Below are 128,700 nucleotides of genomic sequence, written 5' to 3'. Positions count from 1 at the left end.
TATATACATGATCAATCAATGTATCGCCTTCTGTCGTAGCATCAAGCACATGTTGTTGATATCCATAAGAACACATCAGTTTATGCACACATGAATCACTTGATTTTTGTCTGAGATTTTCATTAAAGTCACCAATAACTATGCATTTTGTACTTCTTTGCTGCAATTCTATAAGTAACCTCTTTAGGTTCTTACAAAATTGTTTCTTGTCATATCGAGGAGGTCTATATATCACTGAAATGAGACATGAAGAACAAGTTACTGCAAATGTAATATATTCTAGATTATTGACATGTAAATCCAGCCTACTAATAGATTTGACTTTACTATACACTGCAACTCCACCATGTGCTTGATTTTTCAGTGCAGAAAATAAGGGACTTTCATCACAATAAGATTTTGACCGGGGCTGATTGTACATTTTAAACTGATCTAAATTCACATCAAAAATGTCATCATTAAGCCAAGTTTCAGTTAAACAAATAATATCAGAATTTTTTAATAGAAAATTTGATTGGATATCTTTGAAATGTGCTTTAAGACCTTGAATATTATGTAACATTATACTCATAGTTGCAATGGAGACATCATTGCCAATGTTTGTGTCATCAATAAATGTTGGCATGTTTTCTACACTTTCTTGAACAGCTGGATTGCAATAAATAACTTTGGGATCAAAATCTTCAATTGTTAGTCCACCTAATGATCTAACACGGCTCAGAGCTACATATGCTTGCCCGGGCAAAAATATATTTTTCAGAGAAACAACAGCTTTTTCCACTGTCATGCCTTGTACTTTATGTATTGTGCATGCATATGCTAATTTCAAGGGAAATTGTTTCCTAGTATATTTTTTTCCAATTGATTCCTGTTGCATTTCTATTGACTGAACTCCTACCTTTTCATTGTCAAATTTTACCACCACATTTGTAGGTCTTGCATTTTCATTTACTCTTACTATTTCAGTTACAGTGCCAATGCAGCCATTTGATAAGCCTTTGGTCACATTCACATTTTTGATAAGCATCACTCTAGAATTTTCAGCAATCCAAAGATACGCTAGCAAGGAAGCTTTAGTACATCTCCGTGGCTTGTCACATCTTTTGTTTTTACCCTCATTATCAAGTTCAGAATCTTCTGCATCAATACATGTGATATTCGTGCATTTCTTGTGAAGCATTATTTTATTCCAGTCATTTACTTGTTTGTTTGAAGAATATATATGCAATCCATCCTCACATTGTTCTCCAGTTTGGCATGATTGAAGAACTGCTATATCATCACTAGATAATTCATCTGTCTTTCCTTTTATTCTTAATTTGTTCAAAAGAACAGCAAACTTTGCATCATCCTTTTGTCTCATTATTTCATCCAAGTTGATTATAGAGAAGTTGTCTGTCCATAAAGAACTTTGCAGTGTATCTTTATACAAAGGAGTACCTTTTACTGGGGGTAACTGATAGAAATCTCCAACTGCAATAACTGAAACCTTTCCAAATGGAGTATTATCACGTGTCTGCTTTATTTGCCTTAAACGTCCGTGTATATACCACAGTAGCTTCTGATCAACCATGGATATTTCATCAATTATTAATATCTGTAGTTGACCCAGCTGATTACGTAAATGACTTATCTTTTCTTCTCCAAGGGGTTGGTAAGGTAGTGTAGCAGAAATGGGTATGGACAGAGCATTATGAATAGTACTACCACCAATGTTGTAAGCTGCAATTCCAGTTGGAGCTACTTTCATAATTGAAATATCATCTGGACTATGCATCATTCTGCTAAGAATTCTTGTCCCTTCATTACATATGCATTTCACTAGATGACTTTTTCCTGTTCCAGCACCACCTGTCACAAATATCTGAAATGTTGTTGGTTCTTTTCCGTTAACTCTGTCAAGACACCATTGACGTATTTTGTAGAACACCTTTTGCTGCTTGCTATTTAAAGTTCTTAATAAGACATTACTGTCTTCTCTCGAAATGCTACATGATCGAAATTCTATGCCATATGACTCTTTCTCCTGAGATTTGGACTCAAGATCTGGGATTCTAAATTCATTGTCAGCATCTTCAACTTCTTCATGGATTTTAGCTGTTTCGTGTCTTTCAATTTCTGTTTCTGGGCAGAGTAATCCCCATGCATCTTCTTGTGGACCAAATTTCTCAAGATATTCTTGTGCTTGATCAATTATATCAGCATTTTTTTCAAACTGCCTGAGATTTTCATTGACAATACTTTTGACACTTTCCAGGTTCTTATTATACATTCGTACAGATCCAGTTTGGTAAAATTCCTGATATGTCAAAAATTGGTTAGGTTTTAAGTGTTTATCAATGCGGAATGGCAAAAACAGTTGCAGCATACTCTGATAATATTTTTCTGGGGTTACGGTCGGCGAAAAACGAGGATATCTTACTACAGCATCATTGGTTCTTGATCGTTTCTGTACATAGCCCAGCTGATCTCTCAGTTTGAACACTTTCTGTTTTGGTTTCTTACCCTTTATATCAGATTCACTGAGTAGTCTATACTTTGAACAAAATGTGGCTAAACACATATTTTCAAATTCAAAATCATCAGGTCGGGCTTTATATTTATCAATTCTGTTTGGCATCCATGGACTCCTATCATCATCGTCTCGTCTGCTTTGAATAACACTCAATGGTAAACTCATTCTCACAGGGTTTGGTCCAACAGGTATAAACTCTACTTTTCTTGAGCACTCTTTCAGTCTCAGGCTACAAACACGATACACACTTTCTTGCGCTGAAACTTCACGGTTTTGCATATACACATGCCCTATTTCTTTCATACTTTTCCGAGCATCTTCATTTCCTTCTTTCATTTCACTTTCTGCATTTTTCAAGAGCAAACCCATCTCTCTTTCTGCTTTTGACATGTATGACACAACATAAACAATGCAGGCATACTCATTTGTTATATACTGCAAATCCATATTGGCATTCCAAGCTCTGAGTAAGAATGGATTGTATTGATTCACCCATATATCTTTTGGATCTCTTCTCATGACTATATCTTCTTTTGTAGCTACGACATTATAGGCATCTTCAAATTCCTTTTGACACATCCCAAGAACTTCAAAGAGCTGTCTAGCATTATCGTATGTCCGTTCCATACATGATGAATTCTTTACTATAGACAGAATATCTTGAGCTTCATCTGTAACTTCCAGATTATCATCAGGCTTCACAACAAATGTTTTCTCAGAAGGTGGTCTTGGAAAATTAAATCTACAGGTAGTTCCCTTTTTCTTGCATGATTTTGAATGTTTCTTAGAATGAAGTTGAACATTCTTCACTATCTCATATAGTTCTTCATCTTCACCCTCACATGGAATGTTGCATGAAATGTATTTATCAACAAAATCTGTGACATTTTCATCTTTGTCAATACCCAAGTTAGGTGCGTTTTCAACCCAGAATAAACAGTGTGTGTGTGGAGATCCTCTCTGTTGAAATTCAATTCTGTAGAAGTAGTCAATTATTTTGCCAATAGGTTCTGCCGGAGAAAGAATCACTTTATTCAAAAATGCATGGAAGCGTTTGTCAAACATACGAGCTACTGTCACTGGATTTGACTTTAATAAATTACACTTATCTGTCCAATCTAGATCATTTGCTTTTCTTCTATCACCTTGTTGATTTAGCAATGTATTAATAACTTCAGGCCATCTCATCTCAGCTGAAGAAAATGATGCAAACCATGTAGGCTTTCCAAGTTGTCTAACCATTGCTAATACATCTTTCTGCGTAGATTGCCAGTATGGAGGTGTTCCCCGTATTTGTTTCAGAAATTTGTATCCTTTATTCGAATCCAGTATCTCATGAAGTTTTCTTGTATCTTTTAGATCTGAACATTGCATCGATACGGGATTATCTATTTCCTCTGAGCTTTTTCTAAGAGCTATAGAAACATTAGAAAGTATTTGTTGCAGTTCATATATACACTGAGCATAAAATATATATTCTGTATTTTTTGCAAATCTGTTGTCTACATGCATCAGGCGATTATGTAAATAACGACCAAGTGTTACTTCAGTGTACCTGGTATCATGAAATGTTGGCTGGCCAGTTGGAAATAGAGCAGGAAAACATTTTGCCTCATTACTCTTATCCATCAACAGCGATACAGGACTATTCTTTTCACAAGGTGCACAACATATAATATCATCGAAAAACTGATCAAGCACTTCCTGCCTCATATCAACCTTCTGTAAACATGTGTCCAACTGAATACCTTGTAATCGTCCATCTTGATCATCCTCTATATCATCGTCATCGTCATCATCATTAGTTTCATTTGAATTCAATGGTTTAACACAAGCTGCTTGGCTATTTTTCTCTGATAAATCAGAGCTCCATTCATTATCTATAGCAATATCAGAATACCACTTATTATTTTTCCTCAAATATTTCAATGCAGCTAGCACATTCTTTTTCTTGACAAATTGATATTCATAATATCCTTTATATGACAGTTTCCTCTTCAATTTTACACGAATAAATTGATCATCAGTCTCTGGTCGAGGTAATATCTTTACAGTTTCATCTGTGCGTGAAGGTACACAAACTGTTGGGCCATGTACTCCATATTGTCCTCCTTTAGGCAGGTTCAAAATTTTCATAAATGGAATGTTTAGTGCAATCAAATGCGTTTCCAACTGATTCAGATTTCCAAGTTCTGCAGGAATAGCATGTAATTCTAAATTATTTCTGCTAGCTTCAGCAGGCATATTACCAGCTAATAATTTCCTGTGGCAAGTGTAACAAATCCATAAAGAATTTCTTGGTGACTTTACTATTTGACAGTCAACATCACAGTCATCACTGCATGTATGCAAGTACTCCTCTTTTAAGCATTTCGTATCATTATATTTTGCTTTTGTGCACTTCAATACTTGATTTTTGAATAATAATTTCAAACATACACAACATACATATTCAGGGCCATGTGAAACAATTTCCCTAAATTTTTTCAAAACATGATCACAATTTCTCATATCAATTTTCTCTTGCTTTTTTCGTTTCACGTTTCTTATTGCAACTTGCTGTCTGTACACAGAATTTGTCTTGTACTTAATCTTAGCAACTTTTCTCATAATTTTCTTATATCTTTCCCTGAATATAATATTGTTATGATAATTAGCTTTCTTAATTTTCTTTAGCCTCTCTCTGAATGAAGCACTGCTGTGATATCTAGCTTTCTTAATTTTCTTAACCCTCACTCTGAATAAAGCATTGCTGTGATATCTAGCTTTCCTTAGTTTCTTAAGCCTTTCTCTGATGAAGCATTGCTGTGATATCTAGCTTTCCTTAGTTTCTTAAGCCTCTCTCTGAATAAAGCATTGCTGTGATATCTAGCTTTCCTCAGTTTCTTAAGCCTTTCTCTGAATGAAGCATTGCTGTGATATTTAACTTTCCTCAGTTTCTTGAGCCTTTCTCTGAATGAAGCATTGTTGTGATATCTAGCTTTCCTCAGTCTCTTAAGCCACTCTCTATATAAAACATTGCTTCCATAGTTAAATTTTCTCATTTTCTTCAGCTTTTCCCTGAATGAAGCATTGTTTTGATATCTACCTTTCATGTGTGTACTCATTGCTTTCTTCACATTTTCTCTGTAGTGGGATCCAAGGTGTACTTGTCTTTTTGTCTCTTCTTAATTTTGTTTTGCTTTTCTAACCTGTAAGGTATATCTGTTTGATATTTTACTTTTTCTGCAGCTGCTTTTTTAACTTTGCGGAATGGAAAAGACTGATCATTTGAAAAAATTTCTGTTTCTAACTGCTTTTCCTCATTTTTTTTCTTCTCTCTTTGTGCTCTCATTTGATCTCTATTTTTTTGTCTGGTAGTATTAGCACTACGTTTTTTTCTTCGTTTTTTCCTTTTTGTAGTTTGCATAGTAGTATTAACGTCTTCAGATTCTTCAGTGTGCCTACTCCGTTTAACTGCAGGTTCCATGTCATCGTCTAATACTTCATCGTTCAATACACTGAGATGGCAATCACTTACAGGTTTTGTAACTTTCCTCTTTGTTGTGAGTTTTCTCTTTCTTGTCACAGGTGTTTCCAAATCAGTAATGTTTTGTGGTCTTGACAATTTTGGCATGAACTTGATGTTTGGAAACTTGGAAACACAGATTCTACAACATCGTAATGATTGCCATTTGTGTGTTGCAAGTAAATACCTCTTTGTGATGTAATTATTCCAACTGAAGTTTGCTTGCACCAAATAAACTCATTTTGAACAGTTTTCTTCATATATATAAACATCAGTATCTAGTAGATTTGATAAGGCCATTATTTCCAATTCTGTAGCCCATGTGCCATTGTTGAATACTCTTTCCTTTGAAATGTATTTTACAACATCTGTGTATCCCGATCTTAAAAGGCTTACATAATCTTGCTTATTTTGTAAAATATGCTTAACTACTGCTTTTTCGAACATCACGGTGTGAATCTTCCTTGCCACATGTGACATATGATATAGCTCTGTAAAAGCAATTTCCATCACCAGTAATTCTATACATAGTCAATGGTTGTGACAGAATAGTAATATCATCGTTTTCCACCATATCCTTTTGTATATCAGTACTGCTACATTTGTCATTAACCCTTATATCTAATTTGCAACAAACTTCTCTCTATCAGATTTATTCACTGGACTGTACTTGAGATTAATACTTTTTATATCTCCCACTTGTTTCACCTCGGATGCATCAATGTCAGCATTTACTGTCTGTTCACATGTGTTTTGTAATGGAATTTGTGCCTCTTGCAGGTTTGCCACCATTATTTGTTTTGATGTCATTTTTCCTCATTCTAACACTGCATTTCTTTAATGTTAGGGTTTTAATAATTTTAGGTGATAAATCATGACTTTCCTTCTTGTTTTCTACACTTGTATCTAAATTTACAGGAAATACAGGTAATTTCTCATCCAAAGTACTAGACAGAACAGTAGTTACACTTTCCACTACGTCAAAATGATTGCCTCCAGTGAACAGAATATATATGCCTCTCTCAGTTGTTACTTTGTTGTAGTATCCAGGTTTCCTTGCAGACAGTATTTGCCAATTTTCTGTTCGATCATCATACACATATATATCACGATCTAGCATATGTGCCATTGAACTAATATCAGTGTGACCAGCCCATGTTCCTAAATCCATCAATTTCTCTTGAAGCACAAAATCCCTGACACTCTGATATATTCATTGTGTCTATTATACTTTTAAATAAATCACCCTTTTCCAGTAAATGTGCCACATTGGATTTCCTGAGTATGAAATGGTTTCTTTCGCTGCCAGTAACCACATGAGCAATACTTCTGTAAAAGCAGTTGCCATCACCCATAACTCTCATGATATTTACAGGTTTCCCAATATACAAACTTTCATTTCTATCCTCCATTGATTCATTGGCAGTACCACTGTAACTGATATTCAATTTATTTGCACAAAGACTGCTTGTCTACGTACGTAATCGGCACAAATTTGAAATTTTGATCTCTTCTTTCTGTTGTCTTCTCAACTGAAACAAATTCAACTTCATTCTCATTTCCATGTTCATCACTGTTTACAATTACTCTGTTTTTCTTTGTTTCATTTTGAGTCTTACAGCTATCACTGTTAATTCCTTTAACATGATCACAATGTTTTGAAATGTTGCTACTTTGATCATTTGTATTCCTACATGCAGTATTCACTGAGTTTGATCTCTTGGAGCCACTAGTTGTCAATGCATTTTTCTTAGAATTGGATTCTAATGCCAGACCGGTAAGTTCAAACTGAGTAGTACGTAAATCACATGCCATTGATTTTGCCAAATTCAAACAGTGTACCTGTATACCTTGCCATGATGAAATGCTAAGCAAGACACTGCATCCATCTTGTACCAAGTATCCATCATGACTTCTGGAATGAGAATCAAATACATAATAACCGTTGTCATGTGTAATGATTGCAAATGTACTCTCAGCAAAATTCATAAGACATGCATCATATCTGCACAGTTCTTGTTCTAAGGCTTGGCTCAATGACAAAGCACCAAAATTTGACAAATTGTTTTGATTTCCATCCAACACACCATATTTTGATTCAGCATAGGTTATTTGAAAGTTTTCATTTAGAATATGAAGTTCCTTGGGTAATTCATCTATCATTACAAGCTCTTCATTCAGTGGTGAATCCTTCTTTATGTAATAATACAACTCATTCCCAAGTATCAGAATCTGATCAAGATCACGAGATCTCATTTCGATTCCATTCTTTGTTTGGGTGTAGAGAACTGCCACAAGGGAATTACATGCACATTGTTTGCCAGCAGTATAACCAAATCGTTGATCACCTTGATTAAAATTTCCTTGTGCGATTGTTTTGGTCATAGGATATGATTGCCTTCTACCACATTCAGAACTTGAGAGTGAAACAGGCTTACAGACACATTCTTCAGTCTCTAAATCATTTGCAGCTGGTTCATCATCTAATTTAAGTACTGTCGATTCCTGAACATCATATGAATTATGGTGGTCAGCACTTTTTGCAGAATCATCATTCGTTACTATGCAATCAGATGAATTACTAGTTTTTTCACGTTCACGCAGGAATATTGATTCACTACAAACTTGAACACACATGTTTTGTGTACCTGAAACAGGTCTGTGACATGGAGAGTGAACATTTACATTTGTAGTAGAATTCACAGAGAACAATTCCTTCACTGATATTTGACTGTCACCTTCAACATCTTTTGTTTCACAATAACATGGGTTTAGTTCATGCACATTGTGGATTCTGTCACATTTCACTTTGGACATATCATTCGAGCCTGTGTTATCTCTACTTGTGTAATTACTGTCCTCATGGTCAGATATTTCATTCTTACACAACTTTTCATTCTTTGCTGCATGATCTCCTTCAGGAATGTCATGTTTCACCTTTTCATTAATACGCACCTGTGAGTCAGCATTTTTAACCTGTGGCACACTTTGTTTGTTGCGGATCTTCGTGAAACGACCTTTCTTTCTTGGTTGCCGTGCATTTCCACCTCCATAGAGCATGGTCACATCCCAAAGTTCTTTTTCAATGTCTGTGGAAGGGACAGAGGCGAATGATGTAGTCTGATCACCATTCAATACGCAACATTCATTAGTCATATTCGGAGTGCTTTTAGCCACATCAGCCCAACTTCTCTGTGTTTTTGCATACATTTGCTCAGTGTGTTTTGCCATAACATGGGGTGACTGAACACACTTTGAATATACATTCAACACAGATTCAGTATATGCCTGCAGACTATCATTTCGTTCTGTGTCCAAGTTTGCATTCACATTTCGCTTCACGAGTTTACCAGGTTCTTTTTGCCTTGTTTCTACTTTTGATTTCTTGCCCTTGCTGGTCTTGGCTCTTCTCTGTTTTTCAAGATAGTACCCTTTCATTGCTTTGCCAATGTAGGTCACACCAGGTTGGAGAATCACACCATTTACTGATCTCACTGAACTCTTGTTATTGGTCTTGGTCTTGGGATTGTCAGTCATTGTTTGGGATGTTGTCACTTTTCTCTTCTCATTCATTTTTGTCTTCCTTGATTTCACAGTTGTCCAACCATCAACTGCAGTTTCTAATGGTTGAAATTGCCTCCTAGTGAGATTTGTAATGAATGTCGAATCTGATTCATCTCTGTCACAATTTGCTCTTTCCTCCACACGCACATTTGTCATTTCTAGAACTCCAAGTTTGTTCTTTCTTTTCACATACCTTTTTTTCAGCCTCTTGGTTGGCTTCTTTCTCTGGATGCTCTTGCATGATGAATGTGAAACATCAACATCTAAATCTTCATCACCAAGGTCTTCGAGAAGCTCATATCTATTGAAATGACAGGGAATGCCAATTTTGTCAAAGATGCGATGTGCAATATTATTGCTTCCACATGCTGCACATATCCAAATCAACCTTGCATCACACATTCTAGCCTCATGACAAATAGTTCCTGTACACATCACATGAAACTGCTTGCCACAATCCTCACAAAGTACTCTGCTATCATTTTCATTGATCACATTGCAACATGCATCACATTCACTGACCTCTAGATTTCTCATCAAGTCACAACTATGGAGGATATCTAGGATATCACCAATAATATCTTTGAATTCACTTGCTTCCATTGTCAAACCACAGGGCTTCAAATCTTTGAAAACATATGGTACCTATATAATCAAATAAAAGTATATCAATCGACTGTTCAAACAATAGTTACATTCCTTAAATCACTATACTTATATGAATCACATCTACTCCACTAGTACTGTGATTGATAACAAAATTGTCGAATTGAACTGCTTTGAAAGTTGTAATAATGTATGTGAACAGCACTGTATTCCACTGCACAATGTGTACTTCCAGAAGGTGGACACCGATTCTTGTTTCTACCAATAGGTGGCGCTATTTGTGCGATGTATTTGTTGTTTAATTTGTTTCTACCAACAGGTGGCGCTCTTTTTCTGTTATGTGCTTCAATTCCTACTTATGGAAAAGCTATGCCAATTTCCTTTTATGATATCAGCCTACACGTATTTCAGCTATTATGACGTTATATTTGGAAAACCGCCTTTATCTTGAGATTATGCTCTTTCCAATAAAGGTTTAAAGTTAACCAATTATGCTTTTGTCTTTACTGCACAATAATTAGTCTCCCTTATGCTTTTCTCTTAGGATAGAGCTTTTTGCAACAAAAAAAATCAATTTCACCAATTATTCTGTCTTCACTGACAATTATTTTAAGCCTGCAAATAAAAGAAACTGTAATGTTTCTCTCTTGAGATAATTTCTTTCACAATAAAGGTATGTCTTTTACTAATTGTGCTTTTGTTTTCACAGCCCAATAATCATAAATAACCGTTGAAGGTGCAATATTATTGTCTCTCCCTTCGTTTACTATGTAACTAGAAAGCTTTTGTCTGAAGACGGCGCTCTTCAATTATTTTTTTACCCTATTAACAATTATCTAACATTCAAGACTCAAGATATCGGATTATATTTATACTTAAAACTATGAGTATACTTCTCGCCTCATAAAATTGCTTCTCACACTTTTAACAATTCCTTCAAAATTTCAACACCTTATTATTACTCTTGTCAACTGTAGTTGAATTATTTGCTGGAACTTTCAATGCAGAATATATCAAATATGAAACAATCCTTGAAGGTGCAATATTGTCTACCCCAATAACATTTACAACGCAACTATAATGCTTTTGTCTTAAGATGGCACTCTTTAATAACCTTTCACTGTGTATTCTGGACTCTAAAACACCTTTTCTCAAATTAACTGTTTCTATTTTCAAATTCTCAGCAATCTTCTCACCTACTCTACAACAATTCTCTTTTCAGTATTCAACTATCCTTTTAAAGAATACACTCTTTCATTCAAACACTCCTTAAAACTCTGTTATTGTTTAATTTTTACTCTTTTTTTCATCAACTCTCACTCTTCCTCTCTTTAATTTTACTTTTTTTCTCTTTGACTCTTTCAAACTCTTTCTGTCTCTGATTCTGAAACTTTCTCTCCTTCTGATACTGTCTTATTCTCATGCACTCTGAAGTTTTCTGTTCTCAGCTTTCTTCAAGTTCAAGTTTAGGTATTTCACGTAAAGTTCAAGTTCAAGTGTTTCAGGTAAAGTTCAAGTTAAGGTATTTCAGGTAAAGTTCAGGTATTTCAGGTATATTTCAGATATTTCAGGGATGAGTCCGTGAATTCCAGGATGAATTTCCAGATGTAATCTCAGTGAATATTCAATGAATATTCAACGATGAAGGTGAAATGGTATGAGATGAAATGTAGGATGAAGATGATTCAACAAATGACAAACACAAACACAAACGTACTTCAACAAACACCAACAAAAACCTCCTTCCAGGGCAACCAGTACCTGCAGAAAGAAAAGAAAAGAAAAAAAATCAAATATTACAACAATACCTGCACAGTGAACACTCATTAAAATTAACACTGGTGTAATAAAGTTCACTATAACAAGGTAATTTTTTGTGGTCCTAGATTGTAGTTTTCATTTGTGTTGTATTATTTTTGTAACCATGGTATAACAAGGTTTCATTATAACAGGCACATTTTTCTGGTCCTGAGGACCTCATGTTAAGGAGAGACCACTAATAATGTAAAGCACACATATTCTGAAAATACATACCTGAGAGGAATATGAGGTACAACACCCAAATTTTTCATACAAATCTTTGTGAAATTATTTAACTGCTCCTGCAATCTAAAACAATTCTTTTAAAAAAGGAAAACCATCCTTTAAACTTATAATCTTGCTTTACAACACATTTTTCACTGTGCACACATATACAGGGAAACCCTGTTGTTATAACACAGTCAGTGGGACCATAATATTTTCCTCATTCTAACCAGCATCTTGTTATAAATGTATGCATCTGCACTACCAATACTTTAACACAACCATACAATGCTAGTGCAATTTTGCACCATGGTGATGACTGATAAAATAGAAGCACAACTAGTGCACGCTCAGCACACTAGAACACCACTTGAATGAAGTCATTCTGTGCTTTACTCCACCTCTCATCAGTTCAAAACTGCCATATTACTCAGTTAAAAATACTGGTATCTGACAATAGTCTACAAAATCACAACTCCTGCCAAAACACCTGTGCCTACTGGCAGTGCAAAATAACTTTCCCCACTAAAGAATATAATTGCCTCAGCACCATTAATTTTATTCAACACCAACAATTATTCACTTTCATTGCACAACGCCACTTACATAAGCCACCAATGTCTTTAGCACTATTTTGAATAAACCATGCGAAACCCAAGGCAGTCACACATTGTGCTGATGACTGAAGAAATAGAGCACAACAGCGGCACATACATGACTGTCTGCACCACTCAATTAATGTCACTGTTTGTTTTATTCTGTCTTTCATCAGCCCACTGCTAAACTGCAATACTATCCTTAGTGCATTACAAATGTAGAAAAACCCCACTATATGGACCCAAACACAGCGACACACCCCTAACGAGATTTTACTGGTCCCATTTTCATTTGCACATAAAATGGCAAACAGACGCAAACAAATATAACGAGACACCAGTTTCAACATAACGAAGGGAAAATTGCAATCCCATCGACCTCGTTATGACATGGTATCCCTGTACTGGTGTCCTTGCAATACACTACTCAATTCCACTCCTGTTGAAAAAAGAAAAAAGAAAAAAGAAAAAAAAAAACACCATCTGCCTCTACAGCATTCAAAGCAAATGGCATTGTGCAATAAGCAATATTTAAAAGTCATCGTGCTACAGTGAATACTAGTAATTGGACACAACACACTTTACCACTTTGCTCTGGCCAAGGTCCTCCACAGATCCCAATGATGCTTTGTGCACCAGGAATTCTGGAATTCAGGAAACCTGAAGCGAAAAAGGTATCATTTTATCAAGCAACAAAATATGCAAGATTTTCTTTTTTTTTAAATAAAATATGCAAAAATTGTTGTTGTTTCTATAACATAAGAATAATCAATACATAACATTGCAGCACCATATGTTTAGAATTGACACAAACTGTTACATCACCATCGACGTTTCATAACAGACTTATGGATTAGAAATTATGAGCCATTACACAAACGCAGAGTAGCAGCACAACATTGAGCCCAAAATTTGCTGACCCCTGTCTGTGACTTCTCCCTTGTACTGACCTTCAACTCTCCAAGGGTCATATACTATCTAAGTTTTGCCACAAATGGAACACCAATCAAAACTTAACAGCCGTAAAAAAAATGCATCAAAAAAAACATTGGCCCCTAAAATTTCATTTATCCACACATGTCACTCACAACGCACATAAAACCTTACTGCATGACATGCGTCATACCTAGAAGATATCTTCCATTCAAGCCTCTACAGCATCTTCACATTTGACCCTCTAAAAAGCACTTACAGATCCAATGATTAAGATTTTGTGAGTCTGACATCCTTTAAACTAAAGCAGGCCAACAACTTTTTTCATTCTCCATTTTGAGACCCTTAATATGAAATGATACCCTTCTGCTAAGTCTTCTATTTTCTTTTGAACAGTTTTGCACAATAGCCAGAAAAGGTTTATGCTCAACCCAATCTGTTGTCTGACACGACAAGGGAAAAATTCTAAACTCACCACCTCAACTTACCATACTCCATACTTGCCCACTTCAGTCTTCAGACTGTCCCATAATCTATATATTCCTCTTTTTATGTGCAAACAATTAATAGCACCAACAATTCAAAACTAGAAATCCATAAGCATAAACTCTAGGCCTAGATTTCTGTAACAACATGAGTGATAAACTGAAGTATGCCAATTTGGCCTAACATAGATTATATAACAGTAGAGCTTTGAGTCAAACACAATATCCATCTGTCTGGACAAGACTAGACACAGAGTTAAGAACTAATGTTACTTTCCAGCATTACCAACAAGGTAAAAGCGGAGGCAGTCTTTGCTGTATACACTTTATACTGTGGCGAAGGTGTTGGTGGCTAGCGCTGGTTCCAGTTACCACCACCAGTGATACCAAAACTGAAAATAGAAGAGAAATAGACAACACAGTCAGAAACTTTCATGAATATTACACCAGACAGTAGTCAAAAGATGTGCAGAACTTAACAGAGACCATAGAAGGCAACACTATTCATTCATAAAAAGAGGCCAAACTCTCACAATTTCACATGCAAACAAAGGTAGCACACCATGGAGCCCCACATGGAGCCCACCAATGGTGGTCATCTTAGTAACAATAGCGCAAACTTCTTAACACACGAATCTATGGAGTTAACTGTGATTTTCATTCTGATTCATGTTCATCATTGATAGGAAGCACGCACACGCACACAGCACAGAAACCAAATTGTGCTTTAATTAGACCTCAAATTATCAGCAAAACTGCTAACCCCGTCGCAGGGCGCTGTAACGTATTTGTCCGTATGGGGTTGCTGCTGCGGTTACAAAACTGCCAAAAGCATATCGGTAATCACTTGTCAATGCGTTAAAAATTTTTTTGAAGTAGAACCCTAACATGTTAGGCCTAACGCCACTTACTCTTCAATCTGTAAAATTAGTCCTTCAAAGTTTGTTTGAGCCGACAAAACCATCCATCTCTTTCTCTCTAACAGTTAACAGTTCACACTCTCAGTGAAGTTAGTTAGCTCAACACAAAAAGTCAAGCTTGTGTTGTGACGTGCAATTGTGGGACTGCATATTGGAAAATAAATGATTTTTCTTCAATTACATTTCATGAATAAACAGGAATGATACTTCTGTATGACAAAACAAGGTCCTAGGGACCAAAGTACATTTCTTCCCCTGCATGCCCCCTAAAAAAGCGTAAAATGAAAGGGAGACAGGAACCACCGTTACATAGCAATGTAAAATACGCCCTCTATTGGTCGTGGTGTTAGCTATTGAGTATTGGTAAATGGCATCCGCATTTCGCCCAGAAGCGAAACACGGGCCCTCTTAGTCAACGTCAACTCTAATTACGTAGGTTCAATCATGATATGGCTCACACCATGCCCATTCAGGTAACACGGTCTAACGTTAGAACCTACGCAACTTCTTGATGCTCTGACATTTTACTAGTAAACGCACGGATGTACGCACTACAACAGCTTACAGTATAGAATAGGGCCTGAACTGTGGTGCATACGATGAGCTGAGGCCAGCGATGTACTGTACTACTGATAAGACTCTAACGTTTAACGCATAGATTTGTCACTAACAGCATAACGACAACACACATGAAATTTTGTTCTAAAAACCCAAACATCTGCGTTTAGGCATTCCTGCGTTTACAGACTAATACCTACCTGGTACTCGAACACAAACAGATCGAACTGTCAGTCTCAAACAAAGGTCTTGTCTTAAAAAGTAGTCGTATTTGTGAGCCTGTCGCTGCACTGTCACGCAATAGCTGACGTAATGCAAAAATGTTCACATATATTAACATACTTAGAGTAGACGTTAGACCCACTGCGGGTGCAGAGTCGCATATCGCACCGCGACCGAAAGAGCATGGAAGCGCACGCGTGCGCTTCTATACTCTTTGGCACGTACACACACTTTAAGCACACATGCACTGTAGAAAGAGCACCGCGCGACGCGATGACGCGATACTGTATACCATGGAAAGCCCGGGAGTTCAGGGGGGTGTTTCATAAAAGCTGCTCGTAAAGTTACCATCGACTCACGAGTGACTGGTGATCAATCAGTTCTTGTGCTGAATTATTGAAATTCTGATAAGCATAGAAATCCAGAACTGATCACCAGTGGCTCGTAAATTGTTTGTAACTTTACGAACAGCTCTATGAAACAAGTTACGCACAACTTTTTCTTCACATATCCTCAAAGCTACGGCGATGAATGGTACATTTTCTCCTTTCATAGCCGTTGACCGAAAGATCGGTCTGCATATTTCTTTCTTTCTGCAAATTTCTTTGCAGTAACGTATGAAAAACAGCCCCTATCAGCCCAATACGTTGCACATGTTTAGTTCATGTCACGTACATTATTTCACAAAATAACAACTACCGGTACTTGATCGGACACCATCTTGGGTATGTAAGTTAGGGACAAAGGTCACAAATTTTTCATCCTGTATCTTGATGAATACATGTCCTATCTCTCCCATATTTCGCACACGCAAAGACCATTACAAGAATCATTCCACAAAATAACTGCTTTTTGCTCAAATGCCATCTTATCTGTGCAAAGTGGTGTCAAACGTACGCCATACGTACCGGGTACTTTTTTCTGAATCTTCATGACGTGTTATCTCTATGGGAAGGAATTTTTCCAGATGTGAAAACACACATGATTGTTTTTATCGAACACTAGCTCACTTACCCTTAGGTGAGAACCCAAACATCACAGGGCCAATGCCTCTAAACACAGATGAAACCTGTATGGTCATGCGTATTGCGATCAGGATTCGAATCATTGATTAAAAAAAAATCGGATCACCTTAATTTGTCAGTGATGACAAATTACAATCTCTAGTTCTTCTTCTTCTTCTTCTTCTTCTTCTTTATTTCTCCGCAAAAGTTGTGTAGAGATAAGCTCAGAAAGTGCATTGCCTATGAATGTCAAACTTATACCATATGTGTATCATGTCCCAAAGACGACATGTCAAGTAAAATCGTAGTGATCAGTCGACCGTGACGTCACTATGACGTCATTATATGAAAACACATTTTCAATCATATCTCATTAATGGAGTGGAATTTCTCAATGAAATTTACGTCACATAAATTTCAATTCAAGGGAATTCTACCCATATTTTCAGAATTCCTCGCATCGTAAAGACGTGCGCGTACGCGCGCGTTGAAATATTTGTATGCTCCAATCAAGCTCAAATTTTTTTTGCATACGTTTCAGACCATTTGGAGCATTTTTTGAAAAATTGAAAAAATTGGACGGACGCGTACGCGCGCGCACATATACGCACGTACAGCTCATATGCAACAGAAATTTCCCGATTTTTTACATTTATCGGATGTCTGAAAAGTCAAGGAATATTTCTAGCAAGTTTCAAGTCAATCCGACTCAATATGACGTCATACGGGACTGTCAAAGTTGAAATTCCGCGCGCGCGTCAATGGCGATATACAGTACAACAATGCCCCAAAACCGCCAATTTTAAATCCGATTTTACTCGTCAGGATGGACGGTGACCCCCCATTTTCTTTACATATTCTGAAAGCTGATGAGTTGTACATGTCAGTTTATGGGTTGGCGATACTGAAAAAGTCATTCAAAGATATCAAATTTCTTAATAAAGTTAAAAAAGTAAATTTTCAAAATGACGTCATCAAATTTCAAGTTCATTCAAGCATATCTCACTTTTTCTTTAATTGATTTACGTCCAAATTTCAATATGTTGTAGCTTATTAAATGGTCTTTCAGATATATAATAACAACAATTTGATTGGATGACGGCATCACCTCGTAAAAATGAATTTAAAGTAATCTTGTCAAATTTGACCAGTTTACGTGTTATCTCTATGGGAGTGCAGTTTTTCTGGAAATGAAAACTGACATGACTATCTTTATCGAGCACTAGCTCACTTATGCTTCGGTGAATTTCTCCCATATTTTAGTATGTTGTAGCTGAGACTTTGGGCTATCGTTAATGTGCCCTTCGTTTTTTCATACGGAGTCGGCATCATGCCCAAAAACTTGGTTGAAATTAAAGCTTATCTTCCATGTATTTTCATATTCCTTTCTTTCTGCAACTTTCTTTGCAATAACTCAAGAAAAACAAGCTCTATCAGCCCAATATTTTGCACATGTTTAGTTTATGTCACGTACATTATTTCATAAAATAACAACTACTTGATCGGGCACCTTCTTGGGTATGTAAATTAGGGTCAAAGGTCAAAAATGTTTCATCCTGTATCTTGGTTAATACATGTCTTATCTTTCCCATATTTTGCATACGTAAAGACCATGTTACAAGAATCATTTCACAAAATAACCACTTTTTGCTCAGACGCCATCTTGTCTGTGCAAAGTAGGGTCAAAGGTCATATGTACTTCTTTCTTTATCTTTATTATGACGTGTTATCTCTATGGGAGGGAATTTTTCTAGATGTGAAAATTGACATGATTGTCTTTATCGACGACTAGCTCAATTACCCTTCGGTGAATTTCTTCCAGATGTTAGTATGTTGTAGCCAATGTAATACTCTTTAAGTTTTGTTAATCAAAGTTTTAATCGGATGATGTCTTCACCACGTGAAAATGGATATAATGTAACCTTGTCAAATTTAACCAGTTTACGTGTTATCTCTATGGGAGGGAATTTTTCTGGAAATGAAAATTGACATGACTTTCTTTATCGAGCACTACCTCACTTACTCTTCTGTAAATTTCTCCCAGATTTTAATATGATGTAGCTGAGACTTTGGGCTATCATCAGTGATTCTTCATTTTTTCATACGATGCCGAGATCACGTAAAAACTTGGTTGACATCAAACTTATATTCGATGTATTGAGATATTTCTTTCTCTCTGCAACTTTCTTTGCAATAACTCAAGAAAAACAGCCCCTATCATCCCCATATTTGGCACATGTTTAGTTTATGTCACGTACATTATTTCATAAAATAACAACTACTTGATCAGACACCATCTTGGGTATGTAAATTAGGGTCAAAGGTCATAAATGTTTTAACCTGTATCTTGGTGAATACATGTCCTATCTTTCCCATATTTTACACACGCAAAGGCCATGTTACAAGAATCATTTCACAAAATAACCACTTTTTGGTCAGATGCCATCTTGGCTGTGCAAAGTTGGGTCAATGGTCAAATATACTTCATTCTGTATCTTCTTTATAGTGTATACCGAATTTGGTAACAGAGATAGCAGACCTAACTCTCTTTTCTAAATGAGAATCCAAATATCACACGTCCAATGTCTCTAAACACAGATGAAACCTATATGGTCATGCCTATTGCGATCAGGACTCGAATCATTGATTAAAAAAAATCGGATCACCTAATTTGTCAGTCTTGACAAATTCCAAGTCTAGTTATTCTTCTTTCTTTCTGGACAATTTTGTGTCATCAATATCTCAAGAATGACATTACGGAATAACATGACATTTTCAGGGAACATGTCTCATGACAAAATCTAGCCACAATAAGGTTTTCATGACAGTAACATATCTATGACGTCATCTAGGCGCCATTTTGTGATTTTCGGACCATGTTACATGATCGATCATAACTTCATATCTAAAGGTCATGTCTGTATCATTTTCGGCGGACATTAAGTTCAGGTCACGCTCTATCATACATTTTAATGCTAATTACCTAAGACATTATTACGCGCGCGTACGCGCGCGTCAAACTTTTAAAAGGCTCAAAACAACTTACCAATGGGAAATCTCGAAGTTTCAGACAATTTTAAGCGTTTCGCGCGTTCGCGTCCGTCCGCACATTTTCGCGCGTAGTGCGCGTAAGCAAACTGAAAATGCACATTTTTTGACAGATTTGGATTCCTGATACATTAAGTAACAATATCCATTAATTTCCGATCAATTTTGACCTATAACAAAGGAATGCGTTGGCGTCAAAGTTGAAATTTCGTGTGCGCGTCTTTGTGCAAATATAGCGAAAAACATGTCTTTGTTTATTTCGCCATAGCTCTTTAAAACGTCTGGTTACCCTATGTTTTTATTGCATATTACAAAAACATATGAATTGGAAATAACGTTTCAAGTATTAATATTTCCATAATTACATTATGACGTCATCATATCATCATCTGAAATCAAAAAAGTGGAATTAATTTTTTTGAGGTACTGTTTCTGACATTCATTTGCTCGTATCTCTGTTGTTTAAGCTCAATATTATCCCAAATTCAGATATGTTGTACTTTGAACATTTGCCTTTCAGGTCCATGTCATGGTTTTGAAATTTAATGACGTCATCATACTTTAAATTGTGATTAAAGGTAAAGACGCAAAATCGGACAAGTTTACGTGTTATGTCTATGGGAGGGGATCTTTTTTAAAACCATGCATTGACTTGACAACGTTTAAGCACCTTTATCTCAGCTGATTTTGCTTCATTTCCTCTGAAACTTAAGTATGTTGTAGCTGAGACAATAAGCTGCAATAATCATGCATTTTCTTCTTCGAAATCTCCTCATCAGGTTGACAATTTTGCAGTTTAAAACTGAAAATGAGAATGGAATGTGGACGAAACGATTCCTGATTCATCTTTCACATACATAAGTTTACGTTCCTCATATTTTCTCGCCGAGACGTATGGCCGAGTGGATAAAGGCGACGTCTCAGAGACGTGAGGTTGCGGGTTCGAACCCCACAAGATCACGAAACAAAATACTTAGCTATTTTACTTTTTTTCTTCAATTTTGTATTACATATTCGTCCATGTAGAAATCACGTTCGTATATAAACGCACCTATACACACACACAGACACACAGACACACACCATATCCCTCTTTTTTGTGTTGGAGACCACATTGCTTCGACTGCTGCAAAATTTTGCAGGCCGACTTTGTCAAACCGATCATAGTATGTAATGACGACGACGGAGGTGTTGTACTTTGAACAATTGTCTTTCAAGACCATGTCATTGTTTTGTACTTTGATGACGTCATCACACTGAAAATTGTGATTAAAGGCAAGGTATAAAAACAAGCCGATTATAGGTTTTATGTCTACGGCACGTATTTTCCCCTAGATGCCAGAAATGGCATAGCGACATCTGTCGTTACAAGGCCGCATTTCCGTCTAGCAATGCAATATATGTTCACGCAGCCACGTTTGTTGAGTGGGCATTGACTATTTCCCCCTGTAATATCTATACATTTCTTTTTTGCCTTACCATTTCCGGGGATGTCCCGTGGCCGAGTGGTTAGAGAAACGGTTTTGCATGCACGCTCAATATAACTTCAAGGTGCCTATATCACATTCTTTTCTTTGTCGATCACAGATGACCGACACCTGATGACCCCAAGCGTATCACCTAACTCGTCAGCGTGACGAGTTTCATATCTCGTTATTATTTATTATTATTATTATTATTATTATTATTATTATCATTATTATCATTATTATTATTATTATTATTATTATTATTATTATTATTATCATTATCATTATCATTATTATTATTAGTAGTAGTAGTAGAAGTAGTAGTTTATTATTTTTGTTATTATTATCATTATCATTATCATCATTATTATTGTTATCATGGCAATTTCTATCACTATTATTGCGAAGTTCAGGTAGCTCGATTCTTTTTGGTGTAGGAAATTCTACAAACAATTACCTCAGAAATGATGATCATTGCGCATTTGTGTTATGCATCAGCTGTGTTATAATCTTGTTTTAGTGTGTTTGCAATGGACATCTGCTTCACTTTTGCATAACAATACATGTAGGACCTATATGTATACTTTCTGTTAATAAACTTGAGCTTAAGTCTATCGATTGATAATCTCCCTCTTGGACTGGACTTGAAACGACAACCTTCTTTGATTAAACATCAAAAATAGATAGATAGATAGATAGATAGATAGATAGATAGATAGATAGACAGATAGATAGAGATAGTGAAAGACAGGGAGAGAGGGGCAGGGGATCGGGGAATAAGAGAGGTAGAGAGGATCATAATATTGGCAAGTGGTGAGATAACAGTCCGAGTAGAATATTTACGTATTTCATCAATACTGAGTGCTGATGATTCTTTTCCGACATAATGTGTAAAATGGCGGGGGGGGGGGGGAGACGTTCCACCACCCCAAAATGAAGACAGAGATGTGAAATGTAAGCATTTTATCTGGATCTTATATCCTGACATAATATTGTGGAATTATTAAAGTGAATGTAAATTTTTACACGGTCAACTGGGCTTTCAACTCTGAGGGTGGAACAGAATGTCCGGCTTGGCCAAGAATATAAAGACATTTGTGTTCTATGGTAACTGAAAATTATGGTCATAACACTAACAGGAGCATACCCTGAGGACCAAGATTTGATCACTGTCATCATAGAAAGCGACCCTTGCTTTACATCCCTGATTACTTTCAATGATCTACCCTGTAGTCTGGAATTGGTCGTATTTTAATAACTTGTAGGCCCTGCCTCATTCTTCACTCCTCTCGTTTCTCTTTTTTCGTTTTAAAATAATTACTAGATCTTTGCAACCTCCCATCCACTTTCGCGTCTTCTCGATCTTATCCCACCCGCACAAACTTTTGACCAATCATTGTTCGTTGTCGGCAGGTGTCGAATTACTAGTATGCCTTTCCGTCCCAGAATGCACAGCGATATCCACAAGATGTCTGCCTCTATGGGGACAGGGACCTGAAGGGCGCTGTTTGCATCGGGTTGTCCGAGGTAAATAGAGGGTCTAGCGACATATTTCTGCATTTTTACTAATGGTTTGGGATAACAAGAGTCATGAGAAGCCGATAGGACAAGATAGCCGCTGGCTATTGATGAAAAGCACAACTTTCCACCTCAATTATTAGGTCCGAGGAAGGGAATGAGGTTCTCACGAGCCGTGTGGGCAGGATGGGGGCAGCTGCATCGTCTTCCCTCGCATCTGCCGGGCCGCTTCCCTGCTGATCCCGTCACCAGTCGCGTCGGCCCACTGTCCGCTCCTCTGCGTATTGTATTTTTAGGGACACCTCTCGCCGCATGCTTGCTAGACACGGGATATGAACACGGTTTTTTCCCCTGCAGAAACTTACATTTGCACCAATGGCAATGCCAATAGGGAGTTTGAGTTCAAATTAAATATTATGCCACTTTCTGGTGTAGATGGTGTAGACCCTAGTAAAAATTAATATTTGTCATGATGCAGAGCAGCCCCATTAAATTGACAGTTTAGGAAAGAGCCATTCATTGTCAGAAATTGAGAAGGCAAGGAAACTGAACAGTAGACACGGTAGAACTGCTAGAAGTAGGGAAGAGGTTATGTCATTTTGAATTTGCATGTCTTCACAAAACAATGTCAAAAGGGCAACCACAAACCTGCAAGCTTAGTCACTTCCAAACTTTCCATGGCATTGTATTGTTCATATCTATCTTTTAAGAATCATAGTTTTGCTCAATTAATACAGTACAATCCCCCTCCAATGATTTCAAGTCATCGTTGCTCGATTATTTACAGCAAAACAACAATTTGATGTGAATGACATACATGAGTCTTGCTTTATAATTTCATTTCAACTATTCAAGTAATGATATTTCATGAATATTTGAGTGCACATAAATGGGAGACATGCAGGGTGATGACAGCAGAAGCATCACATTCACTTCATTCTACCACTGCACCAGCTTATCAAATATCGTTGGTTGTGAGTAATCAGGGCTGGCGCAATGTTTTCAAAAGTGTGGGGCCCACTTCCGGGTTTCATGAGCTAACAAGCAAAAAAAAACAAACAAAAAAAACGGTCCTCAGCTCATCTCTCCCCGTCCACTTCCAGGTTTCTTCAGCTGACAAGCAAAAAAAAGAAAAGAAAAAAAGGTCCTCAGCTCATTCTGTCTCCCCTCCCATTTCCGGGTGTTTTCACCTGACAAGCAAAAAAAAAAAGGTCTTCAGAGAAAAAACTTACCGCCACCATACTTCAAGATCTCTATCTATTTCTATTTTAGTGCCACTTACGTACTTCCGGGTTGAAAAAAGTGTGGGGGCCCAAAGTAATGACACCTTATGTATTCCTTTGTATGGTGCACAAAAAGTGTGGGGGCCTCAAGCCCCCACGGCCCCCACGGCTGCTCCGGCCTTGGTAATATCACTGTTTTGTGAAAAATGTGAAACTTGGAAGGTCCTGTAATCTCATTTTATGTCCAGTTGAAATGAAACTTCTACTGTTTTGCCTGTTAAATTTGACGTGGACGTGGCGTGGGCTTGCACCTCTAGGTTGGACTAAAAGAAATTGAATTCAGGAAAGAGTTTCTTTTCAGCAATTACTTCCTTGTTGGTTGAAAGTAGATATGGCTGTAGCATTGCTCTTTTAAGCTTTACATGTAGTGGTAACCTTTGGGATCAATCTGATTGAAGTAAACGATTTGTATTAAAGTTGTCTTCTCTCTCTCCCTCTATCTCTCTCTCTCTTCCTTTCTCCCTCCTTTGCCACACAGGTTTTTGAATCATGGAACTTATACATGGTTTTCTGCCTTCTTGAAAACACCTGCAGCAATGAATTGTGGTGTCATCCCAGGTCTTTAAAGCACAGTGTCACCAATCTGAAGTAACCATTTTTGCTTCATTTTTGAGGCAAACTGGAATGGCTGTCAATTTCTGCAATCCGGCGTACGGCATCACTGTTGCTGCCTCCTCGGTGAGTGCGGATGGTTACGAGCCGCAGAACCTACTGAAGCCTGGAATGTTTGGTCTGTGGAAAGGTTTCCTCGCCGAACACTTCATCAAGCCACCGCTGAACATAACCTTTGCCCTTCCATTCGACATCGACATCCACAGCATTGCCATCAACCCCGGCGTGGGTTCTCACCGGTCCAGTGGTATTGAAATATTCTCTGCACGTGTCCTGCAAGGAAGCGATAGTTGTGAGAAGTCTGATAGTAAAACTGGCAACAGTGTAAACTCTGGAAATGCTCGCAACAAAACAGGCAGCTCTGTCGACAGTGCCATATTTACAAATATAGGCAAGGTTTATTGCCAAGACTCTTCACCACACATTATGCAGTTTGTGAACAGGAGATACAGGTCATTGTATGAAGACTCTCTCCCCGTCCCTCCGTGTGGAAATGACGCAGACAATGTGCTGAGGAGGGATCTAAAGTGTGGTCAGGCCTGGCACGTGAATCGAATAAACCATCTTGTGATTCGCATAACTAGAGTGCAGGGAGGGTCGGTTCCTGCCCTGAAAAAGGTTGAAATATGGGGTCAACCCTCGCCATCCTGCGGCAAGATTGTCATTAACAAGATTTTAAGCACTGCGAAGCAGCTCCGTCTACTCGCTGTTCCCAGACAGCCAAACTTTCAATCTCCAAGGGAAACAAGCTCCTCAGAAAAATCTGCTATTGGAAAGCCTCAGAGTGGGCAGTCAGTAGAACGACAAGCATCAAATGCCGTGAATGGCAGCTCACCTGAATGTCCAGAGGAATTTTTCGACCCCATAACCTGCGAGGTGATGGTCATTCCCATACTGCTTCCGTCTGGACACACCGTCGATAAGGACACACTGGATAAGCATAATCGCATCGAAGCGACCTGGGGCCGGCCCCAGAACGATCCATTCACTGGAGTGCCATTTTCGTCTGTCAGCAAACCCATCCCCAACGTCAACCTGAAGGCACGGATCGACAAGTTTCTGCTGTCTGGTGGTGATGCAGTCAAAGGAGTGCCCAGGACAGCAGGGAAGGCTTCCAAGCCAGACCCAGAATTGCATTCGGGAGATCAAATTCAGTCCTCGGTTCTCCTCCATACTAACTTGCCGTCAACATCACAAAATCCTCGGTCAACAGCACAGAATTCTAGGAGTATAGACACGCATACACGTGCCTATAGTATCAAAGAAGATGAAGCATGTGTCACTAGTGAGATGAGGAAAAAGCGGAAACTTGTGGTAGAAACATTTCAGAGTGGCGTGCAATATCCGTTGCTTCACAACAAGAAATCAAAAATTTATGGAACCGACAACATTCCCCCACTGGCTGTGAGCTCAAGCAGTTATGCATCCCTGCCATGTGATAGTAAGTAATACAGTCTCTTTCTCTCCTATTCTTTAATTGCTTCATTCACATGCTGAACCAGTTAATTTTTCTCCTCTTTTATTTTAATTTGATTTTAATCCAGTGATGAAATTGCATGCTATGTACATAGATGTGAGTTCAGTTGCAGTGTCTTTCAGAAAGACAAGTATAAGTCTTTGAATCCTATATCCACTGAAAATAAAAATACAGTTAAACTCGCATAAGTCGATCTTCTCGGGACTGAGCAAAACACATCGACTTAGGCGATTTTCGACTTGTGCGTAAGTCGAAAAAATCGACTTAACAACAGTTACACCACACGTACATTATTCATAAATGTACATGTATGTTGTCTACACTGGAGCCGAGAGCTGGAGAGGTGGTGTGCCGCAGCACGGGTCGCCCGGCAGGGCCGCGGCTAACTTTGCATGGACAGTGCATTAGTATTGGCACAGGTCCGATTACTTTACACCCTTGTTAACCCTTGGGGAAGTGAATATGAACTATATTTGAGCAGTGATTGATTCCAGTTTACCATACCGTGGCTTGAAATGCGTGTAGAGGTGTAATTCTGATGTACCCGTGCCCGTAACTTTCCCCCTACTTTCCGCTTTGAAAACTCAGCAGCTTCATCCATCCACTGCATAGCGCAGACTGCAAACATACACAGACAATACACAGCCCAGTCGCTGTACGTACGTAGCGCTAGCGCGACAGGGCTGGACAAGCGGACCTCCAAACACGAAGCATGCGATCGCTTTGAATTTTGATACTAGTACTTTACACGTAGATCATTTTTTGTCACCTGTCTGGTCGGGCTAGTTCTTATGTAAACAAAAACTGGCGTCTCATGATTTTGACAGTGATTTATTGCACAATAAAATTTTATTCGACTTAGGCACAGTGAATTTAATGGTTTTTCCGTGAAAGTGTTCTTGGAATTTCATCGACTTAGGCGAGTATTCGACTTACAAAATTCGACTTGTGAGTGAATTAATACACGTAAGTCAATGGGGAAAAATCTGGACTTTTTAAAATCATCGACTTGCGCGATTATTTGACATATGCGATGTCGACTTAGGCGAGTTTAACTGTAATTTGGATTTGCAAACCAGATCATTTGAAATATTTGTTTGTTTGTTTGTTTCAATGCTGTCTAAACATTAGATCACAATTCAGAAAGAAAAAGCTAAGCAAAACAAAGACTGGTTGAGGGAAAAGTAAAAGCACTTCATCCAATGTAATTTCCCTCCTCTGTAAGGCAAGCATAAAGGCATCCACTTTCCTTAACATACATACATGTACTGTATATCCCAAACTTGTGCAGGAGCAGAGAGTCATGAGATGCTTGTGTCAAACAGTCTAAATGATGCCCTGGCCTCAACTCTGGCATCTCTTCCGTCATACAGCAAACCAAGCAGTGCTACAAGAGGCAAGTTATTAGCATTTTTGTATCTATTACTGTATTGGTAATATGTGCAGATCCAAGAAATGACATTTTGATAGGCATATTCAGATTGATTTGTATGGGTCATCTCTCTCACGGCCGAGGCATATGGCGAAACATGGTACAGTGGACTCCCACTATAACAAAGTCCTCGGGACTGGCAGTTTTCTTTCGTCATATCGAAATTTCGTTATAACCGAACAAATAAACAATGAAAAACATAGAGCTGATAATTTTGCGACCCGGATTTTTTTTCATTGTAACCAGAATTTCGTTATAACCGTTTTCTTTTTAACGGCAGTGCACTGTAAACATTGGTAGGCTACCTACGGCAAGAACTTTGGAAAGGTGGCATTTTCATGTCAAAGAATAGCCCGTTTACTTTGTGATATCCAAACATGCAAATACAGTCAACTTTGCTTAAGGCAACCTCGCATTATAAGTCGAATAATCGCCTAAGTCAAAGGTCTTTTCATGTCCTCTTCTCTTTATATTCTATTGATTTTAATCCCTCAAGTTGAATTTTCTCTAAGTTGAAGCTATTTCTTCAGTCCAAATAAATTCGACTTAGGCAATTTTGACTGGAAGTGCACAAATTCAAATAGAATTTTTTCATTGGTTACCCATTGAAATGCAGTGATTCCACAGGGAGAATCTAAGCCCAATTTCATAAAGAGTTGAGATATGATAGCAAGTCTTGCTGTAAGGGCAATTGTCATGGTAACGACAAGAATCCAGCTTCCTGATTGGCTAATGCTATGGGAATTTGCCATTCCAGCAAGAGTTGCTATCCTAAATTTTTTTTTTTAAAAACAAAGTGGGGCCCTGATCATTGTCTGTTGGCAATTAATTTCTCATCCTACCTTTCAGTCCAAAAGGGGGCTACCCCATGGATGTTTTATGATTATGTGTCGCAACAATAGTTGATAGAAGGTAAAAGGGACTTTTCAGATGGGAAAGATGTCAATAATTGAATCTTGATTCATATATGATTTAGTTTGCCAAGTGTGAATAGGGTATTGCTCAAAAAAATTTACAACCAACCAATTATTGGGTGCTGCCTTTCTGTGTGATAAAGGGGTATGTGAGAGGATGGCCTGAATACATTTCAGTTGTGGTACTCCACAGTTTACCATCTCTGCTTATTCCTTCGACACTGGTTCTTCTTTTTTCCCCCTGCAGGTTTATCTCTCGAAGACCAGTTCACATCATGTGTCAGCTGCAAAACTCCAGTGCAAGACTCTGAGACTGTGTTCTATAAAATGCCATGTGGACATTTAATTTGCAGAAACTGTGTGTCTAACATTCCCAGTGGAATACTTTGTCCAAGGTGCAAGAAGTCATTCACCAGATCAGAATTGTCAAGAGTGCACAGCAGCTGATAATCAACCTCTAGTTTTTTTGTTTCCATTTCCACAAGTGCCGAAATACTAATAGTGGTTAAACTGTGATATGTAATGCGACTGATGAAAGAAGAATGATTGGTACATGTATTGTAATTGAAATTGAAATAATGAATAGTTTTGTTCAAGAAGATGAACATGCATAGTTCTTTTTTTTTTTCTTTGCGATAAGATCATGTTGGAGCAAAATTAAGTGCCAAAGTGATGCTGCTGAAATAAGCATTATATACCTGTGTCGAATATGTAAGATTCCATATCATGGTTCTTGAGCATTTAATGGACATGTGTGAGCACATCTGAAATTCCATCAATTGTGAATCAGTTCTTTTCCATGGAGAAATCTCCTTTGAGTCCAATAAACTTTCATATCTCTGAAAATAGCCCTTGATAAAGGCAATTGTGACCATTCAGAGATAGAGAAAGAGAGCATTCAATCATGGCTAAGGAGACAAGATACAGTTAAGCAGGGCTTGACATTCATGGTAACCTGGTGGCCCTGGCCCCCCAAAATTGATGTTGGGTCACCAAATTTGCTAACAGGTTATCGGTTGTTGGCTGGATCAGACAACTGAAATTCAAAATGAAATGCTATATTTCCTTTTATTTCAGGGCCCCGTCTTATAAAGACTTCAAATCAATCACAAGTCCCCAAATCAATCACAACTTGCATTGCAAGTCTTAAGAAACTTGTGATTGATTTCTATCACAAGTCTTTATAAGACGGGCCCCAGGCCTCTACAATTCTTTTTCGGGCCTCCAAACTTTCAAATACATGTATTTTAGTAGCCCGAACTGGCCACCGGAGAAAAATGTTAATGTGGAGCCCCAAGTCATTTGTTATGTTGAGAAGAAAATTCTTTAAGTATGGAATTCAGGGCAATGTATTATTCAATTCTGTATTATCAGAAGTTTTCAGTGGGGGCTTTTGAAATCAATTATTCTCACTTTGAATCTCAGTTTGATCACCTGTGGACTTTAACATGTACGAAAGAGGAGCACTGTTATTGAAGTTTGATAAAGACTTCTGTCTGGTTTATTTATTCATTTCATTTTTAAATCAGGGACTGGAAAAGGTGATCGAAATTCAGTGGACATGTCACATTTTGTCCATTTAATAAATCTCAGTGTGTGTTTTGTTTTTCCTTTGTAAGAGCCTTGATTTCAGTCCTTTCAGGCCACCCTGTTCCTCATTTACCCTCCCATTGATATCAACGATCATTGTTTTTACTGCAGTTGTCCAAAACCTCCTACAAATCATGAAAACCAAGAGCCAGTAGGCCATATTAATATATGACCCCCCTTCCCCCCCCCCCCCCCAAAAAAAAAATAGCTTGTACTCTTTGATGTAAGGCTAAACCACTTCCCGTATACGCTGAATATTTCGCGAAGTTTTTAATTTCATATATTTCGCAAGTCAGGTGCTACATGTATTTGCAATTTTAAAGACACACGAAAATATTGACTCTGATCCCTGACACGAATGTGACGTGCACGCATACATTTCTGCATTCAGTATTGTACTCAACGATCGCGAAATCATTGAGTAGTCCAAATTCGCGAAAATTTAGACTCGCTAAATGTAATGCGTATACAGAACAGCTCTACATGACATATTTTGTTGACATTACAGAGTATTTTTTTGAAGCTGTCGATACCCTCATAACTATAAATTTGTGTGTGTGTGCTGTGTAGATTATTAAGGGAAGTGTTTTATCTGCAACATGCAAACACAATTTTACTTTTTGAGCTGATTTGAAGTAAACATGGTTAATCCATAAATGATGTACATGTATTTCATATACATACCTACATAAAAATGTGTGTGTATGAGTGTGTGTGTTTGTACTCCTATGTGGCTTTGAAAGAACACACCAAAGTTTATAGTCATTTTCAAATTAGCAACATGCCATGTTCTGAAATCAAACTGTCTTTCAGACCTTATTTGACATTCGTTTGTACATTTACAGATGTATCATATTATACACTGTAGTAGTATTGCTGTCACACTCTTCACACACATACACAAGACACACATAAACACCATTCTCTTAAACGTTCAATAGAGCACATAAAAAGAGACAATCATACACATTTCAGTGTGTATCCCATTGACTTGGGTTTTCGAATTGTCTACACTTTGAAAGGTCTTGAAGATCTGTGTAATCCCTCCACACAACACTACTCACAAAATCAGAACCACTTCATGATATTGTACATTCACATTTAATTTTTCAACTCGTGTATTACATTAAGTCACTCTGGCCACTGGATAGAGTTGCACTATAAAAGAGGCTGGCACACTTGCCAATGACAATAAAAAAATAATGAACAATAACAATCATAGTTTTATGTCTGAAGCTCTCTATTTTTTCTTGCTGCCATTACAGCTGTGCTACCCACTTTTCATGTCCTGCAACTTGGTGACCTAAAAGCAAAATGCACTGATTAGTGACAAATTGAGCATGTTGGATGTATGTGAACAACACTGGTCATGTAAACATTGATTCTCAAGTTACCTCACACAGAAACCCAAATAAACCTCACAAGAACCATTTGTCACCTGGCTGTGATGTGGCTTGTGGAGCATGAGCATTGTTAACACTTGATGTCAAGAATTTTGCACTTTCTTGAAGGGAATTCTTTTTACCTGATTTTGTTCACCATACATAGTATGTCATGGAAAGTATAATCAAATACAACCTCTGGAGACAGAGGAAATTACTTTTTTTTTTAAATCTCCCTCATACACCTGGAATACAATGACTAATTTTGATGGATGGCATAGGTGCAGCAAATCTGGAATACTACTTTGGAAACACAGTAGTTAAGTGAACAAGAAAGTTATCTTGAGGAACTCACAAAATAAAATTTTGGACGATTTACTGACATTCACTTAAACCTTTTTGTTATTTTTTTTTTCTGTTTGCACTCAAACCCTAATTATTGCCTATGAATAACAATGATGTATGTTGGGTTAATTCTTTTGATTGATAATTAAGGCTTCAACCCAGTTGAATGGCAATGACAATAAGGTGCAATGATTTTTTGTTGTTGTTGGTATGTTTGTCAATTCTACACCACACAGTAACATCAATATGTTTTTAACAGATCTAGTACTAAATTGATAAGGTTTTCCATTGTATACTTAATGTATTTCTTATTCAATTGTGACCTGGAAACTGACAACAATATTGTAACATTACTCCAAAACTCGCACTACTTCTATGATGAGATTATGATGGTTTGAAAAAAAAAAAGCAACAACACACAAAAACGTTAAAATAATAAAGCTGATATCTTCATGTGGCCACACAAACTTGTGCTTTCTACCATAATAAGGATCAACTGAATTCGCACTCATTATTGCAAGTATACCCTGTCACTGAAATTTTCTTTAGGTCTAGGACTATGTCAGTCTCATGAGGCAAAAAAAAAAAAAAAAAAGATAATAAAAAATGATAATAATCCACCAACATTTCATTGAGTATTAGCCTCTTATTGTTATTGTTGCTTGTCAATTTAGTGCAATGTGGAAACTTTGTACAGATCGTATAGAGCAGCTAGTACACGGATGCTAAGTTTGTGATGTTTCACAACTTCACATCAAAGTGAGCTTAAATATAGTACAACTTAAATATTCCTTAAACTCTGCATAATCATTCACATTTTATATTTTTGAGTAGACAATCAATGGCATGTAATTGCTCAAGGTGAATACATCTATCTGCATAAGAAGTTGCTGTGAATTTGCAACTGCTTGACAAACTGCCCTTCATCAATGTAAATACTCATCATTTCTTCAGCGTGCATAGGCATAAATACTCAAGTAATCATGTATGCCCATGATTTTTTATCATGGCCGTTACTCACACCACTGGATAATTGGTGTGTGTTTACACCGCTGAAGGGCTATTTCTCAACCAGTTGCAATTAAAACAGCTTGATACAAGAATCATAAAATTAATTTGAATAAGTCCATGTGAACTGTACATGCAGGGCCTTCAGGTCACTGATGTATATGTCGGAATCTTGGACTTGATGCTGACACTCTCCTGCAAAAAAGCAAAAACAAAAGCAATGCAAAACGGGCATACTTCAGACGGACTGAAACTTGGATATCTGTACAGGGAACTGGTACTGTGCTTCGAAGGTTGTTGACAGGAAATACCTAAATGGGTTTCATTAATACATAATATTACAGTACCTGCCTCTGTGAAACAGGACCGATGCATTATGGCTTCACAGACAATGGAGTGTAAAAATTCATTGTTGGAACATAAATCTATGATCACTTCACTGCAGCTGGACCTTTTGAATTACATCATTTCCCTTGAGTTGACTGGAATATGTCATCAGCATTTGCAAGAAGATTTTATAAAATGGGTTCAAGAATGTAGCCAATTGGAAGCGCTGAAATGAGTCACGTGTGCATGCATTAATTTCTTAGTAAATGCACGGCCGGGGCCTGACGTACGTCACAATGTTTACACTAGCAGTGCGCACTCAATCAGTTGTTACAAGTGCGTCACAGGCTACTATACGCGCTGTCAATCCTGTAAACAACTTCTAGTTCGGGCTGCCACAACAGCCGGCGGCCTTTCTTGTGCATAACACGTGGCGTACGTATACTCTTATACGTACGTACAGTACTTATGTGCGGGATTTCCGAGTGCGACGTGCGTAAATGTTTGGGACGAACATCTTCGGACATCTTGACTTTTGAGCGAGTGCTACATGTAGCTGACTGGTATTGACCCACAAAGGTACGTGAATAATGCTGTTAGTTTTCGACCCATTTTATAAAACAAATGATGCACAGGATTATTTCGTGGCGTTGCGCCTCGTGCATGTCGCACCATTGTCAATACTCTCGAGCGCGCCGCACCTTCACTAACACACTCTATCCTGTGCATCATTTGTATAATATTGAATTCAAGGAATGTTCTCATCTGCGCAAGACAGGGAAATTCATTGTGCTTGGCATACTGATACCAAGTGTACATACTCTTGACAAATGAAACACAAATATATTGTGAGCTCGACCATGGTACAATAATGTATTCTACATGTAGTGAAAAAGACAAAGTATATTTTGTGATTTTAGATCGTAGGAGAATTGGCAAATCTGTTCTGGCAAATACACCATTGCATGAATTGACCTACTGATATAATGTGTTAATCTGACTGATAAGAGATATTTTGTTTTTATCTCTCTCAATATGTCATGTCATGAAATCTCAATCAGCAAATCACACTTGTAAGTGCTCATTCTCTTAACACCAAGAAATCAACATTTACCTTTCCGCATGCTTGTTCAATGTCTTGGAGTGATGACATGATCATATCTTTGTATTTCTTGTCACTTTGATGTTTGGCCAGCTGTAAGGACGTTGATCGGAATCAATAAAAATATAAGAAATACACGTATAAGTACTTGGTAATCTACTTGGTGCATTTGAATTCCCTTTCAACCACTGCAACAGCTTATGGATACCCAAAAATAGGAGACTACATGAAACTACTGTGCAAATTTGTTTAGGACATATCATGAAAAATGACTTATACCTATATTACTTCCATATGCAACATCTTTTTCTAAGAAGAAATACATGTACTGCTAATTGTAGCTTGCCTATTGATGTTTTTCACCAATATGTTTAGTATTTAGACAGGTAGACATTATAATTATTTGGGGGAAAATCTAGGAAAAAAATCACAGTTCTTTTATTCACACGAAATGTGAGATGTGCACAATTACTGTAGTACAAAATGTTATTATAATGTGAATTTGAACTTTCCTAGTGTACAAATGTCTGCCTATACTCCATGCTAGGTAGCCCTAACTGTAAGTATTTAGGAGCAGGAAATTCTTCAAACTTACATATGTGAGCACCGACTTGAGATGAGGGTTGAGGTGAGGTCCCACTGCTGCACTGAGTGTCACCAGAGCGCCAACAGCCCCAACGTAGACCGAGTCAATGTTTGAGCCCTGCAAGAGAAGGAGACATCAATCATAAAACTTTGAGATCGGTCGTAACATCTTTGAATTCTAGGTCAATGAGGCATGTGCTGGGTATACAGTGCACTCCCGTTATAACGAAATGCTCGGGACCGGCAGTTTTCTTTCGTTATAACGAAATTTCGTTATGACCGAACAAATACAATATATAACGAAAACAAGAAAGCCACGTATATATATCATATTCTGTTTGCTGAATACTCATCATACACTGGAAAGCTATGTGAAATGTGATGGGATAACTGTATCACAATAATAAACACAAGTTCCCCTCAGAAACTGTGCGTGACACAAAGAGCGAACACACAGTGGTGGGCAAGTCCAAGATAAGGTCCCCTCAGAAGGCAAAATTTCATCTTTGCTCAATATTGATATGTTTGGTATCATTTTGAAGCTTATAAGTTGAAGTTTTGATTTCCATGGAGGAAAAAATTGTATTACATAAATTTATGCAAATTTCAAGGGCTTCATTTGCATAAATGTGAAACACAGCGTTACGTATGGGACATTTATAAAAATTCATATTAATTCAAAGGAAAGCAAATGATATTTGATTAATATGTGGACATAAGAAGTTCATCAAATAGTTTAACTTGGTATGAAAATTTAGGGATTATGCAAATGATTATGCAAATTAGCTCGTGTCCTATCATGAGATGTCCCATACGTAACAAATTGAGGTCATTTTTTTAGGTTTTTTCTGAAATTGCTAAGGTTATATTAATGCCCTTTTGGAAAGTTCTAATTTATTGTTTAGAAATATTAAATACCATAGAAAAAAGAAAAAACAGTAAAAGGAATATTTTTTATTAGGCATTGAAATAATGTTACGTATGGGACAAATGCGTTACGTATGGGACATCCTCATACATAATGCATGTGAATGCATGTAGCTAGCTGGGAAGGTCTCTCAGTACACAAATGGTCAATCATCCTGAAGAAAGCATCCCAACATTGTGGCTACTTTTTGAGTTATAGACACTTTAAACAATACATGTACTTGACTGAACAATTTTCAGAAAGGGGGAGGGGAAAATAGCAAAATACAGAATGAAAAATCAGCATTAAAGGGATGGTATGAATAGTTTTTTGCAGAAATGGGGATTCAGCTTTCAACATTAGATGAGATGATTGGAAACCAATTATATGAATTACTAAAGAGCATACAATCCTAAGACTAGAGGAATTCAAAGTTTAGTGATGGAGATCCAATTTGAAATGGTTGTAATATAAATATTAAAAAAAATATAAAGTAAAATGATTTTTTTTTAATTGCAAGTGATACACAAATTGTCCTTATTCAGGTTTCAATAATAGCCACGACAAAATTCATGGGTATACATACTGAGGTGTGACTCGAATCAATGACCTGACTGCTAGACAGACATCATATCTACTCGATCACTTGGGTTCCACGCAGCAGGTATTGCTTATTTATAAAAATTAATATTTCTTGTGTCAAATTGTGTTTTATTGAAACGAAATGGCAAACTGCCCTTCATCAATGGAAGTAAACACTTTAAACTATTCAATTTTTCAGTAGTAACTATCCTGATAAAAATAGGGCATACATACTCAGGTCGGTCATAAAAATATAGAATATGATTAAATACGATTATGATGGTAAATATTTTGGGAATACTGTTCCCTTGTCAATCTGGATCAGTATTTGAGTAGTTTCAACTGATTCAATTTCAATAATTATGCAAAAATTTGTTTATGGGTATTTTGCAAAATTACTTTGCAAAATACCCATAAACATGTCTCTCCACACACTAAACGAATGGGGGACAAAGGGCATGCATACTCAGGTTGGTCATAAAAATGTAAAAATATGATTGAATATGATTAGGATGGTGAATATTTGGGGAATACTGTTTCTTTGACAATCTGGATGAGTATTTGAGTAGTTTCAACTGATTTTACGTCAACAATTATGCAAAATACCCATAAACATGGTTCTTCACACACTAAATGAATGGGGGACAAACTGTCCCATACGTAACTGTCCCATACGTAACACGTCATGTCTGTCTTTAATTAGAACCTGTAATTAGAGCTTTTTGCCTAATGACACGAAACTTACCTGTGATAATTTTGAGTGTTGTGACTTTCATCACAGTGAGTTACAAGTTGTAGAATGAAATACTTTCAGAGAGTTTTGAGGTTGAAAAAAATGTTCAAAAAAATAAAATTTTTCTGGTCCCATACGTAACGGCACATATTTTCTCTTCTAGAATATAATTGTGAAGGTCATTTTTCTCCATTTTTTGCATGATTATACTTCTCCTAGATATCAATCACCATGATAAAGTTTAATATGATCAAAAGCCATTAACACTCTTTTTCAGGTCATAAAAGTCTCTGAATGTCCCATACGTAACGCGCGTGTTATCTTGGACTTGCCCTGGTGTGAAGTGTTCACCCATGCAGAGAAGCTATAAATGCTTGTTCCGCTACGAATTTTCGAAAGCAATTCGCATTTCGTTATAACGGAGCACATTTCTTTTGTTTTTCTTTGTCTATGGAGCTCGGAAAAGACTTCGTTATAACGGAAATTTCGCTATAACCATGTTCGTTATAAGCGAATTTTTTACCATAGACTTTTATGGTGATTATTTTGGGACCAGAAGATTTACTTCGTTATAACGAAATTTCGTTATAACCGTGTTCGTTATAACGGGAGTGCACTGTAGTCCTTTTTCTTCTTCTTCTTTTAATTAAAAAAAATCAGAAGGAAAAGAATAAGATCTACACAATTAAATATAAAAGTAATAAAATTCATTTATATTGAAGCAAATGACTTACACAAAGCATTATAGTTAGGTGGGATCTCTACCAAGTTAACAGTATAGCTCCTATGCTATTTTTTCTCTAATCTTTGGAAAGAAACACAGGAAATACAGAGTCTACACACAAGCACAGCCTGGGTTGGTTGGTTGGTTAGTTGGTCGGTCAGTCGGTCGATTGGTTGGGTTGTTTGTTGTTTGTTTCTTTTCTTTTCTTTGTTAACTCACCAGAGCAGCACGGAGGGGTGGGATGAGTCTTGAGAGGATTGGTACTGCCTTGATGTCAGCATCAGATATCTGGAGCAGCTCTTTAAAACCCTGCTGAGCCACAAACTGATATGGATGCTTAACCTCTTTCAATCCCTAGAGCACATGAAAGACAGATAATAGATGTTTCAAATCCCTATACAGATACTCTCATAAATACTTTGCTAATGCACTCAGATACAAGTTGCTTGTAATAACATATGTGCAAAATCAGATTTTTCACTTAAAATTATTTGGATTTTGGTAATAGAAGCAAGAAGTACGCAATTTATTAAAGTAAAATGCTCGAGGAGCTAAATTTGCTAGGAGTAAAATGATTGAAAAGAATTGAATTGCACTGACAGTTATTAGGAAGCTGTGAATGCTTAAATGCAAGCAATCATGAGACCAATAAAAATAAGTCTTTTCTGAAGGATTACGCAGGGTAAAACTGCTGCAGCCAGCAGACTCAACCATGGACATCATTACTGAAAATTTGTGTAGTCATGTCCACTGAATCACAGCAGCTCCTTAACAGAATAACTCAAGTACTGTATCATGAAATAAATCTCACTCATGAATAGAAATTAGAGAAAGCTATCATACTCCATAAAATCCATCACAATATATTTTCTCTGCACTGAGTTTGCAGCAGCTTGTCACTGTTCAAGGAGTTTCATTGCTTACCTCGGCCAAAGTGATGAGAACTGGATCAAAGGAGATTTCCTCTGGGTTACACTCCCACTGAAGTTTGTGTTTCACAGACCCATGAATCAATCTGTTTGATGTGACAGCAGCAACAAAATGCACAATGGTATAACATAGAAAACTGACATAGATTCACTTACTTTACAGAGACCTATTGCAAGCACCTTCAACAGCATAAACTGTGTGTAATATTAGCTATACATTGGAACCTCGTTATAAAGAGGTCTGATAAAAGAAAACAAGTACGTGTATATAACAAGGACAGTAATTTTGCAAGTCCTAACTTGATATATTTCTTGGTATTAGTACACTGATACAGTAAGAAACTTGATACAACATGGTTATTGTAATGGTTGTTAGGTCCTTGTTATAATGGGATTCCCATGTACTCTACTTTTTGTTGGCTTTTAAAATCAAAAACTGGGATTCTTAATCACACATTCTCAATTTCATTTTCAATTTCACTGGCAGTCAATAGATAGACTATTGATGTTCACACAACTGAAACTCTGCTTTATAAAATATCATACAGTAAAATGTAACTGAACATGCCAATTGCAGACCAAAGTCTAGCAATCTGATTTTATTGGAGTACAAAGTGTACATGATTTATTATGTAAAACAACATCCTCATCTCAAGATCTGAACAAACTCCTGTCCAAAGTTCCACTGCACACTATACCTGCATGGCACTCCTCCACTGACGTACACAGTTTCAAATGCTGACTTCGCTTTCTTCTGATTTGTGAACTAGACAATAAGTGTTAAGATAAAAGTAAAAAAGACGAGTCATTAAAAAAAGTTAATAAAACAGGATGTAAAACGTCAATGTTCATATTTATAATTGTAAATGCCAAATGTTTGTACGCTACAAGCAGACTCCATCTACGCATTCTATTTCTATACACTTGCACTGAGTTGCAGTATCACTTATCAAGTCAAATACAAAAAAAAACAAACATGGAATTGATTTAGGCCTAGTGAATATGTGCACAAAATGTTTTCGCGTTCGGGCTGGTCGCAGTTAGGCAGTGCCAGGTGGTGGTGAGCTTCTACAGTTTAGTGAGTTTATGATAAATTATGTAAAGTTTGATCAATTTAATTATCTCGCAAATTACGAGATACGCATAATTCACAGCGCCATCTACGGAGACTGAAATTCGTGATGTCGCAATGAACGACTCGCCCTGTTTGCAACGAGAAAATCCAGGATTATCTTGAGAATCCTGAATCCTGGTAAATCCAAACCGACAAATATAGGCACGGAGGTCAGTAATTTACTCCTTTCTAAAGCATTTGTTGAAATTATGTTTCTAAAGATGTATAAATTTGACTATCATTTGTGCAATGTTACCGTAGTCAGTGACAGAATGTGTACCGCAGTATGCGTGTGTGCTTCGCTTGACCGAAGTACGCTTATGTACATTGTACATTACAGAAATTTAGGTTGAGTGTAAGAACACGATTATGCAACAGCACTTGCAGTTTGGTTGGTAAAACCTAGATAAGTGAAAGTTTCCTCTTCAATGGGAGAACACGTTTGTGTATGTGTGAAAGTTGAATGTCAAATGAATCAGGCTCAAGGTCAAGCCAAAGTCACATACAGATATTTGTTTAGATTGTACATGTCAAGGCTGCCAAGTAAAACAGCACTGAAATTATTCTAACTAAACTTGAGAAGAATGATGAAGGCCGTAATGAAGTTCTGGTCTTCAAAGGCAATTTATGGTGCTGTTATAGGTTTATTTTATTTTTACAACATTTTCAGCTGCCAATGCTGAAACATTTGGTGCTACCCTTACTTGGCAACTCTGATTCTTAAATCATGAATATTCATCTATGCAAAAAGAGACAAGTAATATTGATTTATTGGTATCTCGAGTGAAAGATGCATGATTTAGTATAAAGGATTACCATATGAAGGTTAATAAGAAACTTGTTCAAACAAAGGACGTAAAGGATTGCGACAGTTTAAAGGGCTCATTCAAGTCATACTGATATGAGTTAAATCGGGACAAGAAATTCCCATTCATTCATTAATATCGGTGTCACTGATAATGATAGAGTTTTCTGAGAGAAAGCAAAGGTTTACTATGGAAACGATATAGATAGAGTTGAGGTTCGAGTCAGATAAATGCGAACAAGACACACAAGTAAAGAATCAGATACTGAGTGTTAATTTATAAGATGCATTTATTGGTACAAACAGCGCCTTATCTTTCTATGCATACACATCAGTTCGGGAAACCCACTCACAAGGGGGGCCCCTCCATATAAGTAACCCGTCCCCCTTATAAGTAACCCCGTCCCCCTTATAAGTAACCCCCGGGGCACCCCTTATAAGGAGTCTCCACGCTTTTTTGCAATGCAACGCGAAAATGAAAGGACTGCGGCAATTCGCTTGATTATGTCCATAAAGCTTCACAAGTTTCCTAGTTACTCACGAAATTTGAGCAAAATCGGTTTGAGGCATCATATCTAAAATCATGGATTTAAATGCGATGTCAAACGACCCATGCGAATGCTGAAATGCGAGCGATTACTGGCGTGAGTGTCGCCAGGCACGGCGGCGCGGCAATGCTTGAGTGCAGACGTGGCGACTGAGTACATGTACCTAGTCGCCACGTCTGCACTCAAGCATTGCCGCGCCGCCGCGCCTGGCGACACTCACGCCAGTAGTCGCTCGCATTTCAGCATTCGCATGGGTCGTTTGACATCGCATTTAAATCCATGATTTTAGATATGATGCCTCGAACCGATTTTGCTCAAATTTCGTGAGTAACTAGGAAACTTGTGAAGCTTTATGGACATAATCAAGCGAATTGCCGCAGTCCTTTCATTTTCGCGTTGCATTGCAAAAAAGCGTGGAGACTCCTTATAAGGGGTGCCCCGGGGGTTACTTATAAGGGGGACGGGGTTACTTATAAGGGGGACGGGTTACTTATAAGGAGGGGCCCCCCTTGTGAGTGGGTTTCCCGAACTGACATGAAATGAGCCATTCATTTATGCCAGTATGTTAACACAGGTATTAATTAGATTGTATATGCCTTTGTTTATATCATTCTCTGTTACAGTTTTCACGGAGTGAAATGGATTGGAATGAGTTGCGACGAAAGAAGACAAGATTAAATTACGACACTCCCGTAGAAACCCGAGTCCGAGTGATTTATCATTCTCGTACATTCTCGTATCGATCTCGTACAAGCAGGCACAAATTATATTCATAGTTTTAAAGAAGGATTAAAACGAAAATATCGCTTGAATATCCATATATCACACAGGTCACAGCCAACACATAACGCAGTCACGGGCATTTACTGAATGGTACGGCACAAGTACCCAGTATACTCACTGGATCGACAGTTTTAGGGTTTAGCCGGTCAGAGGGTTTAACACCTCTTGACGTCCCTGCTGCGCCTGAGCTGCCGGCTCGCTTTCCATCGGTGGGCTGCCTAGCACTTCTGCTGCTACTTCCAGACGCCGCTCCTTTTTTGCTCGTAGCTGGACCCCGCGGAGGTCCAAAGGATGACATTTTCAGACAAAGAAACTGGTAGCTTCTTAGCTCAGCAAATCGTAACTAAATGACTAACAACTTGGATTATGAGATGATAAGAGAAAAGTACAATTAGACCCTCGCAACGTAGCAAGTCTGCGGCGCTGTCTCTGGCTCCGGCTTCGCTATAATAATACTAGTATATCGATGCTCAGATTTGTATATCGATTCTAAATTTCTTGTAAGTTGTAGTTTATATTTTTGATCCTAGTCACTTTTTGTGGACTTATGATGCATTATTTTGTTATTCTGTGTTCCCTCATTTATGCTTCGCCATTATATACCTTACAAGGTGAGGTTAATTACCATTCTCACTTTCCATTTCCCTGGCTCAAAACCCTTCAAAACCATGATCGATTAACCTACCGGAAATTCGCATGCATTGTGGGATCTAAACAAAATCCTGTTGCTATCACTACGTTCGACAGTTCGACAGCTGAGAAAATGTCAGAACATTGAGTTATTTTGATGAATTTTGAGGATGGACAGCAATATAAGACAATTGTTGGCGGCAGCTCAACAGTTTGGAGGTAGGATATGAGCTGAATTTCTTGAAATGTTTTATTTATGACCTAATCTCTGAATAAAATGCAGACTTACGAGTGATGAGTGAATGATAAAATTGTAACACTGACGACAGCACACATTTTGCGTAGGATGGGACTGAAGTGTAATAGAAATGGGCCATACGCGATGCCGATGGGTGATGGGCGCGGCGCGGACTGGACAAACACTATTCCAACTGGATATGATCGGCCAATTCGTCGCCCCCCCCCCCCCCCCCCGCCCATTCCAAAGTGAATTACATCTTTCCATTGATGTATGATTATGTTAATAAACTTATTTTTTTCCATTTATAGTATAGAGGTCTACTAGTATTTAATAGTAATCAGTAGTATGGTAGGTGTTCAACACACCGACCGGGTCCATATCAACCGACCGCGCACTGTTCTAATGGCATTGCGCGTACAGAAAGAAATGTACGCATGGGACTACGCGCAACGATGTTCGATTCTTCACTGGGCTACGCTACCGAGTAAAATGAGGTGAAAAAAAATAAGTATTCCCTCTAAATTAACGAAATTTAGCAAAATCGAATAAGATTTATCGTGTAACTACATATAACGGCAATAACTAGGCCTACCTTTGCTGACTCGTTGTTACTGTTAGATGTAGAGTATCATTCCGTAATAAATTTGATGATTTTGACCGCAAAATTGTCACCGCCGCTTGTACGGTCGTGCACACACGTTACACATACACATGACATAATTATTTTGTCGCCCGCTACGACTGTACGAGTTGAAGCAGAAACGAGAAATGAATGTGAAAAAACAAACCGACTCCTCTAATTTATTTCAATTACGATGAAAAGTTTCCTAATGAAAATCAATTCAAATTCATCAAACAGTCTTTCAAAAGTAATATCGAGGGATTCAAAATATATTCAAATATTATTGGGGAAAAAATGACGGCTAGAAAAAAAACAGCGGCCTGTCGAAAAAACGCATTTAAGTGCCCTTTATACGTATTGTCAGGGTGGTCGGTTGAAATGAACAGGGCAACTGAGTGCGGAAAAAATGACACCCCATGTGTTCGAAGCCGCCATCTAGAGCGCGTACCTTAGATCGCACTTTCAGTACGCGCTTGTGAATCCGGAGTATTTTCTCCACACGTGAGTAAAATTTCAGGCAAATTGTGAGATTTTTCACGTTTCTATTGATAGAACAATGTTCGGTGGCCGGTATTATGAACACCCAACCATACATGTAGATCTACGTACTAGGTCTAGCTAGTACTTAGTAGATTCTACACCGTACACGCTCGCTAAAGTCTAAAGAAAATGAAACATTCATTCAATCAGCATCTAACACTAACAGTTACTAACGTTAGTCAAAAAAGTGTTCTAAGTCGTTAGATCATGAGGGGTGGTATTCTGAAAATCTTCCTAAATCCTAAGTTTCTTCCTAAGTTTCTTCCTAAGTCAGAAACTTAGGAAGTGCCTAGGAAAGACAGAATTGGTATTCTGAAATTTCTTCCTCGGAACTTCTTAATGCAAATTAGGCCATCCTTATCAATTATCCCCGTCCACGTCCTTCCTTTAAGCCAATACGAAATGCTGTATCATATTGTCATAAGGAACCAACCAATGACAATCGCATGTTACTATGACCTAGGGCCAAATACACGTGTGCGCGGCATGTCCCCTTTCTCACGCTCATTTCGCGCATCAAAGTACATGTGCGCGCCTATCACGATGTTTGCAGCTTGCTATTCTTAACAACGTACTTAGGACAGGGGTGGAGCTTCCCTCAATATCTTCCTAAAATTCTTTCATAAGTGCATTCTAGAATACCAACTTCTTCCTAAAGTCAGAAATTTGCATACTCCTGCCCCCTTCCTAAGTTTTTCTCTAAGTCTAGGAAAACAACTTAGGAACAGACTTAGGAAGAAACTTAGGAAGATTTTCAGAATACCACTTAGGAAAAAATCCTGACTTAGGAAGAAATTTCTTTGTAGGGAGGATTTCAGAATACCACCCCAGATCTGTTAAAGTTAGGTTCTATTACGTACCATATGGGTAAACTCGGCCTAGCGGGTAAACTCGGCCACTTGTAATGCGCGTGCTGGGGGCCGAGTGTGGCTGCTAGGCCGAGTTTACCCATTTATAACTGCGGTACATTCAATTTACTTTTGGAAAGACTTCCATATGTACCCCCGACTATTATACACCTACATTGTACATTGTTGTATGAGCTTCCTCTGATTTTTAGTCCGCATTTCCCTAAGACACCGAGATCAATGTTACCCTAACTCTAACCCTAACCCTAACCCTAGTCCTAAACTGAGTAAACTCTAATCCTAATCCCAAAGCCACCTAAACTTATTCATGTTACTTATACATGTACATGACACATAGTGCGGGGGGTACATATGGAAGTTTTGCCTTACTTTTTAGGAGGGCCTATAATTATTTTGAATTATAGATGGGTGTCCAACACATCGACACCCTAATGTTTTTTTATGAATAAATACTTAAAATTATCTCACAATTTGCCTAAAATTTTACTCACATGTAAAGAAAATACCCTGAATTCACAAGTGCGCATTAAAGTGCGATTTGCGGTACATGCTCCAAGATAACTGCTTCAAACGTGTGGGTTTTTATTTTGACGCACTCAGTTGCGTCGGAATTTTGAAACCAACATCCCTACCCTCTACGTGTGAAATGCATGTAATGCTTTTCCAATGTGCATCAATAATCTACGGCATCATTGTTTCGCTGTTGATCTTGTTTATTATCGGGTTTTTCAGTAATATTTGGACATTTTCAAATCCCCAATGAAGAATGCAAAACCACTGCGTGTAGTCTCATGCGTGAAAGTTCGTTCTTTACAAAAATTAAAACATGAAGTTAATGTCTAGCATCTTGACAATAGTGTGTAGTGAGTAGACACATCTACCACTAACTTCGAAAATAATTCGGCATTCATATTTTCAACACTCATAAAAAAAAGGAGAGACCCCAGCAGATGTAGCTTGTACTATAAGTTGTAGATTCACAGGTTTTTGTTGAGTTGTTGTTGTTGGGTTTTTTCTGAGACAGATAAATACAAATCTTACTGGGATAGCATGGCATAGACTTCTATCTACTAGATCTACATTTTTTATTTATGTGCACTAAATAATATCTTTTTTAGCACTTTCTTCAAGTGATGCTTGCTGCAAAACTGTAGACATTGTCCCCATTCTAGTCGAGCATCTCATAGAACTGAACATACTAGTTCGCATCCAGTTGCTCTGTGATGTAAAGGAGACTTAATGGGGAAATGAATGTGTTATGGTGATATCAAAACCTCTGAATTCTGAACATACAAATGTATGTAGATTTGGAATGTTGCAGTTTTCAAGTCAGTGTTCCTACAAGAAGTATGCTCAACTTGTTCTGCTACATATCTTTTATTTTGTGTCTTTTTTTTCACAGTCCAAGGAGATGGCTCTTTCTTGCACCAAGCCTATGATCTGCTCAAAAGTGCTGCTGAGGCAAAGCCTAACCCTGACGGACCCCTGCCATTCAACCAGGATCTTTATGTCCTGTGTGCAGAACTTGCACTTCAGGTAAGTGTGTTGTCTATTCCTGTTTTTGATTCCTGGTGGTAAAGAAATCACATTTTTAAAATCAAAATGTCAGCCTTAAACATGGTATGGAAGACTCGATTTTTTTGTTAAAGAAACATCAGTTTCAGTGTACATACTTGAACTGTACTCACTAAATGCTTGTGTATTTGTTTATAAATCTGAATTTTAAAGACACTGTGGCCAAAGTAAGAAAAAGAAATGTAATCCAGTAGTTGATTCATACAGCCTTGTTCAGGAATCATTGCACCCATTGCACAGTTGGATTGACTAGGGTTCTGTTGCAATGAATGAATAAACAAAATTACAATACTGTAAGTGGTATTTTCACTTATTTCTTACACTCGTGAGTTAGAGTGTGAACAAAAACACACATTGTTTATTTGTTTTTGTTTTTCTTGAGATAGAGATGTTGTATATTTATGAACAGAAATATTTTCGTCCACACAACTCTAAACAGTGAGGTTCACTGAAATTAGCCCAGAGGGAAAATCAATTCTGGAAAAGTTTCCACTCTCACAATAGATTATCCACCCAGCCCACCCAACCCCCAAAACAAATAGATATTTGCTATATAATACCTTTTCTTTTAATCTCCATTTGTCACACAGAATGGCCTTCCTCACATAACCAAGGAGAGCCTGAAGATGTTCTTCATGAAGACTCCACCGGCAAACCAGTTTCTCTGCAGAGCCTATCTCTGTCAGGCTCAGCTACTGGCCCCAACATCTGCCAATGATTCTGTAAGAGCTCATCATATTGTTTCACTCATGAATACTGTGATATTTCTTATGATTCTCAGGACATTCTCCTTCTATTATTTTTTAACAGCTCCCACTGCTTGTAAGAGCTGAGCACTGTATGTTAAAAACGATTGAATGTAAGGAAGTTCGTAAATATTGAGTACCGGGTACATTTGCATTCTAAATATAAAAAGCAGTGCCATGACAGAAGCAGGGAAATGGAAAAAGGATTATGAAGAAAGATGCAGAAAAGAAGCATCAGTCTGCTTTTTAGCTGACATTATGATCCTGTGCAATACAGGTTGCTGATATGAGGTGAAGTGGGGGGGGGGGGGGGGGGGGAATAATGAAAATAGTTGTAGAAATGTAAAACTGACTAGGAGCTGCATGAAGGCATGCCTGCAGTGCAGGGGATGAGAATAGCTCAGCAATGTAGAAGTCATGTTTAGAATGTTGAGTTGATCAATTATTCAGTAGCCTTAATAACTTTATATCATATTTCTATTAACAGGCACAGTTAGAAAAGGCAGTGGTGTACATACTGAAGGCTATCAACTTTGCCAAGGAGAACACAAGGTAAGACAGTGTCAAAAGGTTGCCGAGTGCTGTGAAATGAAGCAGTATTGTATTCTTAACTCATGCCATAGTGTGAAACACAGACCCTATTATCATGATGTCAAAGAAAATACCAAATTTGAACCAATGAAATCAATCTCTAGAGTAATATTAGTGCTACTGTATATCATTTTACTGTTCATCTATCTTTCTTCACATCGAGAATAGCTGTGTATACACTGAGGTTTAGAAGAGCTATGTTTATTTCATATTGCTATCAAATGGGAGAAAAACAATGTCAAAATACAAAAAATGGTGTCTATCAAAGAATATTTCGAACTCATAATCATAAGAAATGCTAACAAAACACGCAGAAATAAGAATAATGCACTTTGATCATTATTATCTTCTAAGGAGGGAGAAGAAAGGACAGAAAAGATTAGATTTAATCACTTGCAGCAAAGCCCTCCTCTTGGAGCTAAAATTATTCTTGTCATTTTTCCTTGTGTGTGTATGTCATAGGTATCACTTCCTGGTGTACAACGCCTCTGTGCTGTACTGGCAGTTTTGCCGACCCTTCCTGAAGCCAAACTTCCGCCAGTTCCTGTCGGTCAGCCTCCACCACGTGGTCAAGGCTCTGGATGACATCGAGGACAAGGACTACGAGTGGCGGGCCCAGCTCATGCTGGCCCTCATCGAGTGCCATGTCGACGCCGGTCGCACCAAGGAGGCGGCTGAGGTCAGCAAGGCGACGTCGGAGTTCACCAAGACCCACGTCCCCCTCATGTACAAGCAGGTCATCGCCCTTCAGGTTTGTAGTCAGACTAGATAATATTACACGTAGAAGCCACTCCAGATGGAACTAAGAGAAATTCCTTTTCAAATATTGAACATGCAATATCTCAAACACAGAGCACAGGCAAATAGCAGGTATATGCTTCTTCTGTCATATGATGGAAATTTAAACCATTTACCCATGAAAACTGGTCAGTCTTCTCCAAAGTCTGTTGGACTATGAGGATCTTGTAAGGAGGATATGTTTTTAGTAACGCTACATTTTTATTGTCTCGTCTGCATAGCTGAAGCAAGACATAGGCGTCACTTTTCAGTTGTCATCAGCATTGCCAACAATTTGGTGTACTCTCCATAACATTCCACAGCTTTTGAGTTATGACCACCAAACTCAAATCACAGGTACATAGCTTAAAAATGTCACTTAAGTTTAAATATAGGTGCGATAGCTTTTGCCTGTGAAGTGTGTATAAGTGAAGCTTGGAGTAAAAATTGTGAGTCTAGATTTTTTTTTCCAGCTCTTGAACAGGTTATTGTTCTGCCAACTTGAATAAATAAGTATATGTGCTATAAACATTACCTTTCACGAACATAAACGGGGCAGTTTTTTGAATGTTTTTGACTTGTTGCCAGGTCCGTCACCAGCTCGTGGACATGAACAAATTGGCCAAGGATCTGAAACCCAGTGGAGAGCTCTCTGTGTACTTCAAGCTCATGCGCCTGAGAGTGTGAGTATAGGAATCGGCCATCAAAGTTGGGCCATGTCTTACATTCACAGCCAGAAGTCATTGTGTGGAAGAATTCATCCTTTCTTATTTCATCTTATCTTCAATCAGCTTTTGTTAAAGAATGCCACATTATGTATATACACATCACCATGTTACAAAAGAATATCACATATGTGCTGATTGCTCATCAGCTCTGTGTTTCAGTTGAGTTTTAATGAACAAAGCAGCAATAAAAAAAAAAGGAATGATCGATAGAAGTTTATTTTCAGTAGGGTTTAAAATCTGAAAGTTGTAGAGTTGTGAAACTTCACATGTTTCCACAAGACATCATTATTGGTTTACAGCCACAAATTCAGATGAGATCAGGTAGTGCATTTTGTGTATCTATTTCCAACATCCAACACAGTGCATGCGAGCAGGGAGAGGTCACCGAGCCTGCCCCCCACCTGGAAAGGATTCTGAAGAACATCGTGCACGATGAAGACTTCTCCCGGTCCTCAAGCTCCATGAGTGTGGCCAGTGGGCGCAAGACGGCCACGCCCTCTCTACCGGAAGAGAAGTAAGATGCTTTCCATCATTATTGATCTTCCAACAAAAAAAAAATGCTTGTTGGCAAATGTGTGTGAACTCCAGTTGCCGTATGAAAGAATGGAAACATTATGATAAGCTGATGTGTGCTTGCTGTAGCGAAAAAGAAACTATGGTAAGATTATTTTACAGGTGTGTTGGAGGAAAGACCAACAAGAAATGCTGTGGGAATCTGCCATATATTCGTGTATGCTTGAATGTTTTTACAGCTATGTGAGTATGTGTGGGGGTTGTGTGCAAGTGAGCATAACATGCAGAAAATCCACATTAAAGGAAGCTGACAGCCGGGCAATCCTAGATGCTTTTTTATACATATCTTTATGTATCTTCAGTGATGTGTTGTCATATTCAATAAAGGCTCTTTCTTCTCTTTCTTGAAGTTTTTTTTTCTTAAAAAAAAATCTGGATTGCAGGAAACAGAATAAACTCTACATTTACTTTTAGAATCATAACCCTCACCAGTGATTAAAGGCAATGATCTGCCCTTTATATTAGGCAATGCCTTCACTGATTCATTATGCATAATGTTTCAAACCATATAATCTTTGCTATGATCAATGCAATAGTACCCATCCATGTGTAAGAATGAGGCCAAGCAAGGTCATTACTTTAGAGCAGATAAAAAAGAATAAACATACATACATTGTATATTTCAATATGTAATTTCACATAACCTTGAAAGTTTTATTCCAAGATTAGTCATATGGTATAAAGGAGTTAGCAAATGATCCCTGCAAAAGGCATTCACACTTTGCTTTTATACTTGAAATATTGCAAAATACCTGCTAACAACTTTTTCCCCATTCCTGCCTTGGCTATATTAATGTCATCATACTAAATATATTTACCAAAAGTTATATATCCATAAGCGTATATCAGTGCTTGAAATATTAACCACAGACACTAAGATGCCAATAAAGTAAAATGGGTGCCCAAAGTGTGCCAGCATTTAGCAGTTATTTAGACCCGCTTCCAAATCTGCCATCGTTGCTGTGCTGGTGCATACAGTGATGACAGTTTACTGTAAAACCAGAAACACTCACGGCATGAAGCTTTTGCAAATTGGACGTGATGGCCTTTTTTCACATGAAATTTTCACAAATTGTCACTGGCATTCAATGCATTGAGTAGAAAAAAAAATTGGGGCATGCATTGTATATTTTGCAAATCTTGGCTCGTGAAATTGGCAAAAGTTTAATGCACGCAAAAATTTCTGGTTTGACAGTATAATACGCAGAACATTTCTTCTAACCTGTATACCAACCCACTTGCCTGTATATATTCTGCCCCACCCTAGGAGCAAACCCACCGCTCCCACCAGCCAGGGGGCGGTTGATGGGAGGGAGGAGGGGGCAAGCTCCCCCTCCATAAGCTCTGTATTCCGCCTGGCTTCCACTGCCAGCGAGGTGTAAGTTTGTTTGCGTGTTGTAGAGGAACAAAACACTATGACTCTCTTCCACCTCACAATCACACGCCTCATCCAGAATTAACGCCCGCCTCCGTTTTCCCCCGCCCCTTTTCCTCTCCCGCCACAACATTGCTGACACCACTTACATGCATGTGTTTTATCACTTGTGTGCACTTTGACTGCATTTTTTTTCTTCCCCTTTTTCTTTAATATGCTGATATAATTTTGCATCAAACTTGAATTGGTTTTGTATGTTGACCAAAATATAAAAATCCACCAATGAGATACAAAGTGACTGATAATGTTTCCAAATTGCATGCCAATGCTGCTATAGAAATTTCTATTCCTGCTTGTGGATATGATATGATGAGACGCATCAATGCACATGGTACTTTTCCTTTGCAATTTTGATATGGAGATTTCCGTGACAATACAGAAACGAGTTTTGTTACCTACATCATGTTAAGGATCACCTGATCAACATTTGGCATGCTATATGTTCTTTGCTGTGTTTTCAAGTATGTATGGGGTCTGAAAGTTAATTAAAGTGTTAGCTAATTACAGAGCATGATTTTTGACAGGGCTGATTAATAAGTGTTCAGAAATTCTCTGATTGTGTATTGATTATAGTTTTCTTATAGTAAAATCTGAGGAAATTATGCATTTGCCGCAAAGATATTTGCTTCTTCAAACTTTTCAATATTCGTTTTGTCCCTAGGATCAAGGATCCTTAGAATCGTTCTGTTAACTTCAAGTTGACTCTTAGATGATCATTTAGTTGCTAAAGATGTCATACAAATATAGGAATTTAATGGCAGTGTAAACTTAGTAGCATTCAAAGAACAGTTTGAACAGCTCCCTTGGGAAGAATATTTGTGTCAATGCAGTAGCTTTCATTATTATCAATCAAGCATGTGAAATGAACTTCAGTTTTCACATCTCTCTCTCTGTCTCTTTGCCTGTGCTTGTAGGGAGACTATATGTGACCATGCATCTCAAAACATACAAAAAGTCGCACACACTGATTTTGCGTGAGGACTGAAAATAAGTGAAATGGGTCAACCTAGCCGATCTAGAGCAAGTGTTCTTTTACATTATGCTAAAATTTGGGATCATAAGACGGGCAGGAAAGTGTGTTTTTTAGCAGTTTATCTCAAACATTTTTGGTAGAATAGTGTGATTAGATGTGTCTTTAGAGTCCCTTTTTCATTTCTGAAAAACCTTGTACACACTCTTCACTTTCAACTCTAATAACTTTTGAAAGGATAGTGCTACTGCTTTGAAAGTTGGCATTAATTATGGACAGAATGTGTTAATGAGGCATGCCTAATTTCAGTTAAATTTGATACTCCTTCATTGTTGTTACTCAGGTGGTTTACTTCCTGTTTTTTGTCCCATTCATCGCACAGCCAGCACGGTTTGGTAAAGATTAAGCGCTTGAATAGACACTGTACTTCAGAGCCTCTTTTCTCAGTTCATACTTTTTCTGAGGTTGTGCTTTCTTTCCAATAATTAGATAGGTTAGGAGAGTCCATTTGATTTGAGTTATACATCATTTTTAAGCTTAAAGTGTGCTCTTTCAGAATATGGTCTTGACTAAAAATTCATGTCTGGCGACTTTTTGTTTGTTTTGTGGTGCAGGGTCACATATATGAGTCCCGATGCCAAAGATCATAAACTCTATGAATTATAAAAATGCATATCCTCAATGCAGATATTTTTGTAGGCTCTATGAAAATCCTTCAGTCCATTGCGATTGATGCTGTGCATGCTCCATTTTGTGTTGCTGCTTTGCCATTCTTTTTAAAGGTTTGCTTGTGGTTGACCATGGTACACTAATTTTTTTTTTTCATTTTTAATAATCATATTCATGCCACTCTAATACCATTTTCATCTCATGCTTGCCTAACTTTTTTTTCCATTCCATTCTGAGAAGATCACAGGCGGATTCTGGTGAAATGTAAGTGTAGAGGCTTGTGTGTTTTTGATCATGAGTTTGTTTCAGTGATATTAAGGTAGTCTAGAGCTCTTGTTGCTTAGATGTAGGTTCAACTCTAGGGTGTACGTAGCGTGACAGTAGACTTTCTGTTTGTAGCCAGTGTCGGTTTCTGTTTTGTAGAGGGAAAGTGAAGTGCTGCCTTTAAGTCCTTGTGACCAACTTTCTGTCCTTTTTGCTAGTAACTAGACAAAGTCTTTGACAGAAATCATCTCTGATGAAGCCAAAATATGTCATCCTTATTTCATTTCAAATAGTCTAAATCATGGTGTATTTGCTATGTTTGACTAAATATCGATGATTGTATAGAAAAGTTTGCCAAGTGTGTGTTTTATGATTTCTTCTGAGAGAGAGGTTTGCTTGTAGAGCTAGCAATTCTTCCTTTGTAGTACTGAGTAGCAGAGTTTTCTGTGTAGTGATGAAAGAACAACTTATGCATATAGAGACTGCATTATTTTGTGGAACCGTAGATTCAGACTTCATCCATTTCCATGCAGTGAGGACCACTATTTAGAATTCACTAGTCATAGAGTAGATGAGGTTTTTCCTAGACTAGTCTTGACCGGCAAATTTGTAAAATATGCATTTTTGTAGCTTTTGGTGTTCCACTTGACTTTTTCAGTGATCAGTGTTTTGTAGCTTTAATTATTAGTATGAAGTGGGCACTATGGACATTTTAGGTGTCATGATTATAATACTGGTAGCCAACTGCTGATGAATAGTATGGTGTACATATTGGAAAGGTATTAAAGCTGATTGTGATGGAGTTGCCAATTTGTTAGCAGACTTGCAACCAAAGTTTTTCTTTTCTTCTGTTGTTTTTCTTCCAGGGAAAGTGTGGTTTGAATAGGATTTTTTTTTTCCAAAAAAATTATTTCTTAAATCTGCCAACCCATTTGTTTGATTTTATAGTACACATTTTTGTGAGTGCCTAGTTATGTTTGAAATAGAAGATAATTTATGGATGGGTCACTAATTTGAGTCACTTGTAGGCCTACATGCCTGATATGTAGTTTAGATGCTTGAATGTACATTCAGCAAATATGCATGAAAACAATATTTGTTTGGTGATGAATTAAGGCAAATCAGTGTTTTGTAGACTTTAACCTCCTGGGTTTCTCTTGTCACTAGAAATGACTATTTGTTGTGCTTTGAAAAAATTTTATTTGCTTCTGAATTTTGTGAGGCTTGGCCTTGGCTTAGGCTAATCTGTAGATGAAAATTAGTAAACTTCCTTGATCTACATTCCTTGGTCTGTACCCAGGTTCAATTTATAGTTGTTGTGATGATACTAGTTTTCTATACAATATTTCCATCTCTATTTAATTATCCTGTTGTTGGACTTATTGTCACTAGTGTTTATACGTGACTATAAAACCAACTTTGCTAAGAAGCTTGATGAAATAGCTTTATTTCAACAAAATCCTGCCCATTGCAATATGCAGTTATTATTTAATTTCACCATTTTGAGGCAGTCATCAAGTTGGCAACTACCACCATTAAATTGTAATAGTGTGCTACATTGTATATACATTTTAGGTGTATACATGCAAATCATTGTTCACCCGAAGATATTCCACAACGAAGTTCAGGGTGATTTCATTGAAATAATGATAATACCACCTGGATAAAGACTACCATATATTCCATTTACTCGGCATGGAATATATGAATTATATCTGTCAATGTTAGTACTGCATATGTACTAAATGAATGATGAGACAAGCCATTGTTACTGTGAAATGTGCACTGTATAAAATCAAATCACTCCCATCAAGGAATTTCCTGCATTGCTCAGCAACATACACTTCTCTAATGATTCATTCACTGATGCACTGCCGCACATACCAGCTAACACACCACACAATTCTACCACTTAAAGTAATCATTATTTTATTGCGCATTTATTCTTTTTTTTTTTTTTACTCACAAATCTATACATCTGTACTGCCTTTCTTATTTTACTGATGTAATGGAAGGAAATAAACAGATATGATAAAGAGGGAATGGATAGGTAGTATTTATTTGCCATTTATTATGTTTTTCTCAATATTTGCTTTTATTGATTTTGTGTGGTACCAAATGTGCAGTTGACTAGGATAAAGTTTTAAATAACTCAGAGAAGATGACAGAAATTAACGCACAAAGCATATATTTTCTGAGTGAGTTATCTTAGCAGTGACAGGCTATATCCTCCTTTGTGAATTCTTTAAAATTTTCTTCTTTGCATGAAATTTCACTTTTCTCCTTCATAGTTATCTTCATCTCCTTCACATTTTAATTTCTGCTTGATTTGATGCCATTCAAATAGCTATATTCATAATCTGAGCAATATAATACGCATTTTAACATTTTGCATGCTTCTTGTTCCTGTACTTTACCCCCTCCCCAAACCCCACCTCCTCCCCCTTGACAAATTCCTCCAACCCACTTACCCTATCCCCATACCCCCTACCCCTCCCTAATGCTTCATGGCAATGCATGCTGTCATGCAGCAAGTCTTTGGTGTCCAAATGGAAAGCTGCACCCGTGGGTCCTGTGGCTAGAGATAAAAAGTAAGTCCGCGTGAGTCCTGATCTGCACTGGGCGATAAGATAACTCTTTCTCCTCCCTGAGTGTGTGTGTGATTTGCATTATGGGCAGTTTTTGAGCATCACACTGGCCCGCTGACCAGGTACCGGTCACTACCTGAGATGGAGTTGGGTTCTAAATCTCTTCTATCTCAAGCTCATATCCTGACTCTAAAGATGCTGTGTTGTACCTACTCACAGTTTGTTCTGCTCATTGGAATCTTATGACTGTTTCAGATGTTTCCAGTGCACTTTCTTTTCTACCCTTTATCAAGATGTTAACGTCCCCAATTCACATCAATGGAGCATTCTTCTATGAGCTTGCCTGGAGTACAGTGTTTGCCCAGGTAGCCCTTCAATGCCTCAGTTGCTTCCAGCTCATTGCTATATACATCTGTGCACACACTGGAATTATGCATTGATGTTTTGAATTCACTGTTTATATCTTTCACCCTTTAGATGAAATCCCAACAAAAAAGAAGTCTTGCCCTTGTAACATGACAGGGATTTAAGTTATGCACAACCGATGAAGTCATATTGTTGTGATAAAATAATTGATTTGGTATGGTCTCTTAAATGCTTTTAAATGGTGAGGTCAGACTAACCAAAGAATAGACACTAGGGTATTGTGATAACACATTGGAAACAAAGAAGTGACTTACATAACTTTTGTGGCTTAAAAAGAAAAGGATTGATGTCCCAGATTGTTATAAAATGAAAGTTATTAGTGACTTGTGGCTATGGGTTGTGATATTTAGAATCATATAATAGAAGAAATGGGAAAAAAGTTGCACAATTAAAAATTTGTATATATTCATTTCCTACTGGTGTGAATGTATGACTGTATTAAAACTGTGAAGTTTAATTTGACAGGTAAGTTGTTCCCATATATTTACAATGTGTGTGCTCTGATTGAGAGGCTTGGAGAAAATGATGGACATTAACGAGATGTTTAGCTTCAACCTGAGCAAGACTCTTTTGATTTTGGTTTCAAACTGTCTCCGTATACGTGCCGACCCATGTGCACCATGTGTGACTTCTTTCATTTTGTTCATATAATTTATGTTGCTTGCTGCACAAATAAGGTATGTTTCGTCGTACTGCATCACATTGGCAAATACTGTGAAATGTGAAAACCAAGATTTTTTTTTTTGGGTGCGAAATGTTTTCAAATCTCAAAGTTTCATGAAGATTGTTTCAAACTCGCCACACATTCACATATGGCTCACTTGTTCAATGTGTGTTGAAGTATGATCTGTTACGTGACGCTCAGAATATAATTGTGATGGCAACATCTCACAGAAGTTAGTGTTTTGTGTGTCATTACACACTCTCTCAAAAACGCTCTGCCAGTTTATTGTTCGCAAAGTGAAACATCCCTGCCTGAGAAATGAGAACAAGTCAGGTATCAGAGATGTAGTCTTCTCCAGTCACAGTTGAACTGCAGTAGACTACTCTAACTGTCTGTATTTTCACACAATTAATTTTTCACACTGAGCGGCTCTAAAACATATTCATGGGTTCTTGAATTTGCGCTGCACAATTGTCAACCCATTCAAAATGTGCAGAGAAAATTTTGAAGATACTTTTGTGGGTTTTAGAATTCGCGCTAGCCAAAAGTAGCGCGAAATGCGCAAAAAATTAATGTACTGCTAAAATCTGTGCTTTGACAGTAAATCTGTCAAAGAAGGAAGCTGCAGCAAGCTTAGATCCGACTGCAGTAATACATGATGTCTTTGTTAGGAACTGAGGTTCATATAGGATTGTGCCTTCAGCACCATGGTCTTCAGTTCCATATTTACATAATATTGTATACTATTACGTATTTTGTAGTATATTGAAATGTACATTTTGCAGAGAATGTGAAATACCGGTATGTTGTATTGGTTCATGTAAAGTCCCAGTCAAGTTGTATGAATTCCACTTTGTGTGAAGTAAAGACTGATTTTGTCCTGGATTAAGATATTGGGCAATGGAAACTCAGAGGTTTTCAACACGAAGAATTCCGAAGGTATTGTCAGACTTAATCAATACTTGATGGACTTGCTGCCAAACCCACAAAATTCAACTTTTTTGCTAGAATAGAGCAGTGCTTTTCTTCTTTTAAGTACGGTAACCAATAAGATGACAACCACAAAATGATTGAGTCCAAGCAGAGATGAACTTTGCCCGGTAATAGATCAGTGACATGTCAGATCAATCGTCACCACCAGGGAGTTGATCAACACGAAAATGGGATCACAGGATTTGAAGAGTAATGTCAGAATGGAGGCCATGTATCACAAGTAATGAATGGTTGTTCTACTTAAAGATGATTCACGCACTGACTTCTGAACTGCCATTTGTATAGGGCCCCCTTGCTTATGGACCTGGCCCGACTGTGTGCCGAGCACAACTTACCAGACCTCCTGGCGCGGACGCTGGATGCCATGAAGAACTTCCCCCTCAAGGTATAGTGGACATGTTTTCTGTGTTTGTATCTGCCGTTGGCCATGTTTAACACATCAGTGTTCTTCACAGCTTCAAGCATGATTAATTATTATTATTATTATTATTATTCTTTTAACATCCACAGTGCAGTGCTTCTAAAGTTCACAGGCGAATTTGCCCCGTGATCAAATAGGGGAAATCAGATATTCTTTGCATATTCTTTGCTGATTGTGTTGGGTTGGTACTTTTCAAGATTTGCAGAAGTGATGAAGTTGAGATGTTGATATCCTAGAGAGAAGAAGATTTTAGACAATGTTTGCTTCGAAAATCGAACAGATTTTAGAGTAGATGATATGATTTTCACTAATTATTTTTAAAAAAGACGCTTTATACTCTCATTTTACATTTATTGATCAACTTGATGTTGCATAGACTACTGTACTAGCTAGCTGAGCATACATGCACTATATGTTCAGTTACATACATTAATATTTCATGCCATTTATCTGGTAAAATCTATTTTTTTATAGATGCATTCTTTATGGGGGAAGATTTGGATCATCATCTTTTGTGGTAATTTTTCATAACCAAACAAAATAGTGGGTCACTCCTAATTTGCTGTATTCCAGCTTTCCTGGTATGAATAATATTGTTTCAAGAGACTTACGTACTTGTAGCTACATGCTGATTTTTGCATGAATGCCATTTGATAAAGAAGAAACAAATGTCAACTGTATGACTGATTTCAGGACAAAGGGACGTTTTTTGAGATGGAGTTCCTGCAGTGTGAACTGATGGTGAGAAACCTCCTTGACAAGCAAGAAGTCTACAGCAAGAACACGGTGGAGGTAAGACAGCTTAATTGAGTCTTGCTAAATTGCATTGACGAACGAAATGATCCTCCAAAAAGAAGCTGTGTAAACATATACTGCATGCTGCTAAGTAACACTGGCAATCAGGTTGTATACTTATGTGACATCTTTGGCAACGAGATGATCATCTAAGGGTCACATCGAAGTTAGCGACCACCATTTTATGGATCCATAATCCAAGGGACAGAAAAAGCATTGAAAGTTTGAAAAAGCTGAAATCCTTTGCACTAAATCCAGCAAGTTCATAATTTCCTGCATTGTATGCCACTCTTATCAAGGACACATTTTTGTTGACATACCGTATGTAAAAAAAAAAAAAAAAATTACAACGGGACCCTCCGCAATGATAAGTTTAAAAATAGTGAATCAATCCAAATACAATTTCAGGGTATGAAACTGAAACTTATTACCCACATCTCACAGAAAACCCCCATCCAATTTGCTTCAATGGTCAAAGAGAAATGAGCAGTTTTGTAGAGCATGTCAGGAATCCCTTCCCTTGAAAGTCTGTCCATTGTGATCCAACAACATCCAAGTGCTACACTTTCAAGAATCAGACCCATGGCATGCTTTACAACAATCCACATTTCTCTGTGACCACTTAACCAAATGTGACCGTGCACCACAAAACGAACAAAAAGTCGCACACACTGATTTTGCATGAGGACTGAAAATAGGTGAAAAGGGTCAATCTAGCCAATCTTGACTTTTTCATATTTTCTGAAAGAGCAAGTCTTCTTTTACATTACACTAAAATTTAGGATTATGAAACGGGCAGGGAAGTGTGTTTTTTCAGCAGTTTATCTCGAACATTTTTGGTAAAATAGTGTGATTAGTCATGTTTTTAGAGTCCCCTTTTCAAATTTTGAAAAACCTTGTACACGCTCTTCACTTTCAACTCTAATTACTTTTGAGTGGATAATGCTACTGCTTTTGAAAGTTGGCATTGGTTATTGACAGAGTGTGTTAATGAGGCATGTTCATTTTCAGTTTAATCTGATAATCCCTTCATTGTTGTTACTCTGGTGGTTTACTTCCTGTTTTTTGTCTCATTCATCGCACAGCTGGCACAGCTTGGTAAAGATTAAGCGCTTGAATAGACACTGTACTTTAGAGCCTCTTTTCTCAGTTCACACTTTTCCTGAGTTGTGCTTTCTTTCCAATATTCGAATAGGTTAGGAGAGTCCATTTGATTTGAGTTATACATCATTCTAAAGCTTAAAGTCTGCTCTTTCAGAATATGGTCTTAACTAAAAATTCATGTCTGGCGACTTTTTGTTTGTTTTGTGGTGCAGGGTCACAAATTGAATGGGGTTTTCTGCAAACTATAGCTCAGATATATGTTATACTTTAAGACCCTGAAGTAGCATTTAGACAGCTTGATCATATTGGAAGTTATCAAATTGTGCGAAAATGCGATTGTAATTTTTTTTTTTCGGGGGGGGGGGGGGTACGTACTGTACAGGCATCTTCTACTATTGGGATGAAGTGGTACATTGGTGTTCATGCCTTTGATGACAAGATTTGGTAAACCTGGTATTGATTAACTGTTATCAAAGTATTAAATATAATTAATTCATGAAGCAGACATACATATATAGATATGATGTTTGCAAAGTAGAGAAGAAACAATGCATTTGACAGCAGGAAATAGAAAATAAATAAGTACAGGTACACAAACAAGTGATATGGATTTACCTTTAATTATAGTTGCTTCCTTTGTGTAACTTGCTCCTGGTGTATTCCATACAAACTTTAGGTGCGTCTGCATGCCATAGACCGTCTGAGCGAAGCCGTCATGAACGCGGTGCGCCATGGTGACCCCAACGTGATTCAGGCAGGCTGCGTGACCCTGTGGAACCTCTGCCTGCCCCTGCTGCAGACCAACCTGAGGAGCCAGGTCCGCAAGCCCCTCACTCTGGTTGCCGAATCTCTGGAGAACATTGACAGGTGGGTGCTGAATGAGTAGACTAGCTCTGGTGCCTGGCTGAGAGATCATGTGACTATACAACCTCCCTTTCCGACTAGAGAGTTCTCAAATGGTTATACGACAAATAAATATATGACGTATGGTTATACAACACATGAATATATGACGTATTGTTACAGGACATATGAATAAATGACTTATAGATATTGCATGTTTTTATAATGTCTGAATGCTCTCATTTTGGTACGTCGTTTTGATATATGACGCATGCTTGTGCCTGAATGCTCTCATATCAATGCTTTGTATGGGAAGGTGGGACCTATTTGCTCATTATGGGTAAGCGCAAACTATACTTATGAATATACCACAAAGTATAACAACAATACGCAAAGCACGCGCAAAGTACATGTACATACTGCGCAAGGGAGGGACTCATACATATCCACAAGCTTCCATGACAGTGATTGAGGTCTGATGCTGCCGTACGAGTGACATAATATCTTAACATTGTGTCTGAACGCTCTTAATGAATTCAAGGTATGATACGACTCATCGATTATATACATGTACAATATCTCAGTGTCTGAGAGCAGCCTAATACCTGTTTGCATGACATGGTTTTCTTTTGTGAGATTGGACAGAAAACATGGTTACCCCTCTTAATATTCAGTCCTTGTAAATTTTCATTAAAGCATTTGCATCAGCATCAGCATCAGCGGTGACAATAGTGAGTGTAAGATCTGCGACGCAAACACAAAGACGACGCTAATTAGGCAAAAAATGGTGTTCTGCACATTTTGTATGCGGCACAGCCGTTTCCATTGCCCAACCTGGGAGTCTGCATCGTCCAAGTGTTTGCGTTGCAGATATAAAGCTTGCTAATGTCAGCAATGAGGAAGGGAGGATTGCGGAAACACCATGTGTATGTAGTCCTCGAAATGACTGTTGGTTGGCGAAAGATGATTTGAAGCTAGAGGGAGCAGAGTGGAGGAAGGAAGCGACATAGGGGGAGTGTAAGGAAAGCACATAGTGATGGTCGAAGGGCAGCAGTGAGCTGGAAGTTAGGGTTGCACTAAAGGAGACTGGAAAATAGGAGGCAGGGACAGTTGTAAGGAAGAATAGAGGGAGAATCAAGTAAGGGTACAGATGTCGGTGGGATGGTATAGACGAACCAGAAAGAAGATAGGAGAGGAGGAAGGAGAAGGTTGGGTTGGAAAAATAATAAAGATAAGGGAGAGAAGTGGAAAAAACTGTGTAAAAAAAAAGAATGTCATCATTGATGTTTTCCCCATAAATTTAAAGAACAGACAGCTAGCTTCTGAGAATGGCAAATGTTATGATGGTCATTAGAGTTCCTTTGCTTCGTCACTCTGCAGCCTGTTGATTCTGCTGCGATGTCAGCTGCACACAGAGCTGGCCAAGTGTGAGGAGGATGTGGAGCAGATTCAGGTGGCCATGGAACACCTCAGGAAGGTGAGGTCCAAGAGGAACAAGAGATTTGTTCTTTTTTTTTTCATGTCTGTGCAGTGTCAGTTTTTCTATCATTTGTATATTATATGTGTATCTATGTCTGTAGGGCCTACCCATATGTGTGTCTGTATCTGTGTTTATGTCTCTGTGTGTGTCTGTTTGTCTATCAGTTGTATTATGTGTATCCATGTTTGTCCCCATGTGAATGTGTGTATGTGTCTGTGTTTGTATCTGCATGTCTGCTTGTCTGTTTGTTGGAAGTGTGTGTATATATTTCCGTGTCTGCTTTATCTATTTTCTGTGTCTGTGTCTGATGTCTGTCTGTCTGTATGCATGTGTGTCTGTGCCTCTCTCCTTCCATTTGCCATGTTTGTGAGTTCATGGCTGAGTGAAGAAATTACCTAGGGAATTCCTGAAGACATTAAACAATGTGTATCAAATATTACTGCCAAATAAAAAAAATGACTCTGAAACTTAGAGTAAACCAAAATGTATAAAAAAACAATCAAGTAGTGCTTATATTTTTTGTTGTCAAAACTGACGACTAGAGGAAGTGGGGCCCAGTTTGGAGTTAGACTTGCAACTATTTCCAGTGACAGTGCGTTTTTATGAAAGCCAATTTATCATCAAAAGCACATTCCTTTGAGATGCCCTGCTCGTACAGCTACACTTCTCATCTACATGTATAGCTAAGTGTCATATTTCCACTCCTGAGTATTAAAGCATTTCTTACTGGCAGTAATTTCACTGATGCCCAGATAAATTGGCATCTGCGGAGTTTCATGTTACTTGGCGATAATGAGCAGCATTAGTATCTGAAACTGTATTCTACTGGTGGCTATTACTGATCCTACATCATGACTTCATCTCGTTCCTCTCTCCTTCCAAGGCCCTGAGTCTGGATGACGGGGGTCAGTACCGCGAGCGTCTGGAGACGGCCCTCCACCGACTGGACCTCAGGGCAGAGCTCTACAAACTCCCCGAGAGACTGGAGGACCAGGCAGCTATGATCATTGAACAGGTGCGCATTGCATTGGAGGACAAAACTTGTGTTTGACAGCTTGATCAATATGCCAGGCAGCAGTAGTACACGCTATGACTCCTTGCAGGTGGTGCATTGGATACAAGCTGTGAAATGAATGCAAAGGTGGTTCCAAGTTTTGGCAAACTTGATCAAAGAACTTGCAAAAGGTCCTGCCATATTTGCATTCTTTTTTCAGTAATCTTATTTCTAGTTCCATATAATAACTAGAAAAGCACTCTGAGAGCGCAGACCTCCGCCAAGCATGCAGCTCATTTCCACCACTGATCTTGTTCTTCCATAAAGATATCAGTGATTTCCACCCATACATACTTATAGCATTGTGTGCTGAAAGTTGCCAGATTTCCCAATATAGATGCCTTTGTTACGTCATAAACCCTCAGCTGCACGGCGCGCCTCGCCCTAGCAGAAACTAGAGCATCATGCACTTTAGTGCGCGCATGCAAACCTCAATACGCACAGCCTGAACTCCCAAGTTCATTGACCCTACCTGCCAACATGTCAAAAATCCTTCATAAATTCCCAAAAAATTCTCGGATCACTACCAAAATTTAATCGTCTGTTACTTGTATCATTCTAAACCTTTCCTGCAAGTTTCAGTCTAATCCGTGAACTACTCTTTGAGTTATTTTGCACACGGACAAACGAACACACAAACCAACGGTAACAAAAACATAACTTCCTCCCTTGGCGGAGGTGAAAATTAAATTTTAGCAATCACTTTGAATGTGTTGACAAAATAAACAAAGCAAATAACTTTATGAATGTTCGAATGAACTTTAATTATTACAATAAATATAGCAACAAAAATGTGCATAAAAATCAGTTAGTCATCTATTGTGGCAATATGTAAAATGTAAGACTGGTGCCACCATCAACTTTTGACAAATTTCGTCACTTGTTTTAAAGATAAGTCACTACTCACGTACAAGACATCTCAAAGAAATTCTTCCTATATTACTCTGCTAGAGCTGTACTTGTCATTCTGTATATATATATTTCCCATTTCAAGAGTTTGTCACTAGTCACAGCTGTGAGGATGAATGGTGCCTTTATAGAACTGAGCTTCTCAACCTTTTTTAACCCAAGATCCACTCTGGCTCCTATAATTTTGTTTCTTTAGTCTCTGTTAGATTGAGTACAAATCTTTTTTATTCCATTTTTTAAAGACATCATGGTCCATGTTCGAGAGCTTTCCGGTTGAGGAGCGCGACCTAATAGATAATGAAGACATACCGTAGAATAGTATCCATGTCACTTTCTTGGTACATTTATGTCATCTGTCAGGCGAGGACCAGCTCCGACTCTGGGACTGTCCTGATGAAGCGGTCACTGCTGGTCAAGGCTGGCCAGGCCCTGTCCCCAGATGCCTTCATGCTGGTCCTGGAGAGTGAGAGGGAACCCAAAGGTTGGTGTGGAGGAGGCCCCAGACACTTGATCTCATGTTGGGACAGTGTTCATTTTGATAGGGAGATCTAGATTCATAAAGTGGGATAATGCTCTAAACACTGTGCAACCCCTTCAAATATGGTTACTGAGACGATCCATATGGTCAAATTCTCTTCAATTGGTGCTTTGTAAATCCTCTGACAGCATTCTGTTTCCTGAACATAGTATGGTTCTCACAATCCTTGAATCTGATTGGCTGATTGTCACGTAAAAGTTTTTTACTAAATGATCTTCCAAATCGTTTATATAATTTAGCCATGTATCACTGAGATTTTTATTGTAAAATTTATCCCACCGTTCCTTTGCACATTGACCATGTGTCAGGAAATTATTTCCAATATTTTTTTTTTCACCATTGTGTCAGTCAAATTCTTCTGGTCAGCTTTTGCACTGGATGTATATCCCAATGTTGCTGGACATGATTGGGGGGAAATGTAATTGAGATTGTATGTTTTTAGTATATTAATGTGCCCATTTTATAGAACAAATGATGTACAGGTATGTTTCTTGACTCATTGGTATTGGATGCACTCATCAGTATTGGAAATGGTCTAAAACACAAACACATGCTGCACCTCGTGGGGTTTCAGACACTCCACATTTAACTTGTGCCTCCAGTTTTTATTAAGCTTGCAAACCATTTGTAGAACAGCAACATGAGAAAGCTTATGAAGGTGCTTGTTAATTTCTCTTTCTAGGAATAAGAGCTCATAGATGTGAAAAGAATCCACAGGCAGATATACACATGTATGGTCTCAATTGACATTATCATCTAGTCCTTGATTTACTTTCAAACAAATAAAAAATACAAAACAAAACAAAACAGGCTTCTCATTAGTAATGCATCAATTGTAAAGTTCTTGCCAGTAATGCTGAATTGCATGGCCTTCCTTTAATTTCTCTTACAGCTGGAGGCCGCGGGGCTGACTCCATCATTGCTCAGCTGGGGGCCAAGGCCCGGAACTACAAGAAGAGCACCAAGAAGGCCAACGGGCACATCAAGAGGATTGCCAGCGAGAATGAGAGGGAGAGGTAAGCTCCTGGGGACGCCGGTACCACTCGTATTGAAAGGCCATCACAGCAGTCAGGCTCTCCTCTTCTGCTTTGTCACATCTTTTTTTTTCATTAGTCCCCACCCATAGTACTTATGCTCTGTTTGCCACTCATTAATTCTCTTAAAGAGAAATTCCATTACGATATTGTATTGCTATACATGAAAACGGAAAAATCAGAGAAGTAAATCAAATCAGTGAAAATTGTGACCTCTTCCTGATATATGATGATACTTGTCAAGTGTATAACATCCAGAGTTATACGATTTGAACTGAAATCAAAGTTATTGTTGAGTATCTCTTCGTCATTGTTTTCAAAGTGCTGTAAAAGTGTCTTAGACTACTCCCACATACCAGGAATGAAATATCTTGATGATATCTGTCACATGATATGATATTATCGAGTCATTTTTTTTTTCTTAAAGAGCATCACTATTGTTGTTTAACCCTGTGCCGTGATCTCTAAAGGGCTCGTCTGTGGGGCGACCTGGCCAAGACGGCCCGCAAGCAGGAGGTGTGGGACATCTGTCGTGTGGCCTCCCGCTTCTGCCTGCTGTATGACGACGATCGCTGGAACAAGCCCTCGTCTCCCTCCCGACCGGAAACGAGACAGGACAAGTGAGCCCTTGTTAACCCCTTGTGTGCCTTATGACGATTGACACAGAAAAACCCTATAGCATTGTACACACTGTCCAAATTCCCTGGCATGGAATGAGTTAAGGATTTACTCAGTATAGTTGAGAGGAAAGAAAAAATGCAAACATATTACCCCTTTCAAGTCTACTCCACTCATTGATGGCCGGTGCATCACCTGTTGATTTAAGGGAAGGAATAATTCATCTTAGCAGTGAATGACTTTTTGTATGTGTCTTTCAGACCAAAAGGCCACACCGCATACTGAAAATCACAAGCTAAAAACATAACGTCAGCTTGTTCTGTGTACGCAGTGATGTCAAAGCACATGTAGTGTGGTAGTGTTCCACAGCAAGTTTAGAGGTGGGTTCTATCAAGTCACAAAAAAAAAACCCTCATTGATTCACTAGTTAAACAATTAGGAGGTATCCTTGGATGGTGATGATGGGGATAACATCTCAAATTTTCATTGGTGTTTTACATCTATTTCAGTAGAAGATACTTGTAGAGACTTTGTGGTTCAAAAAGGAAACTCAATGGTGCACCCAGAAGAAGGTTTTCCGGTCTGGTATAGGTAAAAGTTAACAAATTCATGTAATCAAATAGCAACACACCAGTCAATCCAGAAGATACAATTGCATGCTTTTAGTGTGGACTGACAGACATCTATTCTCAATTTTGACAGAGGCTGAGCGGTAAACCATGTATATATGTTATATTGTTCCTGAATCCATGCAGTGCTTTGCATTACCAGTAGAGTTCTCTCCCTAATCCTTCCAGTGCCAGTGTAGCCAGTGACCACCATCCTACGGCCGAGACGCCCACTGGACGGAAGAAATCCAGCATGGCAATGATCGCTGAGCCAACTATGGGACTGTCAGACAAGGATCTTGTCCGCATGCTGGCCGAAGTCCACTTCCTGAACTCTGAGGTCAGTCAGACGGAGCTCACATATTTTTTCCCCACTCTAATTGTATTTATTTACATGCCATCTTAAGTCTTACAGCATTTGTTTTGTTGTGTTTTTTTTTTGGTGTTTTTTAATGCTGCAACTTTTATTAAATAGTCCACTCATCTATTTACACAGTGTTTATGTGTCATGGAGTGTGTATCTCAGCCCATATCGGGCCAGATACGGGATATCTCGTAGTTGGCTCAAACCCCTGCAGAGATAGGTCACGTACAAGATATCCCGTAGTTGAAAAAGCAGCGATGCAGCCATTTGTTGGAATTTTATTGAATGCTATCATTTGATAGTTGATAAATAGCATAAGTCTAATGATAAAAGAGTTGTCAAGATTAGATTGAATGCCCATGAATTCCTCAAACCTTGGTCCAGGCCTTGATCCACCTGCTGCGCTCGGAGGGTGTGGAGATGTACAACAAGCCCATCCCACCGGTGGACAAGAGGAAGCACCCCAAGGGATACGTGGCCAAGAAGCCAGAGGAGGACCCGGACTGGCTGGACTACTGGTGAGTCATCCATCATCTTCCACCCCCCCCCCCCCCTCTTCCCCATCCCATGCAGGATAGTGGTTTGGCTCAGTCGGTATCACATCTGCCTCGCAATCCAAATGACCCGGGTTCAATTCCCAAGTCTAGCTGAGCAAGTTGTGTATAATCATACCATCCCCTCTAGTAAGAGACAAAGTACTCTGTCCCTCGGATTAGACATAAATTGGAGGTCCCATGTGTGAGAGAGTTGCGCAGCTCATACACGTAAAAGATCCCACTGCATTCATTCATCGCAAAGAGCAGGGTGCTCAACCCAGTGAAGTGATCAGTCTCACATCCAACTGGACCCTGTTGAAGACCAGCTAGTGCAGCTGAATATGACCTGTCTACAATAGCCATCTTCGAAGAAGAAAAATGAAACCAACAAAAGCAAACAGAAATCTTTTCCAGCATTCAACCTCTTCTCTTGAACTTGGCACTCATAGGCCAAAAACTGCTCACAAAATACTAAGGATCTATTTGGCAGTGTATGGTACCAGATTTGCAGCAGAGTTGGTGTGGAGAGAGACCTCAAGAGAGGAGGAGAGTGCCTCACAGGAGTCTATCCACAGACATACTGTACAGTGTAGCATTGCTTTTTGAGATTATATAAAATTCATACATGTTTGATATGGTGACACGACATTTGCTCCTGCGACAATTGCCCCGGTCTTATTTTCTCCAAGGACTTCGGGTTATGGTAAGGGTTAGTTGTGATAGGGTTTAGGTTTAATTTTAATTTGATGTAAAGATTAGGATTTTTGCGGGTAGAACTTATTTGTGTTTGGCTTTGTGTGCAAATATTTCATGAGAGCAATTGTCACAAGAGCAGCAAATGTCATGGGACCGTTAGATATAGGGAGACTAATTGACAGAGAGAGATGAAATAGAAATGATGCTGGTTGAAAGGAAATTAAGTTATGTGATGTAGGGTGTGAATTGTACTTACATTCTGCCAAGGTGTAGATAAATGTAGCACAGTGACATATGAGTAGTGTGTCAAAGAGATTTGACAATACAACAGATGTTTTACACCTTGGAGAAGTACCCGTGGCATGAGACGTCAAAGATATTGGATCAATTCAGAGTACGCTGCTGCACTTCGAGGTTTTCGGTCAGCACCAAGAAAAAAAAAGTTTCCTTTCCGACATGTATGCTTTAATAGAAAAGAAAAGAAGGCAAACAAAACACAACTATAACCTCGTAGTAGTATCTTTAGTTAATTCATGCAGGATCTCACACACTTCTCAAAAGACATGTATCAAATTCAAAAATATATTATATGTTGTTTTTTTCACATCTAACATCAAAGTGACTTCATCAAGGATCTGGCCGAGTCAGCCACTAGGGGTTTCCTCCGGGCCGCCGAGCTCGGGGTGACTCTGGGCGAATCCTGGATAGTGTGCAGCGCCGCGTCGTACTTGTGGAACTACACCAACCACATGATGACCGATAACAGACATCGGGAGCTCATTACTCCCTTCACCTCCCTCCTTCAGGCCCTGAAGCAGGTTGGCCATTCTAGGTAAGTAACATGGACTAACAGAGAAATGATACTCAAAAAAAAAAAAAATCGTACAGTCCAACCTTCATTATCTGGCCATCTCTTCTCCAGAATTTGCTATCATCTGGATGTGTTTATGTGTTGAAAATGAAAAAAAAGGGTGATTTCATACTCTATTAAAGTTCCTACAAAACTCACATGATTTACCTTCAATAGTGTATCTCCAACAGAAGCCTGTTATGAATTTCTCATTAAAATATTGTAATTTCCATAAAAATGGACTGTAATTTTAAGTAGGCTAGAATAGATTACACCACTATTGCAGTGTATGCTTCCAACTTTAATAGCTACTACTCTGTCGGCAGCTACATGTCCATGAACATAAACATTGTTTCTCCCATATCCGGCCAAATCACTTATCCGGACGGGTGCCAGTCCCAACATGGCTGAATAAGAGAAGTCAGATTATGTAGTTTGTAGAATATCACTGCAGAAAATAAGGTTGATACAATGGATTGATAAATGTGCATTTTTATGCTTTTCTTCCCATAGATATTTCAGATGTGGAAAAAAAAATTATTGTTGTAAAATGTGCATAACCCACACATATGTGTTTATATTCTTTTCTGTGATGTATTGATTGAAAAAAGATAACAATAGTAAATAGGACCAAGCACTCAAAGACATTCAGCTGCTGGAGTGAGTGCTCATTCTAGATTTTTATATCCATGATTGCATTGTGATGTTGAACTTTATAGGTGAAATACTTTTATAACAGTGGTATCTATATAAGTGTGAGGAACTCGAAAATGGATTGTATATACATCAAATGATAATATGATTATTAACTCAAACTTTGTGCAACATTTTCCCCGTGTGCAGCGAGACAGTGCTGCTAGTTAACCTGTGCAATGCCTTGGCCGTGGGCCTCATCATTCCCTGGATCCCGTCGGGGGACCCTGAGCCAGAGAATCAGGCCCCTTCAGCCCCGAGGGGTAAGGGGGCCAAGGATCCGGACCCCTCCCCCAGGAAGGCCAAGTCCGTGGCTAGCCACACCAGCGGCAAGAGCAAGCTGGTCCTGACGGTGGACCCAGAGGGAGGCAATGACATCAAACAAGCCCTAGAGGTGAGTCAGATCTTCTTCTAGGGGTGCGTTTTAAGCACTCTCCGTAAGCGAAACAAACTGTACTTTACCCATGCCAGAGGAACGCTGGAACGGTCCTCAAGTATACCATACTGAACTGAACCAAGCCAAATGTGCACCAAAAGTGATCCAAAAGCATAACAAAAGTTCACTTGTGGAAAATGCGCGTAACACGCACATGCATCATAATGCAAAGAATTCATTCTCTTAGTTTGGGACATCCGTAAGTGGTTTAAGCGTGTCAGGTGAATGACTCTGCTGCTACAAATGTGTGACCCCCTCAAAAAATAACTCATGAGGTACGCTTTCTCTACAGATCGCGAGAGTGCTCGAATGCTCCAAATCTGGTACAGTTTGGTATGGTTCGCTTTGGTTCACTTTCGAGCGCTTGAACACACCCTGAGACTCTTAGTCTGCTACCCCCCCCCCCCCCCCCTTGCCTGATATGATATGACATGCCTGAACATGTCTTAGTGGTTACAGAAAATGAAATCTGAAAATGAATATGGATTTATCTAGAGCATAGTGGTGTATTGGGCACAGCTCTAGATGCTTAAATGAGAAATTCTGCATGAGTTTGAATTCCAGCTGGTGCAGATGTAATTGGAGAATGACAAATGTTTTACCCAAAATACTCCTGTTGACCCAGGGATTAATAAGAAAGGAATTTATAACTTGTCGGCATAGTTTTGGTTTCTCATAAATATCAAGTGAAATCAGAAGTAGATAAAGAACTACTACTGTGATGGGTTATACTTTATTTTTTGTGCTGGTGATCATCATGTCAAGCATACTCTTGTACCTCTTTTCCAATCTGTCAAGGTGTGTGACTACGCCCTGGAGGTGACCAATGGGTCCCGGCCCCTGGACCTGGTCCCCATAGCCATCCGCCACCCTCTCCTCATCACCTGGGTCAGGGTTAAACAGCTCAGCAGCAGTCAGATCCACAAGAGTCTCGGATGTGAGGATGAGGTAAGTAGACCACCGCCTTTGCAGTGCCAGTGTCTCCCATCACTCGCTTTTCTTTTGGAGAATCATATCTTTTGCAGATGGAGGTGTTTTTAGTATTTCTTTGTTTGTTTTTGTTTTGATCAAAACTAAAAATAAAAGCAATGAACATCTAATGGGGAATTTACCCAACATTTAAATGTGGATTCTGTGAACGCAGAAGTATTGCTGTAAAAGTGGAAATTTTCGCGGTGTTGAAATTTTCACGCATTTCGCGCAACCAGAAGCTAGCGCGAAAATAAAAGCACGCGATTATTTTTGTGTGCCATATGTTCCAGTACTTGATGTCTTAAATCCGTGGAATTAAAAACACGCGAAACTCTTCTTACACGGCCAAGCGTGAAAAATTCTTCGCGCGAAAATATCCACTTTTACAGTAGTAGAATACATCTGTGAAGGTTCAAAATTTATGAATTTTTAAAGTTTTGGTTAAATCTATGTGCCAAATTGTTTGTGGTCTTGTTCTTTAGAGATGATGGCAGGTGGATTTAACCCAAACTTCAAAATTTGGTAAACTTTTGACTGGAATGTCCAAGTTTCCTCAAACTTCACTAATGTGTGCTACTAATATTTCTGCATTTACTGAATTTATGTGTGCAATGTATATTTGAGGAAAATTCTCTTCTAAATATGCAAACAAACTGTAGCACATGATGAAATGTCAATTTTACCCTGAGAACAGCTATGTAACATTCTACAGGCACCTCAAAGTGTCCTCTTGATCTGTCAACATCACATCCACCATATCTGTCATTCACTATGTCAACAAAATACTAGTACCTGAAGCAGCATCTTACCTATCATTATAGTTCAAGAGTAATTAATTTGGGTAATCCACAGTGTCAAGAGTTATCTGCATAACCAATAGTGCAAGTTCTTAATTTCCCTAGTGTGTTTGAACCAGGAATCATTGTCATGTTTCTTGTTATGACTAAAAGTTTGGTCTTTATTACATGTTAAAAGATCCTGTTTTTATTTATTTTTTGTTTGAGAGTTTGTAATGTAACAATGCTAGCATGTCAAAAGAAGAACCGTTCCCCCGATGCTTTTCACACGTGCCTCTGTTTTGCAGAACAACATGGATGGACAGCGACCTTTGACCCGATGCATGGTTGCCCTGGAGATGCTGACGCTGAATGGGAACGGTATCATGGACTTCAAGGACGCTCCGTCTCTCAATGATGTAAGGCCTGCCTGTTTCAGTGTCACTCATTGCAGGACCTAAAGAACTGGTTTTCTGAGATTCTCAATAATCTTACTTTTGACCAACAAATGACATTGCAGCCAAATGTCCTGTTCTTTTCTTTTTTTGTGTGTGTACACTATGTATGTTGTAATCATCAGACTAACGAGTCACAAACTGTAGATATCAGGGGAGTTTCTATAAGACAGAACATTAGATACCGGTAGTGTTTATCTAACTCCATCTTGCATCCCTCCATCTCAGCATCATTCTGTCAATCTTTCTCCCTCTTCTGTTCATCTTCCTCTCTTTATCTTCTCTCTTGTTCTCTTTACCCCTACCTCTGTTCTCTCTTTCTCTCTCTCACTCTCTCTCTGCCTCTATAGTTGAAAAGAGATGTAAGTCTTTGCCAATTATTCATACTGAATGTAATTTTTGTCATAACATTTCATTTCGATGTGTATATTCCTGTCATTCTCCTCGAGTTCTTGCAATTTCTTGCAGCTGGTTGACAAATTGCCCTATACATCAATGTAAATAAGCACTGAATTGATCAGTGTTTTAGTAGTAGCTATAGGACAAAAGAAATCTTGCAATTTCATTTTCATCTGGATATCACACTCTAGCTTCTCCTTCTTCAACTGGTCGAGGATTGCTCCGAGAAAGCGTCCTTTCTCTTTTGTTGTGATGATGACTTTGATTGACTACTGTATTCGTTGTTTGATTCCCTTGCTCTCTTTCTTCGACCAGCTGAGTAACATGGTGGAGCAGTGCCAGTGGCCGGACCCATCCGTGGAGCTGCAGGTCTGGTCCCGGCTGGCGTACCTGGCCTACAAGGCCAGGAACCACTCCCTGGTGATGCGCTGTGCCAGCAAGGCCACGGCCTTCGAGGAGGTCCCCATCAGACACAGGAAACTGGACGAGTAAGTCGGATCTGCAATCCTTTAAATTCTCTCTTCATTTATTGTTTCATCACCCAAGTCCTACAATTTGATTCAAATGCATGGGGTAAGTGCATTTCTTCATTTTTATTAAAAGTGCAGGGTGAATTATTAAAGGTATTTATATTTGTACCAGATGTTCATGGTATTCTTGTGTTCCCTCCATATGTTTATAGCTTACAGTAATGTTCCCTGAGTGAAGCATTCATTATGGTTCAATCACCATAATTGTATTCTTGGAAATAGCTCCTAAATTTATGGGTCATATACTTCTTGCATGACAAGGCATAAAGTAGTACAAATCAGAAGTAAGTCAAGGCTGCTTCACCACATGCACCAGCATGTGTTTCCTCCCCTTGTCTGGCAGTCTACTTTGCCACTTTTACGGAATCACTCACAAGATCAGCTGTCACGAAGTGTCACTTTTAACAATTATTCAGAGACTGGTTGCAAAATATGAGAAGGGTTGGAAAAGATGGTTCTCACTGTTGTCATTTGTTGAAGCACTGGATCAGTTGGCACCTTGTGTCACATAAAGGCAGAAAAGCACCACTAAGTATGGTTGAAAAAGAAAGCTCAGCGCAGAGCGATTACTGTTTGTGTTACATATGTGTACAATAAAATCTCAGCGCAGTGACTCAAAAGCATTTTAGCACTGTCAAAATAATCAATGAGGACTGTGCATGCTTGATTTAGTGTAATGATTAAGTTGATGGGTTTTGTCTCAGTTTGTCCATCTTTTCCCATCCACACTCGTCTCCATCCCCCCCCCCCCCCCTCCAGGCACAAGCTGATGGTGTGGTACGAGATGCTGAGCTACGCCTCCTGTGTGCTTGGACAGAGTCACGTCAGGAGCATGGAGGGAAACAACGCTGTCCGGAGGGCTGCCATGGAGGCTTTCCTCTACAGTGCAAGGTGGGTCAAAAACTCCTCGTGAAAAGGCTTCTCATGCCACAGTGCTTATTGTGCATCAATAAGCCAGTTCAGAGTTAGCAGTCCATATATACACATTGGTACAAATGACCTTTCTTTTTTTTTTCTCAGTTGGTTAGGCACTTCACACGTCCTCAGAGCGACACAATGCATTAAGCTTGCCTGATGTAACAATTTACAGAATTCATCAGTCATGTTCATATAAAGAATGAACTTGTAGAGACCAGGTGACCAAAATGGTCCATCAATTAACACGTGGGAGGCATTCATTTTATCATTTGGCATTGAATGTATGAGCAAACTTTTTTTTTATTGATATTTGCCTAGTAGCAGGCTTGCTGTTAGGTGGATTTGCTGGCAAGCACCATTAACCAAGGATTTCATGAATAATCATTCTGTCACAGATGCTTATCTCAGTGAATTTAGAAACCAACATGCCTGTTGGTACAAATTACTATTTTCTGCTCATTGGTAAAGCGGAACTCTGAACAGGTTTATTGCATCCACAAGAGCAACAACAACAACAACACCTTACAAAGAATGAGAAATGAGAAGAAGCTGGGTTCTTGACCTCATGAATGTGACATCAAGAGTAAATTCAGCTTTTTACGCTTTTACGTCAGATAAATTGTTGCGGCAAAAAGTTTGTTCAAGTTACATGCACATGGTAAGATAGAGTGTAGGCAGGAAAAAGTATCTTTTACAGGGATGTCTTTTCAAGCCTGTCTTCAAGCATTGAACTCAATTGTGCATTTGCACGTTCCTGAAACATATTCACCAAAGAAGCATGCATTGCATGTTGCAGGTATGGGCGCAAGGCCAACAACTATGACCTCGTAATCACGGCCGCTCGTCGCTACTGGAACGCGTGCCTGATGTTGGTCTCAGAGCCAATGGAACGCCAGCTGCTGAAGGAACCACTGACCGCCATCCTGGAATGCATCAATGCAACGTACAAGAAGGACACCAAAGTGGTTAGTCATTGCTGTGAATGGTGATGGTGTTGCAAATTGAGTTCAAAGTAGTAATGATGGAAATGATAATGTGTGGATGATGATAGTGATGATGATGATGATGATGATGATGATGATGATGATGATGATGATGATGATGATGATGATAATGAAGACAGTAATAATGATGATAATAGTGATGATGGTGATGAAAATGATGGAGATGATAATGGTGATAGTGATTGTGGTGATGATAATGAAGATGATGATGGCAGTGATGATGGTGATGGTGGTGATGGTGTTGATAATGATAGTTATAATAGTGAGGATGAGGAATGTGTTGATGATTATAAAATAATGATGCTACTAATGCCAAGGTAATGATTGAATGATAATTGTAATGAAAACATTTTTGTTGATAATACAATTAGAATGATGATGAGGATGAGGATGATGATGATGATGATGATGATGTTGATGAGGAATGTAATAATGGTTATGACGGTGATGACGGTAATGCTGCAAAGGTGATTCTAACAATGATGGTAATGAAAATGTTGGTATTGATAATAGAATGATGATGAGGATGATCATGAGGCAAAATGTGAGTCCCAACAGATAAGTGAAAGTAACACAGTGCAATTATCATGAACTTGTTAAATTCTTTTCTCACATGATTGTTTTTTGCGTGATGGGTATTGGTTTATCATCAGCAGAGCTGCCAACTATTACGGATTTCCCGTAATTGTTACGGGAAATGATCACGATTACGGGAGTACGGAATGTCGCCTCAAAATTACGGTTTTTGGAAATTCCGATAATGCCCTATCGCCTATGCAGCAACTGCAATATACTAGCAGACTACACACTGTACATGTTTCATTCATTCTCCATTGCCTGGTTGCCCGCATTTGTGTGTGTCGGTGTCTGTGTACTCGACGTGTGTGTTCGTAGCTTCCATTATAGAAAAGTGTGCGCACACCCAATTCGCTGCTTGCGTACTGTGTACACCGAACGGAAATTCGCGCGCGTGAATCCCTGTCGCCTACGGACCCTGGATGTTTCCATCGATCGCCATGGGATCCCCATGTGTGGCCGGCCGGCTGGGGACCGGAGCGCGAGTACTTAGCTTAGCTACACACTGTAGCCAGCTGCCACTCTAGACAGTACCCTATTTCGTTTTCAGTCGGGGTAGAAGCGCTCCGTTGTGCAATGTCTGCTTCTTTTTCTCTACTTCTTCCGTTTTTCCCTTGCCTCCCAAGTACGAAATGATTTTTAGAGTGTTGTGTGTGTTTTTTGTAACGTTATTGCATCATTTTTCTGCAAGGAAGAGGTGAGTTTCTGTTCGTGTATTGATGATGTGTACTGCAGTATGTGCAGGTGAAAAGCGTTCGAACTTTCTTTCCCCGAGTATCGTGGGAACTCGATGTATTTCTAGGCCTATAAAAGGAGATCTCATGTAACAGAATACTTATAACAAACTATTTCCAGGTCAAAGTGAATTAATTTCCCTTGTTTTGTATCGTTTATTGACGATCTCAAGGATCTCGTCGTAATACCGAATTTCCAATGTGTAGATCTATTTGATTTTCGCGTAGCTTTCGGTGCTGCAAACTTTTGCTAGGGCCTATAAATCTTACTACAAAACTTATCGTTCTATTTCTGTTGTTTCTCACACCTCGTTTGGTACGATTTCTTCCATTTTATATCACTTTATGCTTTGAAATATTTAAACGTAATTCTTTCAAGTGTCTCGCACTGTTATTTTCGTAACGGCGATTTCTCCGCTTTCGTGCTATACTTTTTCGAATCGAAGCGACGTGTGTTATCTTTTCTAAATATTTGTGTTGTTGGGAGGTGTTGATACTTTGTATTTGTTATACTTATTTATTTTCCTCGGTGTTTATCTCGAGGGACTATGCGTGTTTCTTAATGTTAATAGGAAAAGGCTAAAATGATATGAGTGATGTCTGATGGTGATGATGAAAACCGTATGCTGGTACAAAAAGACGTCTACTGTGAATGCTGAGCGTACGTGCCGTTCGTTTTATTTCACTTCCCTCTTAGTCTTATTCTTCTTTCCCCCTTACTCTTCTTTCCCCTCCGAAGAATGATAAAAAAAGAAATTACATACACCTCACAACAAAAAAGATTCACGATCTACCAACCTTCGTAAAGTTAAATCTAAATGTTCAATATCAGCAAAGAATAAGGGGAAAGCACGAATGACAATAAATTAGAGCGAAGAGATTGTGAAATACTGAATACACGCAGTCTCTTCGGCTCGAAGAAACTTGACACCCACCCGGCCTCTCCCCTTGTGGAAATTTCCACAAAAACAGGTGCCACACCCAGGTGCGTGCCAGACGAAAGAATGCGCGCACTGGAATAAACAGCGTGTTAGTATCCTGGAAATATCGATCGAAGAATCAGCTCATTAGTTGAATTAAAGGAATCATTGCAAAGATATCGTGATTCTATATCCTTTCTTTTGGCGCATAGTAGGAAACATCAAACAGTCGAATATATTGTACTTAATCGAATATCTTATATTCCCTGAACAATAAAAAAAGGATCGATTAATCAGTCAATCAAAAATGCAATCACGGAAATACTTAGAAGATCTCGTATGCCCAGACAAATTCACTACGATTAGGTCCAATGAGATGCAGTCATCACCTGGTTAGACAGCAAAATCATGACAATTAATTTCAGTTCACGCTCATCATAACTGCTTATTACTTTTCAAAGTTTTGGCTATCAACATTCGTTCGTAGGTGTTTTTTTGTTTGTTTGTTTTGTATGTTTTTCCTCGTGAAAGACGTAATGACTTTTTCGTATCGAATTTAAACTCCATGTTTACCGTAAACAAGCCATTCAGCTCAGCTATGGCGCATTCGATCCATCGAACTTGCAGTAACCTCTTAGGCAGGAGCACATGGGTCTTTCCTTTAAACTTGAAAGTGAAACCACGTGTTTGCACATTGGCGCAGCCACACACAGCGCGGCATTTTTGCGATCATCTATAGCAGAGTTTCCGATTCCAGTCAGGGTAAAAGAAATTGGAATACATCGGAAAATACTGATGTTTAAAATCCAGTAAAATGATAAAGCCTGACAACAACGCATGATTATGTTTTATAGTAAACAATAGTTGGAAACACCGAAGAGAGTTTTGCATTCGCTCACACAGAAGCTTTCTTGAGAAGATGAAAGCATCCCCCCTCCCCTGCTAGATAGTGGAAGCTTCCATAACCAGCCCAGCAAGTTTCTGGAGGTACATACATGCACTTGTACACAGTCATGAATTGCGCGAGAAAGCAATCAATCAACGCTGAACATTGCGTAGCTTGGATTCTTTATCGTGCTGGTGTCCAGCTCGATACTTCGGCATGTGTCGTAATGTTTTGTTTAGAGCCTGTAGGCCTCATATGTCGACGAGTTTAATTCAGAATAGCAAAAAGAGGGAGATGGAAAAATTACGGATTCTGGTGGAAAAATACGGATTTTGGAGCTGCTGAGTCCGGATTCGTGCTTCCAAAGGTTGGCAGCTCTGCATCAGGCTCGGATGCACTGTATCTAGGAAAACACAATTTCTGTGAAATGCTGTTTTTTATTTTGTCGTCCATGCCCAGAAATCAGACGATGACGAGGAGACTGAGGACGGGACCGTGACCCCGCGCACCGTGACCTCTGTAGCGACCTCTCAACCTCAGCCAGTGGTGGACATCCTGTCTGACCCTGAGGATGACCTGACCCTGCGAGCCGCCATCTACGGAGTCTTGTTCCAGGCCTATGCAGACCAGGTAATGATTCATCGTGGCAAATTGTAGTGTGTGGTCTATAGTGATAACCATTAGTAAGTGTTGACTTTGTTTGTTGTTCTCGACAAAAATCCATTGATGTACCCCATGATCAATTAAAGGCCAGGTAGTGTGGGAAAACATGTGTGGGCCAATTAAATCGATTTTCCTCTGTCGCCCACCAGGGTGCATCTGAAAATTATGAATAGCGCCCATCAGCGAATACGTGCATCAAAGCATACACTCACCTGTAACGGTCGACCCCAGTCGAGATTCTTTGGCTGTGTGTACTTACATATAGATCAGTGATAAAGCTGTACACAATTCATTACAGGGATTCTCGAATATATCTAAGTCAGTTCAGCTAGACCAGTCTTCCCACACCATGTATCCTCATGCTACTGGGTCTTTAAAAGACAAAAGTTGGTGGAGTGTCATATTACGTATTTGGTGCAGCTTTCAAGTTCTTTCAAGATTGTTTGCTTCACATTCTCGCTACATCTAATGCTAAATAAATTGCTTCATTATCGTCTTTTCACATTTCATTTTTATTGTGGCCTATCTCCAGGCTACCTGGGGCCCGTTGCATAAAACTTACCATTGAATTTCAATGGTAACTACCGTCAAAATTAGGCATCACAGCCAATCAGCATCAAGGATTATAAAATTTACCGCTAATTTGAAGACTTACCGCTAGAAAGGAGCGGTATGTCCAGCGGTAAGGGTTTTATGCAACAGGGATTTTTACCGCAGTGAGACTAATTAGTTTAATGTCCCCTGGAAATGTCTCTTCCAACATCTTTTTTTTTGGGAGGGGGGGGGGGGGGGGAGGGAGGGGAGTCTGCCCCATGGTCCTGAACCAGATGCAGAGAGGTTTGTAAGTCTTCTATGACCATCGACTGCCACCTCTCCTTGCGACGTGCCCACACCGCATCAGTCTACTCTTATAGCCAATAGTGCCAATGGTTAGGCCAAGTAAAAAAAGAAACCAGTTTCTCGTCCTCGCGCGCATCGATTTTGGCCGCCGCATCGATTTTTTTACTATTTACTATTAAAATTTTCAAAATGGCGCTGAAAATACCAAGAAATTCATAATTCTCGTCCAAGCCCGCTCTCCGCCCGCATCGATTTTCAGTTGCCGCATCGACTTTTTTTGATATTTACTATTTTTTCGGCCGCCGAAAACACAAAATCGACAATTTACCTACCAATCGTGATGTGTACGCGTCCTCTATCTTAGCTGAGTACAGCTGTAGCTTCCGTAGTGCGTATGTAATAACGCATGCATTTCACACTGCGAGCTCGGCAAGAAGGAATGACCCACAAAAGCAGTCGAACTGTAGTTGGATGGGCGCGCGGGCGCGGGCCTGGGCTGTTACAGCGCACTCGGTATGTCGTGAACGCGATAGCGGCAACATCTTTTGCGAACGATCGCTGATACTAGTATTCCACTTATATTTCGCGCATTGTTCGTATTTTTCCCCGTTTCTCATATTTTAAAGGGATGAATTGTACTGTACAAATGCTTGTGAGGATTGTATCGAGTTTACATTTTCATGTCATTGTGACTATGTGCACGTGTGTGCGGTGTCGGAAGGTCGGTGCCAGTGCAGTGGCCGTGCCGGCCGCGTATATATACTAGTTTGCGTGTCTGTAGCTAGCTGCCAGGGTCCCCACCCCCCTTGGTCTGTCAGCTGTCTGCTGCACGCACGCATGAACACATTCGAATGTGTAGAGGCTCAAACACTGCTCTGTTAACGTTGCATCTGACGGCGATGTATTGTTCTATTTTGAAGAGAAAATGAATGCGCTTTTCCAGCAAATGTAGAATTATTAAATGGGTGTATCTACAAAATAAATAACTTTTCCACGGATTCTGGTTTGTCTCGTATTTCTGCGGGATACTTTTCTTTACGATGTAAATTCACGGACACGGCCGTGAGTCGTATCACCTGTAGTGTGATACAATCAATTCATCATCCAAATGATGAGTGATTATCAAATGTCTTTTTAGAATACGAAGAAACATCTTTAAATGTTTAATGCTATAATGCCATATCAGTATCATTTTGACATCCATCTGCAATTGTACCAGCCAGTTTCCAGTTGAATGTGCTACAATTGTACTGTGAAGAGATGCAGATAGGCCTACAATATACCAGCTGTGTGGACACAAAAAGTCACAAACACAATGATAAAGCAGTGTTTTGAATATCATGGAATTTATTTCAGTCGTACATTTGTTGATAGAATGTTTTATACCTGTTTCAATTAATAGCACAATACATCAGAATTGCAAGTACACTGGTATCAGAAATGCCATTACAACACTAAATACCAGTATCACTCCAAAATCTTCGCGTGATCCCTGACGTCACTCCAAAATGAGTGAAAATGAGCATTTTCACTCAAAATTCACTCCAATTTCACTCGAAATTCACTCTTTTTTGTATTCACTCTTTTTAGAGTGAAAATGTTCACTCGATTTTTTTTAGAGAGTAAGATGGTCATTTTCCCTTGACATCTGTAGTGGAAAGAAAAAGCAAATGTATTTCTGCATTCATGAAGTTTCATTTCAAGTATGGTACATAGCGACCTATATCTATTTGGTTGAAAATGCACAGAGTGCAGGCAAGACATACACTTGGGACCTGGTCTCTCATAACACAGCTACCAGAGTGATATTTCATTTCATAAATTGGATATAGAAAATAGTAAAGCCCTCTCTCGTTACCTTTCTCAGAATTACCGGACAAGAAACACATATTACTTTCATTTTGACAATCCTCGAAAAAATAGTAAGATATCAAATAGTAAGGACCTCCCTCATCGCCTTGCTCAAAAAACCCGGACGAGAAACTACTTTCTTTTTTTACTTGGCCTTATATCTAAAGATAAATGTCCCAATGAAATATTTGATATAAAGTCCATGAATGTCTTTGTTCTTTCTGCAGGGAGAGTGGGAGGCTGCTCTGGCCGCCATGGACAAGGCTGTGAATGATATGCCTCGCACCAGACACAGACTGTGAGTAACTACATTATGTACCAGTCCATTAACCCTTATTGTGCTTTCTTTGTCAATTAGCACAGACATCTGGCATAGAAATGGTTAAAGGGGTCTTTGGATTTCTTTTGTCAAGATTTATTCTCCAAATGTGATGATACTAGTGAGATGTGTGTAAAACTAAGGAGCTAAGTCATATCAATCTTAGGTAAGGATTGGAATTAATGTGTCTCTTTGTACACTGGGTTCGGATAAGTCTTTCCATTTTGTTTTGCATAGGAATTCAAAGTCTAAGGAATTGAGATATCATGTGTAATAGTCATGTGAATTCTTACTGTTATGATAGTGATGATGATGATTTTAGCTATTGATGTTGTTATTTTTGTCATTATTTTTCATGTCAATTGCACATGTTTACCATTACAGTTGTCATTTCAGTAGTCTGTTTGTCCTGTCAGCCTTCATCACTCATCACAATCGAATGACAAGCATTTCTCTTGCATGATGTCAATGGCATGTGCTTCCTTTGCAATATCAAAACATGATGAATATTTCATATGTGTTCCTATCCTTACAGTCTGATTTTCAAGCACCGGCTGATGGTGAAGGCACAACTTGGAAGAGACATCCACGTCGACATCGCCAAGTTTAGGGTGAGTGCAAACTCTACATTGCCCGACATGGCTATATCAAAGACTCAACTTTCACCTTGATGGCTGGTCTGGCAGCTCTCCTCCTACTCAGTCAAAATCTTTACACTTCCAATATTCAATTTGTCAGTTTAGTCAAAATCTGTAGCTGTTCATATTTGACTTGTACTACAAAGGGTCCGAATGCCTAAATAACAAATGTCACCTCCTCCCATCTTTAGTCACTGATGTTTGCATGGTATGAGGGGGTTTTTTTGGTGTGTGTGTGTCTTAAACTTATTATCATGATATATTATATTCAAGTCTTCTGTGATATGGACCCGGCCCATTTTAATCAAACACTTTTTAATTGATTTTGCTGTTCTTTTTGTGTTCTCTTTTTTTGAGTTATTCATGTTTGTTTGTTTTTCTAAGATTCATCTATTGATGTCACTGATGTAGTTTAGCTGTCAGAGATATTTATTACTCAAGTGTGCATATATGTATATTATTGTGTTCCTTGTATAAATTCTCAGTCTCACCATGAATTTGTGAGTTCCTAACTCTGAAGCCCACATGTGTGCCTGACTACGTTCCTCTTTGTACATTCCTTTTGTAGGATGAGAGTGAGGACTATGTCGCCCTCATGTGGTACAAAGTGGCCAAGTGTTCCAAAGACCAGTTTGAGCAGCTCACAGCCTACCAGAACGCTGTAGAAGCATTGCGGGTAAGAAGTGTCTGGTTTCACACGTGCCACCTGTTACTCTAATGTTCATCAGCCATTTTTAGCATTCCTAAAATTCTATACCAATCCAGTGACATTGTATCATCTGGGGCTTGATGCTCTGCCAATAACATAATTCCAGTGACAAATAAAATCATTGTGAAGTGACATTCGCATAACCCAGAAGGGGCCGTTTTGAGGATGCTACTTTTAATTGTTCAATCTGTATTATTCCCGCCCAAACATCATGTATTGGATTTCACTCAACATGCCATCTCCTATGTATCCCATATGTTAGTGGGTATGTGTGATCACTTCTTCCATGAGTGCATCTTTCCCTCCACCCTCATTGTTGCACATTTGCTATATCTTATTGTGATCATACTTGATTTATGTAGAACACTGTCTAATTTTGTCATCTTGTGAGGATAAGTACACATTTTGATTATGTTGTATACACCTAAAGTAAAATCACAGTCATATCTTTTGCACTTTTTCTTCAACTGATACGCTACTCAATATCTACCCAAACATCCCCTATTCATGTTTTGTACCAATTGCATAAGAATAATTACAGAGCCAACCATAACTCTATACTATCATGTCGGCTCCTATTGCAAAATGCCATCAATCTATATATGCCATCTCATAGATACTTTGCATATTTTCTGAATTGAGTTGGTAAGAAATGCAAGCAACCACCAAACTAGGCCAACATCCAAGGGCAAATAAATTAGTGTATTTCTGTATGCCCTATGAAAAGATGAATATAGTATACAATATAAGTTTTTTTTTTGTTTGTTTTTTTGTTTCAGTCTTCTTCCACAAACTGGCAGAAAGTGGAGTACCTGGTGGAGTTTGCTGAGTGGCTGTACCTCAATGAGTTCCCCCTACAGGACTGCCAGGACCAGCTGGAATGGGCCGTTGACATCCTACTCAGCATGAGGATCAGGACTCGCAGTGCCAAGAAGAGTGCCAGTGAGCCCTCCCCCCCCAAAAAAACCCCAACAACAACAACAACAACAAAAACAACAACGACAACAAACAATGAATAAATGAAATAGAATTAAATTATGTTGATAGTAAATAGTAAATATGAAAATAAGAAAAAAACAACACGAGACATGATGCCTCTGGCATCACTTTGTGGCGGAGGCATGAAAATCAGTCTAGATTCTCATGCAAAGATACCTGGTAGCTTAGCAATCAGTAATACATTCTGAATGGCATCTTTTTTGCTTGATCCTTTTATCATACTTGTATGTGACTCATCACAACACTACCCTGATGGCGTTCGAGACTTTCAAGCTCCCCCCCCCCCCAAAAAAAAAACAAACAAACAAACAAACAAACAAACAAAAGAACAATCATACAAACAAACAACAGCATAGTAAAGTGATTTGATTGAAGAATTGGAAATTTTATGTTCCAGAAGTATTGAAAGTCTGATGTGAAATAGCTTTTTCTTGACTTCACTTCCTGTGGATCGTGAGTAATACTTCCTCAGAAGCTAGATTCTATTCTAGTCAATCTAGTATGTACTTTTTTGCTTTCCAAATTGAATCATTTTTGTAACGGCATCCCCTTGAATGTCTTGCAGAATGACTTTGGTGTCACAGGTGGAAATTGAAAGTCCAGACTCATCGCTCATTCTAAATGATAAACCACAACAGGTATGATAGAAAATCCTGATGCTGGTAATGATGTAGACTGACTACTCAATCTCTTACTTCTCTGATCATATAGCACGTGATGTGTGTTGTTGCTTTTGTTCAGCATCAGAGAGGAGTCGCAAGAAGCGAGGAAAAAGGTCGTCCAAGGTGGGAAGCCCAACCCGTGGCGAGAACCAACAGAACCTACCCCAGTCTCCCACTCTGACAGATAATAAAACCGCAGAGGCAAAAGGTCAGATATACCAATGGGTTTCAAAGACGCATCCCTCATTTTCACTGCAATATGTGCTCTTTTCTTTTATATGGGATGTTCTTATTGAACACTGATCAATCACAATGCATGTTCATTATAAAGAACACTAGTTTTCACACTATCAGGATCCCACATCTTATATTGAACTGTCATTGAAGATCCATACTTTGCTAATATCTGATCTTGGGAAGTTTCCCAGATCTGGGTCCTGTTGCATAAAAAGATCCAATAAAACATGAGTCAGAAAATAGAATGTAAGTCAGGTACATTTTATTAGCCCATCAGAATTGAGTATTCAAAGCCTTACGTTTGATTTTCTGACTTATGTGTGATTTCAAATTTTATGCAGCAGGGCCTTGGTGTTCTTTCTCTCACTTCTTTCACAGAAAAATGGCTAGTGTTGTTAACCTCATGTGTATAATAAGATTAATAGACATATAACTTCCAAGAAAACGAATTTTGAATGGAAATGTGAGGCTGACAACCATTCTTTCATTGATGCTGCAGAGAGTGAGAGTGATGGGATGGATGCCGCCCGCTACATCCCTGTCAAGAAGGAGTCCATCATCGGTCTCTCTGCCTCCAGCCTGGACCTCACCGCCGAGGAGATCACCAGTGCCAAGATCTTGGAGCATCTCGTCCGCATCCACACCATGCTGGCTGTGGTCGCCGGGCGGGGCTCGGAGGCTCATCGCAACTACTGTCTCCTAGCCTGGGGCTTCCTCACCAGACTCATGCAGGTTAGGAGCAGCACTGTTCAATGTTATTATCATTATGGTGGTATTTTCTATTTTTTTTTTATGATAATGGTGGTGATGGTGATGATGGTGATAATGATGATGATGATGGTGGTGGTGGTGGTGATGATGATGATGGTGATAGTGGTGATGATGATGATGATGATGATGATGATGATAGTATTGATGGTGATGGTGGTGATGGTGATGATAATGGTGTTGATGATGATGGTGATGAAGGTAATGAAGATGGCGATGGCGACAATGCTGCTGCTGATGGCGATGATGATGATAATAATATAATGATGATGATGAAGAAGATGATCATTCATCCAAATTGTGAAGGTATGAATATAATAATAACAAAATTACACCATATACACAAAATATACCATAGTGAAAGAGATTGCTGTCTTAGCCAGTCTGTTAATTGTTTCTTGTATATGATAGTAACAATCAATTGTGTATTCATATGTGATAGAGCAGTTCATCATTCATCTTTTTTTGCCATCAATCACTTTGGACAGGTGTCCATCAGCTCTGCTGGCCACGTCGCCAAGGAGCTGGCCAAGGCTGCTGCGGCCACTGACCAGGCGCCGGGCAAGGGGTCAGCCAAGGGCAAGAAGGGCGGAGCCGACAAGGGCAAGGGGGGAAAGGAGGCAGAGCCGGCCAAGGAGAAGCCCAAGAGGAAAGGACCCATCGATGCCGTGCCATCCTCCCCAGAGGACTGGGCTGGCTATGACGTGCCAGAGGAGGTAAGGATGATGTTAACCTGTTGAGGGCAAGTCCAGAGTATACTTGGGCAAGTGTCTATGGGAAATGCATGTTGTAGCAAAATCGGCCCGTCCTCAACGGGGTTAAACACAGTGTCATTCCATCCAGCCAGTATGACCCTTTCAAGTACTGACACTGTCCTTCCAGAAAATGCCCTGCTTCTATCGGTAACCCTAGCATTGTAAAGGTTACCTTTAGTTTAAACACTCGGGTCAAGAGGGACATTGTTGGGAAAACATCTTGTCTGAGGATGCGAAGCCAGGACTTCTGTTTAAAGATTTCAGAGCCTCATCCACTATGCTCAGTGTTCCTACAGTAGACTTGACTTACTGAGGGGAAAATAATAAAAGTGTGTCATACACATATAAATCATGGCATCGGGCTTTCAGTAACACATCCAGCTGAATACAGAACAAGCCCCAATTGTTCCAGAAGTTGCGATTTGATAGAGCTTTCATTTGGTCAGTTTGGTGCAAATCACCATGCAAAATTCAACGTTTCATCCCACACAAAATAGACAGGAGAATAGACTGGTAGTTTCACAACTGTGTGCAAAGATGTAAAGTACATTTGTATATGCAATTCACTTGTTGTTTATTTATTTGTTTGTTTGTTTGTTTGTTTGTTTGTTTTTTGGAGAAAACACATGAACATTTTAGTATGATATTGGCCACCACACATTGACAATATAGGTCCTCATCGTCAGGTGATCTGCAGGATCTCTATTTTAATCATGATTTTGATTCCTTTTTCTTTTGACACAGATCAGGGAAGCCTTCAAGCACGACCCATCTGGTGAAAGTATCAACAAGGAGAGCATCACCAAACCCGTATGTATTTACTCCATCACCTAAACTGTTTTTGTCTTGGTTCTAATAGGCCATGGACTAAGATCCCTTTTCTGGCTGGAGTTCATTAGTCAATTCTGTTGATGTTTGCTTCCATTCAGTTAACTCAAATTTTGAGTGATGTCAGTGCTTGTTTCTCCATACACAATTGTCTCTCACTGATACTTTGCAGACTTACAAATCTTAGCACTGGGATTTGCACTGTCCCAATCTTAGGGCACAAGCAACTTGTTGAATGATTGCGATGTATGCTTATTACAAAAGTGATTCCAAATCATATTTACATTTCTGTCATGACATGTAAGTACGTCTTTCTCTCAGATGCATATTAATGAAGAGATTGTCAAAGTGGCAGCGAATGACTAGATATTGTATTTCAGATTTGTAAATCAGCATCATACCAATTGATAACCCCAGTTACTTGCTATGTGTGTATGAAATTAACTGTAGACTTGCATAGGCTTGATGCACTGCATCGCTTTCTTTTGCCAGACTCTTACCCTGTATTACCTTGAGACCCTGGTGGCGGAGCTACGAGCGGCAAACTACAACCACCTGGTCTTCCCGGCCCTCAACATGGCGGAGGTCGTTGCCCGGGACCTGGTCTTGTCCGAGACCTGTGCCAAGACCTATCGCCTCATGTAAGGCCTGCTGCAGTGGTGCTTTACAGAGTGTCACCATAGCATGTGTCGCACTCCGAAATCTCTATGGCAAAATCATAGTCGTGACCATGCATGTACCCAGATCAACCATGTTGCACTTCGATCATGGGGCTAATGATTTTCTCTCTGCAAACCATTTTTTTTTCCCCTGCACAATGTGCTCACTTTCATCTCTTTTGGTCATTCAGTCCCTGCCTTCTTTCTTGTAAAACTGATCTCCTCGATAAGAAGTTAGTTAATGATTTTAGAAGGATTTTTAAGGAGGGATTCAGTAACTGAGGTCACAGATCAGACAAGACAGGATACAACTTAGAATCAATCGCTCTCTCTCCCCAACTTGTTTTTTTTTTTTTTTTTGCTATAATTTTCAGGTCATCCCCCTCTTACTTCCTTCTGTTACCTCTGTATTTTCCATGATGACATCTCTTTCCTGTTCAGAAATAATAATCAGAATAGTCATGTTTGTAGATACAACTGTCGTTGAGTGATATAAATTGAGCTCATCAATGCAAGAGTCAGTTCTTATACTATTGCTACCCCGTATGAAAGCATCAGTGTGTTAAGACTTTCAGTCCATTCTAAATCATGTTCTAGATCTCCATAGTGTATGGGGTCATTTTAAATATGCTTAACTGTCTCAATGTTTTATCCATTACCTTCCAGTGCTGCTGAGGTTTGTTGGGAGATGAATCTTCCTACTGCAGCAAAATTCCACGAAGCAGTTGTGGGACCCACAGCCCTCAGTCAGGACGAGCAGGCAAAGTAAGGATGAATTTCAGTTTGAGGGAGGCAAAGAGAATCCTACTGCATAATTCTTCTCCTTGTCCTCGGTGCATTTGTAAAACATTTTGCCTTAGTGTGACTCTGCTTAAACAGAGACTTTCCACTGTACATGGTGTAAAACATTTAATTTTTGTGGTGCAATACCTTGTGTGTAAAACTTTGCAGAATGTGTCTGGAATACTTCAAACCCACCACAGTAGAAGAAGAAGAAAAAGACTAAACACATGTCATTCAGTAAAAATGAAAGTTAAACCTGTTTAGGAAGTGACAAAAGCTCTTCTAAGTTGCTTGGTGTAGATGGACAAGAATTATGTGTTGTGTAAATGATGGAGTAGTATGAGGTGTTTAGTGTAAAGGATGGTGTATTATGAGGTGTCCAATATAAACGACAGAGTGTTATGAAGTGTTCAGCAAAAATGTAAGTGTTATGAGGTGTTCAGTGTCAAATGACCAGGATATTGAACTACACTTCATTAACCCTTCCCTTACACCAGGTCCCGTGATGAGATAGCCCAGCTGAGGGAGAGACAAGTCCAGGTAAAGAGAGAGGCCAGTCGGCTGGAGGAGATGAAGAGAGCCATGACTGGTCAGCAGAAGACTAGGACTGTCAGGACATTCATTCCTCCTGACCAGAAGGTAAGTGGGCCAAGGGGGCCAGTATGATCACCCCCAAGCCCTCCCCCCTCCCCTCCCCCATGTAGGCCTTACAGAATCCTTCTCCTCAATCTTTCCCCTTCCACACTGGGCCAGAACAAGAGTAGGCTACGGGGCCATACCCCCCACCCCTCCCCATCTCCCTGTAGTTGGTTATGTCACATTGCACTCCTAAAGTCTCTCCTCCACCTCTCCCCCCACCCCCCTTCCTCTGCTCAACTTCCCCATTTTCCTGTGAGGAGACGTGTAGGCCATGAGCCATTGACCTATCCAACACCCATGATCCGTCCCCATCCATGACCAGAAGGGAGGCGGACCATGGAGCATCCATCCTCCTCTGTGAATGACCCAGGATTTCTTTTTATACCAGGATGATACACAATGCACAACCTCAGAGAAAACCTTCAGAGTGTATCCTCACTGTCTAGTATGTTCTGATATTCATCTAGTAGTGGTCCTCAGAATAATTACAGCATCTTTAGCATTTTTCCTCTAGGCTGTCTGACAACAGCTATGTGAGATGTTGGGACACACCAAGCCTTTACTTTCACTTAATTTCACCTTAATTACTTGCAGACTGACATTGTTGAGGCTGTGAAGGGATTCAGAAAGTCTCTAAGTGCGTTGACCTTCAGGCAGGCATGGACTCAACAAGCAGAAATCCTCATCAAACAGGTTTGATGGCCATTCTTTACTTTTTAATTGATTCCTCTCATGGTACCTCAATCACTTTATACGGCTGGAATCTACTATTAACAGTATATGTTCATTGATCATATGTTCTATGATATGATGAGATCATCAAGTGGTTAAGATTGTGAGCATCATGTTCTACCAAACACATGCAGTTTGTACTGTCGTGCTACCATGAACTGTATACACCATATATTTAGCAGCAGTTTTGTTTCTTATGAATTTTATGAGGCAACTGATTTTGGGAAAATTAGTTACATGCCAAAACCTTACCTCTCGTAACACAAATGCAATGTACATTGCCTCCGAGTAGGAATTCTCTACTGGCCTTGTGAAAAGGGATGATGATTATTTCTCGAACCTGTTGCTATGGTTCTTGATTGCAAGTTTTGCATATAGCAAAAATTTTCTCCCAAGTTCCTATTTGCAATAAATTATACCTTGTGCAGAGATGCCAGCTGTTAGTTATTTGTGGCAGTATTTTGTTTTATATATTGTCTGCCAAAAATACTGCAAGTATCTTGGGAAAATGCTGTTTTTCCAAAATTGTATTACTACACATGTCTTTTGCAGAAAAAGGTAAAAACACAATTTTTCCATAAAGAATTAGTCTTTTACCTGTCAGAATGCTGCAATGCTTTTAACAAGGTTGGCATCCCTGCTTATGAGATTCATGGCATATACTGGACTGTGGAATATTTGTAGTACTCTGTACCCTTCAAATTACAAATCCCATTCCACTATCGGGATTGAGGTCCATATCGTACCTTCCCTTACAGGGTTACTACCAGTCGGCCCGTGAACTCCTGAATGAGGCCTACTTGTCAGCCCAGGCCTTTGAGGACACCTGGACCCAGGCCCACATCCTGCTAAACCTGGCCCATCTGGCCATTTCGGATGAGGCCAACTTTGGCCAGGCCATCAACCTGCTCAAGGAGGCTCAGGTCAGTGAGTGTGACATGACCGTCTGGACTCGTCCGAGATCAGCCTTGGCCTCGGCCGGCCGCAAGTGCAGCACCCTGGGGCAGCAAAAGTACTGCTCTTGAACTCTTTGTGCGCTATGGTGTAACCCCTCGTGTGCTACACTATTTTGAGACTGCAATGTATGACAGCACTTTTAGAAAACATCTTGTTGTTCAAAGCCATGTAACTTGTTATAAAACATCTGTAATAGAAATGCAGTACAGTATAGTCGTACCGAAAATTGCATAGCTTCACTGTCATGTCAAGTTATGACAAAGCTATGGCTGTTTTGCTTGCAAATGGCCAGTTTTCAAAACATACGGTAACCTCAAGTCGACTGCAAATTGCATTATTGTGCTAGTTGTCTCACTGCTAGTTGCACATGGTTACCACACATTGAGTTCTGTGTTGCTGTGTTATCATGTTTGCATGTGAGTGACTCCCCTTTTGATTTGTACCACTGACAGACCTTAGAGACAGATGAGATGTTCTGGCTGGACACCACCCTGCTGATGGTGGAGGCCTACCTGGGAGACATTGAGGACAGGGAGCGCAACAACAAGGCAAGGGCGCTCCTCATGAAATCCCTCTCGATGTTCAGCGCTCTGACTGAGCAGAGGCCCAACAAGGCTGGACTGATCTCTTACATCAAGGCCACCCTAGAGGCAAAGTGAGTTCAGAGATCCTCTTACAGAAGATTTTCATATTGCTTTTGTCATAGAAGTTTTGCACTATCATGAAACTTGACTATCTACAGATTCTCTGATTAGAAACTGACATAAAGCATGATTTGTTGATCAAAAATACTCTTCAGAAGAAAATTTGCAGCTACAACGTACCATGGAATTATTAGATATCATGTAGCAAACATTACCTTGGCATTATGTATCACGATTAGATTTGAACACGACAAGGTTTGCTACTTACAAATATCTGAATTTCCAGTGAATGTGCATGATGTTTGACTGAGAGGAAAATAAACATCATGGCCATCAGCTGAAGGTGCGATCTCTCTTTATTTGGACATGTATATACTGGCATTTTACATCACTGAACAAATCCATCTTTCCATGTAGTTTTCTCAGCCGTCAAAAAGACAGCATTAAGCAAGTCTCAGGGTTAAACAGACAAATGAAAAATGATGATTTATCTAGGGGTCTTTCTTGCTTCTAATTTACAGTCGTGAGACACTATTTGTCAGCATAAAGAGAGATATATTTCTCTGATGGCACATGCCATAAATAACTGGAAGGCTGTCACAGTATTAAAGAGGAATAATTGTTATTATAGGCTTGAGACAAGGTCAAAGATATGTTATTGTTTCTGGTATACTCCCTCCCCCTGCCCAGGTATGCCAGCATCCAGGTGAACCAGGTCCTGCACGAGACGAGAGACACCATGCAGCCCAAGGCCCACCGGGAGCTGCAGACTGCCTGCCAGAAGTTTGAGCACAGCGCCCAGGAGATGAGCCAAGCCGGCTACCAGAGGGAGGCTGTCCAGATTATGCAACAGCATGCAAACATCCTCAGGTATAGGCCTACTTCCCATCTTTATTTAAAGCCTGATAAGTTTGAAACACACAACAGTTTTCTGACTAATATGATGTTTTTTAGATTTTTCACGGCGTAAGCTGTCCAATGGCATATAGTTTGAATTTATTTTATTCATTTATCAAGTTTGTGCTTTCCAAACTTATGCTCACTGATCAGAAGTATTACAGCTGAAAAGATCAGTGACTGAATGTAACAAATACATAACTTACATAATACACACTAGATAGATAAAAAGGTTACCAGTAAGACAAACTAATATATTGATACACATATTTTAGCATGATATATAAGCATGACAAGTTACAGTCAAGTGTATTTAGCTCGTAAAGGGTTAACCGTCACAATCCTGTCATCTTTACTTCTGCCTTCTGCCAGGCTGTTTACCCGCAACGCATTGTAATCAAGTGTCATGTTCAGTTTGTAAAGGGTTAACTGTTACAATCCTGTCATCTTTACTTCTGCCTTCTGCCAGGCTGTCTACCTGCAATGCATTGTAGTCAAGTGTCATGTTCAGTTTGTAAAGGGTTAATCATTACAATCCTTTCATCTCTACCCCCCACCACTCCACCAGGCTGTTTGCCTGCGACAGTCATGACAAGGAGCTCCAGCACAAGTTCCTGCTTGAAGCCTTCACCCTCATGAAGAAAGTGGTCGTCACTGCTGATGAACTCCTCATGCACACCCTCACTCTCTTCTCAGTCCCAGACGTAAGTCTCACATACACACACACACACACACACACTGACCCGAATTCACAAAGATGTTTTAGATTTAGGCCAAAAAAAAAAATTGTTGCATTGGCGTAACATGAGATTTTCAAATAGGGTCGGTCAGGCGGATTTTTTTTTTTTTTTTTTTTTTTTTTTTTTTGCTAGCTGCATTTTACGTGTAAAACTCGTGCTCAGCTCAGTAAACAGTTACAACTGCTGCACCGAATGTGCTGTGTTCATCTATTCTACAAATCATTTATGAGGCCGATATTACTGGAATTATACCCCTTCACAGAATTTAAAGATGTTGAAATCCCTATCCTGAATGTTTTCACTTCATATTTTACTATTTTGACTTAGATAAGATAGATGCAAATTGACCCATATGTACGATCTTTTCATCGCACACGGCGATCTCTATTACAGTCCCACATATACAGATTCGTGTAAGTTCTCCACACAAGAAACCTATGGCAAAACTGTGCACAATACATCGCAGTCTGAATGCTACGTATACACTGAATAAATCTTGTTAGAGTACGTGTCCGTGTTGGAAACAGATGACGTACTGATCAAGGAAGGCTTATGCGAGGCGCTAGATCTCTCCCTCGTACATCCGATATCCCCAGAGCCGTTTCCACTTCCGGGTTTGTGCGATCGCGATCGCAATCAACAAGATATTTGATATCGATAGCAAAAAAAAATAATAAAAAAACATGGGGTCGGCGGAATTTTTAGGGTCGGGCGGGTTACGCCAATGCAACAATTTTTTTTTTTTGGCCTTAGTGTATGGATTATGCAAACTTTGTATGTGGGAATATGCGTAACAGATCGCGATGCTGGCAGACATCCAGTAATGAATGCACACTGACACGTGCATGTGAAGGGTACTCCTATTTTACAATGGATTTAGTTTGTGTGCTAAATTTATAACGGTAGATTTGATTTATACATGTACTACCTTTGTGAATTTGGGCCGATGTGTTTATCAAACTTTGATCTGCTTTTCCTGGGAAATAAATGTCACACATATAGACAAAGAGCCCTCTAAAAGATTGATTTATGCTGCTGTGTTTGGCTTGGCAACCATAAAGATTTGCACTAGGAAGATATTCAGAAATCAATAGGATGTTGTAGTGTTAGAATTATGAATAAAAAAAAAGTAACAGTTAATGTTGTCTAATTCCTGCTGTGCTCTGTGGCTCAGTAAAATTAAACAGCTTACTCCATCAATTTGATGAGAAGGAAGAATGATTCAAATGTGGAATTAGAGTATTCCAATAAGATTAACAATGTAATCTGTTAAAAGATCTGCCTGAGGGCATATTTGTTCTTGCTTTGGTGTAGATTCATGCTTTTTCCTTTTATGGTTTTTCTTATGCTGTGTGTAAATAATTTTTCACTCTTGATACACAGAGCTGTATATAAAAATTTTCTCTAATAGTTGATGCTACAATTATGAACATTATCATCATGACTGTTATCAGTATCATTATCAAAATCATCGTTTAAGATCATTAAGCATTCAATATCATTACTCAGGGCACACAGCGAAACAGTGTGACAAAAATGTACATTTTCCTGTGAATACCCTATTCCACCCTCTGCTCTATACGAAATAGCATAATATGGTTCATATACAGTATACCTATCTCATGCAGCAATGTTCATGTATCATACAAACTTTGTTTCCATTGATCAGGTTTCTTTGACTTGATTGAGTTATATGAAATATTGTGTGTGCACCACAATGATGGGAGTTTAGAGTCTTTCAAGTTAGTTAACTATAACGTTACATATTAGCATGTCTAACATTTCATGCCAGATGAGAAACGTGAGTCTGCCGGTGCAGCGGGAGGCGTGTGCAGCCAAGCTGACCCTGAGTGAACTCCTCATCGACATGTTGGCCATCTTCACGGAGGAGAACCGGGTCTACAAAGTGGCCGAATCAAGGAAGAGCTCATTGGAAAAGGTTAGGAAGCCTTACAGTTTAAGACAAGGTTGAACACTAGGATGGCTTGTAGTCTCCAATTCTGTTTTTTTTTTTCATACTAACAGGACGTGTAGCCTGAAAGATTTCCTTGTGCCTGTTCATGATTTGTATGTGTAACCTTAACCCTATTTTCCCCTCACTATGAATTGCAAAATTTAGCCAGTTCAGCCATGATGATTCTATAGAGGCAGATTCACAGTACGTGGGGATTTTGATCATGAAGTAAGTCTAGATACGTTGAATTACTGATTTTTTTTTTTTTTTTGTATTTCCCCCCCCCCCCACAATGCACATCAGTTATCATGCATTCATGCAAAATCCTTTCACTATACAGTTCTTGTTTTGTTTGTTTGTTTGTTTGTTTTTTGTCATTTTAATATAGTTTTTTTGATAACATGGTCATCTCTGCTGCAGTCCAAAACTATTTTAGAGGCTTATATGAATGTGAATAGTCATGCTACATGATTGTGGAAATTAAGTAACCTCTGTTTGTCTCACAAATGTCCCCACAGCTGGTAGAAGAATTCATCGCTGCCACGCCAGTCATGACTGATGTTGCTCGGGACTGGAAAGACCTTACAAGGTAAAAAAACTTGTCTTTTTCTCTTGTTTTGTGCACAGTAAATATCTCCATCACTCTTCCAGTTCAAGTAATGCTGTTGATGGAATTGCAACCTCAGAATGACCGTAAAATGTTTGTACTTGTGGCACGCTGATGTATAATCACATCATAGATTTTTATCAGAGTGAAAATGATTCATGCCCATGACAATACCATCAAATATTTGAAACTATTTTCAATGTCTTGATATGTTTAAAGTTTGATATTATATTATGTTTGATATGATCTTTTTCTATCGTGTAGAGTAATGGATTATAAGTATGATATATGAATTTAAAGCAAATTCTGTGAGTAGGCTGAACTGAATAGATGATGAAATGATCAAACTGTGAAACCAGTGGGTCCTGTGAGGCGTTATTCTCCGCTGACATCATCCACTAAGTGTAAGCTTGTGCAGGCATATTGAGCTCTCATCATTCATAGCCACTTTTCTTTTCCAATGTTTGTTATGTTGTGACCACAGCACCATGGCGTCCCAGGCCCTGAGTCAGCTGACCAGTGCCTTGACCCTCGCTGATTCCATCACCACCCTAAGGGCAAAGGTCAGTCTCGGAAACAGTAGGCCTAGTACAGACTGATTTAATTCTGTGAATTTATAAGATTGAAAAAAGGAAAGACTTCAATCTCTTTGTGCCATTTGACCCAGCAGTGTCATGTAGGCCCAAGGACATGCAGTTTGCAATTACATTTTTACTTTCAATTGGTCTATTATTTCTGTTAGTCTATTCACTCGAAGAGGACGCCGATTATGGCAGCTAGGCCAACAGTCCCCTGATTCATAGCAGCTAGTCACGAATGATACGCTTAAATGATTGCCAGAGTGTGCTAATTAGAAAATCGTATATCATTCTGTCATGTCATGGGAGGAGTTTGCTCTTTGATACACTTGTCGATGGAAGTTTTCTAGAGTAGAACGCAGCGCATCAAATTACAAATGAAGTTAGCAAGAGAACAAATACAATCATTATTAGGCTTTGAGAGGCATATGTCATTAAACACACAGATTCATCACCTACATTTGTATCTAGGAAAAGCAAAGTAATTAATTCAGAGAGTAAGAGACCACCATCTCCAAATTAATCCGTGTAGGTGTAGTTTGAGCAAGTTTATTTCAAGTGCAAGAGACCAGTGCTGAGATTTTTGGTGTAACTCTTCTTGACGTGCTTGTGATGATTCCATCAGGCCTTGTACAACCTTGGGCGATGTCTGAGAATGCTGGGTATTCAAAGAGGCCCCAGCGCACCCAATCAGTGGGATGTCCAGTTCATGGTGAGTTCACTCAAAGTTGACTAACTATGTGGTGTTGCCTAACTCTGTGGTGTCTCAGAACTGTAATATGGCATCTCCAACTCTACTGGTCCATTTAGTAATACCCCTTATCTTGGAAGTATGTTTCTAGAGTTTCAGAATTGATATGTTTAGTTATCTGTCATTCTCTTTTCACGGGATCTTTGTTCCCAGTTAAGAAAACTACTCTTTCCAGTTTTCTTCAGCATGTGGTTTAAAAACATCATTTTAGGTCACAAAGAGAAAGCAATGAAGAATTTCTAGGTCACTAGCAAAAGAGTGAATCAGGAATATATGGATAAGACCAACAAATGCAGATTTGCAACATATTCAAGATATTTGTGTTCTTTTTTTTTTTCTCACATTCTCACAGTGTGATGATCCCAGTTCATAATATTACTGTGTTTTGCTAGTCACTTCAGCTGAATGACATCATGTTCATGTTATGAAATTGTCCCTCACATATATGACAAAGAGTGACTGTATAGAATGTACAACACAATCCCATTTGAATATATTATTTACATTATACTAGAATGAAATGATGATTATGCAAGTCTCAAACAAAATTTCCATTGACTTATAATTGTATCCCTCTTTTCTTTGTACTTATCAGTGATGTTATATGCATCAGTGGTGTTATGTGAATCAGACACACCATCAATTTTCAGTGTCGTGATCACCAGTCGAGTACATTGTGTACAGAAATAAACTACTTAAACCAACCCTGTCTGCCCTAGAACCTGGTGTCTGCCACGACGGGGACCGCCAACAAGACTGCCGCCCCGCCTCCCCCTGCAGATGGGGAGGAGGAGGCTGAGGCTCCGCCCGAGGCAGAGAAGAAGGAGGAGGAGCCATCCCCTCAAGAAATCAGACAGGCTGAGAGCATCCAGAAGATGGTCAACCAGTACAGAGTGAGTAAAAAAAAAAAAAAAGCTAGTTGACAGTCATTGCCAAGATCCGACAATTGCTGCCGTCATTACAGCCTAAATTTGTGATTATCATGACAAATGCCCCCGTGCAGATCATCTCTGTCATTATCATTGTCATCTTCATTTGTCTATTTCCAGTAGTGGTAGCTGCAGTGGCCATGTCGTCATCACCATAGACAGTGTTGTCACGGTAGCAAGTGCCCTGACTTTTTTTTCAGGCATTGGTCCTACTCTATCCACCTTTCTTAGCCACAAGTATTTACAGTTTAGTGCTGGCTTTATGTTGAACAAGAGCCATTGATTTAAAAAAAGAAAGAAAAAAGAACTATTTATGAAACTCACCACACTCATTATGAGCCTATGAATGGTGCTAGGTTTTCTCTGTATCTTATAAACCTTTATATTATATGTATGCTATCGGTCTAAATCATTTTGGTGCCTGCAAGGCCCAACCATTTATCATTATCATTATTTTTTGCTTGTGCCACTGTACTACTTCTATGATTGCAAGCTAAGATGACTGAACTTTGACCTCTCCTTCCTACAGACTGAGCAGACGGCATCAGAGCTGTATTTGAGCCAGGCCACAGAGGTCTTGGCTCAGAGTGTGCAGCTAGCCCTGCAGGCTGGGTTGAAGGTACGTATGAGAAGATTTCAGGAATATCAACAAAATACTGAGCTGCTGTACCGAGAAATATATACTTTTTTTTAATGATTCTTAGTATGAGTATGCTTTACTTAGACCATAAGTGAAAACATACAATGTTTGTTTTGCTTTGCTTTGTGTATGAAGAAAAAGAAAATACATTTCATGAAAATTTGAGCTAGCATGTTTAATGTGTGCAGTTTTCCCTTATCAAAAAAAATAAGAATACTTTTTACCTTTAAAATGTGATTTCTTTAAATAGGCATCAGTATGTTTTGCATTTTGATCACCGAGGTTAGCAGCCTTGTAAATGACAGTCTAAACAATATTGATATATCCAAAAACTTATTAATAATCAAAAATAGGGTAAGAAGCAAGGTATTGAAAATTATACAACCATAAATTTGTATTCCATGCCATGTTAATTTGCCATTAGAAAAAAAAATAAAAATGTATATATATATATATATATGTATATATATTTTGTCATTCATAAGAATTTGTATAGAATTTGATAAGGAACTTTTTTTTAAAACTTATAATGACTTAATGTTAAGGAAATTGTTAATGTTGTTTTAAAATAATGTTGACTTTAAGAAATGGGTAAGAATGCAATAATATGAGGTATTGCATTTGCTTTGTGCATCAGGAAATTGTACGGTCAGCCTCCATGGACATCATCGAGGCGTGCGGTCAGTACGACCAGGGCATGGCCTCCCAGTACCTAGCCCTCTACCAGAGCTGCCAGGCCTCTGTGGCCCTGGAGGACACCCTGTCCCGGGCCCAGATCGACCCCACCACCTCCCGCCAGGCCAACCTCCTCCACCAGAGGCACCAGATCCTGGCCGGGGACACCACCAGCAACCAGGGCGTCGGCACCATCATGAAGACTGCCGTGGGCACCCTTGACGCCGAGTCTGAGGTGGGTGGAACCACCTCCCCCCCCCCCCCCCCCCCCCCCCCACCTACAGACTACAGAAACCATTTGTCTCTCGAGTGACCCCTGGAATGCCAGAGATTCCTCTTCATTTGTATGAAAGGATCACTCCCAGGCATTTCATGTCATTACAACAATTGCTCTCAAAGCTATTCAGCTGCTGTTGAATTTGATGGGTCGTCCATGAATAGAGAAATTGTGTATGCATGCACGAGAAAAGGTTCTCACACAGATGTGGATATATGGGACACATACGATAACAAGAATCATTCTCTAATAAAAAGATGATGTTACATTGTTTCAATGTCTTGCATTTTTTCGTTCAAGCTTTTTCATGACATGTTGTGCATTTTATCATTTCCATGAAGACCAACTTGAAATAAATATACTAGGACACTTGTCAGGGGTGATTGTCACAGTTCGGTACTTGAGTCACAACTGTGCTATTCTGTTCTGGAATTCGTTCCCTCCTCCTGTCCCCACACCCCCCCCCCCCCCCCCCCCCCACACACACACACACTCACACACCCAATATGCTTTTTTTTTCTTTAAAAAAATATATGTTCCAGGATGTGGTCATGATTTCGTAAAATGTCATACCTATAGATGTTGATGTAACCTTGGTACTATGTTATGTTGATCTTGTACTCAAAGGCTGCACAGCTTCTTCATACTGAATGAAAAGGCTCCAATATGCTCAGTCACATATCAGGACAATTACACCCCCCCCCCCCCTCTCTCGCATATCAGGACAATTACACCCCACCCCCTACCCCCCATCCCCAGGACAATTCCTGCCCAGCTAAATACTGGTTATAGTGATAGGGTTAGAGTAAAGATTAGGGTTAGGGTTAGGATTAGAGTTTGGGTTAGGGTTAGGGTCAAGATCAGGTTCAGGATTTGGGTTAGGGTCAGGAGAAGGGTCTGGGATAATTGTCTAGGGGGTACATGTCCCAAAACTGCTCAAACAATGTTAAATTACTACTGCACATCTCAAGAAACAAGGCTGGTCACTGTGCTATGACATAACATTGAGATATGACTGTTATCTCTATCTCTCTTTGTCATCTGCACAGGCCTGGAAGCGACTTGTCATTGCTCCGAACCATCTCGACCTCCTCAAGGAGCTGCCACCAAACTTCAACATCATCATCCTCCAGCACACGGATGACAGGTGAGTGTCTGGACAGATGCCTGCCTCCTGCATGCATGTGTATTATTGTATGTATGTAAACATGTTACCTGCAAAACTGAAGGGGTTAATGAGAACATCCATGCTACCATATGAGTTTACACAAGTGTATAAGTTGGTGCCTCTCACTGCAAGTTCTCTCTTGGTGGAAAGAGGAAGGGAAGTGAATCTGGGGATTGCAAACAGCTTTTGTTTGTTTGTTTGTTTGTTTTTTTATTCAATTTCCATCTGAGAAGATGGCTGGATAGCCCATATTCAGCTATGCTAAGCTGGTCTTCCGTGGGGTCCAGTTGGATGTAAGGCGGGACCACTTCACCGGGTTAAACACCCTGCTCTTTGTAATGAATGAATGAAGCGGGATCTTTTACGTGCTTAAGTTGTGACTCTCTCACACACAGGACCTCCATTTTATGTCCTCTCCGAGGGACAGAGTGTTTTGCCTCTTGCTAGAGGGGACGGTATGATTACACACAACATTGCTCAGTCCAGACTCGGGTTCAAACCGGGTCGCTTGGGTCGGAGGCAGATGCGCTACCAACTGAGCCAGCTCACTGCCCACATCTGTTGCTGTCTGGGGCAGCGTAATGATTTTTTATTGTGACAGTTGAAGGAGAAAATGATTGAAGCTCTGCATGAAAAAGTGTCTGAAAAATTTGTGTGATGATGTTCATAATACCCTCTAGTTGCAGATAAGTTGATGTCCATGTATCTCTCCCTTCCGACCCTATTCAAAAACAGATCCATCCTGTATGGGGCTCTGCTCGATAAACCCAAGGCGTCAGGTGGCAAGGAGGGCGGAAGGTCAAAGGGCGGAAGCAGCCAGGTGTCAAGGGCAAAGGTCACCCGTAGCCTGGTGGAGCCATCCGCTCTGGAAAACCTTTGCTACAGGTTGGTTTCTTATCAGTGATCAGTGTGTGCTACCAGGCTATGTGATGCTTCTTATAAGCTCAACTCGTATGTACAACACATTAATATCAAAGATAGCAAATTTTCCCCAAAATATTTGGGATTATCATGATATGAGTCAAGTCGTTCCACCCTTCCCTAAAGACAAAAACAAAAAGAAAACAAAAAACCCAAGAATATATATATTTCGTTAGTAGGCATATTGTATGCTTGTATGTATTACATGCCGTCAAACCCCCGTTTGAGGCGAGACCCCATCTCCAAACGAAGCTGATGGGGTGCTATACCCCCCTAACGATTCCTCGTTTGAGAGTTGGGAGTAGATGTCCTGGTCCACTGCTAAATAACTTTCTACTCAGGCGTGGCAAACCTGGAGGGCAAGCCAGGGTTTAATGACTGCAACAGCTGTCATATTACGTAAGAGCATGATAAGGATATCTGCCTGTGGCAGACCATTCAAAGTGCACTCAATTTTCTCTATTCTTTCTCAAGTTTTAGATTTTATATTCTATTGAGAAATTCTATAGTCATCCATTTTGAATTTCGAACGAAAAAATTTGACCCATAAATAACGAAAATACAAGAATAAGAAGGAGAGCATTGTAGAAGTTTGTCGACACACACACGCACCATGGAGCTACATAGCCCATGCCAAAACCAAAACAATCTCCTCCTCTCGCGGGTGCCCGCCCCCCTGTGGCGGTGACTGATGCTTAGATTAGGCAAGGGTCAAGAAACAGGTGTTTTATATCTTTGGTTTTTAAGTCCTTGATTGCCAAGATATACACTGGCATTGTCTACAGGGGTGTAGCTTCTTCAAACGAGAGATTTGCCTCATGAGTAAGTAAGTTTCATAACTTTGCTCTCTATTTTTTTCTAATTTTGCTGTGCTCCACAAGTAGTGTTACATTATTATTGCTATGAATTCTACTGCACCACTTTTTCTGGCTGTCATGTTTTCTTGTGTTATAAACTTGAAAAATCGTGTTGATGCAAAATCAACATTTAGATAGCTGCGAAATAGGATTCATTTTTGTCACATTTTGTGTCATGTCACATTTGAATGAAAATATTTCATATGTGGATGAAAAGATAATATCTATTATATTAAAGTGCAACTGGTAGAAGTCCCTGTATGGTAATACCTCACTTAGTATGCAGAGGTGGTAGCCATATCTTTTAGTGCTGGTAAAACAAGTTGAGGCTCAACCCACGTCTTTCTGCGCCCTTCTATCCTCACCCCGCCCAGATTCCGTCAGCACAAGCAGGAGGTGATGTCGATTCTGCTGAAGGCGGAGTACAAGAGATCCCAGCAGGCCCAGAGACAGCGCATGCTGGAGAACCTCTCGGATGACATGAAGGAGGTCGTCAAGGTAACCGACCGGGTGAAGGCATCACAGTGGCCTGGTCCTGTGATGCAATAAAGAACTATAATATCTAGTTTGTCAACAGTAAACTATCCCCAAAACTTACCAGGATGGACTCTGTGTAAAGAGCCATAAATGTTAAGTGCTCTTTTATATCTCACCAGATTAACTGTAATAACCGGGAAGACCATACTAGAAAATTAAAATATTTGAAAACGTAAGTGTTGAGTTTTACAGGGCTCAGGCAGTATTTTTTTTCTTCATTATTAATTTCATGGTCATATTTTTCTTTTGACGATTTGTATTGTAATTGTAATTTTATTTTCCTTCAAAATGACCATCTACCGAGAGTTTATGTTTCAACAGTTTGTTTCTTTTTTTCTTGTTTTTGTAAGGGATGGGTGAGATTAAAGCTGATGTAACAGTCACAACTAGTTTACGCATTGGGGAAGAATATTTGCAAAGTTTTGTGATGCAATTTTTTGGCTAAGTAAAAAGTTTCTCCATTTGTACCCCCCCCCCCCAAAAAAAAAAAAGAAGGAAGAAGAAAAAGTGAGAAACAGTAAATTTGATTCATTGCATTGATTTAGTCCCTCTTTATGGTAACTCTTTGACCAGGATTTGTCAGATGATCTTGTGGAGGCTGAACAGAAACTCCAGGAGCAGTTTGTGGCACTTCTAGCATCCCTGGAAGACTACCTCAGACCCATCACATCTTACCTGGAGCCTGCTGTCAGGTAATCCATCTCCGTCTTATCTCCTACTCGGTTGTTTTTGCTTTGTTTTGTTTTTCTTTCTTTTAGGTGGACTTACCGGTAACAGGTCCTTGTCACCAGTAGTTTGCTGTATGTTCATCCAGGCATGTTTTGTGAGGGGATATTTTTATTACAAAACATTTAGTCATTGCATGTCTAATTCAGGATCTTCAATCACATGATGGGCTCAAACCTGAGCTTTGTCATATCTGACACTGTTATTAAAGCTGCTATGGTGGACATTCCATTTCATTCCATGGGTGATGAGTCCTTAAACTTTATGATCATGAATTTTCAGGAGTGCAAAAAACCTCTTTCATTTTGCAAAATTTTTTCAAAATAGCATCAATGTTGACATTAACTATTGTAGAAAGATTGTTTTCCATTACATTTATATTATGTTGTACTGTTTCAAAACTCAAATCAGTGTTTTTTTTTATATTCAATATTTTTGGTGTTCAAAATCGAGTTAGGTTTTTTGATATATGCCAACTGATGTACAAGGTCTTGTCACCCCATGGACAATATGCTGCATTGCTCTGCATATGATCACAAGGTTGTAAAATCAGTTAATACTATGATTTTGGGCAGCATCTTGAATGTTGTGGCAGTACTATAAATATGTAATGAATATTCATTGTCAGTGATATCAGAAGGTGTGTCATTGTTTCTTGAGAGGTATATATTGAAGGGCTAAAGAGCACACTGATGTATAATCTTGTGAAAGGAAATTTGAATTTAAAGTCTCTTACAATATGCCTGTCCCTCTTTACATCCCCCACCCCATCCCCAGAGCCTTCACCACCCAGGGTGGTCAGCCGGCTGGGCGGGATGCGGCCAGTCAGCCCCAGGACGAGAGTATTATCATCCTGGCTGACCAGTGGCTATTGGAGCTGCCCCTCGAGGCTCTGGCCGTCTTCTCCTCTCCGGCCATTGGCGCACTGACCAGGGATTTCTCCCTCCAGATGCTCTACAACCGCTTCTATAGGGAGCCTGAAGGTGAGGGGGGTGTGTAACGGGGTGAATTCAAGTTCAGTGCTAATGATCATGGTGATGATGAACAGCAAATATATAGTGCCATTTGTCTGCATAGAATATTCAGAGGCCTCTGGCTCTCACAATATGTCACAAATTATTCACAAAGTTGCTGAAAAGTAGAGGTCTTTAGTTCAGATTTGAAGGTATCAGGGTTGTTACAATTTCAAAGTCAGATTGGTGGAGAATTGCCGTCACAACAATAGCACCAGCTTTGGTCCTAAACTTGAAATCAGTCGATGTTGACCTCAGGCTGACCTCAAAATTATGACATAGTTCTGATAGCCAGTGTTTGGCCTGATGTTGGCGTGGTGTTGAATGTCATCTTGTCACTATTTTTTGGTGATCACCTACATGCTTTTTCCCCATTGGCTAATACCACTTCCTTGATCAAATTGGCAATTTCAAGTTATGTGTTGATGTTAGCATTGCTATACATACGAGACCCACTCACATTGCTACCTGCATAGCCTAAATGCCAATCGTTGCCTTTTGAAAGTACACAAACACTGCACACATGGCCAAATAAATCTGTGGCAGTTTAAGCCTTCATCAACATCACTTGTCTAATACAAAGCATTTGTGAAAGATTTCACTGCAATAAATGAGTTTTATTTGATTTTCAGTGAATATGTCGTGTCATATCACAATTGCTGATATTTCGTGATTTTTGCTGCTATGACTGTGTCCCAATGGTATTGTGATAACTCTTTCTAATTACAGAGGAGATGTCGGAGGAGAAGAAGAAGAAGGAAGCGGCCAAAGCCAAGGCAGCCAAGGAGAAGAACAAAGGAGTGAAAGTGGTAAATTTATTCATCATCTCTGAATTCATTTTTACAGACAAAAATAGTTTTCAGTGTGTAGGATATATGCTTTGCTCAGCTTAGATACTGTTGATGTCACGTTGATATATGCAATACGGCTAAATGAGAATCTTCATCACCGTAATATCTATTTCTTTCATCATTAGCACATCTAGATTTGTAGATTATAGGGCATCTCAGAAATGGTATACATGGTAATAACAAGATGAAAGTAATATACAAATGTACAGATGTTTAGTACACACCTTTAGACACCAGAATTCATACTCTGTACTGGTGCTTACACTTTGTTTTTGTATTTGTTTTTTAAGTGGAGAAAAGTTCGAGATTGATAATCATGTATTCAGACTGAGTCTTTGCTGAAACACATTTGGATTGCACTTATGCTTTAGGCAAGCTTATACCAGTCTTCTTTGACCTTTAGAAGCATGATGTAGACTCTTGTGACCTTGCGTGCCTGACCCTCTATGCGTCTGTCTATTCATCCATCTTCTATTTATTCATCTGTCCATCCATTTATTTATCTATCGATCAGGTTCCTTTGGACAGACCAGTTCCACCTGGATGCCTGCCACTGGACACTCACAGCTTCAAGTGTATCCTTACCTCACAATTTGATCAAATCAAAAGATGTAATTTACACGATGGTAATCTTTGAAGGAATACGGTTATTTCCTGCAAGCCCAATCTCATATTACCACACACACATACATATAAGCTTTGAATTGTCCAAGTTGTGAACCGTCACAGCGATTGATTAAACCAGTCGCTTCTTTTCAGACTGGATGTTACCCGGCTGTTGCCATGGTAACTGCATTGGTTGGAAATGATGATGATCTTTGCAGGATTCAAACACAGTCTTTCATTCTGATCCTCTGTGAGGAGAGGATAACTTCAGTCTGTCTGCTTCTGCTGCAAATCAAAGAAATGTGTCATTACTCAAAAATGGAATTGTCACAGCTCTACTTGGACATCAGCTTGAAATTAAGGCCATTGCATGCATTTATTTTCCTAAGGAATAAGGGGGTAAATTTACCCTCAATCCTGTTTTTCTTGAACATCTTTGTCCAATTCATTTTGGGGATGGATAACAAAAAAGCTGGTAACCAGTGATCAACAATGTTTCAACACAGGTTCCTTTCCACTTCTATCTTGAATTTTTCTTTAACCTGTTTTTTTTCCAAATCATGTCAGATATTGTTGATCCACATAATGACAGTCCTGAGTCAGGTAAGAACAGCTCTACACTCTTAATCCAATCATCCACACACTTGTCAGCGATGCTTGATGTATCTCGGTGGAAAAAGGCATTGTCTCATGGGAAGGTGTTGATTTAAAACAAACAAACAAACAGATGGTACAGTCATGTCTTGTAGGCAAAGCAAAAATTCTCATACCTTCTTTTTATTGTTAACTTTATCTTTATGTAGACTGGTTGAATAATGAAATGATGGTGATGATGATGATGATGGTGATGGTGATGGTGGTGATGGTGGTGATGGTGGTGATGGTGGTGATGGTGGTGATGATGGTAATGATGGTGATGATGGTGATGGTGGTGATGATGATGATGGTGGTGATGGTGGTGATGGTGGTGATGGTGGTGATGATGATGATGGTGATGATGATGATGATGATGATGATGACGATGCTGACGATGGTGACGATGATGACGATGACGATGACGATGATGATGATATTGATGATGAGGAGGAGGAGGAGGGTGATGATGATGATAATGACAAGTGTTGTCATCATCAAGATAATAGTTTCGTATGCTTTTACATATTTCAACGATAAAACTCCTCTTTCTTTTGGTGTTTTGTATAATCTGCACTGCATGATATTTGTTGACACCCGGTTACCTACACATTTCTTTTGGTGATATCGGATGATTTCCTCATTTTCTTTTTCTTCTCTCTTTTTTCCCCCCAGAGGAGTATAGTCCCATCCGTGTGGCGAAGGAGGCCCTGCAGCTCTACACGTCTCAGTTCACTGCCCGTTGGGAAGGTCTCATGGGTGATGACCATGTACCGAGGTGAGACAGAGACCTTTTTTTCATACAGTTACACAAAAAAAAAAAGAATTCAAAGTTGTGAGGTTGTCTTTAACAGCAATATGGCATCACCAAGTCATAAGTTATCTCAACCATCCCTCTGTAGATTTTGGTGTGTGAACTCCATTCAGTTTTATCCATAGAAGTGTTTTTTTTTTTTTTTAAGACTTTCTTGGGAAACAAAAAAAAATGTGCTTGATTTGGCAACTACTGTAGTCACGCTACCATTAATTTTTTTTTCCCTCTATTTCCTCCAGCCTGGGAGAGATAGAAGAACAGATGACGGACTGCAACGCTTTCGTCTTCTACGGCTTGGAGAAGTTCTTCTCCCACATTCCTCCCTTCAAGGTGGCACCCCTCAATCTATCAGGTGAGCCCCTCCCCCCCCCCCCCCCCAAAAAAAAAAAAAGTATGGATTGCGACAATTTCATAGAAAGATCCTGACCAAAAGGTCCTTTTGATATAGATGTTTCACAATCATTACTCTGGCAACAACTTCATTGCTTTCATCTGATTAGCTGTGCCCTGGCTACTGCCAGTAGTAACTGCATTTATCAAAGTTCAGGTGTCCCTTTTGCAACCCTGAAAATTAAATTCCTTTGTAAAGCTGGTTTAATGTAGAGGTAAATAAATCAGACCTTTCCACAGAATAATAAAATTGGAAACTTCTTTATGATGAAGGGGGGAAGGTTTCCAGTGAATTTATTCAGCCCTGAAAAGAAATCCAACATTATTCTTGGCACAAAAGTGGAGCATATTCTAGAGTGACATTGGCTTGTAGTTTTTTATTTCATCTTTAACCCGCTGAGGACCAGTCCCGAGTATACTCGGGCAAGTATCTATGGGAAATGCGTGTTGTAGCAAAATCATCCCATCCTCAATGGGTTAAAGACTCTGAAATGTACTACTGTAAGATTTTGTACACGATGTTGGGAGACATTATTCTTCAACCATGCCAAATTTTGTGGCAGTTGCAAAAGGGATATACTACCTTGAAATCTTACAACTGTTGCAAATATAAGTGTGAAACTGGTCTCTGGATGACATTAGCACATTTAAAAACAGACAAGGTCAGTTTTTGTGTCTCATCTTTTGAAGTGCATTTGTGCCATGCCAGTGGGTCATGGTGTTCAAGGAAGTGCTGCACTGAAAAATTATATCTCTATTATCTTTCCAGTGCTGTGTTTGCTATGCAGTGCAAAGTTTCTCTCACATTTGCTTGAGATAGAAAGAGATATTTATTAGCTGGGTGGAAACACTTGAGATGATGTACAAATGGGAGTTTGATATTGCATTAGGAGAACTGTAGGCCTACTTGTCTTAGATAAGATAACAACGAGGAGACCGAGGTGCCTGCTGCAAAAATCAAATATAAAGTACTGCATCCAAATTGAATTATTCAATATATACCAAGGGAAGAAAAGAAATATGCATACATATATGCGTAAGTATGTACAAGCAGTAGAATTATGATGCACACTGTCATGCGGGGGGACAAATGTAGGACACATTGGACTTTTGAGAAACAAAATCTCTTTCAAGAGAGGATCCCAGAGGTTTCTTTTAGAGAACTGCAGCATAGATGTGAATAATACAGCAGCCTATAAACCCCACCCCCCAAAAAAAAACAACAACAAAACAACAACAACAACCATCAACAACAACAACAGCAAGAAGCAAACAAAGAACAGATCTAAAAATGGGCATTAAATGATATGGCGAGTGGCATATGAATTTATATTGATGAGAACAATGATAATCAAGTCCAGGTGTGTTTAGTTGTCTATTACTTTCACTGTGAACTTTGTTCCATATTACTCCTGTCGTGGAAAATTCAGCACAATGTTTTGATACTGAAAATCAGGAAACCTACAATCTTGCAAATTAGTACCATCTGATGGGAAGTTTCTGCACTGGAAGAATTCCCAAAATACTCCCGCTTCCAAATTCTTCTTATTTTCCAAAGTCGGTACAGTTCCTCCTTCTGTGTGCTATGTGTAGAAACAAATGTACATAGAAACATCAAAAGTGTTGCTATAATGCAGGGCATTAACACTGTCCAAAACCTGTGTTTGGTTGTTGTTGTTTTTTTTAATGGAGATGTACCATTATCTTTAATAAGATACTAAACACAACAACTCACCCGTTGTTCTTTTTTTTTTCTTTTATTTTTCATTATCTCCCCCTCTCTCAGAAATCTCTCTTGCGGTTGTGTTGGATCTTGTGCAAACCAACCAGAGCTTCATGAGACAGTCTAAGATTGATGTAGAGAAAAGGTAAGTCATGTCAGATGTTATGTTGTATATGGTATGATAAATTGTTTAGTTACATACTAGATCATATGGGTCCATGGTTACCACCACTCACGTATTGGTCGGGAGGTGCTCCGAACATTTGATAATCTTGCCATCCAGATTTTGAATTTTCAAGATGAGGAAGAATTTTCATGAATTTTGTAATTCATCTCCTTGTGTTGATGATGCAAAAGATATTTGTTGTTTGGCTACATAGATCATTATGGGACCATGGTTGTCATCATTCACTGATTGGTCATGAGATGCCATAGATATGTGATAATCTTGTCATCAAGATTTGTAGATTTTAAAGATAAGGAAGACTATTTAGTAATATCTTTGATTCAGCTCTGTGGTTGATGATGTCAAAGATATTTGTTTTTAATTCAAATCCAAGTCACCAATCCACATAAGACACCATCACTAACTTCAAGGTCTGATGAGCTTCAAAAGTCTATAAAGGTGTTTACCCCCTCCTCCAAATATTGACAGGTGTTTCGGTGTGTGATGCCAATATTTTGTTATCTAGCCACCAGTTGTGATGTCATGTACCTTGTGAAAACCATTTTTGAGCACTTGACATAAAGATGTACACTCTGTATAACCCATCTTGTCAAACAAAATGGAGGAAGTGGGGATGGTAACATCTTTCTTTTAAGGGAATCTTGATATATCCTTGTCACTGATTTAAAAGTCAACTCAAATAGTTACTCATGGAATCACTAGGATTTAGAGTAAGTAGAATGTAGGAATCAAACTATTGGAAACCCATTCACTTTGCTCATTTTCCACTAACAATTCTGACTTCACGGGAATGTCCAACCCTGGAAACTTTGTATCCTGTTAATTCTTCCAGATGTCTCAATGCTAGAATTTTATATTCTCAATCACTTTCATAAAACTATTTGAAATCTTAATTTACTGTATTTATTCAAGTCGTCAAAAACTGTTACACACTTTAAAGGTAGTGATCATATTTCATCTTCAGAAATGTGTCACTGAGATATCATATTGATATATGAGAGATATGTTGTCTGTCTTTGTATCATAAATTATGATAGTTGTTATGAATTAGTGCTAACTTTGACTGTTAAATCGGTTCACTGGGATTGCCTACTGGATTATCTTGTATTCTCATATTTAGAAGCGTGTGTGTGTGGATGTGCTGATGTTGTTTTACAGGAGAGCCTTAGGTCAAGAAATTAATCCACCAAAGGATCTTGCAGTAATGGAACGGTAACGAAGCCCGAACCCCTCAAAAACGTTGCAATCGTTCAGCAGTTCGTTCATGTTCTTCACGCTACGTGCAAGCAGCTTATACCTGTGGAATCTTTCCCAGTCATGCAGGCATCCATCTGTAGTGTGCTGGTTCTAGTTTTGGGCTGATCAATTCCAAATTCGCTCTGTCCTTAGGCAAAATGAAGAGAAGTGATTACTCAGTATAACCTCTGTGTGACATTATCAAATGGAATAATTCTTATGATTAGCAGAAGCCGTGATGGACAGAAACTTATTGAAGAAGAAATAATTTTGATGGATACAAGATGTGTGATAGAAATTTTGAATGTATCTGATGAGATGAAAATAAATTAATGTTCAGAATCAAAATGTCAACCACAGTCTCACACATAATCTGCATCACTGCTGATGGATCCTGCTGATCGCCAATTGCAGTTGTGTATTCTTTTATTTATCACAATTCTCTAATGCCACCCTAGTGAAAATCTGGTATTCCTGATGACCCTGAAGCAAACACCTTTCCCAGTCTTATGAGTCACATGTGTTGCTGTATTTTAGTTTTCTTTTCCAAAATTATTTGGAATTTGTAAGGCAAAATGATTTGTGGGGTTGACTGGTTAGCTGATGTGGAAGTCTTGGTGCTTGTCATGACACAGCCCATTGAAACTGATAGAGGTATTTGTGAACTTCATGGCGTTGCAAGAATGGAAAAAGGTAGTTGTGTGATGAAAAAATGGCACATTCTACCCCTACTTTTTGTTTTTATGTATCTTGTAGACACAGAGTTATTAAGGTTCCTGCAAGATGAACATAAGTAATCCTGAGAAAGGCTACAAAAAAATAAGGAAAAAAAAAAATAAATGGCATATAAAACAGAGTACTTAAATTTGCTTACCAAGATATCATAGAGCATAGAGAAGACAATACATGTGTCATCATTAATAGTCAACATGCTCCTGTTTGCTTGTAAGCATTGGTCCAAGTTCTCACTGTCGGGCAGAAAAATTGATAGATAGTAATCTACACTTACATGAAATGCAAATTAATCTAGATGTGGATGTCAGAGTCTGATGGGGGGGCGGGGGGGGGGGGGGGGGGGGGGAGGTGTGACATGAGGTGTGACTTGCGGCAGTGACCTCCAACTTTGCCAACTTTCCACCAATCAGGAATACCAGATGGCCTCGAGGTTCCCACCTTTGCAGCTTGCCAGCCGTTCTCAGTAGACTATGAATATGAATATTTCAGATATGCAAACAATGTCATGACTGTTACACCCAACCTACCACATCACATATCTCTCGTCATCAGCTTTTCAATGACATAAAGAAACCAGACCGCACATTTCTCAGTATCTTTTTAATCACCGCAGAATTGCTTTGCGGACAACTCAGGTACTGCAAAAGCAAGATATTTTTGCAACATTAAATTTTTGCGAGTTGGAGCTGACGGCCCTTTTTGCGGCATAGAATTTTTATGCCTCTGCCACGAAGTGGTGCTGGAGGCATTATGTTTTCGGGTTGTCCGTCCGTTCGTCCTTCCGTCTGTCCGTCCTTCCGTCCGTAATCAATTCTGTGGACAGGGTAACTAAAAAACCGTTTGAGGTATCCTAATGAAACTAGGCGTGTATATGTATGAGTAGGTAAAGTTGTGCCTATCAACTTTTAGGTGCACATGCTTAAGGTCAAAGGTCAAAAGGTCAAGGTCAAATGCGTAAAATTTTACTATTTCCTCCATATCCATGCAATGCCTGAAGGTATTTTCCTTAAACTTAGTGTATACATGTACTACTAAATAAAGATTCTCCAGAGAGAGTTTTGGGTCATGAGGTCAAAGGTCAAAGCTCAAAGGTCAAGTCAAAATGTTGAAATTTCATGTTTTTCTCCATATTTCACAAATGGTTCATGATATCTTAATGGAACTTAGTATATGTGCATGTACTGACTGACAGTGATTATCTAGGGAATTTGAGGGTCATGGGTCAAAGGTCATGGGTCAAAGGTCAAGGTCAACTCCTCAAAATGTCACTTCTTCCTTCATATTTATGCAATGCCTGCAGGATTTTTCTTGAAACTTGATATATACATGTATATACCCAAAAGAGATTCTCTGGAAGTTTCTTAGAATTGCCAAAAGGTCAAAGGTCAAGAGGTCAAAGGTCAATTGAAAGTGCTAGATTTCACTTCTTCCTCCGTATCTCGAAAGTGACTCAAGGTATCATCATGAAACTTAGTACATATTTAGCCATTCATCCAATTAAACCTAGTTCAAAAGTGAACATTCAGCACATTTGTGAGACAAATCTGTCATTTTAATATTTTGTCAATTATGTGAAACTGTCATCACACATTGTCAAGACATTGTGCTATAGACCTATTAGGAGAACCATGCATTATGGCGGAGGCATACCAGTCGCCATAGCGACATTTCTAGTTGTGAATTGCCACTGGCATTCAATGCATGTAGTGTAGACAGGAACATTTGCATGCATTTTACTTTTGCAAGCCGTGGCTCTCATGAAATTCGCAGAATTAAAATGCGTACCAACATTTCTGGTTTTACAGTATTATGTAGTCAGTCAGTGCAGATTATGGCATAAAGAATTATTATATTTGTTAAATACATAACTCATATATTATCACGAAAGCAAATCATTTTTATTTTGCTCAAAGGGTAATTGCAGACATTTAACTCCCTGATTATTTTCTTTTACTTTTATATTTTTGTTTTGGTTTTAGTTTCTTCAGTCTGTTTATATCTTGGTGTTGGTTCTTTTGCATAGGTGTTGATTTGGATTTCCAAAGCTTACAATTCTGTTAATTATTTTATTTTCTCTTTTCTCTGTTATCGAGTGCTCCCTCTCAAGCATGTTTGAAATACTATTTTTTGTTGGAGATTGAGTTTCTCTAGTCTGGGACAAATGTGTTTCCTTCTCAGGTGGTCAAACATTTTTGTTTGATTTAGAACAGCTAGGGCACTGTTATATGAGAAGTGCAAGTAAAAGGGGAGTTTGTTCAATGCACAGTCAGAAATTGAGTTAAGGACTTATAATAATGAGTGTCACCATCAAAAGTAAGTCATAAGGTCACATAGCCTTGCCTGGCTAATGTTATGATGTTAACGCTATAATCTAAAACCTCGTTAATTTAACCAACTGGTTTATACATCATTTTCATACCCCCTTTTTATGCCTCCGCCATGAAGTGTCGCCAGAGGCTATACTGGCATTATTAAATTGTCTAACACAGTTTATCAAATGACTGTTTGTTAGTTTTGTCATTAACCCTGTATCTTTTACAAACATTTAATTTGCCCTGTAATAGTATCTGAATCTGTGCCTGTGATACTTAAGTTATGCGTCGCACTTTTTGTTCAAATTGATTTTCTATTTTGTTTCTATTTTGTTTCACAAAATGCAGACAAGTTGGTTATGTTGTACTAAGTCTCTCCCCTAGAGTAGATCTGTGTTCCTGCATTTTCTGTAACTAGTGGTGCAAAGTAGTTCCAATAGTCACACTATCATATTGTGTTTGGCTCTCCAATGTCAGATTTTGCATAATGAAACAATGGCTTTCATGTCCAATCCATCTTACACATTTACTGATAATGGTGGCATATCAAACTGTTACGATAGAAATAAGAATATTTAAAATATAATGTATCATAGAATAAGACTGTTAGCACTGTTACACCACACACCATCTCATCACATCATACATTTGTCATTGGCAGTATAAGTTTATGTACAGCATGTTCCAGCTCGAGCTTGCTTCTTAAAGAATATGGCAAATTCATTTCCTCCAGTCATTGCAAGATAGAACAACATGAATATTACATACACATATGTTTTTGTTTGTTTGTTTGTTTGTTTGTTTGTTGCCAAATGAATGACAACACTGCGACCATGTACAATGGTCTGTCTGACATTTACAAACTACTCGAATGGTGTAATCACGAATGGAAACCGAGTGTTTTGAATGAACATTGGAGCCAATAACCTCATCGCATTATCACAGAGAGATGCAGTGAGGTTGTGTTTGACAAAGCCTGCAGACAAAGGAAACCTCAAAACATTGTGTTTCTAGTCGGCACCGTCCTCCCACACAGTCGTAAAATGCAACTACATGTGTGGTGTGAAGCCATTTCCACAGCTGTCCTCAAAAGAAAGTCTCATTAATGGGACTGGTTGTCGCTGCAGTTCGTGATTAACGGCACTATTCACAATGCCGCCTACAAAGCGAGGCATAATCTATCCCTCATTATATATTCATAAAAACTCCATGCCTGGGGGGAAGTCCATATAACATTATGGGGCTTGGAGAATTCAGAGGAAAACTTTCATGAATACCATTAAAATGCTCTGCAAACATTTTTTCTTCTCAACTTTTCAAAGAAACCGCTGCCTCTTCCGCAGACATATGGAAATTTATCACTTCATTTCTTAATGGCTCTGCTTTTGTCACATACATGTATGATAGCATTTTCAGATCATTTCAATTACGTGCAAATGTGCCAGCATCCAAGAGTTTGATATTTGCATCTTTATATACTCTGATATGACTCATACCATCATACATATTTGGCAGTACACTTCATATTTACAAAATTTGATGCTCAATGTCAGAGCCATAATATGTATTTGAGATATTACAGCTCATTCATAACATGATACAAATGTCTCGAGTTTTTTCCTATACGAACTTCAATCGTTTCTGTGTTTTGTTTTGTTTTTGTTTTTGGTTCTTCCTTTCATTGAAGGGCAACATGTTCAGGTAGTATTCTAACACATGAATGTACTATGTTTCCACAAATGGTAGCAATCCTTTGTTATGCAAGTCAATACATTCACTTCCCTGCCTCCTCAGGCATCTATAATTATACGTGTATACACACTGAGAAAGATATGACATAATTTACCAGGTAAACGGAAGTGATATCTCAGGAAAATATTGGAGTAACTGTCCTTGTAAATCGGAAGGTTCACAAATTATATCCTGTATTGTATCCTGTAGAGGATCAAAGGAGTTGGCGAGATAAACTTTGCATCATGCCCCATATAAGATTTATTCTGTTTGTTTATTTTGATATTCATATGTTTTATGTAATTGCTATCAACTGAACAGATTACATGTACAGACATGTAGTTTGTAAAGTTGTAGGGTGATCCCGTTATTTGTGGAGCTTTGATTAACAGTCAGCCTTATGAGCATTCTGTACAAGTTTAATACTTCTTTTCTTTTAATTCTGTATGAATGCAGAGAATTCATATGTACAGTGTAGTTGATTTATCATGAATTTCATTCTGAAATCACAGTATTGAGAAATTTGACTGTGTTTAAAGAGGACTTCTTGTTGAACAGCACAGTGTAACTGAATCCTAATGATTTTAGCTGCAGTGGCCCATCTTTGTGTAGCAAGATATCTCAACCTGTCCCAGGTGGGGTCTGGTTTAATACAAGACTGCACTGAATGGTGATTTTAAAACTCTTCACCCTTTAATTTGACTGTCTCCATAGCAACACGGACCTGTCGCTGGAGAAGCCAGTGGAGACAGCCATGCTGCTCAGTCTGGCCGGGGTGGGGTGTGTAATGGCTAACCAGTGGCACTGTAAGCTGGCCGAGAACGCCTGCACGTTCAACACCCTCATGAAAGGTAAGCAGCATGCTTTCCTATACACAGGGGTGTGAGAGTACTTGGTGTTTGCAGGGAAAAAGTCTGAAAAAATTTGAAATTTATGAAAAAAGGTTTGAAGTGCATTAAAAGGTGAAAATTTCAATGCATCTGAACTGAAAAAAAAAACAAAAAAAAAAAACAACAACAACAAAATCAATACTCGGAAATGTGGGTTTGGAGCAGAGTAACATACAAAGTTGTAGTCTGAATCAGATTAAAACCTGAACTCTCACATCCCGGCATGCAACTGTCCAACTGCTTCTAGTCTCCCCAAAAATAATAATGGTGATGATGATGATGATGACGGATCATCATCATCATCATCATCATGTCATATCCCATCATCATATCCATCATTATCATCATCATCTCATTATGATGTCATAACACACACTACAGAACCTAATCGTGCCAAACACTTTGCTCTCCTTAGCAGATGTCAAATTTTGAACAATCTGATTTCCATGTGAGAGGATTATCAATTTCCTCTGTCAGCAATATACAGTTGATTTTGATGGTTTCATACAAAGTTAGTTTGTTGTGCTTGTTTGGGGGTTTTATTTGTAAGACCTCTTTGAGCATCAATCAATCCTAAGGCAGAAAAAAAAAATATAAGTAAAATGGAAGTTTCTTGAGATATCACTCAGTTATGATTTGCAGATTTTTGGTGTCGAAACACTAATAGATCCAGATAACTGGCATAAATTGGCAAATCATACCTACATCATATCCTATTCCCAGCTGAAACCATTTCCTGAAAGTAGATGTGTGTATTTCCAGGTATTCTTGTTTGCTGTGAGCCCAGCTTGTAGTGTATCTGGTAGCATTTTGAGGTTGGATTCTTGCAAAGGTGTATTTTGCCAATGTCAAAGTTACATGTTTTGGACACATCTTCACTAGCAATTCTTAATCCCCTGCAATGGGGGAAAAGGAAAGGAATAGAAGAGTAAGAATCAGCTTTGCCCCAATTCCATGCTTAAAAGAGAAGATTGTCCACAGTCGTTGTAAACAAACGTGCTGTGACATGTTAGATTGTGTGGGAACCACCTTGTTTTGACCATGTGCTGCACGTTTTATTGGCAGCAAACAAGCTGATATGATCTCCTCTACACACGCACAAGTCATTCCAGACTCTGTGTGTACTTAGTGCTTGGGGTTGTTTGCACAGGGCAAATGTGGACACTCCTTGTTATTGTCAAACCGTAGTATGGCATGGTCTTGTTGCTGTCGCTGAAACATGCGTATCTTTGGGGTAAAACTCGACGAGTGAATGCGCTCTAGTGTCAAGACTTTGATCAGATACGAGGAATGCTTTGGCGAGAGTTCCAGGAGTTGAGAGCTGTAAGCATGACATCATTGCTCTCTCCGGGGCGTTAGTGGCTTACCATATACAGTGGAACCTCACAACGAGGTCTGATATAGAGAGATACCTGATATAACGAGGAAATTTACAGGTCCCATTCCTTTTATATTCTTTTGTGTTCATCCTTGATATAACAAGATATGCAATAAAATGCAGAAATTTAAGTGGTTCTAATCAGCTCACTACATAGAGGTTCCCCTGTTTAGCAATGGACATTTTACACTAGTGGTTCAGTTTTACCAGTACCATTATACCATGAAAACTGAAGCTTCTCACCCTAATCCTGCACAGGGATGCTGGAAGTGGGCAGGACCTCTGGCCAGACGGTGCGGCGGATGTTCATCCCTTACTACAAGGCGCCAGGCGAGGAGGAGGAAGAGGGGGAGGGAGACGGGGAGGGGGGCGAGGAGGCAGGAGGAGGGGAGAAAGAGGGCAAGACCGGCACCCCCTCCCAAGCCAAGGGGGGCGGGGCCAAGAAGGACAAGGAGAAGGCCAGCGCCAAGGGAGCCAAGGGGGGCAAGGCCGAGGACACCAAGAAGGACAAGGGTAAGAAGAGCGCCCCGCCTTCTGCCCAGGCCCAGGCTGCAGGTCAGGGGTCGAGTGGCACGGGTCAAGAGGTCAAAGGCAAGGACGGGCAGCAGCAGCAGCAGCAGGGCCAAGAGAACCAGCTGGAGTTGATCAATCGCGGCTGGTTCAACTTTGTCTGTTATGGCCTGCCAAATCTAATGGTCACCCAGGTGTAGCTTCTTGTGAGGTGGGAGGTCAATGGTACTTTTGACACCACCAAGGAAATGTTCTGTGTGTGTGTGTGTGTGTATATCTTCTACAGTTTTCCTCAAATGTTTGTAGCCTCACAGCCCAGGCACTGTTTTGCCTTTGTACAAAAATCAAGTAAAAGTCTGCTGCGACAGTCATAACTGTATGACAAAGTATAACGGTGTCTTAGGAGCCAGCAATGATAAAACCACAAATATTTCAATAAATTGAATCAACTTTTTCAAGTTCCTAACAATATTCAGGAAGGTTTTTACAATACACCAATGTTCATTACCAAAGCTATTTTAGGGTTCTTCTCTACTATCAAAGAATTAGAAACCTGTGTTATGATGTCGAGGAAACACGTTATCACTTTAAATATCAGTTGCCATGCAGTGTTTTTTTTCTATCTTTCTTTCTTTTCATTGACTAAGCAATAAGCGATATCTAGTGTTTTGCTAACTTCGGTTAAACCAACTTCCCTGACGGAAGTATTATCCCAGTAACAATGGAAGCATGCAATATTGCACGATGTGGGACTTGTTCCACATTTGATGCACTGTTTTACTTGTGCAAAAATAAAAATTTGCAAATAAGTTTGATTTTGTGCTCTCTCAACTTGAATTTTGAATAGCATCAGTGACGTGTTGATAGTCAGTGAAATTAAGAACACTGGCCCGAGTTGGGGGTGGGGGGGGGGGGGGGGGGGGGTGGGGAAGAGTTGAATCGTTTTTTGCATTTCATTTTTCATGATATAAAGGGTAACTCTACATGTGTGAGCTACACCAAAAAGAGATGTCTACCTTGTGGGGACTGAGTTATGATACCAATTCATGTATTGTCATTCAAACTCTTTTACATTATTCCTAGGTAGCCTGATGTCATTCCGTCCAATTGGCCTTGTAACATATTTCATACACCTTCCATTGTGTATTATTCAAGATATCAATTGTTGATAGAATTTTCTGTGTATTACGTATTTGAATCCTCTGTATACAGTATACTTACGTATTAGAATTCTCTGTATACTTACGTGAGATCTACATTGTAATTTTAAAAATGACTCGAAATGAAACAACTATATTAGATCATAGACATGTTGTAAACCTAGCTTGAAGCTTCAAAGCAAACTCTATTTTTCACCTTGATTCCTCTGATGATGTCATGACAGAATCAGGAATGTGTGAATACTGTTGTTGCAAGTATTATAGAAAATATTTTTACAAAGATGGAATATGGTATCAAAGTAGCTTGTGTGAAAACAGAGCTCCACACTTCTTATGCATTGGTAACAACAAGAAATTAAATCATGCTGTGACTTCTCATAGACTTTAAATGCTTCTGGCATTTTGATTACCTTTCAATACCATCTGGGGGGGGGGCATTTCATGAAGCGTTTTGTCAGATATTTCGTCTGACAAACTGTTGAAAGCTATAGAAATCCTTTCATCTGATTGACTGACAGCAAATTTGTCTTGACAAAGTTGTCAGACAAAACGCTTCATGAAATGCCCCCCTGGACTAACTTGTAATATGTGACATTGTGAGCATTGAGCATAGCTGTGACAAAACGACGATGGCAGTCCCTGGTATTTTGATTGAAATCCCATTGCTGGGCTATCCATTGGTCAACCTGACTGGCTATGGATTTTACAGACTTTACTGCCCAAATGCAGGGCAGTCAAGGTACTAGACCTCTTGCTTCAAATAGGATCTGACATTCAAAATTTGCTTTTGCAGTTAAATTCCATTTCTTTCATGTACCGTAATTTTTATGACAGTCACTTTGCATTTAAACCTGATTTTGTGCGCAGATGGTATATTCACAATTATTACCTTGACAGATTTCCACATAAAGATTGTCAATATGTATTTCCCAATGTTCTAAACAGTGGCTTTTTAAAGGACAAGTTCACCTTCATAAACATAAGGATTGAGAAAATGCAACAATATTAGTAGAACACATCAGTGAAAGTTTGAGGAAAATTGGACAATCGATGCAAAAGTTATGAATTTTTTAAATTTTTGTGTTGGAACCGCTGGATGAGGAGACTACTACAGCTTGTGAGTCATATGCGTACAACAGTATAAAGAAAATATAAAAGAAAATTCAACATATTTTCACTTTTTTCGCATAATAAAAGAGCAATTGACTTGCCTCTTTCTAAAGGCAGGGGGAATAATATTACCCATAATATTTATCGGTAACGAGTCAGGGGAATGTGTACTTTTTTCAAAAGATGGAATTTTGTGAAATTCTCTTTATATTTTCCTTATATTGTTGTACGCATGTGACATCTAAGTTATTCATACACTGCAGTAGTCTTCTCATCCAGCGGGTACTGCACAAAAACTTCAAAAATTCATAACTTTTGAACGGATTGTCTGATTTTCCTCAAACTTTCAATGATGTGTTCTACTAATATTGCTACATTCTCTCAATCCTTATGTTTATGAAGGTGAACTTGTCCTTTAAAGTATGTGAAATACAGTTGCAATGTAACACTACTGGTTCCAATTTTATGTTCGTGACTCTTCTGTTGGAGATACCAAGCGTTTGCTATTAATCAATAAAAACAAAACAACAACACTGTAAACCCAGAAACATTGGCAGCATGAAACTTTCACGAATGGAGGCTATGGCCTTTTTCGCAGCATGAAGTTTCACACACACACACAAAATGTTTGGTTTTACAGTAAGTGATGATATGTGTATAAGAGAGGAGAGAGAGTGTGCATCTCTGTGCGTGTGTCCATCAATTTGATGGTCTTCTAATGTATGGCTAGTCGGTATAAAAGACTTGCTGTCATACTGAAAAATATGGTAGTTCCTGCTAAAGCAACAATGAACTATTCGTAACTGTGGCTGTCACGGCAACATTGCTACTGCCTTTTTAGGAATACTAACGAGTACATCTGTCTCGATGAGTGAAAAATTAGTGTGATTCATATCAGTTTACCTATTTATTCTTGCAATTTCTTGTAGTTACAGACTCAATGGCCGTAATTTAAATCTAGTTCATGGATTAATCATTAGGCCAGTTTTGACAGCCCTGGGTGCAAATGACATACACCAAGAGACAGCCAATAATGAATGCACGCTGACACACATATGTGAAAGGTATATCTATTCTGCGCTTGTGTAATAGTCCAAACACTACATCTAAACTGTGAATTTGATTTAAACCACCTTTGTAAATTCGGGCCAATGACTCTCCTATGCAAAGCCGATGGGAAGAAAAAAGCAAGTGTTTGTAATGTGTGTGTCTGTGTGTGTGCACTGTGAGTTTCGACCAAGACCAAAGCTTGTATGTTGATGGGTAGAAGTGAACTCCACTCATACTCCAAGCCTACAAGAATGAATGTGAAAGTACATTTAAATCTCATCTGGTGTGGAAGGCCTACACAGGCCTTGCTTTAAAAAATGATAATAATTTCATGTCTGCAAGCATGCGGCTGGACAAGATAATTTACACAACCCATGCCTGAAACTGATTTCAAATGAAGCAAAAGTTCTCAAATACTGTACAGTATGTCCCAAAAAAATTACAATCAGATTTTCACATTGATAACACCCAATATGATTAAACTGTCTAAATGCTACTTCAGGGTCTTAAAATATAACATCTTAGCTTTATTTTGCATAAAACTCCATTCAATTTGGTTAAGTGGTCACAGAGAAATGTGGATTGTTGTAAAGCATTCTTCCAAGTTTAGCACTTGGATGCTCTTGTGTGTGAACACAATAGACAGAACTTGGAGGGAAGAGATTCTTGACATGCTTAACAAAATTCCTCATTTCTCTTTGACCACTGAATCAAATTGAATGGGGTTTTCTGTAAGATGTGGGCAATGAGTTATAGTGTCATACCCTGAAACTGTATTTGGATTGATTCACTATTTTTAAAGTTATCATCGCGGAGGGTCCCGTTGTAATTTTTTTGGGGACATACGGTAAAAGTGGATATTTTTGCACAACTAATTTTTGATGCTCGGCTGGGTAAGATGAGATTCGCGTGTTTTTAATTCCGTGGAATCAAGACATCAATGACTGGAACGTATGGCAAGCGAAAATGTTTGTGTGCTTTCATTTTCGCACTAGTTCCTGTTTGCGCGAAATGCGCGAAAATTTCCACTTTTACACCATGCGTTAACAAAAACTGGAAGGACACTTTAGAGTTGGAAGTACTATCCAAGAGCAATTTGGGATACTTCAGTAGCAGAGCACTTTGGGGGTACTTCAGGAGTAGATCACATCAACACTGTTGCCAAATGAAAGAATATTTTCGATTTTCAAAAGTAATGCGTCACTGGGGCGACAAGCCCTCATATCTACAAGATGTCAAATGTTCAGGAGAGCAAAAAAACGTGGCAGCCAAAGCACTTTATCAAATGGGATAGCCTTTCCTTTGACATGCCGTGGTGGCTTCATTTTTGGTGTAAGACAGCTAGGATTTGGACAAGACATCACTTCACTCACAAGTCATTTTAACCAAAATTTGAGATACAAGGTCTTGTCATCCCAGCAGCGAATGGCCTCCTGGTAGCCAGTGGCAACTTTTCAATCACTTAGCTTCAGTGACACACATGCAAATCATGTCTGCAAGAAGGTACAATTTGTAACATTTTGATCATGGAAATTTTGTGTCAATGAAGTACAGGCAGCAGAATAACCCATTCACGAGTCTTGAACACACACACAGCGTTTGAAAGACAGTACAGGCAATTTTTATTAGACTCATTGTGGAGTTGACAGAACGTACAATGCTCGGTAAACACCTACATACAAGTACTTCCCTGTCCTTCATACAAAATGATTAAACACTATCAACCGGCTGTGGCCAGAAAGTGCTCTGAAAATGCACAAACTGCACCCAAAAGAAACACAACCTCTTTCACAACAGTTGCTTGCCGATTAGATTGATTTGTTAGTACGATGTATTGCCTGTAAGTAGATCGTATATGCGAATAATAAACAAACATTAGACTTCAACCACCTCGAGAGGAGGTTTTTTTTGCTGTCTGTCACTTTCAAAAACTAATCCTGTCTCTCAAAGCTACACTGCAAAGTAAGTATTCATTTCAGCTACAGTTACTTGCATTGGCCAAGACAAATATGAACAAAAGGCTTCACAGAAGACGAAAAATATATATAGTTCCAAAAAATATGTATGCATTGTGCACTGCTTATGCACTCCTCACTGGAGTGTCTTTGGAATGAAATTCAATAATTACACTTTTTAATCTTTCAAGCAGTTAATTTTCTCTTTTTACTAATATGGCAGGAAGAAGTAAGACAAAACAACTTGATGCAATCATCTACAGTAAAGATACAGTAGTAATGCAAAGTAAAGATCTGAACCCTTGATTGATCAGGCTTAAAAACAAATCCACAAGGAAGAAAGCGATACTGGCCTGTCTGTCTCTACTGTACAATTACGCCGTCTTTTAAAAGTTAAAAGTTTTCAGCTTGTAAAGTAAACTTTCACAAAGTTCATATAGCACAGCTGAACTGTATCGTAAAATATTTCCTTTCTATTGAGAGATGCAGCTTAGAAACTGTCTGTTCTAAACCTGACCCATTTAGGGATTGTTTATTTCTTTTCTGATCTGTTTTCTTTCTTTCTTTCTTTCTTTCTTTTTTTATCAAACTATATTTATATGTTCATTTACAAGTTACGGTTGTAGGAACTCTGTACAGTAGTAATATGAAATACCTGAGTGGCACCAAAAGATTTTGATACTGACATAAACCATTTCTCCTCTACAGACGCCATGCGGTTTGTTGGTAGCCACACATAAATTATACGCTCCCGCTTGTCTCAGGTATTCTACTCCTTCACGCGGCCACCATCGCCCTCGGACACAAAGCGCTTGCGGCCCCTGCAAGATAACCAAAATTCACGAGAAGAATACAACAGTTTTGTACAATTTTCCTTTGCCACCTGATGCAAGTGAATTTCTAATTTCACACACCTAAACACACACAAAAACACATACTATTATACAGATGTCTGCACTAGAGTGAGCAGCTTGTACGAAAATGCGATTGCTAGTGCACACTCATGTAACATTCTAACTACTCCCTGCTGAATGGGGAGCGTGCTTCAGGAATGAATATTGTATGCATATGATCTGAACTATGTTACATTTTTGATCTTAAAATACTCCAGAACAACTCATTATTGCATACGATCAGAATTATGTTACACTTTCGATCTCAAAATACTCCAGAACAACTCATTATCCTAACAAATCGCAACAGCCTGGCAAGTTTCTAGGTAGATCCTTTTGATGTATTGCAAGCAAATTTCAAATACAGTGCACTCCCGTTATAACGAACACAGTTATAACGAAATTTTGGTCATAACGAAATAAAAATCTAGGCCGCAACATTACCGGCTCTTTGTTTTTTATTGTTTATTTCTTCAGTTATAACGAAATTTTGACATAACGAAAGAAAACTGCCGGTCCCGAGGACTTCATTATATCAGGAGTCCACTGAGTGGAAGATGAATTTTGAGCCCTTCCGAGTACTGTGTTTTGACTTTAATGCGAGTTACAATAAATAATACACAAAACACGCAAAAATGAATGTACCCCCAAAAATCTGTGTCTAAAATAAATGGCCAAGAGTCAAGAATCTCACCTGCTCGGCACACGGTCCCTCATCTGGGGGGACATCAGCTTCTCCTTCAGGCAGAGATCACCAAAGGACTCCATGATCTGGTAGGCATAGGGCACGTCCAACACCAGGTCCGGCAGGGCATCAAACACACGCTCAAAGCCCTAAGCACAAACAAGCAAGCAAGCAAGAAACCAATCAACCAGCTGGTCAGTCTCACATGTGGCCTGTCCGTACAGGGGAATCCTGTTATGACGAGGTCATCGGGACCAGCTGATTTTACTGCGTTATATCAGGACACTTCTTGTATCTGTTACACTTGGAGCACAACCACAAATGTACATTGTGTGAACTTGTTCTGCCAATGACTGGATTACATACATGGTACAGTGTAATATTGACGAACTCGGGGAAGAGTGGAAATGTGACTGGAAAGTGCTTAGAGTATTCTTGCGACAGCAACACGAAACTGATATTCTCTAAGCATGTTGTCAAATGTTTTACATATGACAATAATTGTGTCACAGACTTTCATTTTGCTACATTCTTATCCACTAAGCCAATCCAAGCACAGACAATCAAGAACACACATGTATGTGGCTCTTGTCACTGTTTGTGGGTAGTCACTGCAAGCTTGTACTGACTATGGAAACAAGTATAGAGAGGGTTTTATACAACAGTAGTTTGCGAGTGTTTAAAAGGTGCATGATTGTGCCCACTATTTGGTTCAAGACTCCAAATTTTCCCACATATCCACACATATTCTTTGTCTAACTATTTTTTGACACAAAAATTGATCCCGCAATAAAACAAACATAAAATTTCCAAGAGTTAACATGTAAAGTTTATTTGGGATTCGACGATTTACCTCATTACAAGCCAATTCTCATATCTAGCCCCACTATGAACAGGACCCCCCCCCCCAAAAAAAAAACAAAACAAAACAAAACAAAACACAACAACAACAACAACAACAACAACAACAAACTTCTAAAACACAAGTCAAGAAGACCAGAGGACTATCTTTATGCAGCAGATACTGATAATATGTCTGCACATGGTACACAACCATCTCACAACTTCCCACCATCACAGTCACCAACAGATCACAGACTATATTGTTCATTGTCTTCATGATGTTTAAAGGGATGGTATACAACCAATTGTAGTTCTGGTTGAGATGGGGATTCCGGGTTTTAACATTTTGTGGGATAATTAGAAACCACTTGCATAAAATATTGAAGAGCACATGGCTCTAAGAGGAATTTAAAGTTTATTTGATGAAATTTGGTTTTGAAATGGTTGAGATATCAAAAAAACAAATTGGTCCTGATAAAAGGTGGGTCCCAATAAAAGGTGGGTCCCACCTTTCATTAGGACCACTTTGTTTTATGATATTTCAGGCATTTTGAAACCGATTTTCATCAAATCAACTTTGAACACCTCTTAGAATCATATGCTCTTTAATATTTCATATAATTAGGTGGTTTCTAATTATCCCACAAAAAGTTAAAATCTGAATCCCCAGCTCAACCATAACTCTACCATCCCTTTTTTAAGTGACACAGGACTTTTGGGGAGTACTCACAGCCACCAGCTGGTCGTACGTGATGACGGTGGTTGAATACAGTTCCTTCAGGAGCTTCACCATCTTCGCCGTGGTGTTCTCTCCCCCAACCTCCAGGGCCATGACTACAGACTGGAGACGGA

At 39.0% G+C, this 128,700-nt stretch overlaps 4 protein-coding genes and 1 long non-coding RNA gene across 6 annotated transcripts in view; 2 read left to right on the top strand and 3 right to left on the bottom strand.

Annotated features, from left to right (window-relative positions):
* Window positions 1-7,438: 7,438 nt before the first annotated feature.
* On the bottom strand, window positions 7,439-15,471 carry LOC139719250 (uncharacterized). 2 transcript variants are annotated; one of them, XR_011710082.1, is made up of 5 exons: window positions 14,519-15,471; window positions 13,400-13,474; window positions 11,911-11,954; window positions 8,979-9,888; window positions 7,439-7,938 (listed from the first exon to the last, which is right to left on the bottom strand). It is a non-coding gene; the product is annotated as an uncharacterized lncRNA (long non-coding RNA). The 2 variants fall into 2 exon arrangements; XR_011710081.1 differs by having other exon boundaries at window positions 7,439-9,888.
* A 9,383-nt stretch (window positions 15,472-24,854) lies between these two features.
* On the top strand, window positions 24,855-29,000 carry LOC139719208 (RING finger protein 37-like). Its single transcript, XM_071630637.1, has 3 exons — window positions 24,855-26,307; window positions 27,635-27,743; window positions 28,937-29,000. The coding sequence occupies exons 1-3, from the start codon at window positions 24,879-24,881 to the stop codon at window positions 28,998-29,000; spliced, it is 1,602 nt and encodes a 533-aa protein (XP_071486738.1). The 5' UTR covers window positions 24,855-24,878.
* A 4,158-nt stretch (window positions 29,001-33,158) lies between these two features.
* Window positions 33,159-42,451, bottom strand: LOC139719201 (PACRG-like protein). The gene is made up of 7 exons (XM_071630631.1): window positions 42,272-42,451; window positions 39,602-39,669; window positions 38,899-38,989; window positions 38,194-38,328; window positions 35,039-35,146; window positions 34,456-34,536; window positions 33,159-33,209 (listed from the first exon to the last, which is right to left on the bottom strand). Exons 1-7 carry the CDS (start codon window positions 42,449-42,451, stop codon window positions 33,159-33,161), a joined length of 714 nt encoding a protein of 237 aa, XP_071486732.1.
* A 449-nt stretch (window positions 42,452-42,900) lies between these two features.
* On the top strand, window positions 42,901-120,352 carry LOC139719207 (cilia- and flagella-associated protein 46-like). The gene is made up of 63 exons (XM_071630636.1): window positions 42,901-43,002; window positions 46,458-46,591; window positions 47,221-47,352; window positions 47,864-47,928; window positions 48,430-48,718; window positions 49,333-49,427; window positions 49,834-49,986; window positions 51,313-51,423; window positions 55,915-55,974; window positions 58,340-58,439; window positions 59,169-59,267; window positions 61,051-61,241; window positions 62,598-62,694; window positions 63,581-63,712; window positions 65,021-65,141; window positions 66,091-66,214; window positions 66,703-66,852; window positions 67,648-67,798; window positions 68,207-68,340; window positions 69,674-69,886; window positions 70,748-70,991; window positions 71,832-71,981; window positions 73,090-73,200; window positions 73,951-74,123; window positions 74,925-75,056; window positions 75,880-76,048; window positions 79,663-79,833; window positions 82,785-82,855; window positions 83,412-83,487; window positions 84,083-84,190; window positions 85,003-85,165; window positions 85,964-86,092; window positions 86,621-86,853; window positions 87,378-87,605; window positions 88,389-88,454; window positions 88,965-89,113; window positions 89,798-89,896; window positions 90,412-90,553; window positions 91,148-91,246; window positions 92,044-92,208; window positions 92,695-92,897; window positions 93,577-93,756; window positions 94,352-94,487; window positions 96,316-96,462; window positions 96,996-97,066; window positions 97,569-97,647; window positions 98,288-98,374; window positions 99,133-99,306; window positions 99,872-99,961; window positions 100,620-100,892; window positions 101,984-102,081; window positions 102,838-102,987; window positions 104,255-104,378; window positions 104,991-105,109; window positions 105,921-106,126; window positions 106,886-106,965; window positions 107,522-107,582; window positions 108,181-108,216; window positions 108,922-109,024; window positions 109,300-109,412; window positions 111,237-111,318; window positions 118,089-118,225; window positions 119,901-120,352. Exons 1-63 carry the CDS (start codon window positions 42,954-42,956, stop codon window positions 120,350-120,352), a joined length of 8,679 nt encoding a protein of 2,892 aa, XP_071486737.1. The 5' UTR covers window positions 42,901-42,953.
* A 5,643-nt stretch (window positions 120,353-125,995) lies between these two features.
* Window positions 125,996-128,700, bottom strand: part of LOC139719249 (programmed cell death protein 4-like) — a 22,444-nt gene continuing 19,739 nt past the window's right edge. Inside the window, exons 8-10 of the mRNA XM_071630680.1 lie at window positions 128,579-128,689; window positions 127,015-127,154; window positions 125,996-126,248 (exon numbers count right to left, since the gene is read on the bottom strand). Coding sequence (XP_071486781.1) covers window positions 126,197-126,248; window positions 127,015-127,154; window positions 128,579-128,689 — 303 coding nt within the window. The 3' untranslated portion in view covers window positions 125,996-126,196. The remainder of the gene's footprint in view (window positions 126,249-127,014; window positions 127,155-128,578; window positions 128,690-128,700) is intronic.

This window comes from Diadema antillarum, unplaced genomic scaffold, assembly GCF_040938485.1.
Source record: "Diadema antillarum isolate AM-2024a unplaced genomic scaffold, OU_Dant_1.0 scf00000107, whole genome shotgun sequence".
Classification (NCBI taxonomy): Eukaryota; Metazoa; Echinodermata; class Echinoidea; order Diadematoida; family Diadematidae; genus Diadema; species Diadema antillarum.
This window is presented reverse-complemented; position numbering and strand designations above follow the sequence as displayed.

Excerpts from the sequence above, each read along its gene's own strand:
- LOC139719208 (XM_071630637.1), top strand. The coding sequence starts at position 24,879 with ATGGCTGTCAATTTCTGCAATCCGGCGTACGGCATCACTGTTGCTGCC. Across the intron at positions 26,308-27,634 it reads TGCATCCCTGCCATGTGATA|GAGCAGAGAGTCATGAGATG; the intron begins GTAAGTAATACA and ends AAACTTGTGCAG. Across the intron at positions 27,744-28,936 it reads AGCAGTGCTACAAGAGGCAA|GTTTATCTCTCGAAGACCAG; the intron begins GTTATTAGCATT and ends TTCCCCCTGCAG.
- LOC139719201 (XM_071630631.1), bottom strand. The coding sequence starts at position 42,451 with ATGTCATCCTTTGGACCTCCGCGGGGTCCAGCTACGAGCAAAAAAGGA. Across the intron at positions 34,537-35,038 it reads TCAAGTCGGTGCTCACATAT|CTGGCCAAACATCAAAGTGA; the intron begins GTAAGTTTGAAG and ends ACGTCCTTACAG. Across the intron at positions 33,210-34,455 it reads TTGAACAAGCATGCGGAAAG|GAGAGTGTCAGCATCAAGTC; the intron begins GTAAATGTTGAT and ends GCTTTTTTGCAG.
- LOC139719207 (XM_071630636.1), top strand. The coding sequence starts at position 42,954 with ATGGACAGCAATATAAGACAATTGTTGGCGGCAGCTCAACAGTTTGGA. Across the intron at positions 75,057-75,879 it reads GCTTTCCTCTACAGTGCAAG|GTATGGGCGCAAGGCCAACA; the intron begins GTGGGTCAAAAA and ends TGCATGTTGCAG. Across the intron at positions 104,379-104,990 it reads ACATGAAGGAGGTCGTCAAG|GATTTGTCAGATGATCTTGT; the intron begins GTAACCGACCGG and ends CTCTTTGACCAG.